The following is a 144,179-nucleotide window of genomic DNA, read 5'->3' on the forward strand; positions in this document are numbered from 1 at the left end:
TGCCCAAATCAATTTCAATTTTGTTCACATCAAAACCTGGGGTGTAGTGGTGGCAGTGGGCGGGGTAATTACGGGTTGCAGCTAGGGGTTGGGGTTGGGGTTGGGGGGGGGGGGGATGAATTGTTAGGTGCATTTTGTTCCATTTGGTGTTTGGATTTTGTTGTGCTCTGTGTGCTATCATATAATTGTATAACACTTTGAAACTGGATTGCTGTTAATTTGACTTCGGCTATGGGTTGCAATTTTGGCTTACAATGCATTTTTATTAGTTTGGTTGTACTATGTAGTTGTACGCATGCTAAACTGATATATAATTATTCATATGATTCTGGCAACAGAAGCAGGAAGCTGTAGCCGTATTGTGGCTTGTTTTTTGTGTGTGGGGGTGGGGTGTTTAGTGTACGATGCGCGGGTCTAAATCGCATATTTAATATTTTTGAATCTTTATTCTTGTAACAATTAGTACTGTTCATGGGGTTGTACTGCATATTAGTATAATAGGTAATAATTATTCGTTGATAGTAAGCATACTAAAGTACCGAACACTACATTTAATTCATTCGCTGAAATGCTCTATATATATTAAGAAAAATGCTTTGCGTACTATATATTGGACACTAATGCTTGGCGTTCATTTATTCTGTCCTTATTTAAAGGAAAAAATTGGTGGCTTAACTATTTTTTTCCCAGTCCAAATGTGGCAGTAATTAGTACTATTAATAGTCTTTACTACATTTTAGCTTCCTGAAGTGCACCGGTGGCTTATGATATACTGCCTGCCTGCTATACAAAAAATATTAAATACTATACTGTTATTGTACGATGGTATTGCTGTGGTATTATAATGGACCTAAGCATTCGTTGTTTATGTTATTTCCGGGAATGCATGTGTGGATAATAGTTTACATATAGTATGTTGTGGTTCTCATGGCCTCTCGTTTGCTGTGCACAGGTTCTGATGACCGTCGCGTAGTTCTGCTAAGTGACGGTGAAAGTGGGGAGGATGATGTTTTCAAGACTCCGCCGCTGGTGTTGGACGAGGATGTCGAGATGGAAGCACCCCGTGTGCAGCGTTCAACAAGAGGCTAGTTCAACACACGTGGGACGCCGAAGGACCTCGCAAACTTCATGGGAACCTTGATTGAGAGGCAGAGGGGGGATGTTCTGGCGATTGGCCTTGGTGCGCTGTTGGGGTTTAAGATTACTGAGGTACCGCTGCGTATGGGTCATTGGTTGGTCACCTGTTTTGACCCGGTTAAGAAGAGGATCAACCTGGGGGACGGTTGGTACATTCCTGTCACCAAGGAGGATGTTGCCGCCATCTTTGGCTTGTCGTGTGGACCAATACCGATTGCTGAACGGGATAGCCAGGGGGTTAGCCCGGAGTTGCGGGACTGGAGGGACGCGGTGAAACAACGTAGAGGGAGGATTACAGCTTGGGGGTTATGTGCGCTGTTGGAGGAGTTGAGTGATGGTGGCCGGTGGTTCAAAATCCATTTCAGTGTTGTAGTGATGACCACCCTGGTTGCGAGCACACCTAATGGCTATGCAAACCAGAAAACTGTCCACATGTTAAGTAGTGTGGACACGATAGAGGACCTTGACTGGTGTGAGTATTTGATTCGCTCGTTGGTTACTACCCATCGGAGTTGGACCGAGGGTTCGAATCGCAAATTCACTGGCCCACTTCTGTTCCTAACTGTAAGTGGTTTTGGTTTTGGTTCTGTAGGGGGTTTGTTATTTTATCTTGGCTAACAGTGGCGTGTTTGTGTGTGTTCAGCTTTTGTATTTGGATAGGGTCGTGGTGGGTGTGAGAGAGGTCCCTAGGACGATCCCGCTCATGGTGGGGTGGACCACGGATCTCATCAAAGCACGTGAGCTGATTGAGCTTGATTCTGGGGGATTCGGTAAGGGTGTGGTGGATGGTCCTCCTTGTGCGTCAAATCCTGGTGCACCGCAACTCGGGACAGGGGTGGGACCACGCCATGGACAGGCTTGTGCCGAGAACATGGTATGATTTTTGATGTAGCCGTTTTTTTTTTCCAATCATTATATAATTTGCATGTTAACATCCGTTGTGTGTGTGGTGGTGGGGGTGGGGGGTTGCAGGGATTTGGCCAAGAGTTTGCAGTAATCACCGCTGAGTTGCAATCGCTCACCACAGAGGTTGTTGACTTGGTTTCCAAGCACCCCAACGAAGTGCAAGAAGATTGTAATTTCCAAACAGTGGTGGATTCAATCAAACAGTGGGAGGTTATTGTAAAGACAGCAGCCAAGGCAATTGAGGCAGCTCCTAAACCGCCCGCCCTGTCGCCGGGTCGCGACGAAGGGCCTCTGTTGTATGATGCAGACTTTTTAAGGGAGCTTGACCGGGCTGAGATGGCTGCTACTGGGGTTTATGGCGTGTCTGATATGCCAAGTTTCATCTTAGGTTTGACGCAAGAGTTTGCAGCGCATAACCGGACAAAGAACATGGTTCAAGAGCCGGTCTCCGCTGCACCACCTCCTCAGGTATGCTAATGCATATTATTCTGCTAGTGTCATTTTCAGATGTTTATTTGGGACAACATTTGCAGGAACTAGGCAGCGCACGTGTTGCATCACATCCCGCTGCACCGTGCACAGCTCCGGTTGACGGGCCAAAGGGCAAAGAGAACGCTGCATCGTGCACAGCTCCAGTTGACGTGTCAAAGGGCAAAGAGAACGCTGCACCGTGCACAGCTCCAGTTGATGGGCCAAAGGGCAAAGAGAAGGAGCTAGTTCTTCAACATGCCCAGGCGCGGGGGATTTACTTCAGCTCCATGCTTGGTTACCCGACTACTCCACTGCCGCACGTGTATGTTCTGTGGATGTGGGTTTTTAGTTGCCCCCAGGGAGAACGGTAAGTGGCTTTTAATGCGACTGAGCTCGGGTGTTCGGGGTGCATTCTAATTATTATTGGAAAATGTGGTTGGGGTCTATTCTGAAAATGTTTGGTTTATCGTTGTTAACCTGTAGCGATGAGGTGTTATTCCAGTATGCTGAGCGGACGGTAAAGTGGGCACAAATCTAAACACTTAGGGAGGGGTCGAATGTGTCCAAGCCTGTTGTTGATGCCTGATGCTATGTCCTGAATGCCCGGGAGGAGCTGAGCACAGATGGTGGCGTGACGTGGTTGTTTCTTCCCACTAGCACAACGGTACGCTTTTGTGTGCACTCTAGCAGAATGCATACCATGTTTTCTGGTGCAAACCCCTTCTAATTATTAACTGGTATATGCAGATTGGGATGGTTGTTGGAACATCTGTCAGCGAGGACGCGAGGATCAGTTGGTTCGCGAATCGCATGGATGCCGAGTTGCAGAGAATAGGCCGTGGGGGTACTGCCGACATAGATATGATGATGTACCCTTAACTATTATGACATTGCACTAACAACTACCCTCCATAGACTAATACTCCTTTTTTTTGGATGCCAATGCAGTTTATTTTCCCAATTTTCACCAAGGGCACTTATTACATGATGGCTATCAGCTGCAAGCCACCCCGTTTTGACGTCATTGATAGTTCGTCTGCGAAGAAGACAAACAAAGAAATGTATGGTGGGGCTCCAGAGGAGCTGGTATGTGTCCTTAGCTCCATACTTTGTTTATTAATTATTTCTTCCTTAGTTCCGTGTGGGCTGTTTTTATACCACATTAGCGGGTGGTCTACAGTTTTTTTTTTTTTTTTGTTTTTTTTTTGGGCTGTTTCCCTATTGTGTGTGCATCACTTCAGCATACTTAAGAACAGGTAATACATGGCTCAATTGGATTTAGGGGCTTAACACTTCATTCATTAGCAAAATCCTATATGTTAGGAAGAAACAGACTGTGCATGACCTGCCAATATTAGTTATGTGTCTAATTATGGTGTCCTATACTCGTTTTTATTCTCATTGCATTATGAAATTTTCACCAGTGTTTTGATTCCTTTTTATGATGATCTGCAGTTTTTTGATTCCCTTTTAAGTGGATCTTTGCCGGCGTAGAATTAACTGCTACTGTAACATATCTTATGCATCATATGTTATAAATAGTCATGCGTTTTAGGCGTGTGCCCTTCTTATCCTAAGTTGGTCACAGCAGTGTTAATAATGATTTTCGTGCAGATAATGTGCCTGAGTGCTTACTTGGACTCCAAGCGGCAAGGGCTTCGTGCTGCACGCATACAAATGTTGAAAACGAAGAGGATGCAGATGGCGTGGAGGGATACCACCTCAACATTGGATTCTGGGGTGTTCACGATGCACCATATGGAAGCATACGTGGGACAGGGGTGTGCGAGTTGGGATACTGGTCTGCAACGGGGGGATGCCATGCAGATGCTCAACCTACGCAAGCGCTACATGCACAATATCCTGCTTAGCGTGGTAAACACTCATACAACCAGTATTGCTGTGCGTGTGTCAGCTTTTGAAAGTAAAAGATTGGCACAGATGCATCGGTGAGTAGGATGGGGTGCCAGCATGGAAGAAGATTTGATAATGATTACACCTCCAATCTGGGGTTTTGTTTTTTTTGTCTCAGCAGTTATGGTCTAGCTCAAGTGCTGTGGTTTAATTTTTGGTGTATATTATCTTAGGTGGTGATGGTCAGTTATTAGTTAGACTTTTTTAAATGCTTGGGCAGTGCAACACGGTTTTAAATTTGGTTAGTCGGTTTGATCTATTTTCGTTGTTAATAAATTATATTTGGGGGATCCCTGTATTCTATTTGCATACAGTTGCAGAGGCAGTTATGGTCTAGCTCAAGTGTTGTGGTTTAATTTTTGGTGTATATTACCTTAGGTGGTGATGTTCAGTTATTAATTAGACTTTTTTAAATGCTTGGGGCAGTGCAACACGGTTTTAAATTTGGTTAGTCGGTTTGATCTATTTTTGTTGTTAATAAATTATATTTGGGGGATCCCTGTATTCTATTTGCATACAGTTGCAGACATTGCAAACCATAAGGATATCTCAAATAAAAAAATTAAAAAGAGGTGGACAAAAATCGTAGCAACTACTTGAAATATTTGCAAAGTAAATCATATTCTTGTGTAATATAATATGTCATAATAAACCACATAAACCAAAATTGGTGAATCAGGGTAGGAGACATTATGCATGCCTGTGTATATACAAACGCACACTGTGCAGTGGGGGGTATGTTTTATATTAAAAAGTCCATTTTAATCAAAAGTGTTATCACATGTGTTATGCTAGGCTGTCTATTACAGGTCCATTTTGGTTATTAAAAAGTGGGTTTGATATGCATTGGAAAATTCCAAAAAAAATAATGCAAAAGGGAGAAAATTAGGTAGCAGTGTATGCGTGGGCACTCCAGCGTATGTGTATAAGCAGTGCAAAAATTGCTACTAACAGTAATAGGTGATTAAAAAACTGATGTTATTGGAATGCACTAAATGAATTACAAACTGACTATATAATCCTGGGTACAGGCCAACGAATCGTACTGAATAAAAAAGGGAGTAAAACAAACCAATTTAAATAGGCTACAGAATTCTTAGCAAGTTACTTTGACGGGCAACTACGGGCGTTATGGCGAGCATATTTACCACAGATCCCGCACTTTCGTCCGATTTTGGCATTTTTCTCGATGGCTATCTCCCTGTGGCTTTTTATACGCTTTCCAGTGCCTTTGTTCTTCGCTTGGGCGGGGGGCTTGATTGTTATTGATTCTGGCGGCTCAACACCGCATAATGCCTGTATCGCAACACGGTTACCCTTAACAGGGTTCGTAGATAGTCCGTCACTACTGAATTCTGCGTTAAGGTCCTTCAGTATCGAGACCATCCGCGTTTGCCGCTCTAGGCTGTTGCCTACCAGTCCAACGCACGTGTTTATCTCATCCCACAGTTGTGTTGCTATAGGGGTTGGCTTATCACCATTTGACGGTACTCCTTTGCATGCGCCGCAAGTAAGATGTTTGCACCATCGGCTCACAATAATGTATTCAGCCGGTAACTGTTCCATCTGTGCACCCCGAAAAACCACAAACATATGCCGACAGACCAAGCCCATTCTTCGGAACAAGTTGCAGTTGCATGATGCTCCAAGACTACCAACCTTGTAGTGCATGGTCGCAATAATGTTGCCCTCATTTGCAATGTCGTAATGGGTGCTATCCCTGTCTTGGCGTACACCAATCACAGAACAATAAAAACAAGCTGCTTCTATTTCTTTCTGTAGCTCATAAAAAATAGTGATCGTGAATTCTCGTGCAATATTACGCTCGAGTGCTAATGGCGTTTTAAACTCAGGCAGGTAACCCACGCACTCTGCGTTTAATTTATCTTGTCGATAGCGCTGCGCGCTCTCGAATTGCATGTAGAACTCTACCAAACTGGAATGGGGGCGTGTGAATTTACCGTATACACTGTTTTCTGATTCTGACCGCGATGTGGTTCTTAGCAGCCCACTCATGGGCAAATCAAAAAAGTAAGCCGGGATCCAATTCTCCCTTTCACCAAATATTTTTCAAAACCACCGATGGTTTGTTAGCTTGTACTCATCTATTAATAGGTGCCATTGCGCCTCAAACTCATCAATGCAGATTCTTTCGTTCCAGACGATAGCGTTTAGTTTTTTGCGAAACTCATTGTCCTTAGCTAACTCATTGCCTAGCTTTTCATTAACCTTTGTCATAATGTGCCACATACAGTAGCGATGGCGGCAATTTGGCAATACTTGTTGGATAGCAATTCGCATAGCTGGGTCTTGGTCCATCACAACACATAATGGGCTCTTGCCCATTGCAGCTATAAATTTCTCCAACAGCCAGCTGTATGAGTCAACGTCTTCCTTAGTGAGCAAACCGCCCCCAAAAGTGATGCATCGTTTGTGATTGTCCACACCCGTAAACGGCACAAACACAATACTGTACCTGTGAAATAAGAAGGCATGCATTAGTTCCAAAATTACTCGTGTACGTTTAATACAAAATAATTAGGCATCAAAGGGCTATTTTGTATGAAGTTAGTCGAGGGCCTACCAGAACATCAAAATCAAAATAGAAGCAATAAAATAATAGTTAAGGTGAAAAATAAATATTATTTAATTGGAAAAGAAATACCCCTATTCAAAAAATAATATATATGCAGATATATACATACCCACCTACCATCATGATATTTGTTTGTGCATGCATCATAGTCATTAACAGTATAAAAATTCTCCAAAAAAAAAAAACAACAAAATACACACACATGTTCGATACAGTAAATTATCAAAATTCAAAGCATAATTAATAGAATTATATCATTTGAATGAGATTTTGCAAGTAATTCAGCAATAATAATGTGATGCTCAAAGGGCATTTGGGTGGGCGTAACATGCACATACAACTACCAGTACACACATTGTGCAGGGGTTCAATCTAAACATCCACAGTAATCAAAGTGCAACCCATACCTGTTTGTTCCGTAGGTGGCATCGAAGGAAATATTATCGCTGTAGCAAGAAAATGTCCGCCTATTGAGGGGGTCAGCCCAAAATAGACGCGATAGCCGGTTTTCCTCATCCATATGGTATTCATAAAAAAATTCGCTACACATTTCTTGCTTGGCTTTGAAGGTGGAGATAATCATCTCCCCATCAGCTACATCAACGTACGTTTGGACATCTCGCTTAAAATTGTGGAATTCCACGTCCGTTGCGCCGACATTTGCATACGATTCGGTGGCTTCCTTGCAAAACCGCAGCCCCGTTGAAGAACCAATGTTGGCCTTAACACAATTACCTAAAAAAGCCTGGTGGACCACATTGAGACGTCGGTTAATTCGCATAAAAACTTTAGACGAATCTGAGCACAATTTGTGGGTGTGTTCCTCAACAAAAACGGTAACGATGAACTCCCCAGAGCCTTTTTTTTTAAGCCAATCCTCGCTCCGCAATTAACTCTGTTAGAAAGTCGGCGGCGGCGCTCCGTTTATCTCCAGCATTCACACCTCGATCATGGTCGCGGGGTATCCTACCACCGGCTCTGAACCCTTGCCGGCTGCACACCAAATATCGCAAGTACACTTCTCCGTCTCGGTCATGCTTCACGGAGCTACATCGAACGTCAAACCCGATGGTCCGAGCGTAGTTGGTGTAGCATTGGATACCCTCGTTTAGTGTTCTAAATACACGCCCCACTGCCGGCAGCTCTATAGCATCCATGGCGGGGTTTAAATTGTGGTCGTCGGGTGGCGGTAACTCCATTGCGCAGCCACCCTCGTCCGGTTCGCATGCCATCACCCTTTGTCGGTACCTCGCAGGTTCGTTACGGATCAAAGTCGACAAGCGTAAGCAAGCCAAGGAATACGTGTTGGAATCCTATTCAATTAAGATGGGAGGGAAGTTACGTGGTTAGAATTCTATTCAAATAAGATGCACACTTGAAGTAATATAATGCTGGCAGGGATCCCATGGTGCATAGTGCATGCATCTGTTGTGAGGAGCAAATATTTGGCCATCTGATCCAATACATCGACGCACCTGATTGATCCGCAAGTTCACACATTAATAATGATTCGCACCTGAAAAATAGCCTATATAGGATTATATTCAAATACAAACAACCCTTAAAATACAAACGTGTGGATTGATTATGATCGTTAGATTTTGTATTTGGATGGATAAGATGTATTTAATTATTTATATATATTATTTTTAACTACATGGATGTTTTTAGGTTAGAGGGGGTTATTTTTGGATTTTTACCATTGCAATTAATAAGGTCAAAGATAAGAATTCAATCAGCAATTAACATTTTGGTGGCCGACGATTCTCTCTCCCTCTTTACCGTACTGGTGCCTACGATTCTCCCAGCCGTTCGATTCGCAGCCTTCATCAACAGGCAACGATGGTCGAGAGTGTGGGCCGCAATGGAGCCAAGCACGGGGACCACCAACTCCGGGTGTAGGTCGAGGTATTATTTGCTCTCTTTTGTCGTTTCCAGTTTTTTTGGGTGTTTGTTTCAACTATTTTTTTTTTTTACGGTGTGTCATCTGTTGGGGGTGGGTGGTTGTGCTTGTTTTTTTCCGTCGCGATTTGTGGGCGGGGGGGAGGGGGGGGGGCACCGACGACTGTTCATTGTTCGGACATCGGTATTGGGGCAGCTACGGGTGTGCATTGCAGATTTAGTTTTTTTTTTTTAAAATACTTTTTTTGCTCAATTTTGGGTCTTGATTGGGTTCGTGTTTGTATTGTTAAAAATCATTTTACATTCAAGAAATGCTCTCACTTGATTTTGGGAGTTGTCTGTTTTGGGTGTGGTGGTGTATTGGTCGTGGGTGTGCCGCGGTGTGTATGTATGTATCATTGAGAATATATAACACCTAATTAAAGTCTAATTAATTAAGAGAAAAATAGCAAACTTCTAGTAGTAGTAGTAGGTTAAGCAATGGGAATGTTTTTGACTCCAAGATAGGTTAGCCTTTCATATTTCACTAGGTTAAGCAAAGAGTAGATGATTCAGTAAACATGAATGCTTTCTTGTTATCACTGGAAACTTTTTCAATTTTTGTAGTACAAAACTAAAAATAAACGTCTTTTTATCTTGGGATTACAAAAACAAAATTTTAATTTATCAAATTTAGTTCATAAAAGATGAACTCCAAATGACTGTGTCCACCTGTACTGATTTTTGATTGGTTGTGTTATGTTGTTTTTGGGGTTTGAATTCGTTGTGTGCATGGTGGGGTATGAATGTGTGTAATCTTGTTTTATAGTGTATTATGGTTTTTTTTTTTTTTTTTTTTTTTTTGGTTTTCATTTGATATGTTCACTACAGCTTGAAGAATGGTTTAGATGAGTGCATGGTTGGGTGTAAGTTTGGTGATTTTTTCAGGTAAGAAGCCTAAGGTTTTGTAGTGTGATCATGGTGCCTCACAGAGTTGTGTTTGCAACGACGACTTTGTCTCGCCACCTTTGGCCTTCCTTGCTAGGTTGGAAGAAAAACCCAGTGTGAAATGCCCTAATGATGAGCTCACGGTAAAAGAGGATGCAACGTTTCCTACATTATATAAATTGGTTGTTTTTTGGGCAATCTTATATATAATTAAATTGGTTTTATACTAAACTATTCTGTGTGCACTGTGGATCCATTATTGTACTTTTCCATCATGCAAACTAAATTGCAAACCAGCAGTTGTAGCCTTATATTTATTAAATAATGAATCAACTGAATAAGCAAACAATTTACAGTGTATTTAGTACGCATTCTAACTACATGTAAAACAATTTTCTTTATTGCTCATAGAAGTACGTCAATTTTCTTTATTCCAATTGCGGCTGTCTTGGTGGCTGTCAGTTTGTGTGTTTTTTCTATTTTGGTATTGATGTTTTGTCCTTCCTACTTGGCTTGTAACTTTCGCGTGAGCATACCATGCATTTAATCCCCACTTCACCCTCTCTACTTTTCCACATCGTGTTATTTTTGACATCAAAGCCGACCGCGGTAGCATATCCCCCGATAGAATTTAATTTCTTGTTCTACTGTTTCAAATCGTTGCCTAACATATGATGTATTTTCCTCACTGCTAGTAGGGAAGCAGTATATGGTTCCATTTAGCGATATGTCCATAATACAATCCGGTAGTCCACCTCCAGAATGTTTTTCGCCTGTTAACCACAACAATATTATTAAAACAACATTAACATTTTGGACGTCAGTGCATGCACCTAATCTAATACAAAGCACAAATGCACATACTTGCGTTTAACTGTGTATATTTTTATCTAAAGAATTTCCAACCATAGTCATTAGCTAAAAAAATTTCACAACAGTGGCTAGTTCTCTGTTAGTGAATTGGCGTACTAAATAATTAGGTTTGCGCATGGTAGGGTTAAACTGTGTGCATGAAAACTAAATAAATTGCAAGCACAGATAATTACTATATAAATTTCACATATGGGACTAGTTCGTTGTTACCTAATAGACTTAGTAAATAACTACATATGTGCAGATTTTGCCATAACTGTGTGCATGCGCTAATCTGTGTGTATGCACAACTAAATAAATTTAAACCACGACTAAGAAGTCAATTAATTGTACTCAAGTGACTAGTTCACCATTAGCTTGTGGACTTATTAAAGCAAAGCACATGCACATACCTGCGTTTAACTGTATGCATTTTTATCTAAAGAATATACAACCATGACCGTTAGCTAAAAAAAATTCGCAACAGTGGCTAGTTCTCTGTTACTGGATTAGCGTACTAAATAATTAGGTTTGCACATGGAAGGGTTAAACTGTGTGCATGGGAAACTAAATAAATTGCAAGCATGAATAATTATTATATAAATTTCACATATGAGACTAGTTAGTTGTTACTTAATAGACTTAGTAAATAACTATATGTGCACATTTTGCCCTAACTGTGTGCATGCGCTAATCTGTGTGTATGCATAACTAAATAAATTTAAACCACGACTAAGAAGTCAATTAATTATACTCAAGTGACTAGTTTACCATTAGCTTCTGTGCTTATTAAAGCAAAGCAAATGCACATACTTGGGTTTAACTGTGTGCATTTTTATCTAAAGAATATGCAACCATGACCATTAGCTAAAAAAAATTCACAACAGTGGCTAGTTCTCTGTTACTGAATTGGCGTACTAAATAATTAGGTGTGCGCACGGAAAGTTAAACTGTGTGCGTGGGAAACTAAATAAATTGCAAGCACGGATAATTACTATATAAATTTCACATATGGGACTAGTTCGCTGTTACTTAATAGACTTATTAAATAACTACATATGTGCACATTTTGCCCTAATTGTGTGCATGTGCATATCTGTGTGTATGCACACCTAAATAATTTTAAACCACGGCTAAGAAGTCAATTAATTGTACTCAAGTGACTAGTTCACCATTAGCTTGTGGGCTTATTAAAGCAAAGCACATGCATATACTTGCGTTTAAATGTGTGCATTTATATCTAAAGAAATTGCAACCATGGCCATTAGCTAAAAAAATTTCGCAACAGTGGCTAGTTCACTGTTAGTGAATTGGCGTACTAAATAATTAGGGTTGTGCACTGTAGGGTTAAACTGTGTGCATGGAAAATTAAATAATTTGAAAGCATGGATAATTACGATATAAATTTCACATATGGATCTAGTTCGTTGTTACCTAATAGACTTAGTAAATAACTATAACTGTGCACATTTTGCGCTAACTGTGTGCATGCGCTAACAATAATATATGTTTGCATGGTAATACGAGAAGCATAGTTCAAATGAATGTCATTTTTAAATCTATAAAATATTTTTTATATTAAAGTTATTTGTACATACAGTATTCAAATCCGTGAAGAATTACAATTACTTAATTTTAGCGTGTTAATCAAATACAATCTGTGAAGAAGTACAATCCGTTCATTCCTTAATTACGTTGTGAGTATGTACATTCACAGTATTGCCCTTGGCTTCATAAATTAACAATCCATGTGTCCATCTTAAGACTCTATCTAATTCATTCATCTTATCACATCCTATGGCTAGATTTTGTCCACACGTTTGTATTTTAAGGGGGTTTGCATGTGAATGCAACCCTATATATACATATATATATATACATATATATATATATATGTATATATATATATATATATGTATATATACACACTCTCTCTCTCTCTTGCTCTTATGTAAAAAGAAATGCTTTTTTTTTGTGGAGGTTTCTGTTTCGTCACACTGACTCGTGTTTCTCTTCTTTCTATTGAGTCTCATGACTCGCTTTTCTCTTCTTTCTCTTGAGTCTCTTGACTCGCTTTTCTCTTTTTTACTTTCTTGCTTTCTTTCTTTCTTTCTTTACTCGTGGGCAAGGTAGGAACTTCACGAATCGTGAACGAACCTATCCGGGCTCGGCATCTAGCCGACCTAATACTCATCTCGCCCACAGAACCACTCTCTTGGTTCTTATCTCAATCTCTGTGGAATCAGGTATCATACTTGTCAGTGTGCACACCCCCTAACCAGGATTCCAAGCTCGGCGGGTAGTATCCAACCTAATAACCCAGGAATATTGACAAAGTTACTTCATAAATCTCTGTCTGTCTTCTTTGACCGTTTCTTTCTTTTCTCAAACTTTCTTTCTTTCTCTTTTCTTCCAAAAGGACATAGTCCTAATTGTCCTCCAAAATACTATTTTCTTCACAATAGATAGCATATAGATATATCTCATGCAACTTCTTTATTATGCAATAACTCTAACTTATGCAAGCTTATGCACAATAATTCTCAACAACTTCTCTTTCTCACATTTTGGAAATCAAATATCATGCAATCTTCTCAATGCAAATAGATAATAATTTTCCAAAATAGATATAGGTTTTTGAAATAGATCTTAGGCTTACTTAGAGCCAATAATGCACTCTAGGCAAAGAAATCTACTAACATGCTCTTTACTGTGAAATAATATGCTTTAATTCTCATTCACTGTGAAACAAGGGAATATGTACTGCTTTATACTAAAATCTCAACACTTAGCAAATCTTCTCAATAAATACTTAACAAGTATTGATCATGCTTCTCAACTCAAAACATACTCAAAAGCTAGCAATTTCATTCACTGTGTAAACAAGGGAATTATGCACTGTTCATTGCCAAATTCTAAAATACTTAATAAAGCTTCTCAACAAATTCTAACAAGTATCTAGGCATACTTCTTAATCAAATATCAATGCTCAAAAGCTATACATTCACTTGTTGATATAGTTCACAGACAACAACAGAACATTCAATTCCCACATTTCTAACTGTAAATCATGCTTTCTAACTCCAAATCCAACGAAACTAACTTCTACTAGTGCATTGTAACGAGCCCGAGTGTCCAAGTCTCAAGGGCCCACGAGTCCTAATCCGAACAACGCGTAGCTGAGCCACAGAGGGCCCGTCAAAAACCTTCTTTGGCCTGGCGGAGCTTGGTGACGGGGCTTGGGAAGCCCCGCCACTTGGCTCCGCCAAGTAGCGGCCTTTGGCAACGAATCTAGCCATGATCCGTTGCCATGGTCCGAGGCCTCACGGGTCTAGCCAGCGGACCTTGCCATGGTGCGTTGGCTAGCCCCGCTGGGCTTACTGTATGCACCAGACCCTTTCTTCTTCTCTTGTAGACATCTCAGATGCAATCCAACACCCCCCAATCCTCAATATATCAATCATAGATCATCAACAACACACAAATAGCTCAACAACAAACATTATCTAGCATTTCTAAGCATCTAAACCTCATTTCTAGCATTTAACAGAGTAAAAAAATCTAGTTTAGGAGTCCATGATTTATACTTTAGCTTCTTCTTCTTCTTCTTGTGTGGATCCCTTCTTCCTCTCTACTCAACACTACCTCCTTCACCACCTATACACCTCAAACAAACAATGCATACAAGCTTAAGGATAGAAACCTCAAAGATTGGAGACAAAAGAAAAGATGAATGAATGGATGAGAATGAAGCTTGGAAACCTTACTGTGTTTTTTCTTCTTCCTTCTACAGAGCTCAAAGAGTGGAGAGGCCAAAAGAAAGGGATCAGGAAAAAACATGGAGTTACTATTCTATTCATATGGGTGCAAAACCCTAGGTTGATCATCAATGATTGGTTGAGGGCAAAAGAGTAATTTGCTTGCTTGTTCTAAAAGATCAGACAAAAGCTTGTAGACATTCTATGGTTCACCTTGTATCATGGAGGTCTTAAAAAAGATTTTGGATAACTTGGGGTCAAAAATAGATTTTATGAAAATAGTTTTTAGTTAAAACACTTGATTTAGGTTTCACTAGTTCCTTTCCGGTTTCACTGAGATTGACTTTTTGGGTCAAAACTTGGAACATAAATGTATCCGAAACTTGGGGATTTTCGAAATATGATATTTTTGGTGTTGAATTTATTTAAAAACTTGGTTAAAAATATTTAATTCATATACCATTTTTGAAATAAAATTTTTGGTAGAGTGAAAATAGCTATTTTGAAATTTATAAAATAGAATTTGGAAAAAATTACTTTTGGGTTGTCACAGGTGGTGTCTGATGAGTGGAGTAGAGTGGTGGAAGGTGCAAGGGTCTATAATATTCTTATGAGAACGTTGGATCATTCGGCTCTCTATCTTGATATTTATGCATCAAGGTCTAGGGAGTTGGGTGGTGGTAAGGGTTTTTGGTTTGAAATGGCTTGGCTGATGGATGAAGGGTGTAGGGAGGTGGTTGAGGAGGCATATGGGGAGGGTGTGGAGGATTTAATGGTGCGTCAGAGAAGATGTGGGAGGAGGCTTTATAGTTGGGGTGGTGATCGTTTCCATAAGTTTGGAGAGCGTATTGCTAATCTGAAAAGGCAGCAGTTGAGTTGGCGAAACCTCTCAGGGCCGCAATCTGTGAGTAAGTTTCAACCTCTCAAGGCCGCAATATGTGAGTGAGTTTCAACGTTTGGAGGCTGAGCTCGTTCGGTTGGAGAAGCAGGAAGATATTTTTTGGCGACAATGGGGGAAGCAACATTGGCTTCGGGGAGCTGATGTGAATACTCGTTTCTTCCACATGTATGCCTCTGCTCATAAATGGAAAAATACTATATTGCGTCTTAAGGATAGTATGGGAAGGTGGGTGGATGGGGATGCTTTAAAATCTGTTGTGGTGAGTTATTATAAGAATATTTTTACTGCTAGTACTACTATTGTGGATGGGGTGGATTTTTTTGCCATGGTTCCTACTCGTGTTTCACAAGCACATAATGAGTGGTTGAATCGCCCTTATGATCCGGGAGAGGTTAAGGCCGCTTTATTTGCAATGTTTCCTGATAAAGCTCCGGGGCATGATGGAATGAATCCAGACTTTTATCAGCAGTTTTGGGATGTTGTTGGGGTGGATGTTTCTGAGTTTGTTTTGGAATGTTTAAATACGGGTACTTTCCCCAAGGCTAAATGATTCTAATATTGTGTTAATACCCAAGAAGCAAGGTCCGGAGGTGGTGGCTGATTTGAGGCCAATAGCATTGAGTAATGTGGTATATAAGATTATTGCCAAAGTAATTGTTAATCGCATGAAGCCGTTATTGGGTGAGATTATATCTGAAACGCAAAGTGTTTTTATCCCAAATAGGCTCATTACTAATAATATTTTGGTTGCAACTGAGGTTGGACATTTTTTGAATAGAAAGCAGCTGGGGCAGGTTGGTTGGGGAGCTTAAAGTTAGATATGGCCAAAGCCCATGACAGTGTGGAGTGGTCTTTTTTAAGGAAAATGCTTTTGCCTCTGGGTTTTGAGGGGAGTTGGGTGAACTTGATTATGGAATGTGTTACTATTGTGTCCTATAGTATTCTGATTAATGGGGTTAGTGGTGACTAGGTAATTCCTTCACGGGGCCTAAGGCAAGGTGATCCTTTGTTTCCGTATCTATTTATTATTTGTGTAGAGAGGCTATCAATTATGTTACAACAGGCTCAGGAGAGGGGTGTGATCCATGGAATTAGGGCGGCGAGAGGGGCACCTGCGCTTTCACATCTTTTTTTTGCGTCTGATAGCCTTCTTTTCTTTAAGGCTAATGTTCAGGAGGCAAGTGAGGTGAAGCTTTGTCTCAAGACTTATGAGGAGTTTTCTGGGCAGACTATTAACTTTCATAAGTCTAGTATTTGTTTCAGTAGGAATACTACAGGTGTGGATAGGGATATAGTGGCTGGTGTTTTTGGGGTCCAACATGCAACGAATTTTGGAAAATATTTGGGACTGCCGGCTTTTGTTGGTAGGAATAAACGTGCTGTTTTTTCCTACATTGAGGATAAGGTGAGGCACCGTATTGGAACGTGGAATAAGAAGTTTCTATCGCGGGCAGGTAAGGAGATTTTGTTGAAAACTGTGGCTCAGGCTATGCCTATATTCTCTATGTGTGTATTTTTGTTACCTGACTCGTTGTGTAAGAATTTGGAACGAATTATGAATAGATTTTGGTGGGGGAATGGGCGGAGTAGTGGTGGTATACATTGGATAGCATGGGATAAGATGGAGGTTCCTAACTAACCCTCAGTCTCTAGTTGCTCGTGTGTACAAGGCCAGGTATTTTCCTAATACTGATTTTACGAATGCTACTTTGGGTAATTATCCTAGTTTTTGTTGGAGGAGTATTTTGGCTACCCAGGGTTTAATTTGTGGTAAAATCAGACGCAAAATAGGGAATGGTGCAACTACATTTGTGTGGGGCGACCCGTGGTTATTGGATTATGATAATCCGAGGGTGCAAACGAACATGAAGAATTATTTTGGTGATGTAACCGTGGTGGGAGATGAGTTTGGTGGATGGCTCGAAAAAATATTGCAAGAAGTGGATGAGGGTTTGTTCATGCGAATGGTGGCTGTCATGCATGCAATTTGGGCACAACGCAATTTGGCAGTTTGGGAGGGCAAGCTGGCGCTTCCTCAGCGTGTGGCCTTCGCGGCTTCTGCGTCTCTGGAGGCCTGGCGTATGGCTAATCCGTCAACTACAAACTTAGCTTATGCGCAGGTTCATCATGAGCAACAATCCGTGGAGTCGGTTTGTGCGTTTGATGTGGGGTTTGAGGCTAGCACCGGTAAAGCCACGTATGAAGTTATTGATGGATGATACTGGGAGCTTTATTGCGGCAACAAATGGAGGATTGTTGGATTGTACGGGGCCTTTTATGGCGGAGTCTTTGGCATGTAATGAGGCTCTATCTTGGCTGCATGAGCGGTGGGTTACGGTTGTTAGACTTCGATCGAATTGTCAACAGCTTTGCCAGGTTCTCTCTTCATCAACTACGGAGTTTCGTTCGTATGATGGAATAGCTTTTTCAGCATGTAGGGAGTTGATAGTTTCTTTTGATTCTTGTTCTATTTCGTTTGTTAGGCGTACTTCTAATGTCCTAGCTCATACTTTAGCTTCACCAGTTTTTTCACAAGCTAGTTCTTTGTACTGGGAGTCTATGCCTCCTGACTTTATTTCTACTTTGCTTGGTTAATATATGTCGCTTTTTACTTCAAAAAAATATATTAGAATTGTTTATAATTTAATATTTAATTTTATTATCTAAATATATAATAAAAATATTTTATTCGTGCATCGCACATTCGCACGGGTAATTTATTAGTTATTATAAGGTTAAAATAACATAATGCATTCATACCCTTAAAGGTTATTTTACATTATGTTATTTTACATGTAATCAACTATCAGCTAACAGATAATTTACCAAACACATTTCTACAACCAGCTAATGCTATCATTTGATCAAACTAACTAACTCACACCGCTAATAACTATCAGCTATTTGCCAAACACGCTCAATGTATCAACTATAAGTACAAATTAAAATTTGAAAGTTATTTTTAGACCATAGTCCACAATGCATGATAAACTCTGGTCCATGGTATAATTTGCCATTCTGGCAAGACGTACACTTTCAGATATTTAAAAGTAAAGCTTAGCCTATGTATAAGATACCATCCGCAAACTGATAGGCAAACAAAAAGGATTAATCAATGTTCTGTAACCTATCTCAGATGTTTAATTACATTCATCATGTGATATGTTCATAATATTTGTTCTATATATACATTCGTAAACCTAAATCTTAATATCTATAAACACTAAATTAATTGTATATTAGGAGATCATGAGATCGAGCCTCAGTGGAGGCGTTGTTGACTCTGTGTGCTTCATTAGGTTGAGAAAGTATGTTTGAACATAAACTACAATCTAATAGAGTCAGTAGCATTCAAAAATTAATTGTATATCATATGCATTTTCATTCATTTTATAATAACTTCATAATATTCTTTTTATATGCTCATAAAAACAAACTTAATGTACACAAGTATTTCACTAAAATTTTATGACTTTATATATCTATAGATTTCTTTATTTTTAAAGGTCTTGTGGACCTTGTAGTCGAGCGGTATAGTTATGGCATTTCACCTGAGAGGTTTCAGGTTTGAATCCCAGTGCGGGGGCATTGTAACAGAGTTAGTAACATCCAAAAAAATTCTCAATTAAAACTTTTTAATGATATATTCTTATTTTATTTTTACATATAGAAAAAAAAAATTAAGTTGGAAAAAGTATATATAGAAAAATCTTATTTTATTTGTACATACAGAAAAAAAAAAAATTTTAAGTTGGAAAAAGTATCTAATCTAAAAACATACTAAGTGTGAATGAAAGTTATACTCCTATTTATGTCTATTTTTTCGTTAAATTTTTTTGTACATTATGCTATAAAGGTTGTACATTAAAATATTTTAGGCAAACATACTCCTACCGTTATAACTTCCGTTATCTTTTCCACTATTATTACTATGCACATGCATTCACCATATATTTTCTTATCTTCTTCATTAATAATAATAATAATAATAATAATAATAATAATAATAATAATAATAATAATAATAATAATAATAATAATAATAATAATAGGAATAAGGGTCAAATAAACCATCGAACTGCACACAATAATGTAATTATGCCACTGAACCTAAAAAAACAACAATTGGATCCCTACACTAACCGATTTCATGCAATTAAGTCAATTTACAGGTTTTACAAGTTGGTAACAGGTCACCCAAATTTTAAAATATTTTTTTTAATTATTATTTCAAAATAATAATTTAAAATTTAAAATTTAAAAAAAAAAAAAAAAAAAAAAGTTTAACCGCCTCCGTCGGAGACGAGTTTCTTCGTCTCCGGCCATGGAGACGAAGACGTCTTCGGCCATGGAAACGAAGAAATTTCTTTGTCTAGCGAAGAAACGTTATTTTTTTTTAATTTATTATTTTTAAATAATAATTTTTAAAAAAATATTTTAAATTTTTGGGGTGACCTGTTACTAACCTATAAAACCTATAAATTAGACTAATTGAATAAAATTGGTTAGTTTAGTGGCCTAATTGTTATTTTTTAAGTCCAGTGACCTAATTGCATTATTGTGTGCAGTTTAATGGCCTATTTGACCCTTATTCCATAATAATATATAAACATTATATATTTGAGTTATATGTTAATTATTACATAAAATATAAATATCAAATTTATAAAAATGATTTACATTATTATTATTATTATTATTATTATTATTATTATTATTATTTAGAATAATTTAAATATCTAAAATTTAAATAAATTTAAAATTTTAATATAATGTATTAATATTGGGTACCTATTTTTTGCGCATCGCGCATAAAAAAAATACTAGTATATAGAAAAAAGGTTACACTTGTGTGAGATGGCAATTTATATCCTGCACCAGGGTGCGCATTGCATTGTGCGCCATGATGCAAAACGACGTTGTTTCAGATTTTTTTTTTTTTTAATTTCGCTACCCTGTGTTGGCAATTAATTTTCTTTAAAAAAAAATCTCAAGTTTAAAAATGTACATAATTTTATACTAGAATACACATAATTGTATAAATGAATGTACATAATTGTATAACAAAATACACATATTTTTTTTAAAGATAATACATATAATCTACCATAATACATAATATACATAAACTTTTAACATAATAAACACCTACTCTTAACATAATACACATAAATTTCTTGTTTCGGATGTACATAATTGTATAAAAAAGATGTACATGATTGTATAAAAAATATACATAATTGTATAAACAAATACACATAATTATATAAACAAATACACATAATATATAAGCAAATACACATAATCGCGTCAACTCCCTACATAACTTACCAAAACGACGTCGTTTTGGGAGGCGCGGGGCGCACAATGCTACGTGCGCCGTGGTGCAGGGTATAACGATTGGTGTGAGATAGTCTCCCAGATCATTATCTACGAAACGAGTCGAATCGGGTCGGATCAATATGGACATGCAATAATTATATGAACAAATATAATACTAACTAAGAATAAAATGTTTGTTACTCATAAGAGAAAATATAATACTTTTACAGGGCGTTTGGTTGGAGGGATTTTAAATTCCCTTCCACTTAATTCCCACCTAATTCCAAAGGCCATTAAATTCCGTAGTTTGGTTGGAGGGAATTGCAATTCCCCCATTTTCATGGAATTAACATCCCATGCACCCCCCCCCCCCCCCCCCACACCCCGGGATTTTAGTTCCTGAGAAAAAAAGATAGTGATGAGTCAAAATTACCCCTTCCTTTTTTAACCTAAAATTAATGTTTAACAACAATAATAGACATTTTTGACTTTGTACTACTTATTCCCTTTCAATTCCCATGTATACCAAACATTGGAATTGAAATTCCCAGTAATTCTATTCCTGTCAACCAAACACTGGAATTTAAATTCCCACTTTATTCTCAGTAATTCAACTCCCATAGAATTACAATTTCTTTCCCACATAATTCCCCACTTCCAACCAAACGTCCGGTTAAAGAGAATGTAAAAGAATTACATTTTTTAATAAAAAAAGTATTACACTTTCTCGTATAAGTAATTTTGACACATATTTATTACTTAAAAAATATAATACGTATAAGGAAAAATATAATATTTTTATATTAAAATATAGAAATATTACATTTTTTCTTTGGAAAGCATTATACTTTCTCATATAAGGATCTTGTGGCCCAATAATACTAGGTGCGAAGACTAAGGCCCTGTTTGGTAAAAAGTTGGCCTATAGGCCAATTTTGGCTTATTTGACCACTATTAATTATTTGATTTAGTTAAAATATCAATAGAAATATTTGGTTAATTAACTTTTTGCAACTCCAAAAGGCTAAAATTCAAAAAGTTACTCCAAGCAACTTTTTCAATTAGCTTTTTGAGAAAAGAAATTATACCAAACAGCTATCAGCTAACAACTAATTTACCAAACACTTTTCTACAATCATCTAATGTTATCAACTATTTATACCATTTAATTAACACAATCAGCTAACAGCAAACAGCTATCAACTATCAGCTATTTTACCAAACAGAGCCAAAGTCACGGTAGAAACGTAGTAGTTTGTATATTTAGGTATTCCTTTTCCTTAGTAACAAAATATATATATATAAATTCTTAATTATTATTAAATTTTTATCTAAATCCAACTTGCCTAACACGAGTTTTTGGCGTAAAAGATGTGGATGAGTGCACGTTGCCAAGTTGCCATACAGGTAATTGTCCAGTCAAATTGTTTATTTTCCTCTTTTCTCAGTCTCTTACTCCACTTCAGAAACTATTTCCTAATTTCATTTCTGGAACTTAGGGTTTTTATTACTCCGTAACAATTGTGTAAATACCTTTCGTGATCTTAATTGTTGTTTCAAAGTTATGATATTGCCGAAAGAAGTGTGTAGATGTTCTTAACCCCAATTTCATTAATCGCATTAACTTTCCGGTGAAATTTTAGTGATCATGGGAGCTTCAGGTTCGGAAGGCTTCGGGAGCATTTATCCTACCCCGATTGCAACAATGTTTCCGGCAGTGGGTATGTCTTCGTTTTGTTATTTTAAATACTAGCCCTCATTCTCGAATTTTTTATTTAGGTATTTGTTTATGTTTTGAAGAAATTTCACTGCAATGTTAATTGGGATTTTTTTTTTTTTTTTTTTTTTTTGAGTTCATTAATTCTGTTTGTTTGGGGCAGAACTTTTGAATCCGTAAAACAAATGAAAATCATTAGGAAGTAATCTTTGTTCAAATGTTAATGGCGATTGCTTATTATTGTTATTATTAAAAAGAAAAAAAAGAAAAAAAAGAAAAAAACTTGCCTCTTCTGGTATTTGTGTATCTGCAGTTCTTTAAACTTTCTGAAACAGTTGAGTCAATGATTGTATGTTTTTTAGTGTGATCCTCTCTGTCTTCTACTTAATTAGATGTCGTTTCTTTTTCTGATTTTGCTACTAATCACTATGTATTAACACATGGGGGATGAATGATGGTTTCACATTGAATCTGATAGTGGTTGCTTTAGTCTGCTACATTTGTTTGGTAAAAACTTGGATAGTGCAATACAGTTGAAGAGTGAATGCTTTCTCAAATAGAGTGTAAATTTTTATTTTACTCCCAAATCTCATTAGACATTTATTATTTCATTTTTGAAACAGATTCTTTTCCCAAGGGAAGGAAAAGGATGAGAACCAGTGAAGTTCCGGTTAACAAAATATCTTCTTTATGCTGGCGCGAGGAATTTGAAGAGAGACTCCTAAAACGCTCTTCAGGAATTTTGGACTATTCTGATCCCTATTCTATGTCCAATTTATGGGAAAGTTTGGAATGTGGAAAGTATGGGAGTGCGACAAAAGAAATTGAGGAGCTTATGGCTCAAAGCAGGCGTTACATACATTCATGCTATGCTAGGGATCCTACACTTCCCTATAAATTTTTAGAGTTGGAAAATAATCACACCGCAGAGAATAAGGGAGACCAAATTGCTACTAGTGTAATTGATTTGGAGGATGAGCGTGTTGTGAGAAGTGTTCCAGTTGCTCGCTTTGTTCCTCCTGCACAGCTTGTCCCTTCAGCCGGCCCTCTTGTTATCCTTGATTCAGATGATGAAGACAACAAAAAGCCCAATTGTACATTCCAGGGAATCCCCACCATTAATACTGTCGGAGGCTCCTATATGAAAGAGCATTTGGTAAGTATATTCAATATATGTTAATCTATGCAAGACTTCTTGTAGCGGATAACAGAACAAAGCTGTAACCCCTTTTAATCGTTTGTATTTTATTTTTGGCAAGAATATAAGCATATGAGAATAGTGGCTCATTAAGATATGTGATTGCATTCCCCAAACTAAACTTTCACTTTTAAAAGTAGCAGCTACCAATGTGGAGTGTGGATCTAAAGCTTAATCAGTAATGCTTCTCAAAATACAAGTAACCTCTAACTTGACATGATATTTGGTTCCATTCTTAAGGAGGAAATCAAGCTACTTTTTATAGTTAACTTGCATTATGTAATTTACTTATTTACATGGAAGCTCTAATTGATGCATCATGCATGTATTTCCACTTCACGTTTACGGTATACATGCTCCATCTTTGACTTAACATTGTTGTGTTGAGATATTTTCTTTTCCATGGGATATACTGTAATGCAAAAATATTTCTGCCATTCATTCTTAAAGACAAGTCAAAAGTTCAGATTTAGAGTGCAAAGGCTCTTGCATCAATTTTATTTATTTTGGATTATCCAATATAATGGATTTTTCCGTATGATGTGAATACATGTGTATGTTCTCTTCTTATGTGTTTGCTATAATTACCTGATGTAGGTGCAGGATTCACCTGGAACCAAATCACCTAGAGGAAGTGCAAATCTTGCTTTGGAAACTGAAAAAATTAAAGACAAAGGTGTGTATGTTGGTGTGGAGGATGATTCAGAAACAGAAGATGGAAATGATGCTAATTTTGATGGCTTGGATGATATATGGAATGAGATGTCATTTGCTATAGAATGCTCGAAGGTACATTTGTTTGATTCTTTACTCAACTACACCTGAAAGTCTTCTTTTTTTTTTTTTTTTCTTTTTCCCCTATAATCTGCATTTATTATCTTTTGAGTAGTTCTTGATTTGAGATTTTTAGGCACAGTACTTCAATATAATTGTATATCACATGCATTTCTCATGATGACCTTTTCATTTCTCTATCTTGTATTTTTGTGTCTTACTTTACATTCCCTTTTGTGTGTTTGTGTTGCATGCTAGAATAAACTTATACACTGGTTTATTCCTGTGCTGTTAGATTGAAGTTTCCTAATGTCAAATAGGATGTTACTGCGGATGCTTCTTCTAACAAGGACAAAGCTGAAGATGAAGATGAAGAGTGTGAGCATTCTTTCATCTTGAAAGAAGATATTGGCTCTGTATGTCGCATTTGTGGAGTTATAAACAAAAGCATTGAAAACATCATCGACTACCAGTATTCAAAGGTGTGGTCTTATCTAATCCATCTATCCTTTCATTTTGGGCCTTTTTCCATATATTTTGCTGCGATAATACCCAAAATGTTTCATCGATATGCCATAATTCTCAAATTGGCACTCGACTATCAATTCACCCAAAATGGTCCAACGACTATGTAAAATTTACTCAATTTAATCATTTGGTGTAAGTAATGGAGGATTAAATTTTATAGATTTGTTTCCCTTTTAGAACTTAGATTTCTTTAATTGAAGTGCTTTTTGTCTTCATTTAGAGTGCAAAGAATGCAAGAACATATCGATACGAAGGTCGAACAACCAAGGATTCAGGGCCAAGTGAAACTTCGTTTGAGCCCAACAAATCGTCGCATGAATTTGAAATAGCTGAAATTTCTGCTCATCCAAGGCACAAAAAGCAGATGAAACCCCACCAAGTTGAGGGATTCAATTTTTTGCTAAACAACTTGGTGACGGATAACCCAGGGGGTTGTATAATGGCCCATGCTCCTGGATCAGGGAAGACCTTTATGATCATAAGCTTCCTTCAAAGTTTCATGGCTAAGTATCCATTTGCTAGGCCTTTGGTTGTGCTACCAAGAGGAATCCTGGCCACATGGAAGAAAGAATTTCTTAGGTGGCAAGTGGAAGATATTCCTCTTTATGATTTTTACTCTGTAAAAGCAGATAATCGAGCCCAACAATTTGAAGTTCTAAAGCAATGGGCTGGGGAAAGGAGTATTCTGTTTCTAGGCTACAAACAGTTCTCAGTAATAGTGTGTGACAATGAAGCAAGTAGAGCTGCTGTTGCTTGCCAGGAGATTTTGTTGACGGTTCCATCAATTCTCATTTTGGATGAGGGTCATACCCCAAGGAACCAGGATACTGATGTTTTGACTTCATTGGAAAAGGTGCAGACACCTCGTAAGGTTGTGCTGTCTGGCACTCTTTACCAAAATCATGTTAAAGAGGTGTTTAATATTTTGAACCTTGTTCGTCCAAAGTTTCTGAAGTTGGAAGATTCTAAAGCAATCAAGAGACGGATATTGAGCAGAGCAGCAATTTCAAGCAAAAGGAACCTAATAAAGAAAGGTTCAGATAATGAATTCTTCGAGTTAGTGGAGCACACACTCCTGAAAGATGAGAATGTAACAAGGAAGGCTACAGTTATACAAGATCTGAGGGAGATGACAAGGAAAGTTCTTCACTATTACAAGGGAGACTTTCTGGAAGAACTTCCAGGACTCGTGGATTTCACAGTCATCCTAAAGCTTCATCCGAAACAGAAAGTTGAAGTTGCTGGGTTAAAGAACCTGCGAAGAAAATTCAAAATAAGTGCTGAAGGAAGTGCATTATATGTGCACCCCCAGTTGAAGAGTCTCTCAAAACACTCCGTTAAAGAAAGGATTGATGAAGAAAAAATTGATATGATTATAGATAATTTGGAGGTACGAGAGGGAGTGAAAGCTAAGTTCTTTCTAAATCTTCTGGCATTGTGCGAATCACACAAGGAAAAACTCCTTGTATTTAGTCAGTACCTATTGCCTTTGAAGTTCCTGGAGAGATTGACCATAAAGTTTAAGGGTTATTGTATTGGAAAGGAAATTTTCATGATTACCGGAGATTCGGATAATGAAGTGAGGGAAGCTTCAATGGAGCGGTTCAACACATCAGCAGATGCACGTGTTTTCTTCGGTTCCATCAAAGCCTGTGGTGAGGGAATATCACTTGTGGGGGCATCCCGTATTATCATATTGGATGTACACTTGAACCCTTCGGTAACTCGCCAAGCAATAGGACGTGCATTCCGGCCTGGTCAGGAGAAGAAAGTATACACCTACAGATTGGTGGCGTCTAGTACACCAGAAGAGGAAGACCATACAACCTGTTTCAGAAAGGAATCTATATCAAAGATGTGGTTCGAGTGGAATCAATATTTTGGTCTTGAGGATTATGAAATGGAGAAGATGGATCCGAAACAATGTGGTGATGAATTTCTGGAAACATCAAGGTTTTCTGATGACATCATTGCTCTTTACAAGAGGTAAGTGATAATGAATTCTGGTTGACTCACTACGATTTTTTGACATTCTATTGACTCGCTATTTGTTTCTATTACCAGGTAAAACCTAACAAACCAGTAATGTTGACTGTGGCTTTATCCTCCTAGGAAGAAACTCGACTCAGTAATGTTGGTTCAAGGCTTGGAGTTGAAAGTAGGGTTGGGGCGATGTGTATTATATGCACTCACTTTACTGATCTTAGGTTGGTTGTAGTTTGATTATCTTAACATTTGTGATCTATGTAGAAGACTGGATCCTAGGTTCATCAGTTCATGTATCTGGATTTTAGTGATCTTTTTTTTCTTGACCCCAAACTACCCTTGCTTCAATTCTACTTTTCTTTAATGCTGCTGTACTTTGAGATTACCCAAAGTGATTAGGTATGCTATATCTATGCATTTAAGTATGATTTTTTTCCAGGTAATTACAAGTTTTGATATGGCAAAAGTGCCAAATTGAACTCACTCTTGTTCATAATGTTATAGTTCTTTGACCTCAGGAGTTTCTGGAGCTTTTGTTATGCCAATCTGTAATCTGTATTCGAAGGGAATAGGGTGAAATTCTATTTCTTGTGTTAAAAATTCAACCAATTATTATTGTGTGGACCATGGTCCATACAAGTTGTGTGAACCATGTTTTATATATAATAAAATAACGTACATACAGTACAAAAATAATGTACATTTAATACATTAAAAATGTATATTGTATTCAGAGAATGTACATTATTTGAGTACTAAAAGTATATTATTTTGTATAATGTACATTCAGTACATGAAAATGTACATTTAGTATATTAAAAATGTACTTTTTGTTATGATCCACATAACACTGTGTGGACCATAATTTGCCATATTGTACCAAATAGGCTTATTCTACAGAATGACATCTCATTCTCAGTATATTTCCCGAACCAAACCAAACGTCACATTAATGTAACATAATTATTTCGTCGTTGGAATACAATTGTGAATTTGAGTACTTTTAAAAGAAAAAAAAAAAAAATTAATGCTGCAACTATATTACCCCTTGTCTAATAGTTCATCTATTGAATCAAAATCAGACTACAAGCAGATGACAACTTTAGCAAAAAGCTCTCTGGTTGACCAAACATATCTTTTTCCCTCACAATTGAAGCTATCAGCATACCGTAAAAGTATACACTAAGCTACTCAATACAATTCTTTTCATTTTTCCATGTCTTTGAAGAATATGCTGATAGTTATAACCAAAAAGGCAATTACAATATGGAAAAGATGAGTGAACTATCATAAAATACAATATCAAATGAGTTGTCTCAGTCCTCCTTGTTACGAGCTAGTCTTGCACGGTGTCTAAGCTCGGCCTTTTTCCACCTAACGATCAAGTAGCACATGGAAAATAGCGTATTCACCTGCGAAGAGAAGACACAGATTAATGGGTATGACGGAATGAGATGAAGAATAAAGCAGAAGAACGAACGAACGATCGGTCAAGAGAGAATGCAGTGACAGATAATAGTTACCAAGATTATGATTGAAATGACCAAAAGAGGTCCAGACCAGAGCACTGAAAGAAAGAGGCCATGTGCGTCAAAATAATTCTGCCGTGCAAAGCTTTTCCAATTGGCAGCCAATATTTTGTTAAGATTCTCTGCAAAGTAAACTCCTCCTACTGCATAACATCCCTGTTTTAGTGATTTTCCAGGAAAAAAAAATGTGCAGAGGAAGTGATGCATAACACTATATATAATTATATATACAAGTAAATGAAGTTCTTGGACCAACACCTTAGAGCATCCACAATAAGGGGAGAATTGGGGGATAATGTAAGATGCTTTCTCTTGGGTGGGGTTAATAATTAGTGTGGGGAAGAAAGAATGAAGGGAAGAATTGGCCTGCAAGGGGTGGGAAGAATGGGAAAAAAGAAAAAAGAAGGGACCACAAGCTGTGCGCGTCAGGCGCGCCGTGACATACTTTTTTTTTTTTGGTTTTGGTTTTTTTTTTTCCTGCCCCCTCCCACATTCTCTTTCCTAATCACTCTTGCATTCTCCCCACATTCTTCCCAACTGATAATGATGCTCTTAGGAGATACAGATAATAAAAAGACAAGTACCTTCAATACCTAGGTATGCACATTTTACCATTAACAATATGATGATTTGATTTTGGATTAGGACTAGTTTATTTGTCATGTACTTCTAATTCTTTTTCCACACAGAGATAAAGGCTACTGCAACTCGAAAAAAAAAAAAAAAAAAAACACACACACACACACACACACACAAATAACTCCAATCAACTACTTATTCAAATCCAACCACTTAATTCAAAATTGTAGCTAAATCAAGAAAAAAGTTTCAATTTTGTAGAGATAAGGCTGCACCAACTAGGCATGGAGAGTAATACCATTCAACTAAAACTAAGTAAATAATTGAACAATACAGCACATAACATACAATTATTACAAGTTTAAAGCCCTATAGACAAATTCAATAAAATTGTGTTCTCGGATCATTTTGGGCAAACGAGGTATAAATTTGTCCTTAAGTCTCTTACTGGCTTGTGAAATTTACTCTCTAACGTTGCTCTCACTGAGCACTCTCAATCCAAAAAAGAATACTGGCTCTACAATTGAAACCAATATAAATTGCACTATAACTATAAACTATCTAAGCATGCAGAAGAACTGATGCTGCATATTACCTACCATTCAATGCTAGTAAAACTGGTAAAAGGACATTAAGTACATGATAATATCCCTTCCCCATATGGCTGCTCTTGCCCTTCAGAATGATATCATGTACAGAACATTTCCTCCTTGTTACTTGATACAATTCAGTTACCCTGAATGTTTTACCAATCGAACCATTTCTATTTTAAATCAAATGCAGTTTAAAAAGAATTTACTAAGTGTTAAGGGGCCAAAAATCTCAGGTATCCGTCTATAAGAAACATTAACCATGGGCAATTTGGCACCATAAAGCCTAATCATATAAAAATTCAAATTTGTAACTTCAAACTAAAATTTTAGGAATTGAAGGTGAAATTCTTTAAAAGAGAGCCAACTTACATGCAAGAAGGAATAAGAACATCTGAGAATTGATGTTCTTTCTCAAGAAGACTGCTAGTAGCAGCAATACAACATGGAAGGAAATTAACCCTACCAACCAAGGTTCCTGTGCATGAAAGTGTAAAAAAAAAATCATAAGGATAAGAAAGAGAGAAAGAGAGAGAGAAAAGGTGAAAGATGCAAAGTTAACTTCTTAACATGTCAAAAATTTTAAACACAAACAAAAATAAGATAATTAAAAGAACAGCTCTAGGACAAGAAATGCTAGTGCAGGTTTGTAACATAAATCTTTCAGGTCATACAAAAATCAAAATGCAATTCAAAGGAAAAAATAAATCACCCACAAATCAGATAAAATAACATTGGCTCTTCTTTAATGTCAGGAACTTCTAGCATTTCTCAACTTTGTAAAACAACTCCAAGTCTATCTACTACTACTAGTTAGTTACAGAACAAAGATCCACTTCAACTTTTTCCTCCAAATAGGATACAAACCAGCAAACAAGAAATTCTGAAAAGGACAAACAGAGGTTGTTTATAAGAGCAATTGTCACACTTGACCACATGATCTTTAAGGGGAATATGAAAATTGGAGTAAACTGATCTCAAATGTTAGATTAAGACTAATTATTTATATTACCCAAACTGAAACTTCTAAATAGGTCTCCTAGCAACAAGAATTAACATAATAGCTAAAATGTGACAGAGTTCGAATGGAGAAGTGCTAGCAGTTAAGTATTCAAACTAAAGATCAGATGCCTGCGCAAATACATCAGAATACAACTGCATTTTGGTTAAGAAAATGGAATTAAAAAAAATACAAGTTGAAGTAGCAATACCGTCCAGTCAATGGCGTGGAAAAAGCCGATGAAATTGTCGTAGGCGGGTTTGAGTCCGGAGCGAAGCTCGGCAGACATTTTCTCAACGAGATCCGCCATTTGGTCCATGTGGGCATTGAGGGCAGAGGTTAGCTCATCCATGGCGTTTTCTTGATCTGATTCAAGTATGAGAGGTAAAGGGTTTTTGGTTTTTCCTTCTTTCTGCACTACTTCCAGAAGGAACTACTGCTCTTATATTTTTCGGTTATTTGCGTTTTGGACTTTTGGGCACTTTAAATAAATAAAAGGGACTAGCTCTTTTTTTAAAAAAAAAAAAATAAATAAAAGGGAAAAGGGGACTCTTGAACTTCAGCAATTATATTGTGGACGGGGTCCATAAAAGGCGTCGTTTCTTTAATTGAGTAAAGAAACGGCAGCCGTTACAGCTTAACGAAGAGTATATTTTTGGTCTGTTTATTATCAAATGAAACTACAGTGTATCTAAACTGACACTGCATCACGTATTATACTTATATTATCGAATAAAACTGCAATTGAATTAAAATGAAATTGTAGTTGTGTTGAAATGAAACTGCAGTGTATACAAAATAAAACTGAATGACAATTTCACATATTTGAGTGTATATTGCCCAGCGAAACTGTAGTTATATCAAAATGATACTGTAGTTGTTTTGAAATGAAATTGTAGTGTATATATAAAATGAAACTGAATAACATTTCACATATTTGAGTGCATATTGTGCAATGAAAGTGTAGTTATATCGAAATGATAATGTAGTTGTATTGTAATGAAACTATAGTGTATATAAAATAAAACTGAATAGCAGTTTCACATATTTGAGCGTATAATATCGAATGAAACTGTAGTTGTATTGAAATGAAACTGCAATGTATACAAAATGAAACTGAATATGTAATACAATCAAAGTTACTTTTTGCGGACGGCGCGGAACAAGTGCCGTTTCTTTTCATTAAAAGAAAAGACACCATTTTGATGCCTGGACAACAATACATTGTGGACCGTGGTTCACAGTATAATTTGCCCTTGAACTTTACTCAAAAGTGTAATTAGACTCTTGAACTTTAAAAAGGTGTAGTTAAATACTGAGACTTGTATCTTCCAAAAAAAAAAAAAAACACTCAAATTTGTCAAAATGAGTCAAATAAGTCTAATTTATTGATAACCACCATATTACCGATAAAATTATGGACGTTGACCGCCGCTAACCACTGTTCACCATCGTTAAAAAAATGCAATTTCCGGTGACCTTTTTACTAGAGAAGACGACCGAACTCGTCTTCTCCAATTGAGAAGACGACCTGATAAGATGACCAGTCGGTTGTCTTCTCTAGTTGAGATGGCCACCTGTTTTTTAAAATTTTTTAAAATTTGTTTTATTTTTATGGTCGTCGGAATTTTTATTCGCCGAAATGTCACTGGAATCTTAAATGACCGGTTATTCACTGTGAATAACCAGCTACTGGGTTTAGACGCACCAAAATGACAAATTCAAGTGTTTGATTGCACTTTTTTTTTTTTATAAAGTTTAAGGGCCTAATTGTACTTTTGAGTAAAGTTCAATAGTTATGAAGTTATGGATGTGTAATTATGTATGCAATTCTGAATGTATAGTTATGAAGTTATGGATGTGTTGTTATGCATGCGATTCTGAATGTATAGTATTGAAGTTATAGATGTGTAGTTATGCAATTCTGGATTTATAGTTATGAAGTTATGGATGTGTAATTATGCAATTCTGGATTTATAGTTATGAAGTTATGGATGTATAGTTATGCAATTCTGAATGTATAGTTATGAAGTTATGGATGCGTAGTTATGCAATTATGGATTTTTAGTTATGAAGTTATGGATGTGTAGTTATGCAATTCTGGATGTATAATTATGAAGTTATGGATGTGTAGTTATGCAATTCTGAGTTTCTTTTATTTTTTTTAAGTTGAACGTCAAAATGACGTTGTTTTTGCAACCGTGTGCACCATACACAATATAACGCTCCTAAGTTGAAAAAGTAGTTATGAACAAATACTACATTGTAATAGAGTCAGTTTTTCTTTAAAACTTTTTTTTTTTTGTTACCTTAGTAACAATATGTTCTTGTAATTGTAATCCTTGTTCATTCATTATATATCCTAAATACTCAGTCTCTTTATTAAATATTTTAGATTTTTTCTCACATAATAATATACCATGTTTTCTAACTGTTCCTATAAATATATATAAACTTTTAATATGTTGCTCCAAATTATCACTGAATATCAATATATCATCTACATAAACTATGCAAAATTCATTTAAATCTATGAAAACTTTATCCATTCTACGTTGATATTGTTGTAGTGAGTTCTTCAATCCAAAATCTATGAGCGGGGTCATGTTTATAAATATTACAAAATTCTATTTATTTTTAATCGTTAGATCAACTATATAATGATTTAAATCTATCCACAGGTTCTCATTTGGGAGTTGGGACATAGTTCTCACCTTATCTCTCTTTCTCTCTCATACATACATTAAATAACTATATAAAATAAAATTTTTGTTAATTCGGTTGGTTAACTGAATAAACTAAAATAAAATTGATTAATAATATTTTAATTTGGTTTAAGGTTTCACCAAAATTAAAATGGGTTAATTCAAAAGTGACTAATTTAACTTTTGACTAATCAAATTAATCAAATGAACACTCCTATTAAAAACATTTGGAATTAGAAAATGTTAAAGGTGTTCTAAAAATGTAAAATTCCTACTATATATCCTAATTTTATTAAAATAAAAATAAATAAAAAGTAAAAAACTATGATTTAGTTTTTTTAATCAATTAAAATATATTGCATCAACAATTTAACAAAAAAGTTTTATTTTTATAAATAGTACGTAGATGTGTGAGTAGTCAGAATTTAGATGATAAAATTGAAGGCGGGTCTATCCAAAGTCCAAACCCGCCCGACTATATCTCTGAGACACTGACAAGTTTGAGATAAAAAGGAAGAACTGAAGAAGAAGCATGGCTGCCAGAATACTTCTTCTCTCCTCTCCTCCCCTCCCTACATCTTCCAATCATTCTTTCCCCATCTTAAAGTACTCCCTCTCTCTCTATGGAGCGCATATATACATGCATATATACACTCCTCTACACATATAGTCTGATGTTTTATTGTTTTTCTTCCAGAAACCAGAGCTCACTGGCCACGCCAAAGAAAAGAAAATGGGAGAAAATCATGGCGTTTTCGACCAATGGCAGAGAACCCACTCAGCACAATGGGGTTTCAAGAAGGGATTTGGTGTTCACTGGCTTATCTTCACTTTCACTGGTTTTCCCATCTTTAAGTAAGCCAGCAAATTTAATAATTCTTCTGTCATCGTTTCCATTTTCTCACTGCTGTGCTTTTGCTGAGCGTAATTTTATTCCTTTATTTAAGTAGTATGTACACACTGATCTGTTTTGCATTTTCAATGTTCAAGAATGGACTCCTTTTTGTTTAAATTTTTAAAATGTTAAGCATTTTTAGTGCAGTTCTGTGCTTTCTGATTGGTTAACAAGGTCTGGATTGAAAGGTAGGAATGTTTAAGAAATAGTGAGAAAGGAATGGATGTTGAAGTTTGAAATTGATAGGCCAAAGAAGTTGAATTTTGATTAGACTAAGAAAAGATCCTAAATTGACAAAATGATATTTACAATGAGAGGTTTAGCATACAAGAGGGTTAGGGTTTGTTTGGTTCGAACATGGGAATCGGAATGGGAATCAAATACTTGGTAATTGGAATGGGTTTTGGTGAAAGTATTTTGAATTGTTTGGTAGTAGGGTGGAATTGGAATGATTACCAATATTGATGTTTGGTTATGCATGATCCTATAATCGGAATAAAAGTTTTAAAAATACAAAAACAACAAATCAAGACAATTGATTTTAAGAGTGGCGATGGAGTGAGTAGGCAATGCAGTGAGGAAGTCGATTAAGTGAGGAGAGATGAGTCATGAGTGAGGAGGCAACGAAATGAGGAGGCAATGAAATGAGGAGGGATAAGGTTGAATTAATGGAATGATACTTGATCTAAATTAGGTAACGGGTTTTGTAATTATAGGGGTAATCAAATCCTATATTTATGTTTTAAAAAGTTATCTAACAAACAATGTGTATGCCTTTTGTTCCCATTCCTTGTGTCTGACCTCATGAACCAAACACACCTTTTGATTATTCCCTTTTTTCCCGTACAAGACATAATAGTGCTTTTCAAGGCTAAATTTGGCTGCAAAATCCTTAGAGAGTTTGCCTAATGGTCTGGGTTATGTTTCCTTTTTCTTTCCTCACTTTGGAGTTGGATTTCATAGGTTTTACTACACTGTTATATCTCCTTTCTTTCCCCAAGTTTAGCAACTCTAGCTAAACGCACGTGAACAAGTCAAAATGAATCATTGAATAGAAAAGTTCCATTCTTTCAATGAATTGTGGGAAGTTTACACTAGTATAATTAGGCGCTTTTCTTCTGAGCTTCTTTAGCTATAGAAGTGACGTGTAGTTTTCTGAATGGTGTTTAACATAAAATACATGAAAGCGTATACAATTGAACAGGGATTCTCCAAATTCCAAAATTCAACTATTGATTAGCATGATAGGTCTGTTTTCTTTTTTATCATCATCTTCAGAATGCATTACAGTGCTATATTCGTATTGCACATAGGTAAGTCATAAGTGTAGGATATTATCATGAATATAATATTGAACTAGAACACCATATTCAGAGAGATCATCTTGAATTAGATATTGTTAGTTTTTCTTAGAGACAATGCTCTAAATACTTGCAGGCTCAAGTGCTGAAGAAGATGTGAAAATGGCCTCATTTGTTGATAATACTAATTCTTATTCCTATATATACCCCACAGAGCTTCCTTCCAAAGGATTTGTCTTCAAATGGTAAGCACTATTGAATTAAGCTGATATAATATTTTTTTTTGGTCAGACCACAGGCCCTAACTGTAGGAGGCACCTTTAAGCCCTTACCATACTCAGACTAGTCCCCATTCGCACCGGGCCGGCCCAATTAAGGGGCAAAGTGCTGGCCAGATTGGTTTTTTCCATACGAGAGGGGGTTCGAACTCCCGACCTCTCTTAAGGGACAAGAGTGCACGGCCACTCATGCCAACCAAACTGGTTTAAGCTAAAGAAAGTTCAGCTTTTTTACAATTCTGATTCTTGTCATCTTGTCAGCTAACCTATTACCTATATGAATATTACTTTCTGTCATCCTAAAAGTCGAAACAACCTTCATTAAGTCGAAGGAATTTTCATTAAAGCAACTTTCCTATTTGCATAATTTCATATGTGATTTAACCATTGGTATTATTATACTCATTCTTTTCATTTCACTTACTTTGATGCAAATACTATTTTGTTTTATTATCTTGTTGTGTGATGCAAAGGGTCTCGTTTCTTGTATCCTGGATCCTTAAGTTTTAGGAACCTCACTTGTTTCTTCTCTTTGAAGGGTTGAATCCAGAAAACCAGAGCGTTATTCATCGGCTGCACCACTGTCACGTAAGTTCCCCCATATCCTTCATTTTCTCTTGATCGAGAATTTCGACATTGTAACTCTGGGTGAATTTAATATGAGCTAGTCTTCTAGTAATACTTTCTTATATTAGTTGGTATATCATGCAGCTGATGCACGCCTCCGCATTGTGTCTGAAAGAGTTGACATCATTGATAATCTTATTATTTCTGTTACGGTAATTCAAAGTCGAAGAGTATCTTTTTGATCATGTTTTAATTTTTTTAGAAACTTAAACTGAATATTATTATCTGGTTCAGATAGGTCCACTCAATTCACAATTCCTAAAGTCAGAGAAAAGTAGCTGGAGTGCTAAGGATGTCGCTGACTCTGTTTTAGCTGATAAATCTGCTTTGGTAATTTGAACCTTTGTCTCTACTCTCTACATAGATTCATGGCCACTTTTCTGGCCAAAAAATTTATGCTATGTGGTGCGCATCATGCGCATATTTATCTCCTGAAGATCCAGCAATTTCCTATGTTATATTTCCATGTATTTTGGCTTAAAGCTAGATTGCATAAATTCAAGTGTCATAACAACTTCTTTATATTGCTAAAACTGAATAAATCAAGTGCTAACCGTTCTATTACAATGAGGGAGTCTTGAGAACTATCTTTTCTCTTCAAGTAATGTGGATGCTTCATATATATATATATAGACTATGATCAAATGAGTCCATCCTTGATCCTTCCCCATGAGCCTGTGTAGACAGATCTGGTCCATTAAAAAGCTAGAGATCAATGGTCTACAAAATTCAATTAACAACAACTGTGCAACTGTGCACTTCACTAAACAAAAAAAAAAAAAAAAAAAAAAAGAGAGTGAAGATCTAAGTCATTCATAATGCAAAGATCAATGGACATAATTTTACCACACGGACTCATGGGAAGGGGTGGACAAACTTGAACAGTGGCATATATATATATATATATATATATATATATATATATATATATATATATATATATATATATTGAATTTTTTAATACACCATAGCCATGTAAGTTTGTGAGTTAGTTATGCACACTATTTTGTATTTTTGTATTTTAATTGTATACACCGATAGACACTTGGTTTGTCCATAAATTTTTGTTTATGTTTATTGCATAATTTTGTCTTTCCCTGTAAAGAATTTACTTTTCAGAGTTTGGTCGATCTCTCTGACTATATTTTGAAATAATATTTTATGTAACCTTCTGCAGCGGGTAACCTCAACTCAACGGTTGGCTGAAAGTTCACTTCTTGATGCACATTCTTCCAAAGTGAGTTCTTTTTTTTTTGTTTTTTTTTCCTGTTCTTGGAAATGTGCATCAAATTGCTACTTTAGGAGTTTAGCTTAATATTTTAATTGATATCTGCTTATGGGATCCGTCTTCTACCAGATTGATGGTGATGCATATTGGTATTTTGAGTACCTTGTTCGCAAATCACCAACCAAAACGGTGAGTTTCCTTGATTTAAAACAAGATGAGACAAAATGATGAGTAATATCGAATTATTGGTGTACTTAATATTGAATGATTCCAGGCTCTAGAGTCGAATCTTTTCCGCCACTACGTTGCTTCAACAGCTGAACGAGATGGTAAGGCCATAGTTGATACATTTTTCCATAGCATCATTTCGCTTCAATCTGGATGTCTTGATTTAGTCAAGCGTACTTGTTCTCTTATTGGTATAGTATTTAAATAACAGTTGAGGATATGCTTTTTATGATGCATTTCAGGTTACTTGTATACTCTTAGTGCATCAGCACTTGGCAAGCAATGGGACCAAGTAAGTACTTTGTGTTCTCCAAGTCAAGTAGCTTAATAACCTCAACTTCCCAATGAAACTTCCTTTTCTTGTTTTTATATCTTGAATTCAGATTACAAATCCATTCTCAAGTAAATGCGCATTCTCTGTATATTAACAATTAATAGGAACTAGATTAACCAGCTTGGTTGGCGTGAGTGGCCATGCGCTCTCATTTCTTAAAAAAGAGGTCGGGAGTTCAAACCCTCTCTCGTACGGAAAAATCAATATGGCCAGCACTTTGCCCCTTAATTGGGCTGGCTTAGTGCGATCAAGGATTAGTTTGAGTATGGTACGGGCTTAAAAGTGCCTCCTACAGTTAGGGCCTCCTCAGGACACCTCGTGCTCTAACAAAACAAAAACAAAAAAAAACTAGTAGGAACTCGATAGTCAAATTTCTACACTGGACTTTGGCATCCTAAATTTATAAAGTTTCAAATACATCATTTAGGGTTGTGGATATCTCCTTTCCCTAAAACTTGCATTATGCAAGAGACTCGAGTACTAAGATATTCATGACTATTAGTACTTGTTCCTCATGGCTATTAAAAATATTGCAAGAGCTATCATTCTATAAACTGGGGAAATAGAAAATGGAAAGATTTGTTTGCCATCCTGCCCAAATTTGACATGACCGTTTGCTGCAGATGGGACCGTTCTTAGAAAAGAGCGTGGCTTCTTTCCGGCTTCTCCCTCCTACAGAAAACTATGTTCCTCCATACAAGGATCCTTGGAGATTTTGGTGAAGAAGAGATGATCTCTCTCAGTGTTGCTTGGAACAAAATTAAATGTTGATGGCGGAGATGGAGCCAGCAAAGGAAACTACACTTGCCAAATATAATGTAACTTTGGGTCGATCATGCGATTTATGATATATTCCTTTTTCCTTGGCTCCTGCTATTGTATATCCGAGTGATGCACCAGAACGAAAGCAGCAACTCTTGCAATGGTGGAACATCTTGGATGTGAAGACCATTCGGGGAGGTATTTTTTTTCGTCTATCTGGCTCAGATATTTAAATTGAATAGAGTAAGGGTAGTTTGAGGTTTTGATGAATACAGGAGCATCATCACTACGAACACCAACATGGTAGTTTGCAAGTTGCTGCTTTATCTTTTCCCTATCTATGTATTCTTCAATTAAACATTCATTTTGTAAGTCGTAAAAATTTATCATACATAGTTCTAAACTTTTTAAATCGATCAAATTGGATTGAAAATATTGTATGCTCTTCTTACATGAACTCATTTTCGCGGTTAAATTAATAGTTGATTTTTTTTTTTTTCAATAACACTAATATAATTATATAATATTTGACATAACAAGAAAAATTATTAAAACAAGTTTTGAAAATTCTATCAAACTGTGCCATTATTCATTATGAAAAGAGCATCAATTTTAACAACTTACTCCGCATTTATTAAGCACATCAACTGCTTCTTGGAAGAATTCTTATTTTGCTTCTCACAATCCGATGGCTTCAAATATATTAACAAAGATATATGAATGTCTATCCAATTAGAGTTCTACAAAATTAGATGACTGAGTGACTTTTTCAAATATGAAAAAGTGAGTCTCTAACCTGTAAAAAAGTTTATAATAGTAAGGAGAGACGCATGCAAACGGGACTTGTGTCTCTCCTTAACATAATGAGAGATGCAAGTGCCATTTGTCTCTCCTGATTGGAGTTGACAAAAGTGAATTTTGATTGGAGTTGACGAAAGTGAATTTGCAAGTGGCACTTGTGTTTCTCATAATATACAAGAAAAGCAAGTGCCACTTGCATGTCTGGTTTGTATTTCTACGGATGAAAGACGCAAGTTTTGACAAGTAACACTTGCATCTCTCATATACTACGAGAAACACAAGTGGCACTTGCATTTCACATTGACCATCTAAAAATAATATTTTCATAAATTTTAAGAAACTCGTTTAGGACTTGCGTGTCTAACAAGAAACTCAAGTTCTAAATGAGTTTTTCCTAATTCTGTACAAGTTTTAAAAGCTTCTTATTATTATTTCTCACTATTTTTGGAAACTTGACCATTTCAGTAAAAAACACCCAGATTACATTCATGGGTCAGGAATATAGACACACACACACAGACAGTTTTAAGGGAGAATTATAAACATGCTCTGCTCATTCATTTTAAGGAGCAAAAAAAATGATGCTAGCTAGCTATTTACACTTGTTTTACATCATCTACACTGTCTATGACTGCCCATTTCATTTAATCTTGAAATGAATGAAAAGAGAATTAACAATTTCATCTATTCTCTCTTTCTTTACAGTTTAACTTTCTACAGAACAACTTACCCTCCTAAAACGTAATTGTGACGACCACGTTGCAAAACTCTAGCTGGCTAGGCTAGTCTTGTGATGTAGTTGAATACTCGAAAAGCAGACGCTTGTAGGGAGCAGATTGTAGCAGTAGGCGCAGACGGCTTGTGAGTTGGTAGATCAAAGTCCACTGCATTGCCATTTCCGAATCCTTCATCTGTCTAACCACCGATGCCTGCAAGGTTTTCAATTCGTTAAATTAAAGGATCACCAAACTAAATCATTCATAACTATAAATGAAAAAAGAACGTGAAATGTTTTAGTTGATCATAGAATCCACTTTAAATGGCATTCGGCATGATCTACTCTGAAATTATTGTACCCAACAAAAATGTATAACGAGTGAGTGGGTCAATTTAATTTTGTACATAAGCTAGGTTTCACTATGGGAAATCTATTTTCTTTTTCTGTACGGTTTATATATCTTCTGTCTACAAGGATTTTGATACTTGTGGGCATGAAGAGGGTATATATGGGCGTTGTAGGAATATTCTCTGGTATACATACTTGAAGAAAAACGAAATATTTGAAGTGGAAAGATTAAGAAAATCATGAACCTGAAGGCGCTTCCCCAGTTGTACTTCGACTTCAGTGCCGAATGAAATATTGCTGGCTAGAGATTTAAGGGGATCAACAGTGGGATCAACGGACAGCAAGCTTGGAATCTGAGGTGCATAAACAAGCCTCCATCTAGCATGTCCAAATTCACCCTTCCCTTCAATTCTAGGCATCAGTGTCTCCAGTGTTGCAGTTGCAAGCTTCTTAAAAGCTAGCTGCCCATCACCTTCTAAGATGGATTCAGCTAACTCACTCTCGAAAACTCTTGCAGCCTGTTCAACCATGCATAATTACTTCTTTTAACCTAGTTTCTATATTGATATAAATTTGAACTGTTGAGACAAAAAATATGCGATTGAATGTGAGATTAATCAATAGTGCATAATTTACAGAAGGCTATTAAGGAATACTATTCCATACTTTGATGGGTTGAACTTCACAAAAGTAAGGAGCACAAGCAAAAAACTTTGCCACATACAAGAGAGAAATTTCATGTTATCTTGCAGAAAATATGCCATGACTATTTTGATAACATGACAAATCCTTTTGTGTGCATTATGAGAAAGCCATGAGAATCCTTCTTCCCGTCCACTAGGGAACCATGATCTTGGGACTTTCTCCCGGCCCCTTTTGCAACAGTCAACAGCAGTTAAAAACCAGCTTATAATTTTGTGTGTAATTTTCTTCAGTTGTTGAAGCTAATCAAATAGCAAGTTCTAAGTTGGGACCACCTTCGTGGAAGACTTAAAAGAAAAAGAACAAGCAAAAGCATCTTAAAAAAATACCTCGTAGGGTGACAGGACATCTTGCTCCACAGAGCGTGTTGATGTCACAACTATTTTGTCCTGCCATTTGCTGGCTCTACTTTGAATCCTGAATTGCCACTCTGAACCAACCAGGGCTAAGTCCATCATTGGATCCAGTCCATTCTCAGGCTCAAATTTCGCTATGTTTAGATGATCACGCTTAAGCCTTGCCTAAATTAAGAAAAATGAATAAACAGAGATCAAATGTCATACTCAGTATCATGCATTTTATAGTTTATACAAAAGCTTGAAGTTAAACAGCAATGGTTTCTACACTCAATATTTATTTTTCTTTTCTTTTGTACGCCTGCAGCCCATTTGGATCAAAATGACAAAAATAATGCCATTGGTTACACTATTAAATATAGTCTTGGTTTCAAAAATCCCCAAAACCGAAATGTAGTCATTTGATTACTAATTATAATTCCCTCCAATTAATCCTCACTTAAATTTCCTTTCAGCCTCAAATAGTACCAAATCGGATTTACCATTTGCTTTCCGTCTTTTCCCTTTACTTGAGACAAAAGGAGCTACTTGAGATAACAAGTGCAGAACAATCAGAATTAAAGCATATAACAGGGGTTAAAATTAGTTAAGATATTGAAATTGCCAAGAACATTATGCACTAATTCCAGTTATAAGTCCTATTTTCCGTATTATTCTGTTAAATCTATTTCAATTCATTCATTAGTGCTAATTACAAGAGAAACAACAGTAGTTTGTCCAAGACAGTTCATCACATATTTTCTCTAAAATTTAAAACCCAAGTGTATGGGAAAGAAGTGAAAACAAAGTGGAGTACATCTATAAAAATGGATCATAAAAATGAACACTCAAAAAGAAGGAAAAGCTTGCAGACTCTGAATTAGAGCATCCTCAATAGTGTAGAAATTTTGTTAGGTTTTCTTGCCAAATGGGAAAGAGGAAAAGGGTTAAAAAATGAAAGAGAGAGAGAGAGAAAGAGAGAGAGAGAGAGAGAGAGAGAACAAAACAAAACAAAAGGCCTGAAACACACCCACTGGGCGCTACTGGTTCGCCCAACTCGCACCAGCCAGGTTTTTTTCTTGTTTTTTTTTTTCCTCTCTGCAGGCCCCACATAAAACCCAATTCCTGCAAATTCTTTTTTTTTTTTTTGTCTTCCCTTCTCTACCCTCCACCTCATACTCTCTCCCCTCCACCAAAGGAGAAAACCCACCCCAAAAACTCTGTTGTGGTTACTCTCAAGTCATGGAAAGAAACTACTTTTCATTTTATTGTTATGGAAAGCAACATCACCAATAATAACACTTAAAAAAGATTAACCTGAGTGGCAACAAGGTTCACGTTGCCATTTTCAAAGGTCAGAATGCCTCTAGGTTTTATCCATTTTGGATGAGCAATGCCATTTAACTCGAGCTCTCCACTGACAGCAAAATTGAGGATTAAAGGATAAACTATCCTCAGCTCTGGTCCAAGAACAAGCTTCAACTCAGAGAGGCGGATATCAAATTTAGGATTGCTGTCTATTTGCACCATTTCCTTATCAGCTTCAGCATGTTTACCTGTAAGTAAAATAGTAAATATAAAACACAGTTTTAATCATTGAACACAAGTAACAACAATCAAGAACATGAGAATGTCTCCCTAAAGCAGCCAAAAGAACATTTGGTAAAGAGTTTGAAACACAATACATGTGATATCCCTTATATATAGCAAGCATCCCTTTGATTCGTAAAATTTCACAGATTAAGAAAAGATTTACCAAGAAAACAAATACAGAAAATGAGCAATATTTGCGAAAGTACATGAAATAAACTGGAAAACTTGTATCTGGATCAAATAAGGTCATGCCCAAATTGGTGCAAGTTACAATACTCTTGGTTATCATAAGTGTGGTAATATTAGCACTGACCTTCTTGCAAACGAAAATCAACTTCTAAGTTCTAATCACCAAGCAGAGGGTGAAATGCTTCCACAACCCTCATCACCCATCCCCAGGCATTCTCAATTCAAGCATTTATTATAAATGTGTAAAAATAAGGGTCAGATGCTTGATTACCTGAAGATTGATGAAACTGAATGTTGGAGGCAGCAGGCTTTAGATTGAGAAAGTGTGAAACATACTTTGAGACAACCAAATGATCGAAACCATCAGTAGGAGGTGTCCTGTGATCTGATGTGCCTCTATTAAAAGGAGTAGTTCCACTGCCCTTGTCATGGGGTAGGTATGCTTCACCATGACTCAATTTAATCTTTCCAGAAATGTTTGGTTGCAATACAGACCCCCTTATTTGCATTTGAGTATCAACCTGGCCACTATAACAATGGAAACATTTTCAAGAAAAGAAAACTATGAATGGCAGACAAATCATTTCAAAAGGTAATAAATAAGAGACCCAATATAATAAAAAGTAAAGTAAAAAGGAGTACACAAATACATGTATGTTTATGGATAATAAATAAGAGACAAATAGAATAAAGGGGAAAATGCAATTTTAGTCCCTCAATTGCTCCTTGCTAGTGGGTTTAGTCCTTAACTTTTTACCGTTGCAATATACACCCCTAACTCTTCAAAAAAGTTGCATTTCTAACCCCTGAAGCAACAAAACTATTAAATTCTATTAAAATTTTACTTAATACATTGGTTATTTTAAAATTTTATTATCTTTGTTCTTTATAACATTGTCAGTTTTCATATTTAATCTGTAAAATAGAAAATTAACAACCTTCTTTCCTAAATTTTTCCTTTTCATTTGTGGCACATCTTCCCTATTTCCCTACACAGCCCAGTTAAAGTCATGTTATTTATTTTACAAATGAAATATCGAGACTAAACAAGATTATAATTAAAGAAGAAATATTAAAAAGTACTCAAATACACATGTACTAAGTAAAATTTTAGTAGAGTTTAATAGTTTTGCTGCTCCAGGGGTTAAAAATGCAACTTTTTTGAAAAGTTAGGGGTGTATATTGCAACAGTAAAAAGTTAGGGACTAAAACAACTAGCAAGGAACAATTAAGGGACTAAAATTGCATTTTTCCCTAGAATAAAAAGTAAAGTGAAAAGGAGTATGAAAAGACATGTATGTTTATGAATACAAGATGAACTGGAAAAAGGTAAGAATGATCTCAAGAAATGTCCATATACATGCTTCATATCAATCACTGCCATTGAGACCAGAAAACTGGGTTGGAAGGGCGGATACCTGCCAAAGATCAGAACTGACACAGAATTTCCACAAGCACAAAATGAGATTACATGATAAAGGCTAAGTAAAATACCTAAAGATATTCTTTGCCCGTACTTCCAAGACTTCACATTTTAGGTCAATTTTATCGCCAGAAGATGCTTCACCTGTTCTGAGCGGCAAATTACCCTTCACAGACAGTTTCCCTTTTCTGTTTACCCTGCCCTCCATTGAACTGATGCGCAGTCTATTTGAGTTCACGAGAACAGAACCACCAAAGTTGGTAAGAGGTTTTCGAAGTACAGGTGAAGATATAGTTGCCCTGTGAAAAGATGCAGATCCATCGAGTACTGGTTGTTCAACTGTTCCACGTACCTATAAAATTTACAGACGGCACGTATATAGATACCAAAATAAGGGGGGGAAAAAATGATGCATGGCTTAGAAAAAGCAATCTCATGAATTGGGAACAATTCTTTGTGAATTCAAATCAAGCCATGCATGACCTTTATTATCAACTGTGATTCAACATCTGTGCATAATCTAAGACTTTAAGATATAATAATTTTGAATTACCTGAAGCATAACTTCAGCACTGCCTTGTAACCAGTTGGCATAAGGAGATAATGCAGTCAACAACATCATGCCAGCATCTTTGATATCAGCATCTATCCTTACTTCTCCTGTATCCAGTACATTCCAGTTCAAATCTTTGAGGTTCTCTGTCATCTGAATATCCCAACCTTCTTCATTTCTCTCTCTAGGCCCTCTTCTATCACTACCTTCATCTGTAGGCCCTTTACTCCTACCTGTGCCCCAACTACGCTTCCACACCACTTCATTTTTATCTGATTCTGTATTATCTTCTTCCAAAACATTATTCTGGACAAAGGTTACAGGAATACTTCCTTGAATGTGGACATGACCATTTTGAATGGTTGGTTCAAAATTAGCATTGAACAGGAAACGACATGTAGGAGTTAAGGAAGCAACAATTTCAGCTCGCCCAAGATCAATTCCACCAATGGTGCCATCAAGAAGCCTTACTTGCACATCACATTCTGGTTTAGCAAGACTGCCCCTAAGATCCCCTTCCATATGCAATATGCCCTTTATTGGTGCTAAAAACTGTCGCAGAGAATGAACAGCTTCAGTGGCTGTAGTTTCAATGACCTGAACCAATGTAGGAACCAAACTAACAGGAAAGTTCAGAACAGCAAAATGCAAATTGGTCTTTGGCCCCAGCAAAGTCCCATCTGCATGTATTGTGGCATTATCCCTCTGTATAAGGATTCTCTCTAGCCGCAAACCATCATCATTGCTGTATGCACCAGCTGCTAGAACTCGCTGGGTCTTATAGGTCCCCCACTCCCATTCTTCGCCATGAAAGTCAAAATCTGCCTGTAATGTCACCAAACAATTAAAGGATATGCTAAGAATTTATATTGCTTGAACATTAGCTATTAAAAAGTTTAGTTATTGGTGATATTTTACTTAATCGTATGGATTCTTTAATTTGCCAAGAAAAGCCTAAAAAAGAGTCATTAAAAAATTTCAGTACTGAGATTCAAGTGAAAAATACTGAATTTGGAACCTAACACCAATTTAGCATAAATCAATTTGATGGATTGAGCTTGCATTGGAAACTAAACTGATTTCATTTTCTAAGAAGTAAAAAGCACATGACTTTTGATAGATGCCAAAGGAATCAAAAGACCAACAACATGCTCTATGCAATTCTCACACAGGGAGAACATTCACAATCAACTTTTCGGCAATTACAGAATCAGTTTATTGGGAATAAGTAAACAAGCATTCAGAAGATTACTGGAAGAAATTTATTGAATAATGTTGTGAATATCAAGATAAAACAGCAGCAAACAATATAATCATTAGGAACGCAAATTATTTTGGACTACATAAACACCCAGATTGCTCAACAAGCAAACTTTCAATTACTAATATGAGGCTACAACAACAAACCATCATTGGATTCTCAAGAACTTTTGAACTGATCCTATAGATTGAAGGGTATAAAACAAAGGATACTTTGCTCTGTAATCAAATTTAAGGTACCATTGTGTCTCCATTGCCTCCTCCGCTTGCATCCAAAGACCCATGCCAACAACCCTTAAGTTCAGCCAAACCTGGAAGATTGAAGTCCTCAAGGACAACTTCATCCAAGGGGGTAAAAAGAACACGAATTTCCTGAGTTGCGAATCATCAAGCATGTCAGGTAGGAATGTAAATCATTTCCTTCACTACCAAATAGATTGCAGATTTTTCAACAGATTACTTAATAAGAGGTATAAACAACAATCATGTACACCGAAAAAGAAGACTTTACTTAATAAGTACCTCAAGCAGCTTTTGAAGGCTTTCTGCATATAGTCCCATTGATTGCAAACTTTGGATAAAAAGATCCTGCAAATTACAAATGAAATGCATGCATGATTTAGCTACAGAAAGTAAATACATTGCTCCCCAACATAAATATATAAAGGTAAAAGGTTTATGCACCCATAAATCTTGCTCCAACCTGTTGAAAACTAAAGAGTTAGGTTTATCTATAGGGTTGTGTCTGTTTATGAATAAGTGTCAGTTATGGGTAGTTACGAGTAGTTACTTATAGTTATGTATTTGTGTATATATATGTACTGTGCTTCTATATTAGAAACAGAGAGAATATACCAATATAATTTCAGTTTTATATTCATTTCCTAGTCTTGATTCTTTATATTGCTTCCGCCTAACTGGCGGGTGGTATTATTCTCCACCAGCCAGGCCATTCCATCTTCCAAATTCAACATGGTATCAGAGCCTACTTTCCTAGGGTATTTCAAACATCAAAATTGTATTTTTCCTTGTGATGTATTCTCCGGTGAAAATTCCAGATTGTTGTTTTGCCCTTGGACCTTTTGGTGAAGTTTGAAGGCTTTTTGGGTTGGTTGCCAAACCTCTTTCCGGGGTGTTTTTGGTATAACCGTATTTGTTTCTTTATATTCGGTATACCATACTTAGTCCCTAGGGTTTTCATCTTTGGCACCTTGTTTATTTCCGGAAGCTTCTTTTGTTATTCACTTATCCTATAAGAGGTATAAACAACAATCATGTGGTTTTCTCGGTATTCATACAACAATCTATGGGCTCTACTACATCCCCTTCGCTGCTCATGATTTGGTTGCTCTGCCGTTCTTGATGGAGATTGTTGATTGGCAAATCCTAGAATGCTTATGTTGCTGTGAGGGTGTTCGTGTTAATCTTCGCCCTTGGTGACTTCATTCCCAAGGTTGTTTGTGACAAGCTTCGCCCTGGTGCCTTCATTCCCAAGGGTTGTTTATAGCATTGTTCCTCCGAAGCCATCTAACACTGTTATTCTCTAGCTGCTTTTAATCTTCATTTGTAATGTAGAGTGTATGTTTTAATACAAGCTTGGAACTTCTAGATGTTCCAGTTTGAGGGGGAGTGTTGAAAACTAAAGAGTTAGGTTTATCTATAGGGTTGTGTCTGTTTATGAATAAGTGTCAGTTATGGGTAGTTATGGGTAGTTACGGGTAGTTACTTACAGTTATGTATTTGTGTATATATATGTACTGTGTTTCTGTATTAGAAACAGAGAGAATATACCAATATAATTTCAGTTTTATATTCATTTCCTAGTCTTGATTCTTTATATTGCTTCCGCCTAACTGGCGGGTGGTATTATTCTCCACCCGCCAGGCCATTCCATCTTCCAAATTCAACACAACCAACCCTTTTTCTTCACTTTAATTGTTAAAACGGAAGAAATACACAAGCCTCTTTTGGGGGGTAGAGGCACATTCATACAAGCATGCATGTGCTAGCAATTACAGCACATCATCTAGACCATGGTGGTAAATATGATTCCATGGGTATATAGGCACAAGCTGAGAGCAAGCACAAACAAGAAAACTGATCACCTTTGATCTAGATTGAACGGCAGGGTCCGGACTTCGAGAGAGAAGCCGTGCAAGTGGAAGCATCTCAGCAATCTCTGCTTTTGGAACCTCAAGTCTCATCCTCCATCTACCCATGGAAGATATCACACTGCCCAGATGTCCAGTCATTGCTCTATGAAACAAACTACCTCCTTCCTTTCCAGATGAGTTCCAATCTCGGGAGCCAGGCAAGACATATTCACCCTGAAGCTCATATTTGCTGTTGCTCTGCTCTAAAATAGTTTTCTCAATTGTAATCTGCACAAGTGGCAATAGGCAATCATATCATTGGATTTCATAAAAGAGAATATATAACTCGTAATGATATTTATTTATTTATTTATTTTTTTTTTTTTTAAAGAATGTCCATATTCCCCGGTATCATGACACAATATACCAAAGATGTGATCCATTCATGCAGTTGGCGAAATTGTCAATCCTCTCCACTAATAAAAAAGAACCAGATCAATATCAAGCATTAATTCATTTAAATGTTAAAGAAAGCTAAGAGAGTTGTTGATATTAACAAGAATGCATTATAAAACCTTTACCAATAATGATAAATGAAAAACCAAATTTGATGATTGTGAGAGTTCATTTTTATCACCTATTTTTTCTTTGATTAGTCTTTGAAGGATAATGAAATGTAAACATCATTTGAGTTTTGGGATTTCAAACAGAAGTATTAACTATTAAGCAAGCATTCTATTAGTGGGTTAACTGTAAGGAAATTACTGATATACATAATTGGATCATTCCTTTTAGGGCAAATTAATAAGTTATTAACATGTCAAATGAAAGAAAAGACACTACAGCTAGGCAATACAAAATTATTTGCAAACAGGCAAATGCTCATTCAAACCTTCCTCTTTTCCTCTTAGCTTGACTAAACAAAGATCTGGAAATATAATTCAAAAAGCATAAATATTTTTGAATTAAAAAGCTTGAATTAAGTGTCAAGGTTTATCAATATGAAGTGCCAATACTTTTTATTATGGAAAACAAAAATTGAGAAAGTATACACAAGTAAATTCAGAATTCTGTTAATTAAAGAAAAACTGAATTCTCTTTCAGAATGTTTTTTCCAGTTTTTTAACTTAAAAACAAAACAGAATGTTCTGCTGGGAACTCACTTTGTGAAAAATTATGATTCTTGTTTATTCAAGTAAAAAAGAAAAAAGAAGTTTTCAGAAGAATTGTTCATATACTTACTACATCCCCGCTCCATCTAGCGGCCACATCAAGAGCTTCACCCAACATGCCACTGAACTTTGGTCGCAGAACTGACAGCAAACCATGACCTCTTCGTTTTTGAAAGTTAAGTTGAACTTCTGCCTAAAAGAAGGATAAAGTTCAACTCTTAAGACAAAATACAGGAAATGAACATTATAAATCAGGAACTGCATTGAATGTATTGACAATTATCATATGGCTTGGAGAGGAGATAACAAGGAAGAGCAAAGTACACTGCAATCCTCATAGCTCTCCACATGAAAAGAGAAGTTAAAACAGCATAACTTAGCAAGAAAATGTCATCATATATTTTCTTAAAATGAATATCCAAGGATTCCAAGCAAATAAGGGGTCCATGACTCACACCATCCATTTTGATGGATAAAATTTCAGAAGAATATTTGTCCATGGCCAATGCCATTAATTTGGACAAAGATATTGTAGAAGAATAGCTGAACAGGTGCTGTTCATTAGAAGACGATCTATATTTTGCTCAGATAAGGAGTGAAACTAACAATGGAATCTATAATTAATTCCCAATGCCATTAATTTGGACAGATATATTGTAGAAGAATAGCTGGATAGGTGCTATTCACCAGAAGGCAGAAGATGATCTACATTTTGCCCAGATCAGGACTGAAACTAACAATGGAACTTGTAATTAATTCATAGAGGGTTTTGTAATCAAGTTCTCAGTCTTGTTCTCAATTTCTTGGTGGGCACTTCCCAGAAATACCTGAAAAATGCTTGTATTGATAAAAGGAACCATGCTCTGGCTACAGCTGCATTGAGTTGGTATCAAATATTATAGCCATGAAACTTAACATAATCTTTTTAAAGCATTTTTAAACCACATGCCACATACTAAAAGAGGTCAGCTTGTAGACTACATTTAATTCATTCAACACCCAGGAGGCTAGGAAATCACTATATCTCTAATCTCTAAATAAGTATATAACGCAGATCAGTTTATCAAGAATTCAAATCAATCAGTTAGGATTTTCTTGTTCTTATATAAAGATAAGATATTCCACTGTAAATAACTATTACCCTTTGAATTGTTCCTCTCAAAGAAGCAAGCTCTAGCTCATCCAAAGGCAGATTCCGTATCTGGTTGCATTAATGGAGCAGAAATGTCTATTATTCGTTTAGTGTCCGAAATAACTGTCCTAGATACTTAAAAATAGAGAGTACCTCCAGATTAGCTGAATGCAGTGGTTGGTAGCACACATTAGCTTTCAGGTGCCCCTTCTGGAGGGAAAAAGAGAACAATTTCCCAATAATATTTTCTTCAGAAAGTGGCTGAAAAGGCCCTATGATCTCCACTGCAAGACTTTCGTCTGGCCTACCTGTGGCATCCAACTGCAGCATAGACAGTCATCAGAAATTGAACTCCTGTGGGATTTAGCCTGTGGACCCAAACCTCAATTTTACAAAATGAATTTATTTTCTTTCAGAGTTATCACATGTTCAGTAGTCATTTGAAACCAGAAACCTATATCACTGTATGAAGGTAAAACTACTATAGATCTTTACAGTATCAGAATCTTTCTAGCTTTAACAAAGATACTCGTGCAACCATTTTATACATGGAAAAACAGGAAATTCCACCTAGATTAATAATGAACTAACTTTAAATGTAATCTAACTGTGTACATCAATCAATGAAGAAAATGTCTAAGAAATAAAATATAAAAGATATGGGAGCAAACCTTCAAACCCTCATGTGTCATGCTCAACACTCCAGCTAACTGAGGTGCCAGCATTAACTGATTGAGCTTGAGACCCGAAATTGAAACATCACCAGAAAGAATATGTGAACCATTGTTACCCTTAATTACAGCATATTCTGACTTCATATCGGAATGCAAGACTTGCTCATCAGTAGCAATCAACCTGTTGACAACTTTTCCTCGAAACTTAATCCTTCCGGTTGCTTTCAGATGCACAGGCCTAGGTGAGTCAAAAGCATAAGAAGAGACTGAACTGAAAAATTCGAAATTGCGCATTCGTAAATCTAATTCCAGTCCGTCAACAACAAAAGGCAGGGCAGTCTTCTCATAAGAATCTCTGGGAATCAACCAGTATTTGTCAGGATAAGATGTCAAAACTTTTGAATACAATTCAAAAGCTATTGATGAGGAATTGATAGTTATGTAATCATGTGTAAGTATGATATCTCCACGAGCATCAGTGAGTGATCCTTCAGCTTTAGGTGCATTCCATTTGATATCAAACCGTCTACAATCACGAGGGTCTATAAGTTTACATCTTAGCAAAATCTGACTGGATATTTGAACAGAAGATATCTAGCAAACATAAAATATGTAAAGAGATCGTACGGTTTCAATAAAGACCCAGAAAGCTTTGTTTCCCCATTCAAAACACCTAATTGAAGGGGCATCACTTGAAAGAAATCAGGGACATAGCGATCCATGATATTATCAAAACTTAAACTGCCCGAAAAGTTTAAATCCATCGCTGTATCATCGATCTCACCCTGCATTTGCAATGATTGAGTTCTCAGTGCCAGGACTGCGAACATTATTCAATTCATGGCCCAAACACTTTTATACAATTGCAAATTCCCTAAAACATCAGGCAAAAAGAAAAAGACAGTGCAACTACAAGATTCAATACCATAATAACTCAAAGCTTGAGTCACTATATGAGAAAATTACTGATCTTCAGCATGTCTAACAACTTAGGACAAGATAAATGAACTTTAGTTATTCAATCTACGAGCTCTAGATTTGATGCTTAGAAGAAAGTATGAGAAATGAATCAAATGATAACAGTACAATCATTGCATTTAATGTTGTTCAATGCTTTTAAGCCAATACATGTTTGTGTGTGTGTGTGTGTGTGTGTGTGAGCGTGTGTAATCACCTCTGGGCAAATCCATGCATTCCCTGCCCCACAGATTTCACCCCCATCAACAAGGCTAGCTCTGATTCCATACAAGTCAGCAACCTATAAAATACATGGATTGATCCTATTATTAATATTTCTCAAGTAAAAAAGCATAAAAATGAAACTGAGCACTAAATTGTAGTTATTATTGATCCCCTTACACAGTTGTCAGTGTTAAAAGTAAAATTGGCTGAGATGTAGGAGAATGGAACACAATCCATTGCAGCAACAGCACCAGCCTCTTTATTCTTAATCACTGTCTCATATGCAATTGATACAGGAAGTTCATTGGCCAAATGAGCTATTTTTCTAGAAACTGCGCTCCCCACAAAAATTGGTGTGTCTAAGGGACCTTGACAATTGAATGCGGCTGTTACTGAACCAGCTATCTGAAGGAAAGAGTGGTTAGCATCAAGCCAATTGAGAGTAAAGCAACCCCAAATGCTGCACCGGCATAGGCGTCCTAGGGCGTCGCCTCGACGACTAGGCGTCGCCCAAACTCGCCTCGCCAATTTTAGGCGAGGCGAGGGGACTAGGCGGGAGGTCGTTACCGCCTAGACGCCTAGGCGACGCCTTGATAAGCTTGGATGTAATTGCCTTAATTATTAATCACTCTTGAGGCAACTTTTCAAATCAGTATTTGCATTCCAATGAGTGAAACTCAAATTAAGTCAAACAATACTGTATGAGAGAAGTGCATTGATAAATGCTCCTGCTTTTCCAATTTTCCTGACCTAATTATTCCAAATTCAGGGTGCATTTAGTAACTGGAAAACAGAAAATGGAAAACATAAGATGTGTTTCTTAACATTGTTTTCCATTTTTCCAACTTAAGAAAAGAATTTGGAGAACACTTTTTTCTTATTTTCCAAATGCAAATAGTCAAATACATACATAACTTCATTTATAATTACCATTATTATTACTTACAAACTTCTACTTTACCTATCCATCTACCCCTAGAACCTATGTACCTACCCACCAAACCCACCTATCTATCTACCCAACCATCACCCATCTCTACTTACATATCTTCCCATCGCCAACATTATCGTCACTATGTATCTATCTACCACTACATCTCATTTATTACCATCTTTTCTTAATTTACCCACCATTATCTATCTACTCTATTTTCATCTACTTATCCCAATATAGCCTACTTGCACATACAATTAGACATTATTTATATTTTTTCCCAAATTGGGCATATTCATTCAGATATCAATGTTTAAAAATATCAGTAGAAACATTGAATATTCAAAATAAAATTCAGATATTATCACCTGCCTAACCCAACCCATATACATGCGCACGCCATGCTGCAACTCGATATTATTCACTTATCACTAACATTTGTATGTTAATATAAAGAAAACAATAGGATTTCAAATAACTTCGTATTTTCTAACTTGGAAAATGATATGGAAAATAAATGTTAATGAACATGTTTTTTGTTTTTTCTAATGGAAAATGAAAACTAAGGAAACTGTAGAAAATGAAAACAGAAAAATGGAAAACACACACAAAAAAAAATATAATAATAACAATAATAATAAAATAAAAATAAAAAATGAATATGTTTTCCAACATTTGAAGCCAATTCTTGTTATTTTGTTTTATGCTTCAAAATACCTAAAACTTCATAAAACAAAACAGATGTATACGTGTGCATCTAAATCCACTGAAAATTCACAGATCAAGCACACAGTTCTAACCTTTGGAACAGAAACTTTTACTATGTAAGAAGTTGAAACCCAGTGTACAAATGTTCCAGGGTTGTGCAAGGTTTTCTGCAACCATAACTGTGTATTTAAAATTGTTTCCAGAGCTTGAACTCATGACCACACAGCCAAAAGTTGAGCAATTTGACTAAAAATGTAATTTAGATTGTTTTCCTTTGAAGCTTATTCTATCAGCTTTAATAATTGAATGTATGGCTTATTTTTATTATCTCCCATTATTTGACAACTAAATTTGGTTACAACAGCCACTGGTTTTCACCCTTATAAGGAAGTAATATGCACTGCCAAAATTATCTTTACAAAATTTTATGGTCCAGAGTGAGATTAACTTGACAAATTTTATTAGGGGAAGTAATATGCAGTTATGCATCAACATAAATGCAGCAGAATATCAGAGTGACTAGTCCTTTTCGGTTGAAAGTCAGACCAATTTTATTTTGACTTTAGGTCTGAAGAGAGATGCAGCTAAAAACCACAGAAAGAAAAAAATATACCGGAAACAATAAAGGCCTCATTTTCAAAGTTTTCATCAATGCATTTACTTCAACAGAAGGGACCTGAAAGAAAGAACCAGAAACAGATGAGTACAATTAAAGAAGGGAACACCTGGATAACTATCATCTTTAATAAAAGAAAATGGAAGTATTGAAAAACTACTGACAGAAAAAGCCCAGAAAAAAAAAAATTATAAAGAGAGAGGACTAATGTTCCAGAACTAATTAGTACTTATGTTTTAGACTTTTATATGTTCATACTGCAAGAGATGCATTAGCCAAGAGCTTTTTATATTTTTAACAGCAAACGATGGTGTTAATATGGTTCAGAATCTTTCTTTCAGAAGACAGCCCAAAGACTATACCCGACACATAAGGTGGAACTCTCCTTCCTCTGGGTCAATGCCAAAGTCTCCAGAAGCTTCTAAAGGAACATCTCCAAACCAACCACTAGTGTTTTGTAAAAATATACGTTGAGCACGAAAGCATAAGTTTGCAGACATGTCCTGAAAAAAGAAAATGTAGACATATATTTGATCCACCAAGTAGGTAGCTTATTCTCATAAGCATAGCAACTATTAGGCATAGTTCGAAAGAGAGAAAGAGAGAAGAAAGAGAGCTAGAAGCAAGAAGTCCTGAAAGGATTTCAGTGCATCAAAATATTCACAAATATAACTATCCATTGCTCTCAATAGCATCCTAGAATGAGATAAAATAACAATGTAGGCAGACTAGTTATGTGTTTCCACTTTCCAATGTCAATCAATTACTTAGAGAGAGAAGTTTAGAGGCAACAATTTCGAGTAGGAACTAAAAGATAAAATCCATCAACAAAACAAATAAACTGACAATAATTTCCTTTGGAACAGGGAACAGCATTATAAAAGGAACAAGAAAAACCATGAAGTATTTGTGGCACTGATGCAGATATGGGCTTAAATAGGACACACCGAAAACCATGATGGAGAATCATATATCTGAAATGCCAACTTAGTTACATCAAGCTGCCCATGAAGATTAGGAAAATTCTCTCCTCTTGACATGCATATGTGAACCTGTCAAAAAGAAAAAATGATAAGACAGTACCATACACATACCTTCCTCTTCAAAATGGTCCACTTAACATTTCTTAACATGTTATCAAAGAATGTAGCATAATAGCAACAGAAATCCCTAACTGCATTAATGAAAAAATGCTTCCTCTAAGCAACTAAAGAGTCATTCTTTGCACAAACAGGTCATCTCCTGTATCAAATAATGCAGCCCTTATGATGAGAGCATTGCTCAAAAACAGCAAGATCTGAATCTGCTTTACAACTTTATAAGTTGAGAATTCAGCATCTTGGCATCGGAATGAAACAAGTCAAACAAACAATACTAAGCAAACTGCTGATTGCAAGACTTCTTTTGATTGCACTGATGTAGCATCAAATTCAACAGCCTAGAAAGTTAGGGAAGCACCTCACCGCTGGCTCTTCCCTCGGACCATGTGATTGGAATTTCCAGTATTCTCTCAAAAAGCTGCACATGGGAATTCAGTATTATGCTCCAAAATCACTTCAGCATTTCTTTAAAAAGAATAGTTCTTTGAGTTCTTTAAGATTTTTAATTTAATTATACATAATTAGGCAATAACAATGAAAAAAGTAATTTACCGGAATAAAGAAGTTCACAAGTTTCAAATTTGCATGCCATTTCTGCTCAGGTATATCAACATAAACATCAGATGACAACCAGCCACCATCTTCAGATGTCATCTCTGACCTCCACATCTTACACCCACCACCGACTTGTACATGCACACGATCATAGTGATTCTGGAACTTGACATGCCCAGTGGCATTTTCCATCTCTCTATGAAAGGCACAACGATATAACAACAATAATAATAACAAAACAACAATAACAATAATATCATATTGCACAAAAGAAGGGCCCATCATGGTGTAAAACTGTAAACCATATCATGGAGTCAATATAGCAATGTTGACATATAGGCATATGAAATTCATACTATCTAGAGCATGTTCAAAGTGGAACATGCAAGCAACCATTTGGGTGACCACACCCTTTGAAGTGCAGCTTCTCCAATATTTATATAGCTTCTATAACACTGTAAATTACTAAATATATTCTATAGAAAAAAAAATCCAAAATTCCAATTAACCAAATAATTTCGGTTAACAATTAATAGAATTAACCTAATTAATTAATTAATTATACATATAGAGAGAGAGGGGAGAGATCAAGTAGAAAAAAAAAGGTGTCTCTTGTGAAAACTAAGAATGAATCTCGGTTGTCAATTGACCCCCCCCCCTCCCACCCAAAAAAAAAAGGATGGAGATCTATGTCTAAAATCAAGAGGTGGTGGCATTTCAGTAAATAAGCATAAGACCATGTGTATTTCTCCCAAAATGATGTGTTTAGGCTTCATAATCTACCATACGTATTTAGGCCAAAACAATGTCGGTTTTGACTGAAACGAGGCATGTTTCTACCATGCGTATCTAATCTAAAGCAAAGCATGTAATAAATCATGTATATTTATCCCAAAAACGATGCTTGTTTAGACTTCGTAATCTATTGTATTTAAGCTGGCTTTCACCAAAATGATGCGAGACTACATGTTTACAAAAATTTCATACATCTTACATTTGAACTTTATTGTATTTTATAACAGGTTTTTCAAAAAACGATGTTGTTTTTCCCTAAAGCAATGTTGCTTTTTTCCAACATGATGTTTTCTTTTCTCCTAAATGATGCAATGAAAGTTTTGTTGGTTAATTGAAATATAATTTGATTCAGTTAATTTGGTAAATTATAATTCAGTTTGATGAAAGGGTTTCACCAAAATGAAAATTTGGTTAATCAGTTTCAGTTAATTCAGTTCAAAATTAACCAAATTAACTGAATGACAACCCCTAAGTACCACCCTCCATCAAGTATTGCTATAGGTCTATACAGTTGTATGTCATCTTTCAAGATTAGCTACATTAGATTATGTTAGTTCCAAAGAGCTTTCTCTTTCATCCTCTATTTGATGCAATTTTTAAAAGCAAAAACTAAAACAAATTGACTATTTATAATATTGTAATCTTCTTTCTGCTTTATAGTGCCACGTTTAAGAGGTTCTGTATACGTGAGAGTGAAATATTGAACTTTCTTATTTTCTTTTCTTTCTGACTTTTTTTCCCAGTTTGATAATGAATTACACTGCCTTTTTTTATCTCTTCCTCTTTATCCAATCCGATTATGAAGCAAGCTATTTCTCTCAAATTGAGAATTTCTATAATTTATTTTGTTGTTATTGGTTAGTAAAAATGTCTATATTATTTTTTAGTTGATGGAAAGATATTTTAAATGAAAATCAATATCAGATCTACCTAATTGTACATTTGTATTCAAGATTCAAGAATATAGTAAATACTCTAGTGATTTCTATGTCTTAGAAAATTATAATACATATAGTGCCTGGGTACACCATTGAATTTAAAGGTTGGATGATTATCATCTAACCAGAGAATAAGCCTAGGCTGTATCAATTTAGGAGTCTTTTCTCCTTCTATAAATACATAGGCATACACTCTTATGTATGCTAACAATAACATAATATTTACAAGATTACTATATTCTCTCCACTTGTTTTCATATATTAGATTTGGTCTCTCTGGCAGACAGTGCCTATTCACCACCCGCCAGGCATTCAAATCCTTATTTTTCAATAGAAACAATATTTCAAAAATTCACAATTACACCTCATAAATAAAACTTAAAAAATAAATAAAATAAAAATAAAAATAAAAACCAGGAACAAGGTATAGAGTATTGGGAGTGTACAGGAAAGGATTACCTGGGCTCTGTGTCACCGTATGCAAGCAGCATTAGGGTACCGCCCCTGAAATGAACAGAATCCAGAATTACAGGATTTGATTTTTCTATGCCTACCACATCTTCTTCAACATCTTCAGCAAGCTCAGAAATATCCTCCATTCTTGGAGTCATCTCCAAATTCAGCATATTCAGAGGATTAGTAATCAAAAGACACACAGCCTCTCTCATGTTGTTCAGTACTGATTTTAGGCTGAACAGCCCAACCTCTTGGTCTCCTTGACTACCCAAAGGTCCAGAATGAGACTCCTGCACCAAGTCAGTAGACCAGTTAGATTCCCAAACTGCACTAGAATCTCTATTTATGATATGAACTCCTAATTCTTCACAATTTATATCACGCATGCTTGCCTCTCTCAATTTGGTAACATCCATCACTGATAACTTTTCACTAAGATTTGTAGTCTTACACAGTCTACTCAATGTAAAAAGAAAAGGATCACGCAAGATCCTTATACTACCAATGCAACCACTGTCAAGTTTTTCTCCAAGCAAAAGATAACCACCAAGAACTTTCCCACAGATATCTTCACTTTTCAAGTTTTGCCTGAGTTCCTTACTCATCGAATCATGCATGAACAATTCAAATTTTGTGTTATCAGCAGCTTTGATCCCTTCAGCATAATCCGCTGAGGTTACACCTTCTTCAGACACAGCAGTTGTACCCCCATCACCTTTTACCAGAGAGCTCACATCACTTTTTGATTCAAAAATTCCAGAAGATTGAGTACAGTTTCCGCAGTTCCCATTAGATAGAGCTTGAAAATATATGCGAGCTGCTGATGCACTACGCTCTAAAATTCTTCTTTTAGCTGCAACACTAGCTGCAGATAACTCTTTTCCATTGGCCTTCTTGAACTTATGCTTTACGGCAGGTGGTATAATTCTAGACCAAAATGTAGCCCCTGAAGGAGGAATTTTGACACCAAATGCTTTCTCTAGATCTGCATGTTTCATATCATATTCCCCTCCGGTGTCCACAGAATGCCGAGCTCTCCAGTGCAGTCTCTCATCCATACAAAAGAATGACTCTGTGGTGGCCAATTTTTCCAGAGGATCAACACCATCCTTGGTGAAGTCACCCTCTAACAAATAAGAAATCCATTCCCGAACAACATAGCCCTCCTCTGCTGCTTCCCTAGCAGCATTGTCTCTCTCCCTAGCCCAGCGAGCAGCAGATTCCTCTCTGGCAATCCTCCTAGTTTTTGTACGGTAGTCAATTCCTTCTTCATCAGACAAATGCCTCTGCAGACTGCCTTCAGAAAAGGGTATCCCCAAGAAAGTAAAATCCTTTTTTTGTGCTACCAAAACACTTGGATTTGATAAGACTGCATCAATCACAATCTTTCTATTCCTCAAACTAGCAAATGGCAGAATGCGTATCTTGACGGATGGAACCTCCCCACAAGAAAACTCTTCGCTATGAGGCCCAATCGAGCATGACTCCAGAGTAATGCTTAAAGGTGAAATTCCCCGCACCTTACCCAAGTCTATATCACGCTGAATATAATCACTCAATGATGCGCAAACAGAAGGCAAAAGCTTGGTTTCAGCATAACTCTTGGCTTTCCTCAGACTATACCAGAACAATAAAAAAAATCCAGATACCACAAAATAAAAGGCAGGAGATCGAAGGAGAAGTAATCTCTCTTGCCATATCGGAACCATAGATTTCACCAAGCTCTTACTTAGAACCAAAGGCTCTTTAACAGAATACATCAATCCCCCACTTCTCAGGGCAAAATTCTTCCATAACAACTGAACGTTTCTCCCAAAATAATGTGTAAAGTTGACCCCCCGAGATATCCAGTCATCTTTCTTGGAACATTTAAATTTGTAAGTATCCCTTTTCGGTATCCTTACTACACTCCTATAGCCAAAACTCCCCCTTTTCTTCCCATTCAAATCACGCTTGAGTGGGAAGCCAATAAATGAACTCTCTAGTCTACAACTCATTTTCTCTGAATCGAAATAACTTCACTCAAATCTCCATATTTGCAGGGGACCAAGAGCCCGACTCTTAGCCCCCTTACAACTTCACTTTACAACAATTTTCGCAGCATTAATACCTAATTCGTAAAACAAAATTCAAAAATATTAATCCAAAACCGAAAGAGCATCATACTTGCTCCACAGGCCATAACAAATGAAAGAATAAAACACAAAACCAAAAAAAAAAAAAAAAAAAAAATTAAAATTAAAATTAAAATGCGTAGTGTATCCGCATACCCGAGATAAGCAGTGAGATGAGCTTGCAGATTGTTCATGAGCGTATTGGTGAGAAGAATAAAGAGGAGACAATTTTGAAGGAATAGGTTGCTTGAACAATGGCGTGGCCCGCTTAGAAAACTTGGTGGACGGAGATGGCGAATGAATTTGTGTGTATTGACCAAAATGCCACTGAATATGTGACAACTGACTAACATAATAATTTAACCAGAGAAATCTTTTATTGCTTCCCTTGTATTTTCTAGAAATTTCGAAATACAATGCTTTGTATGACCAAAATGCCATTCAATACGTGACAACTAACAAATACAATGGAGAATTTGTTTATTTTATTTTATAATAATAATAATAATAATAATAAAAGTTTTTTTTTGACAAGATAATCTATCTACTATATATATATATATATATATATATATATATATATCTACTATATATATATATATATACTAATAAGAGCCCAAGAGAGTTAGGCCTATAATGGGTAGAAAAAATGTCGGTCAAATTTTTTAATCAAATGAATGACTCAGATTGATTAGATTTTAATTTTTTCTTGAGATTTACTAATTTATCCTTAATGAATATGATTATCCGTTAACTTTTCCGTTAAATATTATCTTTTCCGTTAATTTCTGTTAGTTTACCGTTAACTATTTAACTTACTCATTGATTGATTTCAAAAAGAAAGGTCTTGGGTTCGAACCTCATCCCAAACAAAGTTGGCATAATTAGTACTCTATTTTCCTCTTATTAAATTAAATAATAATTTATTAGCTACAACAAAAAATAATACATATGCATTTCTTTAATTTATAATTATGTGTCTACAATGTCTTTATTCATAAAAAAATATGCATTATCAATAAATTAAATAACCATAAATAAATTCATTAGTTATATTGTCTTTATTTTTCTCCAATATAAAAATTCTTTACATTCAAATTCATCAATTTATTATATTCGCTACATTGTCCCTACAATGTCTTTATTAAAAAAAAATTATTCATTATCAATAAATTAATTAAGATAAGTAATTTTATTAGTTATATTGTCTTTATTTTTCTCCAATGTAAAAATTCTTTACATTCAAATTCATCAATTGATTATATTCACTACATTATCTATTATATTTTTTTTGTGCACTATTTTTTTAATTAATTATCAAAGTTATAATACAAAATAATGTTATATATTTATTTACCAAGTATTTTATTAATAGCATGAAAAAATAAAAAATATATATATATAATTAATAAAGCCAATCATAATGACTACTTGAGGGATTTGTTGACAAAGAGAGTATTCAAATCACACAACAAATTGAAGTGAAAACTATCTCGCAATGTCCTTGTTTGACAATCAGCAGTTAGCGGTTAGCGTTAGCATATTATATTAGTGGATTTGACAAGCGAATTATATTAACGGTTGGTAAAAAGTTATTTAAAAAAATTAGTTGTTTAGATTAACATGTAAAATGACCTAAGGGTATACATATATTTAATAATAATAATAATAATAATAATAATAATAATAATAATAATAATAATAATAATAATAATAATAATAATTGTTTTAAAAAATAAAAAAATATAATTAAATCAATCATATTAACTACTTGGGGGATTTATTGACAAAAAGAGTATTTAAATCACACAACAAATTGAAGTTTGAAACTAACTCGCAATGTTCTTGTTTGGTAATCAACACTTAACTGTTCGATATTAGTATATATTTAATTTATTATTTTATACCCTAATTTTTATTTGCTCTCCATTATGTCCCGTATTTGGTTTCAACCATACCTATACAATTATTTTATTGACAATTATAATCAATCTTGACTATATTATCTTACATTTGTAAACTTAGAATTACATATTTAAATATGCAAATTCAACATTCAATTATTTATTTATTTATGCATGAAAAATTCTAATTTAATATTGCCTTGATACACTTTAAAGTACTTATTTTAAAAAAATATTGGGCATTATTCCAATCGCGCAATGCGCGTAAAAAACTAGTATACTAATAAGAGCCCAAGAGAGTTAGGCCTATAATGGGTAGAAAAAGTGGCGGTCACAGATTTTAATCAAATGAATGGCTCAGATTGATTAAAAGATTAATCAGATTTAAATTTTACACTAAAATTTCTTAAAATACCTACACACCGTTACTAATTCCGTTAAAATTTTAAGAATTGCCGTTAGTTCACCGTTAACTTACTCATTGATTTCAATAAAAAAAAAAAATAAATAAAGGTCTTAGGTTTGAACTTCATCCCAATCAAAGTTGGCATAATTAGTACTCTATTTTACTCTTATCTATCTACTATACTAATAAGAGCCCAAGAGAGTTAGGGCTATAATGGGTAGAAAAAATGGCGATCACAGATTTTAATCAAATGAATGGCTCAGATTAATTAAAAGATTGATCAGATTTAAATTTTACACTAAAATTTTCTAAAATACCCACACACCGTTACTAATTCCGTTAAAATTTTAAGAATTGTCGTTAGTTTACCGTTAACTTACTCATTGATTTCAATAAAAAAAGGTCTTAGGTTCGAAACTCATCCCAATTAAAGTTGGCATAATTAGTACTCTATTTTACTCTTATTAAATTATATAAATAATAATTTAGTAGTTACAACAAAAAATAATACATATGCATTTCTTTAATTTAGAATTATGTGTCCACAATGCCTTTATTAAAAAAAAATTATTCATTATCAATCAATTAAATAAGAGAAATAATTTTATTAGTTATATTGTCTTTATTTTTCTTCAATATAAAAATTCTTTATATTCAAATTTATTAATTGATTATATTCGCTACATTATCCTTACAATGTCTTTATTCAGTGAAAAAAAATTTATTAATTATCAATAAATTAATTAAAAGAAATATTTTCATTAGTTATATTGTCTTTATTTTTCTCAAATGTAAAAATTTTTACATTCAAATTCATCAATTGATTATATTCACTACATTATCTATTATCTTTTTTGTGCACTATTTTTCTAATTAAATATCAAAGTTATAATGCTATATATTTATTTACCAAGTATTTTATTAATACCATGAAAAAATTTAAAAAATATAATTAATAAAGTCAACCATATTAACTACTTGAGAGATTTTGTGACAACGAGAGTATTCAAATCACACAACAAATTGAAGTGAGAACTACCTCGCAATGTCCTTGTTTGACAATCAGCAGTTAGCGGTTAACGTTAGCGGATTTGACCAGCGAATTTATTTAATTATTAACATTGGGTAGAAAAAATGACCGCCAAATTATTAAATCAAATGAATGACTCATATTGTTCAGGTTTTAATTTTTTCTTTTAAGATTTTCTAATTTATCCTTAATTATATGATTATCCATTTAACTTTTCCGTTAATTCACCGTTAGTCTAATTTTAATATTAAAGTCTAATATAGAATTATAACTACACCATTAATCTAATTCTAATATTAAAGTCTTAATAGAACTTAACCACAAATCCTAATGTCGGAATCTCCTCAAACAATATTAGTATATATTTAATATTTTATGTCCTAATTTTTATTTATTCTCCCTTATGTCCCGTATTTGGTTTCAACGATACCTATACAATTATTTTATTGACAATTATGATCAATCTTGACTATATTATCTTGCATTTGTAAACTTAGAATTACCTATTTAACCCGCACGGGCTTAGCTCAATGGTTTAGTGGGTAGTATTTGGGAGAAGAGACGAAGGTTTGAACCTCGGCGGCGGCAGTGCGGAAATTATGTCCAAAGTGGGCAGATTCCTTGTGCGTATCAGCATTTGGCCCTGTCTGCTGAACCATTGAGTCACCGTGATTTACAACTTCCCACAATGCTCTGTCGGGTCGGAGTGTGGGGGCCCTTGGGGTTGGGGACTCAACCTTTAGGAGAAGAATTACCTATTTAAATACGCAAATTCAACCTTCAATTATCTATGCATGAACAATTTCAATATAATCCTGTCTTAATATACTTTAAAGTACTTATTTAAAAAAAAAAACATTGGGCATTATCCCAATCGCGCAATGCGCGTAAAAAACTAGTTAAATTATATAAATAATAATTTAGTAGTTACAACAAACAATAATACATATGCATTTTTTTAATTTAGAATTATGTGTCCACAATATCTTTATTCAAAAAAAAAATTATTCATTATCAATAAATTAAATAAGATAAATAATTTTATTAGTTATATTGTCTTTATTTTTCTTCAATATAAAAATTCTTTATATTCAAATTTATTAATTGATTATATTCAAATCACACAACAAATTGAAGTGAGAACTACCTCGCAATGTCCTTGTTTGACAATTAGCCGTTAGCGGATTTGACCAGCGAATTTATTTAATTATTAACATTGGGTAGAAAAAATAACTGCCAAATTATTAAATCAAATGAATGGTTCATATTGTTCAGGTTTTAATTTTGTTCTTTTAAGATTTTCTAATTTATTCTTAATTATATGATTATCCATTTAACTTTTCCGTTAATTCACCGTTAGTCTAATTCTAATATTAAAGTCTAATATAGAATTATAACTACACCATTAATCTAATTCTAATATTAAAGTTTTAATAGAACTTAACCACAAATCCTAATGTCGGAATCTCCTCAAACAATATTAGTATATATTTAATATTTTATGCCCTAATTTTTATTTGTTCTCTCTTATGTCCCGTATTTGGTTTCAATCATAATTCATACCTATACAATTATTTTATTGACAATTATAATCAATATTGACTATATTATCTTGCATTTGTAAACTTAGAATTACATATTTAACCCGCACGGGCTTAGCTCAATGGTTTAGTGGTAAAAAGATATTTGAAAATATTAGATGTTTAGATTAAAATATAAAATGACCTAAGGGTATACTAATAATAATAATAATAATAATAATAATAATAATAATAATAATAATAATAATAATAATTGTTTAAAAAAATAAAAAATATAATTAAGTCAATCATATTAACTACTTGGGGATTTATTGACAAAAAGAGTATTCAAATCACACAACAAAATAAAGTAAGAAACTATCCCGCAATGTCCTTGTTTGGCAATCAGCAATTAGCTCTTCAATATTAGTATATATTTAATATTTTATACCCTAATTTTTATTTGCTCTCTCTAGCTTATGTCCCGTATTTGGTTTTAACCATACTTATGCAATTATTTTATTGACAATTATAATCAATCTTAACTATATTATCTTCCATTTGTAAACTTAGAATTGCATATTTAAATACATAAATTTAACATTTAATTATCTATGCATGAATAATTTCAATATAATCTTGCCTTAATATACTTTAAAGTACTTATTTTTTAAAAAAGAAGCTTTGGGCATTATCCCAATCGCGCAATGCGCGTAAAAAACTAGTAATACTAATGAAGTTGAAAAAAGAATTTTATATGTATAACTAGTTGTTCATCGGCAAATTATTATGTAGACCATAACAAAAAAAATCATTTTTAATATACTAAATATATATTTATTATTTGTGTATTAAATGTATATTATACAAAATAATGTATTTTCAGTATTCAAATAATGTATTTTCCTTAAATATAATGTACATTTTTAATATACTAAAAGTACATTATTTGTATATTAAATATATATTATTTGATAGTATGGTACATACAGCTGTGTGGACCATAGTCTACACAATAATGATTGTTATTCATCGGTGTGATGTGTAAGATATGGTATACTCTTAAGAAACACAGTAACTCGCCATCTTTTATGTATATATCACCAAAATTGCAATAAAAATGTATAACTACTTTTAGACTTATAACTAATATTAAACATATTGCAAAAGCATTTTAAATAAGATAATTGTATACAAATTATAGATGTTTTTAGAGTAAATACCAGCGGAGGTCCTCTGACTTTGGTCTCACTGTCACTTTTAGTCCTCAACTTTTAAATCAACCACTCTTAGTCCTCTTACTTTTTGTTTTTAGCCATCTATGGTCCTTCCGTTAAACTTGACTATCTAATGCCGCTTTCTCAAGGATAATTCAGTCCTTTCATAATTAATTTATTAATTATTATGTTTGTCGAGTCATACCGAGATATCCCGACGTTGTTTTGGCATAACCTTCGTACCAGCTTTTGTACGCCATTTTGATTCACGAGCTGATTTTGTACACATTCATAGCCGGGGAAACCATTGTTTGACTATTCTGATGAGGAAATTAAACATAATAATTAATAAATTAATTATGAAATGACTTAATTATCTTTTCGAAAACGGCATTAGATGGTCAAGTTTAACGAAAGGACCATAGATAGCTAGAAACAAAAAGTAAGAGGACTAAAAGTGGTTGATTTAAAAGTTAAGGACTAAAAGTGGCAGTGCCACCAAAGTCGGAGGACCTCCGCCAGTATTTACTCATGTTTTTATGTCTCACGATTTGTTGTGTTAGAATAAGAGATACCAACGAAATATTGCATTTAATATTATTTCATCTATGAGCTTTCATGCATATATTTGCCTATTTTCTTAAATTTTAAAATTTTATTTTATTTTGAAATCGATTATTCCATATTTCTAACTTATGACATTTTTAAATTTTACAAACGGTTGTATTCATTACAGGCATATATATGTGTATATATATATGTGTGTGTGTGTGTGTGTATATATATATATATATATATATATATATATATATATATATATATATATATATATATAGTGGCGGACCCAAAAATTTTTTTCAGCAGGGGCAAAATATTAAAGCAAAATTGATAATTAGAAAAAAAAAATGAAACACTTAAAAAGTATAGCCATAAATAATGTTGGATATAGAAAAGTTATAAAAGTATTAATAGTGAAAACAGATAAAGGGGATTTGAACCCTAGCAGCCAACTAGGCTAAGCCACATTCTATGAACATTCCTCTATTTTTTAATACTTATACTAAAACTTGTACTATATATACACATATACATACAAAGGTTATATAAGGGGTGGGGGTGGGGTGAGTGGGGGCAGTGGGGTCCGCCACTATATATATATATAAAACAGTCCAGATGTGAACTTCAGGTATCATGTGCACTTGTGCACTCATTCTGACCGTGCATTTAGGCTGAAAAAAAATGACAAGAATAATAATACAAGAATATATACAAAGTGCCATTGGTATATTTGGTCGCTATAGTGTTAGAATAATTGAAATGTTTAGGGTTTGATTCTTATAGTAAACATTAATTTTAAACACTAATTCAAACTTCAATTACACAAAATATATTTAAATAAAATTGAGGTGGGTGGGAAGTGGGCTATACGGGCTGGCTCATGGACCACGGGCCAACCCGTACAACCCACATCCCACCACGGGTTAGACGGCCCGGTCCCAAAACGAGCCGGATTGGAAAAATACATGCGCAACCCATCAAAAATTCAGGTTAAACGGGCCAAACTCGGTGGGTTCGGTCAGTTTTGACGGCTGACGACTCTACTTTAAATTCTGTGCTTCCAATTGACATATTTGACATATTTTTGTAGTTAACAATTTATGTGTCTGTAAATAAATTGAAAGCACATAATATATTAACTTCATACACATAAACGGTTAACTGCATGTACAAAATATGTTAATTGTTGACATATAATATGTTAACAATATATTTTTTTTTTGAAATGATGTTAACAATATATAATGTGTCTGTAGTTAACATATTCTGTATCTACACTTAACAATTTATGTGTATATAGTTACAATTTTATATGTATGTAGTTAACATTTTATGCGTCTTCAATTTATTTACAAGTACATAAATAGTTAATTGTAAGTACAAAATAAATCAACTATTGATACATAATTTTTGAACTAGGGTTTACAATGCAAGATGGATCATGTTCCATGATATAACAATTATATTGCTGCATGGAGTAAATCCATTTTTAGTCCTCGACTATTGTGGCGTTGCTACATTTAGTCATACTCTTTTAATTTTGCCATATTACATCCTCGACTTTAATTTGACTGCCAATATTGATCCTCCGTTAAAATTTCTGTTAATCTACCGTTAAGAATAAGGTCAATAATGTAATTTAATAACTTATCATAAATACATATTGTAAACACAAAAAAAGTAAACTTTGTATATATTCACAAAATTCCGTGTACAACGTGTGTATAATTCAATATGCAGGTACAAAATCTCTGTCTAGTCCTCTGATTCTTCACTGATGTTATCTATGGAAGTGCCTCCGGGATTCAAATAGCGTAGCCTCCGGGATTTAAGTGGCGCGTGTCTCCGGGATTTAAGTGGCGTAGCTTCCGGGATTTAATTGGCGCAACTTCCAACAACGAGCGTCAAGAATTTAGAAGTAATCAATCCTGCAAAGTTTCAAAGCACATGCAATGGATTCAAGCTGCTTTAAGATCCTCAAATGCCTTCAAAAGACTTCAAGATCTTCGAGACAATCAATTCTGCAAAGCTCCAAAGTACCTGCAATGGATTCAAATTGCCTGCAAAATCAACAAAAATGCCTTCAAATCCTCAAGCGTTCTTCAATGCCTTCAGACTCTTCAAATGCTCTCAACTCCTTAAGTCTTCAAGTTCTTCAAGCTTTCAAGTGTGTTTTGGAATGAAATAAAGGCTCTATTTATACTAGAAGCCTAACCAACATTCCCCAACAAATTCCCCCTTTAATTAATTAATTAATTAATTAATTAATTAATTATTTTAAAAAATGAACCTTGCCCAAAATCAAGTCCAGGTTCATTATCGTATAATCTAATTCAAATTCAAACTAAATTATAATTATCTAATTCAAATATAATAAAATTAATATTATATTTAAATTATAATTATAATTTAAATTCAAATATGAAATGGGCTTGGGCCAACTATTTAATTAATTCAATAGCCCAAATCAAATTCAATTGGACTAATAAAATTAAATTAATTTATATGATCCAATTAATTAAATTGGCCCAATAATCAATTCCGATGTCGGTCCAATAACCATTTATCAGTCCATTTGTTGGATTCAAATTTTCTGTGTCTACAAATTGCCCCCTCGAGACTTGCTAAGACATGTCACTTAATGTGCTTGGAGCGAGGAAGTCTTGAAACCTAACAAAACGGTTCTTTAAATTCATCGTGGTGCATCTATCTCCATGGGCCCAAATGTATGTCCGGATATTTCGCGAACACAAATCAAAAGATTAAATTACCACAAAACGAGTCCAATTATAAACTTGAATATTCTATGAGCCAAAATAGTGGATTACATGGGCCCAAACATATGGAGTTTTTTTTTTTCCTTGCCATATTGAATATTGAACTCAAGTTTAACCCATTTGACATCTCTGCATGTTATGGCATGGATACTGGATACTTCAAAGGCCAGAGGCCAATCATTAGGCCATGAATATGGAACTCAAGTCAGACCGAATCCAACTAACATTAAGCCAATTTGAAGCCCAACAACATTCAAACTATTCTCCCTGCAAGGATACAACCGACTTGGACTCAAACTCATCTCATACGCAATTTCAGCGGGATTCTCAAATCAACTATCTAACAACCTCGTTCAATTATGATAAGATTAGGAATGTAATCCTACTCTAACGCTTCCCTCAATACACTATAAATAATGCCTCAATCCATCAGCTTTTCAACCACGAACAAAGCAGAGCAAATCAGAGCAACGGACTTCCCTTCAACAAGGTAAATTTGTTTTCATCCTCCTATATGCATTTTTATTTGCAGGAGTAGCTTTAGGAAGAGCGGAAGCGATATGGCAACGTGGAAAAGAAGCCCCAACCAGCCATCTTTTGATTTTTTTTACTGTTCGTCGGAATTTTCATCTATTGAGGGTCGCCGGAATTACCCGCCGGAGATTTTGTTTGTTTTCTTTTTTTGAATGGCGCTGGAGGTTCGTCACTGCTCTCGCCGGAGGCCGCCGCTGGCAGATTACTGCTATGGAGTTCATAGTCGCCGGAAGTTCGTCGCAAAAAAAAAAAAAAAAAAAAACCGCCGGTCGCAAAGCTCTGTTTCCCTATTGTTGTTGGTGCAGGATATATTTGTTGGAGGTTGCCGCTGTTTTGGAAGACTACTGATCAAGAACGACGCTCCTCAGCCTCTCGCCGGAGAACAGCGCTACCGGAGGCTATCACCGGAGTCCAGAGGTCGTCGGAATGCTGCCCGCCGGAGTCCAGAAGTTTCCCTCTGCCCATTTATGCTTCTCTGCTGCTCGGAGGTCGACACTACCCAGCCCCCCCGCCGGAAGCTTTTTTGTTTTTTTTTTTTGTTTTCCCTGCAGAAGTCGCCGGAGTAGTTGAAGGTCGCCAGACTGCTGCCCTCCGTAGTCTTCTTCTTCTCTGTCGACGCCCCCGGAGATCGCTACCTCAACCAGGAACGCGCGTTGACATCTGCTACCGCCGGAGATGGATCGCCGCACCACCGTTGTTGCTGCGTGCTTGGAGAGATGAAGCGAAAGAAGCACTGCATAGAGCGAAACCACAGTCTCTGTGAGCTGGGAGTGGTTTTAATTACTTAGATGGTGATTTGAGGGTGACAACACATACTGACATGCACAGCCTACAACAGCCACCTAACCTCTTTACTTTTTCTTTTTTCTTTGCTCGTTTTACTCTTCTTTGCTTTTGTGTTTTTTTTTCATTGTATTTTTTTCTTTCAGCTTCTTCTATCTCATCCATTTTTTATGCGTTGTTTGTTTGTTTGTTTGTTTGTTTTTTTTTTTTTTTAGTTTTGCTTTCTGTTTCGTTTTTTTCCCTTTGGTTTCTTTTGCTTTGTTTCGTTTTTTTTTCTTCAATATTCTGATAACAATTGTAATAACATAATATAATAATAATACTAATACAATAATAATAATGATAAGAATAATAATAATTGTATAATAATATTGTATAATAATATTGTGTATATATGTATACAATGTATTAACATATGTAGTCCACATGTAGTATATTTATAAGATCGTTATTGCATAGACCATGGTCCATAAAATTGTGTGGCCCATAGTTCAAAAATTTGTCATATATATATATATATATATATATATATATATATATATATATATATATATATATATATATATAAAATTTATCAATTTAATTTTGTGTTATGTATATGCTATATATTTGTAATATATCATAGTTATTGTTCTTATTTTTTACAGCGACTTTTCGACTTTGACACATTCAAGATGGTGTACTTTCAAGATCTACGACGTAACGGGCAAGATGTCATGGTGATATCGAGCAGAAATAGTGATCATCAAGTCACACTGACGGTTAACCCACCCATAGTACTACGTGACCCGCCAAAGCTCACGGTGTCGTATCATGAGAGCAACTGGACCCCCGAGTACGAATGCCCGCCATCCAAGGTGTGGACCTTGCTACCCGGAATGCAGCACCAACCTTCCAAAGACGCCCTTCCTACACTGGGGCATCGTATACTTAATGCTGAGGTCTCGTGGGGCCAAGACATAGACTTTGAGGGCGAATTCACTTTTCTAAAAGGATATTGGGAGTGGGTTGAAGAAATGCTTCACTTCTCCCACGACACCTTAAAGGAGGGGAAGATATATGATGCTGTGTACGCGTCATTATTTACATATGACCGTAACATCAACATTGTCAAAGCCTTCTGCGAAGCATGGTACCCACGAACCAACACCCTGATCACCTCGTCTGGTGAGGTTAGCATATCGCCTCGGGATTTGCACGTTCTTGGGGGACTACCACTGTCCGGCGGCATTTATGACGAACACATCTCGAGTGCTCTGGACCTAAAAAGGGGCCCAAACAAGTGTTGTGCAAGCTTATTCGAGGCCTTTTATCTCTTAAACCAGCAAGAGGGTGTCACCCCCTTTGTTCAAGCATCGCGATGGATTGACTTCTGGTGCAGAAAACCGCGAACACATCCAGCTCCTCCACTTGCATCTCAAAAGGACAGGAAATCCCGGCCAAAGAATACCCACAACCCAAGCGGAGAACTTAACAAATCCATCAGGTGGTTAGATGTGAGCAGGACGCCCTTTCTTGAACTAGGCATCTCCCGGCGTTTCAAAAAGGAAGCTTACTTGGCCGCGTTTTTATCTTGTTGGCTTTGCGTGTTTGTCCTACCAGGTACACCAACAAGAACCATTCGCCCAGAGACTTTCAAGATAGCATGCATGATGGCTAGAGGAGATAAGATATGTCTTGCGGCTCCAGTACTTGCTAGTATTTATTCTGGTTTAAACTCAATCTCGGAATCCCACTCTCCTGGTCAAATAGGAGATCCTTTTTCCAATCCATTACATGTACGGCTGGCTAGCAACTTACTACCAAACCCACTTTAAGACCCCCAGCCTCACGTTAGCAAACCCAAAGATGGTCACTAATTCTGGAGAAGGTGGTGCAAGGTATTACACCGAGATGGATGCCTGCAAGAAGATATTCAAAGGGGACGTTTCTTGGCTCTGCAACTCCCGCAAGGATAATAGAGATTTTATCTTTTACGACGACCGTAGAGGGAGTAGGGAAGACTTTGAGTACTTCATATGTTTGCGCCCCAGCTTCCTCGTTTTGCGCAAAGGGTCTCGATGCAAAACTGAGCCTTATATGCCACATCGCTTCAGTCGTCAATTTGGATTCTATCAAGCATATGCCCCCGGCCTGTTGGCGAAGGATGTTCGTTATGCTTCACTCACCGAAGGATTCCGACTCCATCGCCAATATGATAATGTCAACTCCCAATCCAGGGCGACATTTCCCATGAGTCCGGCTGCTCCAAAGAAGCATTTTTCGAACGAGTACAAGGCCTAGTTGATCGATGTGAGTGCAAACCTTCTCGAGAATCATTTCACAGACATAGCCGTTAACGGAAACCCAAACGTACCTGTTGGCGAGGAAGGAAATCAAGAACAAAGAGACCAATTGACCACCTCCAGGAACAAAAAAACACCTGCACAAGAGGACATGTCATCTCGGGATAGAGCCTCAGGACATGCCGTTCGAATGAGCAGGGAGGAGCAAGCGAGGCAGCGAAGCTTAGACGAGGATACTGGTAGTGATGACGATCAAGATCGCTGTTGGAAAAGGCCTAGAGGGAGACCATTGAGCCAGGTTAAGATACTTCCCCCAAACTCTTTCGTTTCGTATATCGTTGAACCTTGGCCTTTGTTAACGTACATGCACTACTTTTTACAGGATCCTGCCGAGCCACATGTTAGCAACGATGTCCAGTTATCAAATCACCAATCTTCAATGGGACAAAGTGGCGGACGCTCTAATACCCCTGACCTCGAGGTAGAATCCCACCAGTCGACACCGCCCTTAAACACAACTCCCCAGGAGACGCAGCCAGAGCCATCCCAAGCCTCTATCTTCCCCGGCGAGGAGCCGTTTATATCACAGTACATGGCTTTCATTGCAGGAGTTTGGAGTAGTATCTGCAGGAAGCTTAATGAGATTCTAGCTGAAAGAATTTCTTCTTTCCAAGGAAGCGTTGAAAGACAACTCCAAGAAATGGGACGGGACGGGGTGGACCTATCAACATTGAAGCGACGAGTGGCCGAGTTCTTTAACAAAGCCAAAGATTACGATCGGGCGCGGTCGCAGCTCTCAGATGTATTGCCCGTTGAAACCCAAGCCGCGAAGCTAGTTCTAATGCAAGGTGTCCTTATAGAATCTCAACAGAAGTGTTCTCAAACCGAAACGCTTTTTCTTGACGAACAGAAAACCCTCAAAGACGCCGCCGATCGAAAAACCTCCTGGAGAAAACGATAAAGGATGCGCAGGAAGAGTTGAAGGAGATTGAAGCCAAGAACCCGGAACTCCAAGACCGTGTGACGAAGGCTCAAGAACAACATAATGCATCGCAAAAGGTCGTGACCACCGCTGAGGAGGAAGTTAAACGTATTCGAGACTGCCCCACATTGACAGATGAAGATGAAGAAAAGCTTACTTCAATCAAAAGAGAGCTGGAAGCGTATAAGGAAGATCTCATGAGCTTTAAAATACTTTAGATTTTATATATATATTTTTTGCTTAGATTTTTTTTTTTATAACGCATGAGTTTTATACTTGGAAACAAGACTTGAATTCTCTTCTCTTTTCAACAATACTTGCAAACAATTTTCTTGATTACAAGTGCAAAAAAAAAGTATACTCGGAGGAAAGTAATTGAACTTGAGCATGAACAGAAGCAACTAAGTCTAAACCCAAACGAGTCACTCTAATAGAAATCTGACAAAAGAATTCACCCGTAATTACAACATGAACAGAGATGACCCATCTCCAATACATCTACATTATTCGAACAAACGTGACATAAAGGGGACACAAAGGGGTTTATTTTAGTTATGACTGATCTTAGAAGATGAAGTGTTTATAAGCTGCCTACGTACTCCTGCAAAGGAGATCAAGTCAAACGTAGTTCAAAGGACCATTTGAATAGGTAAGGCCGTTCACAGTTTAAACTCATGCAGGCCAGGAGTTTACCGTACACAGTTTAAGCTCGTGCGTGTCAGGAGCGTCTATGACTTGGGCCTACCCATAGACAAGCGAGATGCATTAGCAGTTTAACCACGTGCTGCATTTTTTGTGGATATCATTCATTATGTAGTCTGTGTGCTTAGGGATGATAGATCTTTAAGAATTTCCCGTTAATAGGGCCAACTCGCACACCATCTTCATCAATTAGCTTGTAAGCACCTCTTGAGTATGCTTCTTGTACCACGTAAGGTCCATCCCATTTTGGAGTAAACTTGTGCCCAGTTTTCCTTGTAATAATGATAGGTCTATGAACCGCCAACACCTTGTCACCAACCTGAAATGAGCGAATCCTTACCCTCTTGTTGAAAGCTCTAGAAATTTGAGCTTGATAGCATTCTAAACTTTGTTGAGCCTGCAATCTCTTCTCATCGAGAGCTTCTAACTCTGCCAACCGCAACTTTACATTATCCTCGTCTGTAAGGCCTTCTTGGATAGCTAACCTTAGAGAAGGTATTTGGCGTTCAAGAGGCAAGACTGCTTCAACCCCATAAACCAGTGAGTATGGAGTGCTTTGTGTTGGTGTACGGTACGTAGTTCTGTATGCCCACAGTGCTTCTTCCATCCTCTCTTGCCAATCACATTTTGACTTCGACACCACCTTTTTTAGTAGATTGCATAGAGTTTTGTTAAAAGCCTCGGCAAGTCCATTTGCAGCTGCATAATAAGCTGATGAATTTCTTTGCTCGAACTCAAAAACTTTGCAGATTTTATCCATCAATTTATTATCGAATGGTTTCTCGTTGTCGGTTAGGATATACCGAGGGATGCCAAAACGATAGATAATGTGAACTCGGATGAAGTCTGCAACATTTTCCTTCTTCACTTCCTTTAAAGCCACTGCTTCAGCCCACTTTGAGAAATAATCGGTGGCTACTAGTATATACGAATGCCCTGCTGATGACTTGGGTGTAATAGGACCAACCACATCAAGCCCCCATGCATCAAATGGCCACGATGCTACCGTCGGATATAGCGGTTCAGGAGGTTGATGGATAAAGTTCGCATGGAATTGACATGCTTGACATCTACGTGCATAGTCTGTGCAATCCTTCACCATCGTAGGCCAGTAGTAACCCATCCTTTTGATGTGAAAATGTAACTTAGGACCAAATTGATGAGCACCGCACACTCCAGAGTGAGCCTCCTCCATCGCTTGTAAAGTTTCCTCTTCGCCTAAACATCGAAGGAACACACCATCAAACGAGCGCCGATATAGCGCATCTTTGAAATATATGAAGCGAGGAACTCGACGTCTTACATCTACCCTCCTACGAGGGTCTTGAGGTAACTTCCCATCAACAAGGTAGTCAATCAATGATTGCCGCCAATCCTCTTTATCTACCTCATAGACAGAAGCAGTCGGGAGTTCAACAATGTCGTCAAGAGAGCCATCGTCTTCGAAGATTGGAGGGACCACCCATTTTTGGCATACTCGTAACCGAGCCTCATCTATAGGATGTGATATAGTTGAAGCCAAAGAAGCTAAGGCATCGGCTTGCTTATTATGTTTCCTTGGAATGTGCTCCATCGTAGCATCTCCTAGCCAATGCAGGAGCGTCTTTGCATAACTGTTGTATGGGATCAACTCTGGCTTTTTTACTTCGTAAACCCCAAGTACTTGGTTGATAATCAGTTTGGAGTCCCCGTATATGTTAACCCTTAGTTGCTTCATATCAGCTGCAATTTCAAGTCCCAAAATGAGTGTTTGATACTCGGCAACATTGTTCGAGCAGCGTTCCGTCAAGGTAAATGAATAAGGAAGCACTTCCCCTTCAGGCGTAACAAAAACAACTCCAGCGCCTGCCCCCTCTTTGTGTGCCGCTCCATCAAAGTACATCTTCCATGGAGGTAAAACTTCAACTGCAAGCACATCCTCATCAGGTAGGTCATTGGACAGCTCCCATTCGGCCGGAATTGGATGATCAGCTAGGAAATCTGCTAAGGCTTGCCCCTTGATGGACTTCTGTGGTACATAAGTGATCTCAAACTGTTGAAATAATAAGTACCACCTAGCAAGTCGATCGAAAAGAACAACCTTTAACATGACATACTTCATCGGGTTTGCCCTGGAAACTAGTCGAATTGTATGCGCTTCAAAATAGTTCTTGAGCTTCCTGATGGCGAATACAAGGGCCAGACACAACTTTTCAATTGGCAGATATTTGAGCTCATTTGACGTCATCTTTCTACTTAAATAATAAAGGGCATTTTCTTTCCCCTTATCATTCTCTTGTGCAAGTAAAGCACCCACAGAGCTTTCTTGAGCGGAGATGTAAAGGATCAACGAGAGTCCTGGAATTGGAGCAGTCAACACAGGTGGCTTCATTAAATAGGACTTGATGCTTTGGAAAACATTCTTGCAGGCCTCATCCCATACAAATGGGACACCCTTCTTCATTAACCGGCAAAAGGGCTGACATCTTCTTGCTAGGTTTGATATGAATCTTCTTATATAAGCCAACTTCCCTTGCAAGCTTTTAAGCTCATGAAGGTTCCTTGGCTCAGGCATCTTCATTATAGCATCGATCTTTGCTTGTTCGATCTCAATGCCCCTATGTCGAACAGTAAACCCAAGGAATTTTCCAGCAGCAACCCCAAAAGCACACTTCAGGGGGTTCATTTTGAGTTGAAATTTCCGCAAGCGGTCAAAGACTTGTCTTAGATGCATCATGTGATCTGTGCGGAGTTTCAACTTCACAACCAAGTCATCTACGTAACATTCCACCATTTTATGTAGCATGTCATCAAATATAGTCTGCATAGCCCTTTGGTATGTAGCACCTGCATTTTTCAAACCAAAGGGCATCACTTTGTAGCAGTAGATGCCTTTTGGTATACGAAACGCTGTAAATTCTTCATCTTCTAGCGCCATGCAGATTTGATTGTAACCGGATGAGCCATCCATGAATGACATGATCTCGTGTCCAGTTACGGCATCTATCATTAACTCTGTAATAGGGAGCGGGAAGTCATCTTTCGGGCATGCAACGTTAAGATCTCAAAAGTCTACGCACACACGGATCTGGCCGTTCTTCTTGCGCACAGGAACAATGCTGGATATCCAAGTTGGGTATTTAACTTCGCGAATGAAACCAGCCTCTATAAGTTTGTTGACTTCTACTTTGATTGAGGGAATGAGCTCGGGGCGGAAGCGCCGTTGAGCTTGCTTAACCGGGCAACACCCCTTTTTCACTGCCAAGCGGTGCACGGCTACCTTTGGGTCCAACCCTGGCATGTCCTTGTATGTCCATGCAAATACATCAATATATTCTTTCAAAAGTGTGACATATATTTCTTCATCTTCATTGGAAAGGAGTGAACTAATGAAGATAGGTCGAGACCTTCAGGAGTTCCTAGATCCACCTCTTTTAGTTCGTCCACTGCGGCTTGTACCCCTTCTTCTAGCTCTTGAGGCGCATCCTCTGCATCTTCACCCTCGGTTGGAATCTCATCATATAATGTTATATGAAATGACTATGCCATCTCATCTTGACTTGGTGTTGCTTCACAAGTTGAATCAATGTTTTCTTGACTTCTTTCTTGCACTTGGGTGTGTATAATGGTTCTTGGTTGGACCTTCAAAACTTCACCACACGAGACATGGATATTAACTTCTCTTCTCATGCGAGATGGAACGACACTCCCGAGTCTTTTCGAAGGTTCCATTTCAGTAGGAGGGTTGGTATGCTCTTTTGAACTCTGAGTAGGCCCAATTCTGTCATGTACTGATTTTCTCTTAGCAGGTTTGGGATTCGGCCCAAGTCTACGGAAGACTGATTGTCGTGATTCTACATCTCCAATTCTATCAAAAACAGATTGCTTCTTGTCACTTTCCTCCTCATCTGTAGAAGTGATGCAATTACTTGTGGCTCTGTTTATGAATATTCGCACTGGCTTAGGGGGAACATAACCCAACCCTTTGCGTTCATGCGGCTCCTGCTGACTTGCCTTTACCACCAGCTTCTGGGATGAGTTTCTCAAGCTTCTGTGGCTCTTTGGGATCATATCCAGCTTTGAATAGGAGTTTATAGGCATTAGGGTCGAAGCCGCCAGTGCGTTTAGCGAGCAATAATGTTTGACTTGTCCCAACTTGAGCTTTATCTTCAAGCGGTTTAACTGGAGCTGCTTTTAATGTTTCAATTCTTGCAAGTGGGAAAACAAGTTCCTTGTCGCAATGAGCTTGGTCTACGACTTGTTTGCCTTTCCACTTTGGATCAGGAGGTGTGTCAACATCGCGTCGGTCAGCCTCTTCTACAACAACTTGTTTCTTCAAGTAAAACTTTGCATCTGCAAAGTATGATTCTGCCTCAATGAAGGGAGTTTCATCAGCGACTACCTTTTCTATCACCCCGCCTTATTCAAACATGAGGCATTGGTGCCAGGATGAGGGAACTACTCCATTCTCATGTATCCCAGGCCGGCCCAGCAGCAAGTTGTACGACGTCCTTACGTCTATCACATAACATAGTGTACTTGAGTTTAGTGTTCCGATCCTGAGGTCGAGTCTGATGGTACCCAGTGCTCTTTGTCCTCCTTGATTAAATCCTTGAATCATTAAGCGGCTTTGAGAGAGCTCATCAGTGGAAATGTCGAGTTCCTTCATCTCCCGGAGTGACAGAATGTTCACAACCGACCCTTGATCAATCAAAATCCTTTTAATCTTTTGCTCGCGGGCATAACCTTCAACAAACAACGGACGATTATGTGGTGTACCACCAAGCAATAGATCCTCATCTTTGAAAGTTATCTCGGCAGTATAAGACGCGGCTTTGTGGACTTGAACCTCGTTACCTCCCTCAATCACGGGGAATGAATATTCCTCCTCTTCAACATGTCTCTCTTTAATATTCAGGCGAGTTCCAGGAATATTTGTCCCATGCGGAGGAAGAGCCTTCGGCATGTATTGAGCCAGGGCAACTGGTGTTCAAGACGTGCTGGGACGTCCTCTCATCTTTGTGTCATAGGCGAGGTCCCTTGCTGGCTTTCTCTCAACCCATTGCTTCGTTATTCTCTTCAAAGATCTAACATGTCCAACATTGTTCCTTTGTTTTTTGTGGGTAATAATTATCCAATCCTTCTCGCATACCGAATTGACCTGTGGTAACTCCGGTTGTTGCCTAGTAGCATGTTTCACAATAAATGGAAGCGGGCGTTTGTATTGCTTTCCCCCATCCTCTTCATCACTCTCCACAACTAGCGGAGCGAACCTTCCACATGAAATTTGGTTGGTGCTGGCAGTTGCATCAGCCAGCTCAATCTTTCCATCACGAGCAAGTCTCATCACCTTATCTTTAAAGACGAAGCATTTTTCAATCGGGTGTCCGAGGAGACGATGATACTTGCAATAGTTGGGGTCGTCCACCTTAGAAGCTTATTCGGGACGCTTCATCTCTGGTAATTCAATCAACTTGAGCTTTAACAATTCATCAAACATGGGTGACATATCAGAATCCAAGAACAGATACTGTTTTTGCTGCATCTCTTCAATGATTCTAGTACCCCGAGATGGGCGGGAAAATGACCTTAGCCTGGGATTTTCAGTCACTTTGGCCAAAACCCGCATTGATGCTGTTTTTACGTTCATGGCCTCTTTCTTTTATGGTTTCGGGAAGGGCTTGCCCCCTTTCTTGAATTCTTGTTTTACAGGTGCCTTGGATGAGCTAGGGATACTTGACATGTTGAGCCCTCCATTGGCTTCAATACTCAATTCCATGTCGTGAGCACGACTGGATAGTTCTTCAAATGTTCTAGGCTTGATTCCCTGCAAGATATAAGAGAGCTCGAAGTGCATCCCTTGGATGCACATTTCAATTGCGGAGCTTTGTGATATCCTCTCTTTACAGTTAAGGCACAACTCCCTCCATCTCTCGATGTAAGCGCCCACACGCTCACCCTTCCATTGGTGGGTGGTGGTGAGTTCCAAGAAGCTGACAAACCTCCTGGTGCTGTAGAAGCGGGTCAAAAACTCGCGCTCCATATCATTCCAACTATTAATGCAACCATGCTCCAGGTCTGTGTACTGTTGGACAATTTTAAATATATAATGTCCTCGCAAGTGCACGAGTCAGTGTAGTGGTAGTGCGCAAAGGCAAGGGTCGAACCCAAGAGGAAGTTGATATGATGCAATTTAATAAATTGAAATTGATTAAATTAACAATTTAAAGTACTAGAAACAAATAATATCAATAATTAAGATTAGAATAAACTTAAATCCAAAGTAACTGAATCAAAATGTAACTTGATAATTTAAGGTGTCTAAAGCTAATTAGAATTCAAAATGTCAAAGAATAAAGATCAATAAAACTCAGGAAGCTAAGGAATAAAATTAAACAAAGAAACCAGAATATCAAATTAACAGTTAAAGTTGGAAAAAGCTAAACACAACAATCTTAACACATTATAAGATAAACATAATTGACCGATAAAAATAAAAACTTGATTCAATGCAAAATTCTCATGATAATGAAGTCATTTTCTTAGGCAAATTAAACCAGCAGAACATTACAACCTCAATTTACTAATCACTTTTTATCAAATAAACAAAAGAACTTTAATGGTAATTAAAATTGCTATGCTAATTAGAGAAAAAGAATAAACAAAGGCAAGAATATGAATGAGAAGACAAGAAGAATTTGTGTGCCTATTACGAAGCTATGGCCGAAAGCTTTTGAATTAAACTAAGCAAATACTCTACAGAATTGCAATAGCAAATTAATGAAAGGGAAAAAAAAAGGAAAAATACGTGTGCCAATTAACAGTTGCTGTCCAGAAATTTGATTTGCTTTGCCAAAGGTGTTGTGCCGTCCAAGGAACTACCGCCAGGAAGAATTCAAGCCACTGTTGGACCGAAATCGTCGCCGCCAAGCACTGCCCACCGGAAATCTCCGGCTTTTGGTGAAGAACAAAGCCGCCTCCGGAATTGTTCCGGAGTTAAAAACGGATGGTGGGTGGTAATTCGTGGTGAAATTCCGTTGTCAGTGATGAAGGTGATAAATGGCGGTGAGGAGGTTCGCTGAAGATCTTAGACCGAACTTTATTTATAGCCTTCGACTGCTTCTCCTTACACTATTCAATTCTTGGCATAGATGTCGCAGGAGAATGAGGATCGGCTCTTCTTTCGGGTCTTTAGCTGACTGGACCGAATCTTCGTTAGGATGGGATGAAGTTGCGCCTCTCTCATATTTTATTAATTAAAGTCCTGATCCTGACAAAATGGACAGATCTAATCTAATATAATATGATAATCTAATAATAATAATAATAATAATAATAATAATAATAATAATAATAATAATAATAATAATAATAATCTTATTAAATTGGGGTTAAGGAATTATTGTTCTAATATAATTCAAATAATAGACAGATTTAATAAAAATAATCTTAAAATAGATTAATATTAACAAAACTACTTATGTCAATAATAAATAAAATTAGATAAAAATTAATCAATTATTTGCAGCTTAACTATAAAAAATTATTTAAAATAACATCAAAAATAATGTTTATCAAATCTCCCCACACTTATTTATTTGCTTGTCCTCAAGCAAAAACATTATTAACAAGAAAAGAGATTAAAATAAAAGCAAGTATTAGATCGAGTTGTACCCAAATAGTCTTTCAAATTTATTTGCCTCATCAATGCAAAATTAAAGTCAACTCAAAGAGTGCATAAAATAATTGACTAGAAATTAAAATCTTTAGCAACTAAAATAAATATAAAACTTGTGCTCGTATGCTAATACCCCTTATATGAGCTATACAAAAACTCAATAAAGTAAATACGAAAATTTCACAAAATATAACCTAAACCAAATTCGAAAACATTCTATCACAGTGCAGGTACAAAACATGAAGGAAACAAGGCTCGAGTAAAATTTCACCGAAGCCGCGTTTGTTGTCATAGCGGGCATGATTGTGTATATGTGATTCCATTCCGGTGAGGTTCTCCGCAGAAGTGACGACTGTGATGAACTTCCACTGCTTGGAGTTTTATTCGAGGGAATAGGGCTCGCAGGACTCTTGTTGCTTGGAGCTCCCTCATTTGCAGGATTCTGGTCAACAACAGTTTCCTTTGTAGGAGGATGATCCTTTGTCATGTGCAGCTCTCCGTGACATAAGTTTCTGTCAATCCTTCGGACGATGTGGCAGGCAATGTCCTGGGCCTCGTGGAGCTGCACCCCTAGGTTCCTCACTCGGCTTCGAGTCATTGCTCATCCCACGCCTTGGCTATCCACCAGAACCGGCCGCAGATGATGCCCTGGAGCGGGTAGCCTGAGCATATGTCATCTTGGAGGAGGGATTTCTTGATGCCATTTAGATTCCTTCCTTATAGAGCTCGCGAATCAACAGTGAAGAGATGAGAGGTAGAGTTGTCCCAATGGGCGTGCCAAAATCTGTAAACACAAAAAAGTAAACTTTGTATATATTCACAAAATTCCGTGTACAGCGTGTGTATAATTCAATATGCAGGTACAAAATCTCTGTCTAGTCCTCTGATTCTTCACTGACGTTATCTATGGAAGTGCCTCCGGGATTCAAATAGCGTAGCCTCCGGGATTTAAGTGGCGTAGCTTCCGAGATTTAATTGGCGCAACTTCCAACAACAAGCGTCAAGAATTTAGATGTAATCAACCATGCAAAGTTTCAAAACACATGCAATGGATTCAAGCTGCTTTAAGATCCTCAAATGCCTTCAAAAGACTTCAAGATCTTCGAGACAATCAATTCTGCAAAGCTCCAAAGTACCTGCAATGGATTCAAATTGCCTGCAAAGTCAACAAAAATGCTTTCAAATCCTCAAGCGTTCTTCAATGCCTTCAGACTCTTCAAATGCTCTCAACTCCTTAAGTCTTCAAGTTCTTCAAGCTTTCAAGTGTGTTTTGGAATGAAATGAAGGCTCTATTTATACTAGAAGTCTAACTAACATTCCTCAACAAACTCCCTCTTTAATTAATTAATTAATTAATTTAAAAAATAAACCTTGCCCAAAATCAAGTCCAAGTTCATTATCGTATAATCTAATTCAAATTCAAACTAAATTATAATTATAATTTAAATTCAAATATGAAATGGGCTTGGACCAACTAATTAATTAATTCTAGCCCAAATCAAATTCAATTGGACTAATCAAATTAAATTAATTTATATGATCCAATAAATTAAATTGGCCCAATAATCAATTCCGATGTCGGTCCAATAACCATTTATCAGTCCATTTGTTGGGTTCAAATTTTCTGTGTTTACACATATTAATGTAATCTTTGTATTAAACTGCCAATATTAATGGAGATTTATTTATATGTATTTGATACAAGTTAATTAAATTCTCAATGCAAGATGTAATTAAATCCTGCATTACGCATTTCTGTGTAATTACATACGGATGTAATTAAATACGAATTTTATAGATGAAATCCGTATTAAAAAATCTCGTACTGAGATAAGTGCTATGTAATTACATAGCCGTTGTAATCAAATCTTGCATTTTTAAACTTTAAGATGTAATTACATAGCAGTTTAATAAAAAAGATTACTTTAATATGTATTTGAGACAAGTTATTAAATTACATTAACGGTAGATTAACAGAAATTTTAACAAAGGATTAATATTGAAAATCAAATTAAAGTCGAGGATGTAATATGACAAAATTAAAAGAGTAGGACTAAATGTGACAACACCATAATAATTGAGGACTAAAAATGGAATTTACTCTTGCTGCATGTGTTGGCTGGCCTAATGAATGATCGATATATATATATATATATATATATATATATATATATATATATATATATATATATATATATATATATATATATATATATATATATATATATACTAGTTTTATACGCGCATTGCGCGATTGGAATAATGCCCAATGTTTATATTTTTATATAAGTACTTTAAAGTATATCAATACAAGATTATATTATAGTTGATCAGGTATAGATAATCGAATGTTGAATTTGCTTATTTAAATAGATATTTGTAAGTTTACGAATGTAAGTTAATGCAATTATGTTTGATTATAATTGTCACTAAAATAATCGATGGTAATTTTCTAAATACTTACTCTAAAAATAATAGTTTAAATAATGCTAGTATAAAAATAATAGTGTAAATAAAATCTACATTTGGTTTAAATTTCTCTAAGCCTTCTTAATTCTCTTGAGGGGAGCATTGTCATTCTCTTCATCTTCAGTACATATCCTCTTCTTTTGTATTGGTAGTGCGCCATGTTCAATTGTGTTAGTTGTGATATCATAGTGGAAAGCATCATGCAGCGAGATTATAGTGTAGGAAGAAGTGGATCTGCCTTGTTGTGTATATGCCTAGATCTTAGTTGTACAATGAACTCTTGATCTTGCATGCGCTTGTTGATATTTGGTAGTGGTACTTTTTCCCCTACATGTTTCATTCGTTGTGAGATGTTTGCCATATATTCTCATGTGACAGAATTAAACAAAATATTAATATATTTGTAGAAGGCTCATGAATAGTACCTATTGCTCTAGTTCCATAACTTGTTTACTTGAATGTAACAACAATAACTCTACAGGTAGTTTGAATACTGATGCCGCAATGTGTCCAGTTTCATCAACAATTTCCACATCCATTTTACACCTGTGCATTTTGTAGTTTATATTTTTGGAATTATTATGAATGAGTGTAGTACTTAATCTTTTGTGTGTGTGTAAGAAATATAAATTGAATGAAATGAGACATCTGTTTTTGTCAATGTAAGAAATATATATGACTGTAAACAGCACCAACACACCCCATACATAGAGAAAAATAAAAGACCCAAAGGCACTTCAATGACCCTAAAAATAAAAAATAACAATAACAATAAATAAAATATTAGATTCTACTTTCTCACTAACATCCAGATCATTCTCCCTCAATCTTCTCATTCTTCGCCTACAAAGTACAATTGTTAATCTAAAGGCTCAATATAAATTGGGAAGCAGAGAAAGTCATTGCAGAAACATAGCTCCTGCTATGATGTGAAAGGCATTATTCCATCCAAAACAATTAATCGATTCAAGAATGAACCAGAGAAAGATATATAAAACAAGTTATCATATTTCTTACCCTCTTTATATACAAACAGAACAGCTGCATACATGGATCCTATGATTGCCATGAGATCTCCACTGTTGTTTCTGAAATATAATGCACGAACAGAACTGTGAGTTCGTTCCTGAAGCTAGCGAATATATGGAGCTAGTGATCGTTGTTGTGTCGAGATTAAAGACAAACCTTTTGCTTCCAACGTCCTAGAAGATTGTGCTAATCATGAGTGATGCAGCTAAAGTAAAGAAGTATCTTACAAGATTGTAATCTAGACTCCTCCAATATATCTACCATTGCTTCCATAAGCAGGACTTGAATTGACCCCAACTCGACTGAGAATGTTGAGTATCAAAATACAGGTCGTTTGCCCCGGGAGGGGGCGTGCTCAGTTCCTTTACCAGCGCCTTATTTCGTCTGCAAATGCAAATCGTTACATTTCCCACATCAGATTCTACGATACCATACATGTGCCTATTTCTAGTTTTATATATACTATGTTGGAAAAATTAGCTTAAAATGGCATATTAAGTGGCTATTTTGTGGTACAATTATCAGTGGGGTCCACTTTCGATTTGGGTCGGGTCAAAGTGTATTCGGATTCTTCGTAGTAAGACGAAGAGATTGATATATTGTACACTCAAAACGGATAATGGGTGAATGAGATATTGATTCTCAAAGTAGACCCATTTGAGTTGGGAAATAAAGGAAAATAGGGGACTTTGTCCCACATTGGTTTGGAAACAAGATTTGCCCCCCTTATATATATGAGCTCTTTTCAAGCTTGTAGAATTGTATAGCATAGAGGCTCTCTCTTGCGCGCGCGCGCGGGGGTGCAAATCAAAATCCAACTAGAGGAGATCGAAAAGGCTTGAAATCAAGCCCGAGCTCGCGTGCGTCGGCACCTGCGGGCACGAATGTCGTCAAGTTACAGACGAGCAAGAGAGGCTGTGGTGCACCGAGAGCACAACTCTCGTGCATCTAAGACCTACTCTCGTGTTACAGAGGAGCAAGAAAGGCTGTGGTGCACCGAGAGCACAACTCTCGTGCATCTAAGACCTACTCTCGTGTTACAGAGGAGCAAGAAAGGCTGTGGTGCACCGAGAGCACAATCTCGTGCATCTGTGACCACGAGAGTGGTGCACTCTTTGGTTGCACCACAGTGCGCACGAGAGATGTACTCTCGTGTTGCCTGGTCCGTGTGCTCTCGTGTGAACCTGCACCCCAACGGTCTGAAACCCGAAAGTTCAGCCAGTTGTACAGATTAAACTCATCTGTTACAGAATTAATTCTGTTTTAATTCCAATTTTAAATTCTGAGTTTAATCCTACTTAGTGGGTGACCGTTACAGGTGTTATACAATTGGTTTAATACCAATTAAAGGCCATGTTGAATGCTATCCCTTCCAACATCCCTATATAAAGAGAGGTAGAGCAGTAGCTCTTTTACACAGTGTAGAAACAAAGGAATTCTAGTAGCTTTATTCTCTCAAAACTCTGCTTCTACTCTCTTCTTTACAAACTAGTGTTCTCTACTTTGCTTTGTATGCCGGGTTCCTTGTTTAGGTGCTTAAACAAGGAATCGTAGCACGTTTTATCCTGGGAAACCTAGGCTACAACGCTCCTAGCACTTGTGGGAGGTAGCAAATAAGGTTTTAAGGAAAAGAACTTTGTGTTCGAACTCGTGCTAAACCTATATCCAAACACTCAACCTTTTCCTTCCCAGTTTTTCTTTATCCCATATAATTTTAATCTTTCCGTAGGATTATTATTATTTTGGGATTTTTCAACCATATTACCCAACATACTACTCACTGGTATGAAGCTGTTGTTTTGTAGTGCTCCGCGAAATCCATTCCAAGTCTGATCTCCATGGCAATTGAGCTCACTTCTAACATCCAAGTTGCTGGATTGTATTTCTCTTTAATTTTTGTATTATGGTAAGAAACCAAACCATAATACTCTGAGCAGACTGGAGATAGATGTGGGCAAGCTAAGAACTCAAGAATGTTACTTGTGTTGTTTCCATCATGTGCAGACAGTGATCGCGGGAGTGCATCTTGCTTAGACCTTGTTGTTTTAAGCCTTGGAGATTGAGAAGATTCTTCCTATTCAGCTTCTATATCCTTAGCCCGATCTTTGGATATTATAGCTTGCTTCTGTCCAGGAGCTGTATGTTGTCAGAAACACAGAAGAAGTTCAGTTCAAATGTTCAATCTTCACATGTTATGTTCAACCTAGCTAGCTCAGACTTAGTACTCACGGCTGAGATACACGAGGACCAAGGTGAAGAGAATGTTAAAGAGAAAAATGAACCCCAAAAGCGCCGCTGCGCCTATCCAGAACCATCTCTTTTCAACAAAGACATCAAAATTCTGCATCACTTTGATTCCCAGTTTTGTTTGTCTGTCTGAAGCCTGTTAACAGGTAGCATTATATTGGTCAAGAATTTTTCTGGTTTCATTATCTGTATGTCATGTTAAAGAGTAAAGAGAAAGCATACCGTTTCGTTCAGGTGAGGACGTGAGGACTAATATGATCCTTTCATTTAATTAAGCCAACGGCTGTGATTTAATTATATGCAATGAATTTAATTTTTCGTACTCATTTTGTTGTGCATTCGTACTCAGTTTGTTGTGTATTCATTCTCAGTTTATTGTGCATTCTGTGTTTGTTTGTTGTGCATTCTGTCCCAGTTCGTTGTGCATTCATAGTATGATTGTTGTGCATCCATCCCACTTTTTTGGGCAGCGCGTTTTTGTTTTGTCGTAGTCTTTAGATCACTCAAAATGGATGATCTGGATTAGTCCTCACGTCCTCACCTGATCCGGAACCCCTCTCTCTCTCTCTCTCTCTCTCTCTCTCTATATATATATATATATATATATATATATATATATATATATATATTAGTTCCAACAATAAGAAAAAGAACTAAGAGAATTATATTAAGAAATGACAAAAAAATAATGTTTTGAATTAATATTATTGGAATAGATTTGAAATAAGTTATTCTCTCGATGTGGATTAAATCTGTAATAACTACAAGTAAATGGATAAATAATCTGATATCATAGTCTAAAACATCATCTTCAATTTTAGAACATCACACCATATAGTGTAGGCTGTGTAGTTAAACACTTAAACGTACCATTTCTTTCTAAATTCTGTAGGGGATATAAGTTGATCAATGTAGTAATAATTAATTAACGATATGTTTAAAAAAAAAAATAACGATATAATGGTCCTAAAAGTTGAACAAATTTAGTTAATGACATTAAAAAAAAAATACTCCTATTAGTTTGGTCTTTATTTTAATTTTTTCATATTGATCGAATTTGTTGGTTTATTCGAATTATGATACCCTAATTTGGCAATTGTTATCCCATGGACCCGGATCCACCTTGCAATCGACCCAGGTCCAAAACATGCGTCTGGAATAACGATGCCGTTAGCAGTACCATTTCCTCAGCCAATTATTATTATTATTATTATTATTATTATTATTATTATTATTATTATTATTTTGTGTGAATATAGAGTTCGAAAATTATGAATATAAATGTCAAAAATTGTGAATACAGGGTTCAAAAATTGTGAATATAGATTCAAAAATTGTGTTATATATACTATTGAATATAGAGGTCTTTAATTGTGAATATAGAGTTAGGAAATTGTCAATATAGAGTTCTGTAATTGTGAATATAGAGTTCAAAAATTGTGAATATAGAGTTCTGCAATTGTGAATATTGAGTTCTATAATTTTGTATACTGAGATCTAAAATTGTGAATATTCAGTTCTAAATTTGTGAATATAAAGTTCTAAAATTGTAAATATAGAGTTCAAAAATTGTGAATATAAAAAAACGAATTCTGAAGATAAACGGAATGTTAGCGGCAAGGAAGGAAGCAATTTTTTTTTTTTTTAGTCATCCCCGTTTTGCACAGCATAATTTGCCCTAATTTGGTTAAATTAACAGTTAATGAACTTTGATAGTAGATATGATTGGGTTGTAAAGGATTTTGATACCACAAGAAACATTGTTCATTATTTGAGTCAGCATATATATAAATTAATTTAATTATTTAATTTTTCTCTATAAAATGATTAAAGCTTTATATATATTTTTTTGAATGCTACTGACTCTATTACATTGTACTATCTTTTTTTTTTTTTTTTGAATGTATTACATTGTACTATCTGTTCAAACATACTTTCTCAACCTATTGAAACAACAACACCTCTACTGAGGCTCAATCTCATGACCTCCCACATAAAAGAGGTCATTATATGTCATCTGAGCACAAGGTACTTAGCTGATTAGAGATTATATTAATTTTAATTTTACTTTTGTATGCTATGGAAATACATATTTGACTAAATATATGGAAGTTTAATTATATAAATATATTGTATATTTTATTTTTTTAAAATTTTTTATTTAAATTAATACTACATAATTTTATTAGTACGTTTCACCGGTAAAACACTAGTAATCAATTAATCATGTTAGCTTGTTTTGAAATGAAAGATATAAATGGGTAGACGACAACGAATATTTCTTTCCAATATATTTAATTGAAGAAACTTTCTTTCCATTCATTAAATGGCTATTTTCTTTTTTACCTAATTCCAAATCTCCTATCCATATCTACCTACCTTTACATTTACTCCATTACCAATCAATTCAAAAAAGAAACTCAACCATTTCGTGATTCACATCACATCACTACTATTTCTAATGGTAACAAATTATAATCACTATTAGAATATGCCTATTCTAATTTATCTATACCTACAGCTAGCAAGCAGTGATATATATATATATATATATATATATATATATATATATATAAGAGAAAATATTATTTTACTTTTAAACTATACTCTCAATTTTACTTTTTTAATATTGACACTTTTTTTAGGGACCAATGAAATAAAGATAACTTATCATTTTTTCTCACATTGATAAATACAAGCTAAGTGAGAGAGGCAAAATGTGGAGTACATGATTGTTCTAGCTACCACCTAAAGGCAATAGTTATGTTGTGCAACCGTGTGCACCATGCATGGTGCACACGATTGCAAAACGACGTCGTTTTGACTAAAAATGCGGGTCCCATTTTAAAAAAAAATTCAGTTTCGATTCCCCTCAATAACATTATTGTGGATATATAGTTATGAATTATTGTGGATATATAGTTATGAATTTGTGGATATATAGTTATGAATTTGTGAATATATAATTATGAATTTATGGATATTTAGTTCATTCATTGTGGATATTTTGTTCATTCATTGTGGATATTTTGTTCATTCATTGTGGATATTTAGTTCATTCATTGTGGATATTTTGTTCATTCATTGTGGATATTTAGTTCATTCATTCTGGATTTTGTGTTATTCATTCACTGTGGATATATAGTTATGAATTTATGGATATATATAGTATGAACTTGTGGATATATAGTTATGAATTTGTGAATATATAATTCATATTATGCACAAAAAATGTTATTGCCAAGAATCGAACCTGATTTTTTTTTTTTTAAGTGGGACGCGCATTTTTAATCAAAACGACGTCATTTTTGCAACCAATGGTGCACACGGTTGCACAACATAATTTGCGCCTAAAGGTGTCAAACATGCATGCGAGCTTGGACTGGCCTGATTTCACCTACTATTGGTCCGTTTATTTTTTTTTGGACCAATTCGATCTGATTAGATTTTGGTCGTATTAAAAAAAAATAAAAAAATAAATAAATAAATAAATAAATATATATATATATATATATATATATATATATATATATATATATATTTTAGCTTGGTCTATAGTTTGAAAAATAAAAAATAAACAGTATTAAAATTTGTATATCAACTAATTGATTAAGTTATGTTTTCTTTCTAGATGAGATTTACAAGTTTACATATTTATTCTCAACTATTTAACTTAAAGAATTATTACAAGAAAAATAAGGAATCAATAGTCAATAATGTAATAGCAATAATAAGGATAAGTTTACATATTGCAACTAGTAACTATTACGGAGTATGTAGTAAGAGTACGTAATTTTTCAATTTCAAACAAATAAAATTTACAATATTAAAATATTTTAATTTTCACTTGAATCATTATCGTCTACTTTACTACTACTAGTCTATCCGTAATACATAGTATAAAATATATGGGCTGTCATTAGTTAAAAAAAATCTAATTTAATATTATTTGTTTAAATGGATTTATGTATGGGGTGTTTAGTAATTATGGTTGTATTTATATTCTAAATATAATTATGGGAAAATGGCACTTCCTCTCCCTGAGTTATATACTTATAGCGCTTTTCCCCCTGAATTATTCAAGTGGTTGTTTTTCCCCTTGAAATGTTAAATGGACATATTTATCCTTAAAATAAATATTTCATTTATTTTCCTTCTCCAACAAATTATGACCATAATTTGGTTCAAACCAAACAAACACTATAGCAACCAAACCGAAATATTCCAATTACAATTTAGAATTGAAACTCGATATTTAGTGTTTATTAAAATCGCGAACCGGAATGGACGGTTCATGTTTCGAACGAAAAAAATAAAATACATTTATTGTTGAATTTAGACTATTTTAAAATAAAAAATAAAATTTTAAAATAAAGACGGTTCAAAGTCGCGAACCGGATCTGGAATCGCCGGTTCACGGTTCAGGATCCAATTTTTTTTATTCATAATTTTAATAAATTGAAATCCAAATATTAGGTTCTAGATCTGTATCATAACCGGAAACTTTTAATTCAATTGCTATAGTGTCCGGTTCAGTTCGAACCAAACCGTGGTCATCCCTACGTATACGCAATAATTTGTTGGAGAAGTAAAATAAATAAAATGTTCACTTTAAGGGTAGAAATGTCAATTTAATATATCAGGGGGAAAAACCACCACTTTTAGAGTAATTGAGGAGGCTAATATGCTTACCTAAATAATTGAGGGGGAAAAAGTGCTATAAGTATATAACTCAGGGGAAAAAGTATCATTTTCCCTATAATTATTTTTTGATTTTATGTATGATTTTAGGGGTGTAATTTTGGTAGGATTTTACATTTTTTAGCTACCGTGTATGGATCATCATTACTGTGTATGGATCAGAATATTTTCAATAGTCATTACTAAACGATCTAAATAAAATAAAATAATATCCAAATAAATTATAAAAACAGATGTGCAAAATCCATTACATTTCAAAAGTACAACGAAACAGGATAGGAATATCTAATGAAACACAGAATCTAAAACATTAGTAGAACCAAACAATAAAATACAATTTCTATTATATTCCTTGTCTATTCCATTTCTTATGGAATAGCATTTCTATTACCTCAAAATTCATTCCGTAAAACCAAACGTGTTGTAAAGGAAAATTAAATTTTGAAGCAACACAAACTTTAAAATCTCTATGATTTTTTTTCTCCATTTTTTTGCTTCGTTTTTGAGCATTGGTGTTCTCTGTATTTGTGCATTGTTGTAATGCCGTTTTTCTCACAACACATGGTTTTTTTTTTTTTTTTTTGTTTTGTTATTATTATTATTATTATTATTATTATTATTTTTACATCCGTTTGTTGTTCATGTGTTTTTTTCCATGTTAGCACCGCTTGGTGTTGGTGGTTTTGCTATGGGTGGTGCTAGAATTTTGTGTGTTCAATTTTTTTTTTTTTATCTAGTTTGTTTGTATTGTTTTGAAATTTTTTATGCGGAATTGTGCATTGCACAAGACACAAATTTTTTCTATAGAAATCCCGTAGCAGTGTCATTAGATGAGGTATTATCAACAGTCACACTAATATCATTCCTAAGCCCCCACTCTACAATCATTATTGTATGGACCATGGTCCATACAAGTTGTGTGGACCATATTTTGTCTACTGTAAAATAATGTACATTCAGTACAAAAATAATGTACATTCAATACAAAAATAATGTATATTGTATTCAGGGGATGTACATTATTTTTGTTATGAGGTACATTATATTGTATAATGTATATTCAGTATAAAAATAATGTACATTTAGTATATTAAAAATGTACTTTTTGTTATAGTCCACATAACATTGTGTGGATCATGGTCCACACAATAATTTGCCCCCACTCTAGCAAACAAGTTTTTAGGGCTTTAGCTAGATACTCACCTTTATGAGAGGTAACAGGGACAAATGCTATGATTTTTTATGGAGCTTCCCCTCAGAATCAATGAAATGGACAGTAACTATCATGTAGTTAATACTTTGGATGGATGTCCATAAGTCAGTTGTGATACTAAGTTACTAACCCTATGACTGCTTCCCCTTAAACATGCCTTCAATTTCTGTCTCTCATCTTCATAGACCACTAGGATGTCCCTACTTATAATCCATCTAGATGGAACTATAAACCTACAATAGCAATGAACCTCCTAAAACCTATTCCCTCTACAAATCTAAAGGGTAGTTCATCTATGATTATCATTTCAACCAAGGTCGTCCTTATTGACTCTTGATTAAATATCAAGGTCCCTATTTCCCCCACAGTAGGTTGAGATGAATCAGAAGATGTAACAGCTTGAAATGTTAAAATGGACTACCTAGTGTCCTTGGAGTGAGGATTTTTCAAACAACTCAACATGTGGTTTCTTAAGGAAGATGTACCATGCTTTTTGACTCACACTGATATACTTTTGCACAATAAATACACTTTCCTTTTATAGTAACACCATTACTGTCATTTATTCTCTCAAAATGATCACATACTCTAGATATGGGATCAACCTGTTTTCTCTGCTTATTAGGAGCTGCAGGAGGTTGCACATTCTATTGATTATTTTGCTTAATAGTTTGGGCTTCCACCCCTAAAGATCCCTCAGTTGAAGAGTTGGGAAGTTGACTACCAAACATACTGATATTTTCCATCTAAAAAATGGTTTACTATCAGTACGCATAGTAGGATACAAATTCAAGAATAATACACAGTCAAGCAGGTGAGGCAGCACATGAAAGCATTAAAGCATTCCAGAATCAGACACATTTTGTGTCATCATTTTATAGGAATTCATAATTAATTAATTAGGGTATCGTTCAATACAATTATACAATTAAGGACATACATCCATAAATAGACAATACAAAGAAATTCAGATTTAGGGATATATTTTTTTCAATATGTATGTATGTGTGTATGTCTGTGTGTCTGTGTATATATATATATATATATATATATATATATATATATATATATATATGAATTGTGATTAAATTATTATTTGTATTTATAAAATTTGAGTTATTTACAAAATTCTGCCACATTTAAAAAAAAAAAAAAATTACATCTTATCCGTAAAGTAATTATTTGTCCAATTAGCCATACCATGGTTAAATGTCCCTTTTCATGTTTAGCCAATCATTATTGTGTGGACCATGTCCCATACAAATTGTGTGGACCATATTTTGTATACTATAAAATAATGTACATTCAATACAAAAATAATGTACATTCAACACAAAAATAATGTATATTGTATTCAGGGGATGTACATTATTTTTGTACTGAGTGTACATTATATTATATAATGTACATTTAGTATATTAAAAATGTACTTTATGTTATGGTCCACATAACATTATGTGGACCATGGTCCACACAATAATTTGTCATGTTTAGCCATACCCAAATTCTGAGATATGATGGTTTAACCATGCAAATGTGCTCAACTCCCAGCTGGCAAATTATTGCATGGACTATGGTCCACACAATTGTATGGACCTTGAATATTAGGTATATTTTTGATATATTAAAACTACATTATTTTTGTACTGATGGTACATTATTTTTGTACTGAAGGTAAATTATATAAAATAATGTACTCTTAGTATATTAAAAATGTATTTTAAAAAATGTACCTTACATACATAAATAATGTGTGCAATCGTTATACCCTGCACCACGGCGCATAGTGCACTGTGCGCCCCGCGCCTCCCAAAACGACGTTGTTTTGGGAGACACGGTAGGAAATTGACATGATTATGTATATTTGTTTATACAATTATGTATATTTTTTATTATGTACATTTTTTATACAATTATGTACATTTTTTTTATACAATTATGTACATCCGAATCAGGAAATTTTTGTGTATTATGTTAAAAGTTGATGTGTATTATGTTAAAAAGTTTATGTGTTTATTATGGATTATGTTAGATTATCTTTTAAAAAAGAGTATGTGTATTTTGTTATATAATTATGTACATTCATGTATACAATTATGTGTATTCTAGTATAACATTATGTACATTTTTGAACATGAGATTTTTTTTAAAGGAAAATTAACTGCCAAACACTGGGTAGCTAAATTTCAAAAAAAAAAAAGAAAAAAAATTGAAACGACATCGTTTTGCATCTGAACGCACAATACAACGCGTGCCGTGGTTCAGGATATAAATTACCCTTAATATATTCAAAATGTACTTTTTATTTATGATTCACACAATTGTGTGAACCATGGTCCATGCAATAATGATTGCTCCCAGCTCCCATCCCGTATATTAATTAGGCCTATAAAAAGTTTGGGAAGAATTAGGCCTAGAAAAAGTTTGGGAAGAATAAGGCATGGGCTACGGTGTAGTCTATTCAAATTTCAATTTTTCCCTATTTTTACTGGCCAATGATATTATGAATTATATTTAGAGAAAAAGAGCATCTTTAATTTTGTCACCGAGTTATTTTTAAGTTTTGACTCAATTTGACATTGCGCGATTGTGATAATGCTCAATTTTTTTTTTTTTTTTTTTAAATAAGTACTTTAAAGTATATCAATGCAAGATTATATTGGAATTGTTCATGCATAAATAATTGAATGTTGAATTTGCGTATTTAAATAGGTAATTCTAAGTTTACAAATGCAAGATAATATAGTCAAGATTGATTATAATTGTAATAAAATAATTGTATAGGTATGGTTGAAACCAAATACGGGACATAAGGGAGAGCAAATAAAAATTAGGGCATAAAATATTAAATATATACTAATATTGAAGAGTTAACTGCTAATTGCCAAACAAGAACATTATGAGGTAGTTTCCCACTTTAATTTGTTGTGTGATTTGAATACTCTTTTTGTCAATAAATCCCCTAAGTAGTTAATATGATTAGCTTACTTATATTTTTTAATTTTTTAAACACAATTATTATTATTAAATTGTTATTAAATATATGTATACCCTTAGGTCATTTTACATTTTAATCTAAACAACTAATTTTTTTAAATATCTTTTTACCAACTGTTGATATAATTCGCTGGTTAAATCCGCTAACGCTAACCGCTAACTGCTGATTGTCAAACAAGGACATTGCGAGATAGTTCTCACATCAATTTGTTGTGTGATTTGAATACTCTCTTTGTCAACAAATCCCTCGAGTAGTTAATATGATTGGCTTTATTAATTATATATATATTTTTTAATTTTTTCATGGTATTAATAAAATACTTGGTAAATAAATATATAGCATTACTTTGTATTATAACTTTGATATTTAATTAAAAAAAATAGTGCAAAAAAAAAAATAATAGACAATGTAGTGAGTATAATCAATTGATGAATTTGAATATAAAGAATTTTTACATTGGAGAAAAATAAAGACAATATAACTAATAAAATTATTTATCTTAATTAATTTATTGACCACAGTTCAGTTTGAACTGAACCGACACTAAAGCAATCGAATTAAAAGTTTCCGGTTATGATTCATATCTAAAACCCAATATTTAGATGTCAATTTATTAAAATTATGTATCAAAAAAATTGAATCTTGAACCGTGAACCGGCGGTTTCGGATCCGGTTCGCGATTTTGAACCGTCTTTATTTTAAAATTTTATTTTTATTTTAAAATAGTCTAAATTCAACAATAAATGTATTTTATTTTTTCAGTTCGGAACATGAACCGTCTGTTCCGGTTCACGATTTTAATAAACTCTAAATATTTGGTTTCGATTCTAAATTGTAATTGGAATATTTCAGTTTGGTTGCTATAGTGTTTGTTTGGTTTGAACCAAATTATGGTCATAATTTGTTGGAGAAAAAAAATAAATGAAATATTTATATTTATTTTAAGGGTAAATATGTCCATTTAACATTTTAGGGGGGCAAAACAGCCACTTCAATAATTCAGGGGGGAAAAATGCTATAAGTATATAACTCAGGGGGAAAAAGTGTCATTTTCCATATTAATAATGAACAATTTTTTTTTTAATAAAGACATTATAGGGACAATGAAACGAATATAATCAATTGGTGAATTTGAATGTAAATAATTTTTATATTAGAGAAAAATAAAGACAATATAACTAATGAAATTATTACTCTTATTTAATTTGTTGATAATGAATAATTTTTTTAAATAAATATATTGTAGACACATAATTCAAAATTAAAGAAATACATATGTATTATTTGTTGTTGTGACTAATAAATTATTATTTTAATTAATAAGAGTAAAATAGAGTACTAATTATGCCAACTTTGATTGGGATGAGGTTTGAATCTAAAACCTTTCTTATTGAAATCAATGAGTAAGTTAACGGTGAACTAACAGAAATTAACGGAAATGATAATATTTAACGGAAAAGTTAACAGATAATCATATTCATTAAGAATAAATTAGGAAATCTTAAGAAAAAATTAAAATCAAATCAATCAATCTGAGCCATTATTTGATTAAAAAATTTGACCGTCATTTTTTTCTACCCATTATAGGCCTAACTCTCTTGGACTCTTATTAGTATAGTAGATGTAGGGACAATGAAACGAATATAATCAATTGGTGAATTTGAATGTAAATAATTTTTATATTGGAGAAAAATAAAGACAATATAACTAATGAAATTATTACTCTTATTTAATTTGTTGATAATGAATAATTTTTTTAAATAAATATATTGTAGACACATAATTCTTAATTAAAGAAATACATATGTATTATTTGTTGTTGTGACTACTAAATTATTATTGAGTGAATTTCATTTTTGGTCCTACTGTTATAGGGGCGTTTCTAATTTTAGTCCACCTTAATTATTTTTGTCACTTTATAACCACTATTATTGAATGTGTTCCACATTTAGTCCCACCGTTAGTATTTCCATCAAGAGGCCGTGTACTCTAGGGGTATTTTGACATTTCTTCTCATCCAAGACTATGTTTGACTAAAGAAATGAGAACATTAAACCTAAAACCTAAGAAACCTCGCCGGCCCATGTTGGAACGAACGAAACAATGTAGCTTTGGCTTCCCATTCTCGTTGTTCGAAGAGCCATCTTCGAATATCGGAGGAGGATGACGAAGCGCTTGGATTAAAAGAGAAGAGACAAACATAAAAAGACCAAAATACCCTTTGATTATACGGCCTCTTGACGGAAATATTAACGGTGGACTAAAAGTGGAACACATTCAATAACAGTGGTTGTAAAGTGGCAAAAAAAATTAAAGTGGACTGAAATTGGAAACGCCCCTATAACTGTAGGACCAAAAATGGAATTCACTCATTATTATTTTAATTAATAAGAGTAAAATAGAGTACTAATTATGCCAACTTTGATTGGGATGAGGTTCGAACCTAAAACCTTATTTTTTTTTTTATTGAAATCAATGAGTAAGTTAACGATGAACTAACAGAAATTAATAGAAAAGATAATATTTAACGGAAAAGTTAACGGATAATCATATTCATTAAGGATAAATTAGGAAATCTTAAGGAAAAATTAAAATCGGATCAATCTGAGCCATTCATTTGATTAAAAAATTTGACCGCCATTTTTTCTACTCATTATAGGCCTAACTCTCTTGGGCTCTTATTAGTATAGTAGATTTATTTTTAACTCCTCTGTTATAAGCGAAATGTCACGTTTGATCTTCGATGTTAGACATCCGTTTCAACTTAATAAAAAATTCAAAATCCTTTTAAAATTAAAGAGGTAAAGTAATAAATTCACATTTTATTCTCTTTATATTGAAGTCACTTTCACAACATTAATTCTACTCCCTAGTCTCATATTTCAAGGTTATTTAACACCAAAAGCATTTCAATAACCCTTGTATGATTTGTTAGAAACCTAATTAACATTTACATATTATTATCAACATAAAAGCATATCAGGCCAGTCCTACTCGGGATTCATTTGGTTCAACCATTATTGTTGAATGAGTTATTGTGGATATAGAAATCCCTAGTTTAAGGAATAAGATTAGATAAAGTAGTACAAATTTGAACATTTTAAATATGATATAGTCCAAAGATATTACGAGGTAGTTTCCCGCTTCAATTTGTTGTTGGGCTATTTAAATACTCCCTTTGGAAGATTATGAGTTCAAGCCTCAGTGGAGGCGTTATTGGTTCTTTGTGTTTCAGTAGGTTGAGAAAGTATATGAACAGATACTACAATGTAATAGAGCCAGTAACTTAAAAAAAAAAAAACTCCCTTTGTCAACAAATTCCCCAAGTAGGGCATATTATATCGTGTACCGCGGTGCATAATTGATATGCACCGCGCATCAAAACGACGTCGTTTTATTTAATAAAAAGAAACGGAATCCGTTTCGTGTTGTTTTGACCGTTTTGCAAAAAATAACTCTGTTCTTTAGTTTCATTTTGTATATGTTGCAGTTTCATTTCGATATAACTACAGTTTCATTCAATATTTATACACTCAAATATGTGAAAATGTTATTTAATTTTATTTTATATACACTATAGTTTCATTAAAACACAACTACATGATCATTTCAATATAATTACAGCTTCATTGTACAATATACACTCAAATATGTGAAATGTTATTCAGTTTCATTTTATATATATTGCAGTTTCATTTCACCACAACTACAATATCATTTTGATATAACTACAGTTTCATTTGATAATATAAAATAATACGTGAGACAGTGTCGGTTTAGATACACTGTAGTGCCACTCTGTTAACACTAACAACGCGCCGTTTCTTTACTTAAAGAAACGACGCCGTTTTGATGCGCGGTGCATAATCGATTAACAACTGTCCAAGTAGTTAATATGATTGGCTTCAAACTATTTTTTTTTTTTAAAATTTGTTTCCATGGTATTAATAAAATACTTGGTAAATAAATATCTAACATTATTTTGTACTATAACTTTGCTATTTAATTACAAGATAGTGTAAAAAGAAAATAATGGATAACGTAATGAATATCAATTGATAAATTTGAATGTAAAGAATCTTTGCATTGGAGAAAATAAAAACAATGGACATTTTTGGTAAATGATGGATATGTCGAAATTTTGATGGAGCCGCCACTTTTGTGTTTTGACCTTGGTCAAAACACTAAAAGAAAATGTTTCATTATTTAGCGGTGTGGAGCAGCAGTATGCTCCAAACCACTGAAAATGCAAATGCTGCAATTTGCACTTAGCGTTTTGGTTTTCATTTCCCCAAAACATCCGTGTATTATTATAAATTATTATTAAAAAAAAACATTACTGTGGAGGAGCCGTTTCAACTCCTTCATACAAGAACCAGTCTGGCTGGCTCACTGCTTGCCCATCAATGAATGGGCAAACTTGATGTCACAGTTGGAGCCTTGAGGCTCCTACAAGACTTTCATGTCACTTTTTCCACCGATGTGGGAAAAGTGACAAAACTAAAATTTCGTCTCCCCTTATGTTTTTTATTAAATTATTATTATTATTATTATTATTATTATTATTATTATTATTATTATTATTATTATTATTATTATTATTATTATTATTATTAAATATATGTATACCTTTAGCCTTTAGGTCATTTTACATATTAACCTCTAACTTAAACAACCAATTTTATCAAACATCTTTTTACCAACCGCTGATGTAATCCGCTGGTCAAACCCGTTAATATAATCCGTTATTTGCTAATCGCTAAAACAATCCGCTAACTCTAACGCTAACCACGGATTACCAAACAAGGGCAATATAAGTAATGAAATTATTTCTCTTATTTAATTTATTGATAATGAATAATTTTTTTAAAATAAAGGCATTTAGACACATAATTCTAAATTAAAGAAATGCATAAGTATCATTTTTTTTTTTGTTATAGCTACTAATTTATTTAACTTAATAAGAGTAAAATAGATTGTGAAACTTAATTATGCCAACATTGATTGGGATGGGGTCGAACCTAAGACATTTCTTACTGAAATCAATGAGTAAGTTAATAATTAAGGATAAATTTGAAAATCTCATAAAAAATTAAAATCTGAATAATCTGAACTATTCATTTCATTAATAATTTGTTCTACCCATTATAGGCCTAATTTTATTGGCTCTTATGATATATATATATATATATATATATATATATATATATATATATATATATATATATATATATATATATATATATATATATATATATATATATATAGGCGGGTTCAGGTGCGGCAGTGTCTTACGGTGCGGTTATTTCTTACGGTGCGGCAACACCAATAGTTCACCAAATATGCACCATCAACGTTAGGAAATACACCACACAAAACAGAGCAAACAGAGCCCTGCATCACCAAACACACACCATTAGGTGTGAGTAAAAACACCATACACTGTTCGGAAATACACCATTGGGGGTGGTGAGTTATATGGTGTGTTTTTTTGAGTCTGTGGTGTATTTTGTGATGTTTTATTACATTTCATTGGGGTGTGTTTTTATTACACTGTTGGTGCATATTGTTAACACTGTTGGTGTATTCTGGAATTTGACCGCACCGCCGCACCGTAAGACCCTGCCGCATATGAGCGCTCTTCTATATATATATATATATATATATATATATATATATATATATATATATATATATATATATATATATATATATATATATATCAACGTTAGGAAATACACCACACAAAACAGAGCAAACAGAGCCTTGCATCACCAAACACACACCATTAGGTGTGAGTAAAAACACCATACACTGTTCGGAAATACACCATTGGGGGTGGTGAGTTATATAGTGTGTTTTTTTGAGTCTGTGGTGTATTTTGTGATGTTTTATTACATTTCATTGGGGTGTGTTTTTATTACACTGTTGGTGCATATTGTTAACACTGTTGGTGTATTCTGGAATTTGACCGCACCGCCGCACCGTAAGACCCCGCCGCATATGAGCGCTCTTATTTATATATATATATATATATATATATATATATATATATATATATATATATATATATGGTAGATTAGTTATCACCATCTCACGATGTCATGCGACGCGATACATCAAAATTCATATGCAATAAGGCTGATCAATTAAAAATTGTATTTCGTGATTCATTAATTTGATAATTTTAATTATCATATTTGAAATGTAAATACATTTCATAAAATTTAATATTATTTACAAAATAAAAAAGAAAAAAGAATAAAAGAAAAAGATATTTACAATATATATCCCCTCGCTGAATTGTGAGCATCTCTAACGATGTGACAACAGTCTTGGAGTTTTAAAGCTGCTCCATGCCTCTATACTCAAAACTAATGATCGATCATTTGACGTTTTGATAAAGGATGTATGGGTTCCTTCCACTCAACCATTATGTATGCATAAATGCACCATACAATGTTCGAAAATACAAGTACTCTATAGAATAAAAGTGTTCAATAAAATCCTTCAAAACAAAAAGTGTTCAATAAAACAATTACACACAAAAAAATAGTAATATAACTATGCTATCCAATTTTACTAGTAAAATTACAATCATTATTTTTCTTCAATTTTACCTTCCTTATCACTTTATTCGCATGATGAACCCGTTGGGCCCGAGGCCAAGCAGCTTGTTTAATTTATGCGTTGGATAAATCTGTTTCTATAAATGCACAAAAGTTTAAATGCTTCTAGATGTTTAGTCAATGGAACTTTTTAGGGGATGGGGACAATAAAGTTGATAGAGTGGTCCATTCTAGAGGGTAAATGATGAGATCCATTTTTATGAATATTTGATCTATTCTGGAGGGTAAATGATGAGTTCCTTTTTTTATGAATATTTGATCTACCCAAATCTATGGAGAGGTTTTTGAGTTTTGATAAAAGTTGATAGAGTGTTCCATTGAGTTGGCAATTAATGTTCTTTATCGTCTACCAAATTCTCTTTTATTGCAAAACTAGGGCAAACACTCAATATGATTCCCTATAATTTATTATTAAACAGAATAACAATTTTTTTCTTGAAACTCAACCACGCAAAGAATTTCTACACCTTTATATAGGTCATTGACTCATTCTTAGATTTTGTGAGATAATTTTACTTGTCTGAGTTGCCTCTCTACCACTATCTTTACCTTCATTATTATATTGCATGCTCTATTGGTATAGAAGGGTCAATTTATAATTTTAATTACACATGAATACGTTGAGTGCAACTAAAAAATACTTTATTCTAACAATAATTGGAAATACATAATTCTTAGTAGCAATCATATTTAATAATTGCTATTAATCCATTTGTCAAACATTCGTTAAAAATGTCTACAAGTTAAATATTTAATAACAAATTATTCATAAATTTAAATATGTTCAATCAATAGTATCAGCACGAAATAACATACATTTCTGCCGGGGTTTCATTGCTTTAGCTAATACAACATTAGAATTGAACCTAACTCTTGTGTTTTGTGATAATTATATACTCAAAACTCTTTTAAAATCTTTCCAAACTCCATTAAAAAAAACGTCATAAATATATTTTGAAAATCAATTTTCTCATTTACACATTGTCCCTTTTAGAATATAAATATATAAAATCATAAGGAATAGCAAAAATTGAAATGCACTTTAAGTTGACTTAAATCAAGAGTAAACTCACTCGAAACAATGCATATGCCTTTTTATGCCTATTTTCTAATAAGATCAAACTAAAATCAAATATCGATTAGTGTTTGATATAAAATTAGATCTTCACTTACTTCTGATTATATATATATATATATATATATATATATATATATATATATATACCTTAGTTTAGGTGCAGCCGAGCCTTAATGTGCGATCAGCAATACTTACGCAAATATGCACTAATACTGTTAAGAAACGCACAAAAAAATGCACAAATACACCAAAAAACGCACCATTAGGTATTCATAAACGCACCACAAAGTGTTCGGAAATGCACAATTAGGTGTGGGGTGGTATGCTATATTTTTTGGGTGTGTTGTACGTTTTGTGATGTATTTGTGCATTTCATTGTTGCATTTTCTAACACTATTAGTGTCTTTGTTAACACTATTGGTGCCTTTTTTAAGCGGCATTGGTGCCTATTTTTTAAGCGGCGGCACCGACGGTTCCTCAAGGCTCGGTCACATTTGAGAAGAAGTATATATATATATATATATATATATATATATATATATATATATATATATATACTTTTTTTTCCTACAGCTTTTAAAGTAAACAATTGAGAAAAGTGCTAATTAATATATTACTCTTTCAAGTTTGGCACAACATGTGCTGCCTTATGATATATATATATATATATATATATATATACATATATATATATATATATATATATATATATATATATATGTATTAGTCTAATGAATGGTCCTATGATTCTTCACTTGAATGCCTTGAACACTTCACTATTGAAGGGCCTCCGAAATTCAAGTGGCTTAATCTTTGAAGAAGAACTTATATGTTTTTTCTTCATTGAAGGGCCTCCACGTTCAAATGACTTGATCTTGAAGGGCTTTTACTTTAAGGATCACATTTTTATTGTGATCTCTGAATAATATTTTCAGGATGTTTAAATGATTTTTCCTATAATGAATACATAGAAATGAGAGGTCATATTTATAGCGGTAGAATATAAGAGTTTTGATAAGTTCAAACTCTTTTGATATTATCTAATTTAACAAATTAGATAATATCAATATTATCCAAAATATATTTAAATATAGTAATATTAAAAACTAATCAAATTTATCAAAATTTAAGTGTCAATAGGTTCTAATGTCCTATGGGTAGACTCATGGTAACATGTAGCCAAGATAATTATGGGTTCGTAGTAAATGAACCTCATCATTATAAATAGGAAAATACGTACTCTCACATTTTACTCTAAACTTTTCCTCTCTCTCACAAATCTTTGATGTAGCTAGATAGACACTTTTCTCGATTCTTATTTGTCAAATCATGAAGTAAAAGTGAGGAAGTATAATTTAGAAGTACATGTAGTAGAACTCGTATAAATATGTATATGGACTACAGATAATGACTTAATCAATTTTATATCTAAGAGAAAGTATAATTTGGAAATACATGTAGTAGAAGTCTTATAAATATGTATATGGACTACAGATAATGACTTAATCAATTTTATATATAACATTCCACATTTATTTATGTCAAGTAACTTATAATTTAATGATACTTTTGTGACTTTTTCGAATTAGATGTTACATATTCGAACCTAATTGAGGGGCTACATTGTAATAGTCATTTAATTTTAGTTAGATGAAAAATTAAGTATTGTAAAAAATAATGGAAAAATTATGGGGTTAGTTTGATAATTTTAGTATGTGCAGTACATATTAAAGGTAAAAGTGACACTTTTTCTCATGAATTAGATGTTTATAGCCTTTTTTTTGCTGAATTATCCATGCATTCACATTAGCTTCTCGATTATTTTAAAAGTGACAATTTTTTCTTCTTTCCTGTTTAATAGACATTTTTACTACTCTTAAAATAAGGTCAAGATATGTATTTCATTTATTCTTCTTCACCAACCAATTATTGCTTATACGTGGATATCAGAATAAATGTGAAAAAAGCAAAAACTATTTGTAAATATTTTAAATATAATTTTAAGTTGATACTAGTAACATTAATTAATATTAATATTAATATTATAATTAATTAGCATTTAATAAAGTAATTGTGTTTATGTCTTAATTCTATTATTAGGATTATCTTAAATTATAATTATAATATTTACAAATGGTGTTTGTTCTTTATCGTATTTATTATGATTATGATATATAAGCAATATTTGTTGAAGAACAAAAATGAATAAAGCTTAACATTGCTTACATAAGTCCAATCCATAATTATATAAGAGAAAATTGTAATTTATGTTAATCTCTTATAAGACAATTATAAATGTCACATCTCAAATTTAAGTGGTATATGAATATTGCATGTCCCTAAATTGTATGAATGTGTGTATATAGTGTCGATCCCCATTCAGACAATTCAAAATTCAGGGGATGAGGTAAGGAATATATAGTAGCTTCATTTATTAGAGCATTAATGCTTTTCAATTGTAAACACCAAATTATGGGCACATCTACAAAACTATGTAGTGCACCTCTCTCTTCTCTCAATCTTTTTCCTACAATTAATTAAGATGTTTTTTTTTTGGGAATTAATTAAGACTTGTATATCATATTATAGATGTAGAAGGTTAAATATAAGATTGAGTGAATTTCATTTTTGGTCCTATTATTATAGGGGTCATTCCAATTTTAGTCCACCATAATTATTTTTGACACATTGCGTCCACTTTTATTAAAAGTGTTCAAATTTTAGTCCACGAAAAATCTAAAAATGGACTAAAATTGGAACACTTTTAACAATAGTGGATGCAATGTGACAAAAATAATTATGGTGGACTAAAATTGGAAAAGTCCCTATAATAGTAGCACCAAAAATGGAATTCACGCTATAAGAATTTATTATATGTCAATTTTCTTTTTTTATCCTTTCAAATCTTTAATAAATTGGGTAGATATTCATAATGATATAATGAGGTTCATTTACCTTTAGGCTACATGTCAATATAAGCTTTAAGTTACCTGTACAAGTCAATGTCAGTCTTTTACCACTATGAATATATAAGTTTTACACGAGTTTTTGAACTTTTGGTCCCACGACTATAGTGACACTATCAGGATTGATCCACGACTTTTAAACCTTGAGAAAATCAAACAAAAGAAGCCAATTGCTAGATATGAACTCAAATCTGCTCTCATCTGATCAACCCATCTGCAAACCCTATTAATTTTTCACACTGAAGAATCAAACCACGAAAGCCAATCCTTTAAGAATGATTCTTCTTTTCGCTTTGAGTATAGTGAATGATTGAGAAAATGCTATCTACAAAAGTAAATTCATTCTTTTGATTTTTTAAAAAAGTTTTGGTTGGAAAAGTTGTAGTCAAAAGGGAGAGAAAAATAAAAACTCAAGGTGGTTTCTAACTAACGCACTCTTTGGATGGCCACTCAATTCACTCCGACGTGTAACTTTTTAATTTGTTTTTTTCAATTCTTACAAAAACACAAAATAGTATACAATCCTAACTTTTTTTCTCTTCTCTCATTTTTCATCCACCTAAGTCAAAACTTGACAAAAACACTTGAAAAACCTATCAATGAAAGTGGTTTAATTTATTAAGAGGAGGCCGGCTGATACGCCCTTAATTGTAATTATGGAGATTAATTAGAAAGAATTATTTATATTTCTAGAATTAGTATGATAATTAGGATGGTACAACTTAATTAGTGAGATTATTAGTATAGGGAAATTATGTAAATCACAATATATCATTACCTTGTATAGTTATTATAATTTTAGTAGGTTAATTATTATAGGTATTAGTAAATTAGTATAAATAGACCATTGTATATGAAGGTGGAAGAATGAGAGGAATATATTGTTATTCTAGTCTTTTATATTGAAGAGTTTTTCATTTTCTTTCATTATATTGTTTTCTTTTGGAGTTACCGTAACTCGAATACGGATTGGGGCTAGAAGCTTGCTCGAAAGGTTTCTTCCGTTATGTACTACACTTGAGTACATAACATTGGTGCTTTCATTGATCCCGTTGGTGAGAGTATCTCCTATCTTTTATTTATTTATTTGTTTGTTTGTTTTGTTGCATCCCTTGGAATTTTTTTTTTAAAAGGAGAAAACAATTTGAAAACAAAAAGAAAAAAAAAAACGAAAGAAAGGAAAAAAGTAAAAAAAAAAAAACGACAGAAAGGAAAGGAAAAAGAGTTTTTTTTTTTTTTTTTTTAAAATGGAAAATATTACTCACCGGTGCTTATTGGTTTCTGTACACCAAATTTGGTATTCGATCGATGATTTTGTATTGTATGAGATCTTTTCTACAAAAGAATCCGTGCAATATATTCATATTTTAAAAGATGATGGCCACACTTTCCAAGCTTGGTATGGTTTGATTCCATTGTGGATTCAATCATAGCCAAACAAACATTCCATGGCCAAACTATTTATGAAGGGTATTTCATTATGGATATAGAATTTCCTGATGTAGAATTAATAATAGCTACATGTGGGAAAATAGATCATCAAACTCCTATTCTTCAAGTGGGAAATGATGCGGAAGTGATAATTGAAAAAGAGATTGGTGATAATGTGGTTGACATGAGTTCTGGGGCAATTGTTGGTGAGGACTATACCAATCAAGCCAATCAAGACGAAATTAGAAATTTTACTGAGGAGATAGATGTTGCACCAAATGCTACAGGAGAACACATCACAGTCTGCATGGATTCAGCCCAAATTGAAGCACCAATTAAAGATAAAGTAGCAACTTCAATTGTGCATATTAAGTTTCCCCAATTGTTTGAAGAATCAATTTTCACATCAATAGTGTCTTTGGAGGAAAATCTCATCCACTTTGCAATTGAAATGATTCCCAAATTGGTCAAAATCATGACACCAACATGAACTTCTGTTACAGGGCAATCCAGTGAACATGTTGTCTATGATGTCTACGTGTGCCAAATCAATCAAGTAGTATCATCAAGACATGAATATGCTCATTTTCATACTTACACCTTGAGGACAAGGTGTTTTTTGAAGGGGTGGAGAGTGATACGCCCTTAATTGTAATTATGGAGCTTAATTAGGAAGAATTATTTATATTTCTAGAATTAGTATGATAATTAGGATGGTACAACTTAATTAGTGGGATTATTAATATAGGGAAATTATGTAAATCACAATATATCATTACCTTGTATAATTAGTATAATTTAGTAGGTTAATTATTATAGGTATTAATAAATTAGTATAAATAGACCATTGTATATGAAGATGGAAGAAGGAGAGAAATATATTGTTATTCTAGTCTTTTATATTGAAGAGTTCTTCATTTTCTTTCATTATATTGTTTTCTTTTGGAGTTATCGTAACTCGAATACGGATTGGAGCTAGAAGCCTGCTCGAAAGGTTTCTTCTGTTATGTACTACACTTGAGTACGTAACACCGGCCTACAAAGTTTGTGTTTAAATTCCAAACAAAAATAATTAAATTAATTCTCACACATATACATTTTCCCTCCCAAAAGGGGGTGAGAGAGAAGTAGTGAGTGGATAAGGGTATGCAACATTGACTCATTTTAGACTCTCATACTCCACAATTTGCACCACATATCACATCACACCAAAAATATACATCCCTAGCTTATTAGGCGTGCCTGCCTTCTCCAAAGAAAGCACCAAACGCCATTTTGGTGGGAATTTTGGTGCAAACTTTGCTCCATCCAATGAAGGCGTCGTTTTCTGATTTTTTTTTTTTTTTTTTGTCAAATTATTCATCGCGATATTTAATAGAAATAATACCAAAAAATTAAAACATTATCCACTTTTGTTTTAAAGAAAACATCATTAAAATCTAAGACATAAGTAAATTGTAAAACCATTGTAAGATTTAAGTACTCGGTGTTCAACGTAATTAGATTATATTAGGTTTTTTTTTTTTTTTTTTTTGAAAGCCAACCAATGAATGATTGTATTAATGAATCAAAGCTGCAATGCAGTCTGGAGGGATATAATCCCAATACATAGCTTGATCCTGATCAAATGCTAACGAAGCTAACGTATGCGCATGCGCATTAAGCTGTCTAGAAATATGATTAAAGACGACATTATTAAACGACGAAATTAAATTCCTACATTGGTCTATCAGTACTCCAACATAGGACATTATGATAATTGATCTCTGCCGTATAGCATTCCTCAGCTGTAAACAATCTGTTTGAAGGGATACCGTTGTTATATCTTTTTCCAATAGCCAGGACAGAGCTTCCTTACATGCCAAAGCCTCTGCCATAAACGGTGACAAGCAATTGGGTAATCTTCCATTTTTTGCCGCAAGGAAAGATCCCTCCGAAGACAATAGCACAATACCGTATGTAGCTTCTCCCGTGTTTTCCCGGTATCCCGCATCCACATAACATCGTTGGGTAGTGTCTGTGTCTCCACTCGCCGTAACTGCCAAGAGGGGTGTCGAGCCGCGGCGGGCCACCTGCCGGTAAGATTGCAGTGCCGCCGTGGCCTGCGTCCAAGTCGCCATAGGGCGCGGCAATGTGGCGTCCCACACTGCTGAATTTCTGCATCTCCATATGCGATAAAGCACTGCCACAACCGCTGCACTTTGGTCCTCTGTGAACATTGTAAATACAATTGTTAGCCACTCAAGGAATGAGTTGACAACAATATTTGTTAACGGCAATCCTGAAATATTCCAAACATGTCTAGAATAATCACAAAGGATGAATGTATGCATAATATTCTCATGTGCTAGCCCACACATCTTGCATGTTGGATCCACTTCCACCCTCTTTATAATTAAGTTGTTAGTTGTGAGAAGAATATCACAAATTGCTCTCCATAAAAAAGTCTTCCACTTTGGGGGAATTTTCATTCCCCACATTTTGGTCTATTTGTCAAAATCCCCTGGTGAGTGATCATAAGTACCCATAATGTTCCTGTAGGCATTTTTAACTGTGTAGATCCCATTGGGGTCATCAGGCCAATACCATGAGTCCTCATATCCTGGACTGACAGGTATCCTCAATATTCTACTCACATCCTCCTCCTCAAATAAGTCTGATAAAATATGTGGGTCCCAGGTAGCAGTTTGTTCATCTATCAAACCCTCCACTTTAGCATGCCTGAGCTCCATAGGCATATTAGTCTGCACCAAAGGGCTAGGATTATCAGGCAGCCATGGGTGTCCCCAGATTAGTGTCGTTTTACCATCCCTATCCTTCTGCGCACCCGTCCTATTACCATGTCATGGGCTGCCATAATACTTCTCCATGAATGGCTTGGGCATCTTCCTATTTTGGCATCCACAAAAGTGGTATTCGGATAGTATCTTGCCTTATAAACTTTTGCAACAAGTGTGTCTGGGCTTGTGAGTAGGCGCCATGCCTGTTTTCCCAGCATTGCTAAATTAAAATTCTTGAGATCTTTAAACCCCATTCCTCCATACTTCTTTGGGATACTCAACTTATCCCAAGCCTTCCAGTGAATGCCCCTTTCCGTACCAGTGCCCCACCAATATTTGTTCATTGTTCTCTGGATTGATAAACATACCGTGTCCGGGATAAAAAAAAAGCTCATTGAAAAGGTAGGCATAGATTGTGCCACACTTTTCAATAGAATCTCCTTCCCTGCCTGAGTCAGAAACTTTTTGTTCCATGAATTAACCCTTTGTTTTATCTTATCCTCAATATACGAGAACACTGCCTTCTTATTTCTCCCCACAAAAGATGGTAACCCCAGATATTTCCCAAAGTTGGGTGCCTGGTCTACCTGTAAACAATTAGCCACCACTTCCCTGTCCTCCGCACTGGTATTTCTGCTAAAACAGACACTAGATTTGTGATAGTTTACCTTCTGTCCTGAGAGCTCCTCGTATCGTCCCAGACACTGTTTAATTACTCCTGCCCCTCTACCATCTGCCTTAAAAAACAGTAAGCTATCATCTGCAAAAAATAGATGTGATATCTGTGGGGCTCCCCTAGCAACTCTGCAGCCATGTATGAAGCCAGACATTTGCGCTCTTTGTAATAGCATAGATAATCCTTCAGCACATATGAGAAATAAATATGTAGACAAAGGATCCCCTGGCGTAATCCCCTGGTTGGTGTTACACCCCCACTATTAACACCATTAATCATGATGTTATATTGGACAGTAGTAACACACTGCATCAATAAGCTAATCCACCAATCATCAAAACCCATTACCTCCAACATCCTTCTCAGGAACCGCCATTCCATCCTATCATATGCCTTGGCCATATCCAACTTCAAAGCCGCCCACCCTTTCCTACCACACTGCTTCCTATTCAAAAAATGCCCCACCTCCGCAGCTATTAAAATATTATCAGTAATAAGTCTCCCAGGAATAAAAGCACTCTAAGCCTCCGAGATGAGGTTCCCCATAAGTGGTTTCATCCTATTAGCTATTACCTTCGCCATAATTCTGTACAGAACATTACTCAGTGCTATTGGCCTCATATCAGCTACTGTCTCAGGCACATCTTTCTTCGGAATTAAAATCACATTAGTATCATTCAAACCCTCAGGCAGCGAGCCCGTGTTTAAACAATTCACTATAAATTCAGACACATCTCCCCCTACAATATCCCAATATTCCTGGTAGAACCCCGGGTTCATACCATCCGGTCCTGGTGCTTTGTAAGGAAACATTGCAAATAAAGCACTCTTGACCTCCTCTATCTCAAACTGGCGCAGGAGCATAGCATTCTGCTCACTAGTCACACGGGGGGAAAAATTATCAAGCATAGGATCCTCACACTCAGTGTTTGACGATGCAAAAATAGTAGTATAATACTCCAGGACAACTTTTCGCATACTATCCCCCTCCACCCATGCACCCACATTGTTTTTTAATCTAAGAATATAATTTTTCCTCTTTCGGGCAGAAGCGTACCTGTGATAGAATTTGGTATTGCAGTCCGCACCACGCAACCAATGTTACTTCGCCCGCTGCCTCCAAAATACATCTTCCTGCATCTCCAGTTGCCCCAGTCTTTCCTCAATATCACGAAACTCGGCCAATGCATCCGAGTCTCGCCTGTGGCGCAGCTCATCTTGCTCCTTCCTCAACTGCTTTATGCGGTCACCAAATTTATGCCAATGCTCTCCACCCCACCGCATTAGCCTTCCTCCACAATGTTGTTGACAATTCAACAACCCCTTATCCCTATTATCATACCAAGCAGTCTCCACCACCCCCCTACAACCATCATCATGAATCCATGCCATCTCAAAGCGAAATGGTTTTGGACCCCCATGTCTGCGGCCCCGTGCAGTATCAGTGCTCAGGAAGAGAGCAGAGTGATCAGATTCTCGAGTAAGAATATTCTCAACCCACGCTTCTGTATGCATAGATGTCCATTGTGTAGACCCCAACACCTTATCCAGCCTTTCCTCCATCCACCTATCAGTCCCCTTCCCCTTCTCCCATGTAAACTGGTGACCACGCATTGGCAACTGAGTCAATCCACAATTTTGAACCGTGTCTCCAAAGCCTCTCAACAGACTATCCGGGTGGGGATTCCCCCCTCTCTTCTCGCGCTGATATAACAAATCATTAAAGTCCCCTAGGGCCACCCAGGGCAGTGCAGACTTATCCTTTAAACCACTCAATAATTGCCACGCCTCCCTGCGTCTATGCCTCTGTGGAAACCCATAGAAACATGTCATTCGCCATACTTTCCCCCTTATAGCTACCTCTATATCCACGTAATTCTTGTTATAACTCAATAGCCTAGCTGTATTATTCTTTTTCCATAATAACGCTAAGCCACCTCCCCTTCCATCCGGATCCACATAAAACAGACCCTCAAAACCAATCTTAACTCGTCGTCTTTCTGCATGACTTCGATATACCTTTGTTTCCATTAAGTAGACAAAATCGGGCTTCTTACGGGACATCATGTCCACCACTTCACGAACTGTCTGTGGATTGCCCAAGCCACGACAGTTCTAACTTATCGTACTCATTGAGATGGGTGGGCCTGACCACCAGGACCCGCCGTAAATCCGTTTTTTGAAAACTCAGCCATTACCACATCTCCTGCATCCACCCTTATTCCACCACTATCTACCCCATCCCCCCTCCTCCTCTTAGAGGCTGCCACCACCACACCCTCACCCGCCCTTTCTTCCCAACCCCGTACACCCCCTCCTCCCTCACTGCCACCCAAAGCCGTACCCCCTAACTTCCCCTCCCTCTTATCCACACTTTTCCCCTTCTCATCAAGTGATAGCAACCATGGATCCCCTACTTGTCTTAGCCCATGGCTTCTTCCCCCCACCTTCAGGTCTGCCGTATATGGAAATTTATCCGCAGTGAGCCCTGATTTCCTTGCTAGCTTACAAAACTTATAGGCATGCCCTAGCAATCCACAATAAAAGCAAAAGTTATGTAAGCGTTCATACCGGAAATTTACCCAGCAGCTTGTCTTATCTCGCTTAATGAGCTTCATTCTCCGTTTTAACGGCTTATCCACCTGTATCGCCACACGGACCCGGTAGAACGTGTTCCACGGCGCACCCGGATAGCGATCATCAACTTTCACACATGTACCAATAAAATTGGCTGCTTGCTCAAGCACCGCTTCCGATGTATATCCCAACGGCAAGTCATATAGTTGTACCCACATATCCACCGAGTTCAACTCAACCGTTGCCGGCCTTATACCCGGTTCGACTTGCTTACAGACCAGAGTGCTATTATCAAAAGACCACGGCCCCTCATCAAGGACCCTTTGCATATCCGTTTCATCATAAAATATGAACATGAACAACCCCGGTTGAATCTCCGTAACCTGCATCCCCCACACCGGTTGCCAAACTGAAGCCATCACCTGCCGCACGTATTCCAGTTTGACCACCTTCGTTGTCAAGAATCGGCCAACACATACCCACCTTCGTTCCTCCTCCTCCGCCACCACACCAACGCCCTCCCCCACCGGCTCAAACCCAACCTCCTCCTCCTCCTCCAGCGCTATATCGCCCCACCGTTGTGTCAACCGTTCGATCACCTCATCTGCCATTTCGAGCACCGGTGGTTCATCGGCGGTTTCATGCATCGCTCGATCCATCTGTCCGTTCGTCTCCGACTTCTGCAACGCTGCCCCGCTGCTCGTCTCCAACCTCCGCAACACTGCCACAACACTGCCCCAACACCCGTCTCCGAGCTCCGCAACGCTGCGTCGATGATAGCCTGCTTATTGCGGTGCCGTTCGTCCGTAATGGATTCAAGAAAGCCAAGAAAATTCCAAAAACTCTAGGAAACCCTAGCAAGAAGACAAAACCCTAGGGAGAGTTCCTAGAGACAAAACCCTGATATTAGGTTTTCTTTTAATTACATCTAAGTCATAACTTAATGGGAAGTTTGTATAGTTCAAAATGGGCGGTCGAGTAATTAATAAGTGCAACATAATTTTTATAGTTGAATGTTGATTCTTGTTAAGGCCATCATAGCGGAGCCTGTCGCTCAAAATTTTCCTTGTGCGATTTATTTCACAAGAGCGAAATTTATCCAATATATAATCTCTGAGATTTTTTTTTTGTTTTTTTTTTGTTTTTTTTTTTGTTTTTGTTTTTTGTTTTTTGGTATTGTTTCCGTAAAATAATAGAAAAAGTAATATTACAAAAATAATAGTCATATCATATGATTATAATTTTCGATAAAAATTGTGGTTCAGTTGAGTTACCATGATTTACATCCTGTCAAATGTTCTATCGGGTTGGGGTGTGGGAGCCTTTGGGATTGGAATTCAACCTTTTGGGAAGAATAATTTTCAGTGAAAAATAATAGAGGAAAGTCAGAATTAGATTGGCGCGTTTAAAGCAGTGAATTTGCGTGGAAACATAAGAGGACTAGGTGATTGCAAAATTTTAAGCTTTGCACCCAATGACCCCAAAATTAAAAAAAAAAAAAATGATGTCGGTATATGAGGTGAGTGGTGTTGCGTGCCACCATTTTTTCTTTCCTCACTTCATACAAATCCGAATTTAATAATTGTGTTTTAAAAAGTTTTCTAATTTTTTTTTACATATTTTTTCCTTTATAAAATTTTGACTACCGTTTCTCAAGTCTAATTCTATAATAACTCCAAAACAACAAGGTGTTTATAAGTTAAGATTGTCCTAATAGACATTGTTATAAATATACGTTTAGATCTTCTTTGTTTCTTCATAATCTGAACCTGAGAGACGATGATCGGGCATGTCTAATTGGAGACCAGAAGATTTGAAAGCAATTCTACCAAGAATTAAACAAAATTAAAGAAAAGAAAAAAATTCAAAAAGAAAAAAGCAATAAGAGAAAGTAGGAATCAAGCTGGCCTGCCTGCCTTTGGATCTTTACCCTTTCTGGAATAAGCATCCTTTACTGTGCAACATGCTGTTGCTGAAATCATGCATCTTATTATCTAGATGATGAAACTAGGGCCTGGCTAGCTAGATGATGAAATCTACATAGGTAGATAGATATGGATCATATCAAAATATCAGACAACAAAATACATTTAAAAATTAATATGAAATATGGAAAAAAAAAAAGTTAATATCATATGGAGTTTGGTTTTGACATGTTTAGTCCTAAATTTTCTGATTGATTACATGTTGTCTTTTGACTTCAAATTGTTTTGGGGTCCAAGTTAACAACTATAAAATTTTAACCATCCATTATTATTATATTGTATATATTTTTGGTTTCACTTAGAGATATTTAATTTGATACTTTCAAAAATGTAAAATTAGAATAAATGTGACAGTAGTCTGGTGAGTCATTTACTTCAATTTACTGAAAATAAAAGATAGTAACTTCATGTTGACAATCTTTTTATGAGTATGTGATAATCTATCAAATTGATAGCAATATACAAAGAATGTAATAACTTCATTATAGCAATATACAAAGAATGTAATAACTTCATTATACTAAAGACTTGGAGGAGGTATGAATTCCATTGAATACCAATGAAATATACAAATTACGTTCCACCAATTTTTCTTTCCTCGATTCATGCAAATTCAAATTCAATAATTGTATTTTAAAAAGTTGTCAACTAAAATATAACTATATATGATTGTGATTCTCGTTTCTAATGTGTAAATTTATGGACTGAACACATCTTAAATCTTAACTCATTACAAACCAAGTGCATGCTTGGAAAGATGTAGATAATTTGTAGATGGTCATCGATCAAGCATGGTTACAGTAAAGTTGAAACTTTATCTCTTAAAAGACATAGTAGGCCTCCAACTTATTGACATAGAGCATCCGGTAGAGGTTTTTGGAAAGTTTTTTACACATTGAAAAAAAGAGAAGATAAGCATGAAAAAGAATTACAATAATTAATTTTTCTGTAAGCTCTACAATCAGAAAGAAAAAAAAAAATTGTCACTTGGTGCACCCCGATGGCGCGTGAATAATCTTTATATATGTAATACTAGAGGATTTTGAGAATCACTCTCGCATGACCTACTTAACCTATATTATCTTAGTAGTTCAGCACATTTATTGCCAAAAAGAATTCTCTATTTTTTTTTTATTTTTTTATTTTTTTACATATTTTTTCCTTTACAAAATTTTGACTATCTGTCCTTAAGTCTAATTCTATATTAACTCCAAAACCGATGACTTTTGAGTTTTTCTTTAATCAATTAATTAGTTTAGGTAGTACTCAAAAAAATAGTTAGTTTAAGTTAGATTATCATAATTTTTATTAAGGGGTTAATAAGCTAAGATTGTCCTAATAAACATTATTATAAATATATGTTTAAATCTTCTTTGTTTCTCCATAATCTTCTCCCAAATGTTTCTCTATAATTTGAACCTGAGAAAGGATGATCGGGCAGATCCCAGTAGCTAGGGACGATATTCATCCAATCGGAGACCAGAAGATTTGAAAGCAATTCTACCCTGAATTAAACAAAATTAAAGAAATGGAAAAAAAATTCCAAAAAAAAAAGAAAAAAGAAAAAAGCAATAAGAAAAAGTAGCATTAGAATCATTGATTAATGAGGTCAAAGATCTGACTCATTAATAACTGATCCGACTCGTCTCACAGATTGAGACCCGTGAGACGGTCTCACACAAGTGTTATCCAAAAATAAATTAAAATACTAAAAAAGTGAGGAAGTCATTTTATTCCTCAAATTCAAGAATTTTATTTCTTTATTTGAACAAATTTTCTATAAACTAAACAATATAAATATTTATTTTTTTGTTTCAATTTATTTTTTTTTTAATAAAACCTCATTGAATTTTTGTTTTGAACCAAATAAGTCAATTAATTGAGACTATATTTTTTTAGTATATTCAGGGTTTCCACTGCACCTGGACATATAGTGACTAATTACAGCTGGCTGGAGATTTAAGACTACTCCATATCCAAAGCCAGATCGAATCCTTGACCTTTGGTTAAGGATTAATTGAAACCACATTGAATATGAATAAAAATTACTCCATACAAGAGGAGATTAGAACTCCCGACCTCTTTTAAAGGACAAGAGTGCATGTCTGCATGACCACTTATACCAACCAACCTGATTTACATTTTCAAGGTATCTTTGGTCATCCATCAATTGCTTTTTTATGGACAAGCCTAGAACATATATAGCTCATTACAAATAAAGCAACTTTGCTTTCAAAAAAAAAAAAAAAAAATTAAAACAACTTTTACACCCAAAAGTTCACGTAGATGAATATAAAAAATTGAATTTAAATTTCATTGGTAAGAAATAAAGACAAGTTCATACTCATTTGTTTGGTCAATTTTAAGTTTGTTTATTAAACTAATTAGTGCATAGATTATCCAAACAGTAAAATCCCTGAATAATAGTATAACAAAAGTAATAATAAAATATACATTTTAATAAATTGCAATAAATTTAAACCTGATTAGTATTACATTTTTACATTATGACCCTACTTATAATATAATTACATTGTTGCTAGCAAAATGCATGTGGTTTAGAAGTTAGAAGCATTTAATGTACCAACTTGATGATGATGGTGATGGTGATGGTGATGGTGATGGTGGTGATGACAACGATGACGACGGTGGTGGTGGTGGTGCCTTGTGAAATTAATTAAAGAGTGAATTCCTTAGTAATGGTGGACAATTCAATAGCTTACAACTGTCCTTGTAGAACATGAAAATGTAAACATAGGTACATATGTGGATAGGAAATTAGGAATTAGTAAAAAAATAAAATAGACATCTTCATTAACGGAAAAGAATTATTGAGGTTTGTTCAATTAAAATAAATTGGCAATAAATGTTCATTGTCTTTTACCAAATTCTATTTTCTATTGCAAAGTAAGGCCAACACGCAATGTTATATAATCTACAATTAAAGAAAATAATCAACAACACAAAGAATTCTACACTTTCAAATAGGTCATTGACTAATTGTTAGGCCTTGTGAGAATTTTACTTGAATTGCATTTTCACCCCTTTCTTTACCGTCAATTCATTATTACATTGGTCTATTGGTGTAGAATGGTTGATTTGTAATTCTAATCACACATGAATACATTAAAAGATATTTTAATCTAATAATAATTTGATGTATATAGTCATCGGGGAGAGTCTATTGGTGTAGGAAGGGTTTGTTTGTAATTCTAATCACATATGAATGTGTTGAGTGCAATTGAAAGATCTATTCTAACAATAATTGAATGTATGTAGTCCTCGAGGAGAATCTATTGGTGTATGTAGATGGGTTGGTTTGTAATTCAAATCACATATGAATCTGTTGAGTGTAATTGAAAGATACTTTATTCTAACAATAATTGAATGTATATAATCCGGAGAGCAATCATATTGAATAATTCCTGGTAATCCATTCATTAAATTAAACATTCGCTAAAAATGCCTACATATTAAATATTTAATAACAAATTGTTCATAAATTTAAATATGTTCAATCAATAGTATCAACACAAAATTAATACCATACACTTTTTGCCAGGCTTCATTGCTTTAGCTAATAGACCCAACATTGAGGTTTTTTTAATTGGTGCACTTCTATGTGTTAAGTTAATTACCTATATGTATAAGGACACCTTCTTATTATTTAATTAATTAAATCAAATTAGGCCGAGAAAGTGTGGGAAAATAGGTGAAGCATAATTTTCGCCAACACCCTTTTGGTTGAACTTGTGTTATATTAGAGGAAGATATTAACACCACCAAACCAGTGAGCTGTAGAGGAAGATGGGTGAAGGGCATTAGAGTCATTTCATAATTGTAATCCGTTGTAACCGTTTTTCTCTCTGCTTTTATAGTCTTTGCATTCTTCTTCCTCTATTGTAATTTTACAGACACAGAACTATCCCACCAGCTCAGTGAACATCATTCCAAAGTTTTCCCTGCTGTGCGTATAGGCCTTCCGTCATTGCCTTCAGTTCTTCAACTTATTTTATCTTCTTATCTCATTCAATCATTCCATCACAACACCACTTGTACTAGCAGATACAGTATGGCAACATCACTCCCTCAATGGCTATCTTTACTTGTATGTGCGTTGGATTTACTACAAACTAGAGCCGCCGTTGTAACCATTCCTTTAACGTTTTCTGAAAATGCCAAGGCTATGGGAGCTTTGTGCCTTGATGGAAGTCCCCCCTGCATACCAGTTCAGAAAAGGTAACCAGGAAGGCCAAGACAATTGGTTGATTTACATGGAGGGCGGCAGATGGTGTCACGATATTGATGAATGCAAATCTTGCTGGATCATAAGGGTTCATTATCCAAACATATGAGGGAGAATGCTGCCTTCTTGTTTGGTGGCATATTAAGCGACATTCAAGGTATTAATCCTACCGAATTTCGCAATTGGAACACTGTCATCATGAGGTATTGTGATGGGTCCTCCTTTACCGGGGTGTTGAAGAACCGGTCGCAAACCTCTACTTTAGAGGTAAAAGGATTTTCGACGCAATAACCAATGAGCTGCTTGGCAAGGGATTGAAGATTGCCAAGCAGGTGTTTCTAATGGGGGGTTCTGCTGGTGGGGTATCTGTAGCCTTGAATTGTGATCATTTCCCTAAACTCCTATCAAACACTACTACCAAATTCAAATGTTTGAGTGATGGGAGTTATTTTATCCACGTCAAAAATGACCCCAAACAAGCCCAAGGATTTGTATCAATGTTCAAGGATGTGGTTGTTGGTACCGTTGGTAGAAAACACAAATAATAATAAAAAATAAGATTATTATTTTTTCTGGAAAGAAGGGAAGAAAAGATGAAGAAATTTGGCTAGTGTTTGGTGTTGGGTTTTTGCAAGAGTCGAGTGAGCACTCTTTCCTTAAAACCTTATTTGCCACCTCCCAAAGATGCTAGGAGCGTTGTGGCCTAGGCTTTCCAGGATAAAACTTGCTAATGATTCAATGTTTGAGCACTCAAACAAGGAATCCGGCGAGCAAGACAATGGCTATGAACACAGTAGGCCAAGAAAGAGTAGAAGCAGAGAGGTTTTGAAGCTGAAAAAACGAACTTTCGTGTTCTATGTTTCTGTGTATAAAACTCTACTGCCTCTACCCTCTCTTATATAGGGTTGAAGGAGCCAATAGCCTTTATTATGGCAATTAAAAATGACATTAAAGCTGCCTTCCAACAGCTATAACAGCAGGCCACTACCTGGGAATTGAATTCAGAATTCAAAATTGGAATTAATAGACAATTAATTCCATAACAGATGAATTCAATCCCCTCAACAGTCAGAACTTTCGGGTTCCTGACCGTTAGCGTACAGGGTTCGGTCTCAACTTTCGACCTCATCCAGTTTCGGCCCTTGCACCTTTCGTGGACTCTGTTGCACGAGAGTTGTGCTCTCGGTGCACCACAACCTCTCGTGTAGCACGAGAGTAGGTGTGCTCTCGGTTCGGTTTTGGCCGAACCCGAACCAAGTGGAAAATGATACCGAAGTTTAGCATAACTTAGCCCACAAGGCCAGCCAATTTTCGGACGACATCCGTGCCCCCAGGTGCCGGCGCACACGAGCTCGGGCTTGAATCAAGCCTTTTTCAATCTTTGCTAGTTGGAATTTGATTTGCACCCCCCCCCCCCCCCCCGCGCGAGAGAGCCTCTATGCTATACAATTCTACAAGCTTCAAAAGAGCTCTTGTATATAAGGGGGGAAAATCTTCATTCCAAAGCAATGTGGGACAAAAGCTCACTTTTTCCCTTCATTTTCCAACTCAAATGGGTCTACTTTGAGAATCAATATCTCATTCACCCATTATCCGTTTTGAGCGTACAATATATCGATCTCTTCGCCTCACTACGAAGAATCCGAATCCACTTTAACCCGACCCAAATCGGAAGTGGATCCCACTGATAATTGTACCACAAAATAGCCACTTAACATGCCATTTTATGTCATTTTAAGCTATTTTTTCCAACAATCCCCCACATGAATGAAAAATTGATTTTCGGGGTATTTTTAAATCGGAAACAACTGTGTTCAAACGGTCGATCCCTGCATAGGATAGGTAGGGAGTCACTATACCCTTTGAACCTTCCCTCGTGAAGATATGTTTACTCTACTGGCTGTACGGTAGAACGCGATGTCTTTGAACCGACTGCCGTTTGTGTAGACGATGACATATCTCACACAGAAATCTCCCAACCATGCTCTTGCTCTCATGAGTGTGCCCGTTTTGGTCGTGGGTCACCGTTCCTGGTTCTGCGAGAGTTTCTAAAGAATTGTGCCCAACAATTCACCTTTGAAGCGACCCTCACTTCTCTCTAACATAGGTGATTCTTTCTCGAGTATCCCGCATACTCAAGAATCATTAAAGCATTAATATGCTAGCCTCTTGCGGGAGTCACTGTTTTAACGAGGAGTAGTAGGGAGTCCGAGACCCCCACAGTGGTGCTCCGTTCCATAATTTAGTTGTCCCATTGAACCTAGGTGCCAGCTAGGTTGGGTATCCACTATAGAACTTTTTAGTCCAAGGGCAGTAGACCCATTCCTCGTGTCAACTTCTCCACAACTTCTCTTCCTAACCCTTTGGTCAGCGGATCCGCTATATTGTCTTTTGACTTTACGTAGTCAATCGAGACAACACCAGTTGTGAGCAGTTGTCTAATGGTATTATGTCTACGACGCACATGTCTAGACTTACCATTATACATATGACTCTGTACTCTCCCGATTGTGGCTTGACTATCGCAATGCACACATATTGGAGGTACCGGTCTTTCCCAATTAGGAATATCCTCTATAAAATGGCGTAGCCATTCAGCCTCTTCACAACCTTTGTCCAAGGCTATCAGCTCAGATTCCATCGTGGATCTAGCTATCACGGTCTGTTTAGAGGATTTCCATGCAACGGTTGCACCGGCTAGTGTAAACACATAGCCACTCGTAGACTTGGAGTCCTTAATATCGGATATCCAGCTAGCGTCGCTATACCCTTCAAGTACAGCAGGATATCTCCCATAGTGCAGTCCAAGATCACGAGTATACCTTAGGTATTTCAGAACCTTCACTATTGCCGTCTAGTGCATGGCACCGGGGTTACTCGTATATCTACTGAGTTTACTAACCGCAAAGGCAATATCCGGCCTAGTACAGCTTATTAGATACATCAAACTACCAATAACCCGAGCATATTCTACTTGAGAAATACACTCCCCGTGGTTCTTGGTTAGATGAACGCTTCGATCTATCATCCTTGGTGTCCTAGCCACTTGACTATCATCCTTGTTGAATTTTTCAAGGATTTTATCAATATAATGTGATTGGCTTAACACCAGACCATCAGGACTTCTAATGATTCTAATCCTGAGGATTAAATCAGCCAAACCCATATCCTTCATGTCAAATCTCGCATTTAACATGTTTTTGGTAGACTTGATCATTCGATCGTTACTACCAACGATGAACATGTCATCTACGTATAAACAAAGAATGACATAACCGTCTATCGTTTCTTTAACATAGACACATTTGTCACTTTCGTTTATTTTAAACCCGTTAGTCAACATCGCATGGTCGAACTTCTCGTGCCACTGCTTAGGCGCTTGTTTTAAACCATATAGCGATTTAACCAACTTACACACTTTCCTTTCTTGGCCCGGAACCACGAACCCTTCGGGTTGTTCCATATAGATTTCCTCATCTAGTTCGCCATTTAGGAAAGCGGTTTTCACATCCATTTGATGAACTTCCAAGTTCCGCAGTGCGGCTATGGCAAGTATCATCCTTATGGAGTTTATTCTCGTCACGGGAGAATACGTGTCGAAGTAATCAAGGCCCTCGCGTTGCTTGTAACCCTTGATTACAAGCCTAGCCTTATACTTCTCGATGGAACCGTCCGGTTTCATCTTCCTTTTAAAGACCCACTTGAATCCTAAGGGTTTACTACCCGGAGGAAGATCAACCAGTTCCCAAGTGTGATTCTGTAGAATAGAATCCACTTCACTTTTTATAGCCTCTTTCCACATTGGTCCTTCCGTAGAAGTCACGGCTTCTACATACGTTCGAGGCTCATTCTCTATCAAACAAGATAGAAAATCGGGTTCATTTTCTAATAAACAAGTTAGAGTACCCGAATCGTACTCTAACAAGTAAGTTAGAAAATCAGGACCGAATGATTTTCCAACTCTCGCCCGCTTACTGCGTCTCGGCTCGAGCTCGGGTTCTCTCTCAGATTCCCCACTATCATTATCCATAGTTTTGTCAAACGTTCGTTTTAACGTACTTGGTCCCTCGTTGGACCTACAAGGAAATATATTTTCGAAAAAATATGCATTCCTTGATTCTATTATCGTGTTCTCGTGTACATCCGGATTATTGGACTCGTGTACTAAGAACCGATAAGCACTACTATTATGTGCATAGCCAATAAAGATACAGTCCACCGTCTTAGGACCTATCTTTACTTTCTTAGGTGTTGGCACCAAAACTTTGGCAAGACACCCCCACACTTTCAGGTACTGGTAGGAAGGTTTCCTACCGTTCCACAGCTCATAAGGAGTCTTATCGAGCTTCTTTCGGGGTACCTTATTCAAAAGGTAGTTACTTGTCAAAATCGCCTCACCCCAAGCATCTTGAGGTAGGCCCGAACTTATAAGCATCACATTCATCATATCTTTCAATGTACGATTCTTTCGTTCGGCAACACCGTTCGATTGAGGTGAGTAAGGTGCAGTACGCTCGTGTATTATCCCTACACTCGCACAGAAGTCACCAATAGGTGCTTCGTACTCACCGCCTCGATCGCTTCTAACCTTCTTAATTCTCCGATTAAGTTGGTTTTCCACTTCATTCTTATAAAGAACGAATTTATCAACGGCTTCATCTTTGCTCTTAAGCAAATACACATGGCAGTATCGTGTGCTATCGTCGATAAATGTGATAAAATACTTATTACCACCTCTCGTTTGTATCGATCTAAAATCGCACAAATCACTATGGATTAATTCTAGTGGTTCAGTTTCCCTTTCAACCGACTTGAAAGGTACTTTCGTTAGTTTTGCCTCAACACAAATTTCACACTTGTTATTTGTGTCAATTTGAAAGTTAGCAATATGGTCCATGCTAATTAATCTACGCATAGAATTAAAATTAACATGACCTAGTCTACCATGCCACAAACTGGAAGACTCAAGCAAGTAAACAGAATTAACTTTGCTTTTATTGATAACAGGAATTACATTGAGCTTAAACAGCCCATCAGTTACATATCCTTTACCAACAAACATCCCTAACTTGGACAAAACTACTTTGTCTGACTCGAACACCATACGAAAGCCATGCTTGTTCAACAGAGAGCCAGACACAAGATTCTTCCTCAGCTCAGGAACATACAGCACGTTGTTCAACGTTAGTTCCTTCCCGGAAGTCATCTTCAGAACCACCTTGCCCATGCCTTCCACAGCAGACTGAGCAGAGTTTCCCATCCACACCTTTTCACCCTCAACGGTCTCAAAGGTGTTGAACATCTCTCGGTTGCAACACAAGTGCCTGGTTGCACCGGTATCAATGAACCACTCACGAGGGTTTGAGCCCACGAGGTTCACCTCGGTCACCATAGCCGAAAGGCTAATCTCGACCTCTTTCTGATTGCTATCTCCAACAACATTGGCTTCAGAACTCCTGTTCTTCTTCCTTGGAGCCTTGCATTCAGATGCTCTGTGGTCATGCTTGCCACAATTGTAGCATTCACCAGGAAACTTGTTCTTGGTAACGCCACCTTTCGGACCTAGCTTTCGCTTGTCCTTCTTGTTCCTCTTGGAGCTCTTACCGTGCTCTACAACGTTGGCCTTAGCGCCAACAACGATAGGAGCCTTCCTATCATTCGTCCTGTTCCCTTCCTCAATCCTGAGTCGCTGGATCAGGTCCTCCAGATTCATCTCCTTTCGCTTATGCTTAAGGTAGTTCTTGAAGTCCTTCCAACCTGGAGGCAACAAATGGATCACAGATCCCACTTGGAAGGCTTCACTTAGCACCATGCCCTCGTCACGGATCTCATCAAAGATTAATTGCAAATCTTCTACCTGACTTAGCACGGTCTTTGAATCAACCATTTTGAAGTCGAGGAATCGGCCAACTACAAATTTCTTTGAGCCGGCATCCTCACTTCGGTATTTATGATCCAAAGCTTCCCACAACGCTTTTGATGTGCTTATCTTTCGATATACATCATATAGCGTGTCACACAATCCATTTAGGATGTAGTTTCGGCAAAGGAAGTCCGAATCCTTCCAATAGCCAACCGCCATCACGGATTGTGCATCTTGTTCCTTCAACTCGGGAACACTCTCGGACAAGAACCTTGCCAGGCCGAGAGTTGCTAGGTAGAACAACATCTTCTGTTGCCACCTCTTGAAGTTCGAACCAACACCGGTGAACTTCTCCGGCTTTTCAGCCGAACCACTCGGTACCGAAGGTAACCGAGACATGGGAATATATCCCTCAGTGCTCCCACCATCTTGTGAACCAACGTTCACTGGTGTAGCTTGGGAATTAGCAACATTGTTGCCATTCCCTCCACTGTTATCCGCAACAACGTTATTGTTGCCGTTTCTTTCATTGTTGTCCGCAACAACATTATCCTCCCCATCAATTGGCAGTACGGGATGCTCCATTTTCTTCAAGGAAATTTGGAGAAGACCACCAACGGGAAAACAAATATATAAGGTTTTAAGACTGTTGGTACCGTTGGTAGAAAACACAAATAATAATAAAAAATAAGATTATTATTTTTTCTGGAAAGAAGGGAAGAAAAGATGAAGAAATTTGGCTAGTGTTTGGTGTTGGGTTTTTGCAAGAGTCGAGTGAGCACTCTTTCCTTAAAACCTTATTTGCCACCTCCCAAAGATGCTAGGAGCGTTGTGGCCTAGGCTTTCCAGGATAAAACTTGCTAATGATTCAATGTTTGAGCACTCAAACAAGGAATCCGGCGAGCAAGACAATGGCTATGAACACAGTAGGCCAAGAAAGAGTAGAAGCAGAGAGGTTTTGAAGCTGAAAAAACGAACTTTCGTGTTCTATGTTTCTGTGTATAAAACTCTACTGCCTCTACCCTCTCTTATATAGGGTTGAAGGAGCCAATAGCCTTTATTATGGCAATTAAAAATGACATTAAAGCTGCCTTCCAACAGCTATAACAGCAGGCCACTACCTGGGAATTGAATTCAGAATTCAAAATTGGAATTAATAGACAATTAATTCCATAACAGATGAATTCAATCCCCTCAACAGTCAGAACTTTCGGGTTCCTGACCGTTAGCGTACAGGGTTCGGTCTCAACTTTCGACCTCATCCAGTTTCGGCCCTTGCACCTTTCGTGGACTCTGTTGCACGAGAGTTGTGCTCTCGGTGCACCACAACCTCTCGTGCTCTCTTGTAGCACGAGAGTAGGTGGCTGTTGCACGAGAGTTGTGCTCTCGGTGCACCACAACCTCTCGTGTAGCATGAGAGTAGGTGTGCTCTCGGTTCGGTTCTGGCCGAACCCGAACCAAGTGGCTATACCAGTTGGAAAATGATACCGAAGTTTGGCATAACTTAGCTCACAAGGCCAGCCAATTTCCGGACGACATCCGTGCCCCCAGGTGCCGGCGCACAATTTTCGGACGACATCCGTGCCCCCAGGTGCCGGCGCACACGAGCTCGGGCTTGAATCAAGCCTTTTTCAATCTTTGCTAGTTGGAATTTGATTTGCACCCCCCCCCCCCCCCCCCCCCCCCCCCCCGCGCGAGAGAGCCTCTATGCTATACAATTCTACAAGCTTCAAAAGAGCTCTTGTATATAAGGGGGGAAAATCTTCATTCCAAAGCAATGTGGGACAAAAGCTCACTTTTTCCCTTCATTTTCCAACTCAAATGGGTCTACTTTGAGAATCAATATCTCATTCACCCATTATCCGTTTTGAGCGTACAATATATCGATCTCTTCGCCTCACTATGAAGAATCCGAATCCACTTTAACCCGACCCAAATCGGAAGTGGATCCCACTGATAATTGTACCACAAAATAGCCACTTAACATGCCATTTTATGTCATTTTAAGCTATTTTTTCCAACAGTGGTTTCCCTACACAATTCTACTGGGATGCTACCTCACACATGCACTGAGAAGATGAAAGACAAGTCATATCTTTGCATGTTCCCACAGTACGTGGTGGAAGATATGGTGACCCCAATTTTCATTTTAATGTCACCATATGATGCATACCAGATGAATGTTACACTGGGCCATGAGGTATACTTTGCCGTCCGCAAATCCTTTAAACGTCATGTGAAGTTGCCTACACCTATATACAAGTCCTGAAAGGTAATGAGTATTGAAACTAACGTTTCAGGACTTGATATATAGGTATAGGCAACTTCACATGGCCTTTAAAGGATTTGCAGACAACAAAGTAGACCTCATGACCCAGTGTAACATTCATCTGCTATGCATCATATGTTGATATTAAAATGAAAATTGGCGTCACCATATCTTCCACCACGTACTGTAAGAATATGCAAAGATATGGCTTATCTTTCGCCTTCTAAGTGCATGTGTGAGGTAGCATCCCGGTAGAATTGTGTAGGGAAACCACATCCTTGAACACTAATACAAATCGTTGAGCATGTTTGGGTTCATTTTTGACGTGGATAAAATAACCCCCATCACTCAAACGTTTGAATTTGGTAGTAGTGTTTGATAGGAAGTTATAGAAACGATCACAATTCAAGGCTACAGATACCCCACCAGCAAAACCCCCCATTAGAAACACCTGCTTGGCAACCCTCAATCCCTTGCCAAGCAACTCATTGGTTATTGTGTCGAAAATCCTTTTATCTCTAAAGTAGAAGTTAGGGACCGCTTCTTCAACATCCCCAGTAAAGGAGGACCCATCACAATACCTCATGATTACTGTGTTCCAATTGTGAAATTTGGTAGGATTAATACCTTGAATGTCGCTTAATATGCCACCAAACAACAAGGCAGCATTCTCCATCATATGTTTGGATGAACCCTTATGATTCAGCATTCGAGATTTTGCATTTCTCTATATCGTGACACCATTCGCCACCCTCCATGTAAATCAACCAATTGTCTTGGCCTTCCTGACTACCTTTTATGAAATGGAATGCATGGGGACTTCCATCAAGGCACAAAGCCCCCATAGCCTTGGCATTTTCAGGAAACGTTAAAAGAATGGTTGCAATGGCGACTCTAGTTTGCAGTAAAACCAACACACATATCAATAGAGATAGCCATTGAGGATGACAATTTTATGTAATTGCCATACTGTATGTATGTATACTCGATCTGCTAGTATAGTGTGATGTTGTGATGCACTGATGGAAGGGTTCAATGAGATAAGAAGACTGAGAATAAGTTGAAGAACTGAAGGCAAGAACCTAGATGGAGCGTACATGTTATCATGTGTGCAAAACTCTTATATAGTGGTGTAGGCAGATCAGAGGGAGGGAGGGGCCATGGCCATGGGTTTGGTCAAATTAATCAAATTAATCAGTTAAAATATCCCAATAGGTTTAACACAAGCTCGATCAAAAAGGTGTTGGCGAAAGTCATGAATTCCATGTATGAAAATTATGCTTCACCTATTTCCCGGGCTTAGTTTGGTTTAATCAATGTTGCAAAAATCGCGCCTAGCGCCGATTAATTCGGCGCCTAGGAGCTAGGCGGAGGCCGGCTACGGCGAAGAATGTCGGAATCGAGCTCCTCCGCCGCCTACATCGCCTAGGCGGCCGTACTGTCGCAACCCTTTTTTTTTTTTTTTTTTTTTTTTTTTGGGTTATTCGATCCTTTGCGACTTCATCATTGATCAAATCTGACTTTTGAGAAGTGAGAATAGTATCAACTATACATACATATGGATGTTGAGTTGACAAATTAAATAGAGGAGAATGTGTTAACTAATAATATGACTAACACAATCTAAAGTAACAAGGAACCTGTCCTCGTATAGCAGAAGTTTCAGGATCATCCGAATATCCCTTGCCATAGTCGTTTGCCATGAGATGGTAAACCTGTAGGATAAACGTTAGTGTTTTGTCTACCACTTCTCTCCCGAATACCTAATGGTGCGTGTATATTGAACACGAGAGCTGTGGGAGGACTGTTTTGCTTAGAAGCCTACATGCCATCAACGTAGGCAGATATTCAGTTAATGCTTAACTGAATATTCTCAATTACCTAACATATTAAGTCAACTTAATCTCCTACTTGCACCACAACCACCCAATAATACAATATATTATAATATATTATATTTAGAGAAAATACTTATATTCTCCCACTTGGTGCAAGTACTGGCACAACCTTCATTAAAGATCAAAACACATGAACCATATTAATACGTCCTCTACTAATCAAGTAAGTAATATCTTCTATGATCACATGCATTTAAATTCCCTAACTTAGTTTCTTTATGAACAAACCCTACGTTTATTCTTAATCCCTTAATGGATGTTTCTCAAAAAATATTATGTGCACAAGTGAAGGAAGAAACCATCAAAAATTCACTGAATGATCTCTAAAACCTTAGAAGCATGCCTTAAGTAGAGATCTCTTAATGTTAGCATAATGCTAACTTTATTCTATGACTTCTTTATACTGGACTTGTTGTATACGGACATCTGGGGCCCGACCCCGGTCCTTTCTAGTTGTGGCTTTCGATATTTTCTTCTTTTCGTTGATGATTTTACTCGTTTCTGGTGGTTTTATCCCTTACGGGTAAAATCAGATATTTATAAAGCTTTTGAATTGTTTCGGGTCGCGGTAGAACGCCAATTTGAGCGTTCTATCAAATCAATCCAATCCGACCTAGGAGGTGAATATCAAAAGCTGCATAAAATATTCCAAAATCTGGGCATTAACCATAGGCAATCCTGCGCCTACACCCATGAACAAAACGACAGGGTTGAGCGCCGGAACAGACACATAGTTGAAACCGGGCTCGCTCTCCTTGCCGAAGGCTCAGTACCCCTTGAATATTGGGATTATGCCTTCAAAACAGCCACAACTCTCATAAATTACTTACCCTCGTCAGCATTACAGTTTGAAAGTCCATATTACCGTCTATATAAAACCCCACCGCCTTACAATTTCCTCCGTGTCTTCAGGTGTAAGTGTTACCCATATCTGCGCCCTTACAATAGGCACAAGATTGAGTATCGCTTTGCCCCGTGTGTCTTCCTAGGTTACCCTCCGTCTTATAGGGGTTATAGATGTCTGAACCTAACAAGTGGAAAAAATTATATCTGTCGCCATGTCCAGTTTGACGAGTCTATTTTCCCTTTTTCAGACTCAGTAATGCAGGGCACACCACAACTGACTGATCAGTCTATACCTTGGGCATCCGGATCAGTTGTGACGCATCCGGCCCTGCCTCTTGAACCTGTTCCGCCCCTGCCAAAGCCCACTCCGCAAATTCAAGAGTCTGCACCGCTGGCCATTGAGGGTCCCACACAGACCGTAAGGGCCAGAAAACGTGGTCCTCGCAAGACTGTTCCTCAAGACCGTGGTCATGTCATGCGCCTACGTCACATGACTCAGGGTACAAATGAGCAGTTCCAGGCCTTAACTATTAATACTGACCCGACATGTTACTCACAAGCTGTGGGCCACTCACAGTGGCGCGACGCCATGGACCAAGAGTTCAATGCGTTGCTGCATAACAGTACATAGAGGCTTGTACCACTACAGCCAGACATGAATGTGATCGGGTGCAAATGGGTATATCGCACCAAGCGCACTGCTGACAGGTCAGTTGAGCGCTACAAATCACGACTTGTGGCGAAAGGCTTCAATCAAGTCGCTGGAGAATATTTCTTTGACACCTTCAGCCCGGTAGTCAAAACAACCTCGGTCCGACTACTCTTTTCCCTTGCTGTGTCCAGGGACTGGACGCTACGACAATTAGACGTACACAACGCCTTTTTAAACGGCCATCTTGCCGAAACAGTGTACATGAAGCAGCCACTGGGTTATGAAGACCCCACACATCCAGACTATGTGTGCCATCTTCAGCGCTCTCTGTATGGTCTCAAACAAGCCCCCCGGGCTTGGTTCAAGAGACTACATGATTTCTTGGTTTCTGCAGGTTTTCAACCATCCAAAACCGATGTCTCTCTATTTCACTACACATCAGGAACATCTCGGGTCTTCTTCCTCGTCTACGTCGATGATATTATTATGATGGACAATGACTCGATGCTTCTCGACACCATGCTCAAACGTCTTTCTATGTCATTCAAGATCCGGGATCTCGGAACACCGAGTTTTTTCCTTGGTATAGAAACACTGCGAATAGACGGCGGTCTCCTTCTATCACAACGACGATACATGGGTGATATTCTCAACCGAGCTGGGATGACAGATTGTAAGCCTCTTACAACCCCAGCTGCTGTGTCACAAGCTGTTAGTCCATCATCGGAACCGCATGAAAACCCGACTCAGTATCGCCGCATCGTTGGGGCTCTACAGTATCTCACCATCACACGCCCTGACCTGTCTTACGTCGTCAATCGCCTCTGTCAGTTCATGCACTCTCCTACAGATGAACATTGGGTGCTTGTTAAGCGAGTTCTGCGGTATGTCAAAGGGACTTTGGATTATGGGCTGTGTATCTCCTCTTCTGCATCCACGACTATACATGCCTTCTCAGACTCCGACTGGGCCGGCTGCCCGGTAGACAGAAAGAGCACTAGTGGATATGCTGTTTTCCTGGGCGATAATCTCATCTCTTGGCTCTCACGGAAGCAACGCACCGTAGCTCGTTCGTCCACTGAAGCTGAATACAAAGCCTTAGCTGATGTTGCTGCTGAGGTCACTTGGGTGGTCTCTCTTCTCCGTGAGCTTGGGTTACACTCTGGTCAACCATCCACTCTTTGGTGTGACAATTTGGGAGCCACATATCTCTCGCAAACCCCGTCTTCCACGCCAGGACGAAGCATGTTGAAATCGACTACCATTTTGTACGTGACAAAGTCGCCTCTGGGGAATTTATTGTTAATTTTGTATCCACTAAAGATCAACTGGCGGACATCCTCACCAAACCATTACCAGGACCAAGCTTCACAGCTCTCCAAGGCAAGCTCAATGTTGTCTCGCACCCACCTTGAGCTTGATGGGGTGTGTTAGTAATATTAAATATTCTTATATTATTTCTCACTACAAGAAAAATCATGAATCACGACGGAAACATCGCGACGAAAAGCAATCCATTGTCAATTCGTGACGGTTTTTGCGATGGAACGTGTTCCGTCGCAATCTTCCGTCGGAAATGGTGACAGAATGCAATTCCATAGCGATTTTTGGCACAAAGTTAGAAAAAACCCGGGAAATTTTGGCGCTCATATTTTGGTGACGGATTTTGCGACAAAATTAAGTTCTGTCACTACAATAGCTACGGAAAAGGCAACGGGCGATGGTTTCGTCGCGGTTTTGCTACAGAATTCGCGACGAGAATAAATTCCATTGCGATAATTGGCACTAAGTGGAAAATATTCCCGCACCAAGGGATTGGCTACGGAGGCTGATGACGGAATTTGCGACGGGAACTTTTTCCGTCGCGAAAATATATAAATTTTGAAGTAAAGTTTATCTTTGCTACAGAATGAGACGACGGAATCAATTCCGTTACTAATAGGTTGACACGTTGGCGACGGAAAACGTGACGCCCTATAGTCTGTCGCGCTATGATGATGTAATCGACAATGAAAATTAATTCTGTTGCGATATTTAGTGCAATAGTAGATTTGGCATTTGAGATTAGCGACGGAACTTATGACGATCGTTCTTTACATCACTAATATATATTATTAATCACACGTAAAGCCATTATGATCTTTAATGGTGGATTTATTAATTGTGAATTTATTAATAATATGATTAAATATTTTACTAAACATACTCGTCATTTATAGTTATCAATTGATTTTAATTATAATCATTGATTTATTAATAATATAATTAAATATTTACTAAATAGAATTACCAATCGATTTTAATAATGATCGTTCATTTATTCATAATATAATTAAATATTTCACTCCACTACTTTCAATATATATATATATATATATATATATATATATATATATATATATATATATATATATTTCACTAAATAAAGTTGTCACGTAACATTTATCAATTAATTTTAATTGTGATTGTTTTTTTTAAAAAAAAAAATTATGATTGTTGATTTATTAATAATATAATTAAAGATTTTACTAAACAGAGTCGTCATTTATTATTTATCAGTTGATTTTAATTATGATTATGTATTTTTTTAAGGGAATGATTATGTAGTTATTATAATAATATAATTAAATGTTTTACTAAACATAGTTTATTCTAATATTTGATTATAATATATTTAAATATATCGAATTTATATGTAGTAAAATATTTTATTATATTATGAATTAATACATAATAATACTGTATCTAATTGGGAACAATTAATAATGTATCTAATAATTAAAAATGTGTAGGAAATTATATAAATAATAATTAGAGTTAATACCTTCAATGGTCTTCCGAGTATTAGGAATTTACCAGCTGTGGTCATCCGAGTTTTAAATGACCTCCAATGGTCGTCCATGTTTTAAAAATAACCACATGTGGTCCTAATTCTTAAAATAATTCGAGTTTAAAATGACCACGAGACATTCTAAAAGGATCACGGGTGGTTATTTTTTAAAACATGGAGAACCATTGGAGGTCATTTAAAACTCGGAGAATCACAGCTGGTAAACCCCTAATACTCGGAGGACCATTGGATGTATTAAGTCTAATAATTAAGTAATAAATATGTTTAGGAAAGTAGATATATTTTGTTAATTAGAAATAAAAGAGTTTTCTAATAAAATACAAGTCTTAGACATTTTGCAAAAACATACCCAGTTAGTATTGACTTTGTTTTTTAATAATGTGGGATATTCTCCTTCACGCCGGTGTATAGCATCTATACTTCGACAGTGCATCATATATTAATCCATATATATATATATATATATATATATATATATATATATATATATATTTGAATTACTTGAAAGAGGGTCCAAATTAAGATTTCGCACAGGACCCCTACATTGATTGGAACGACCCTGTTTCTAGGTAATTAATGAGGTAAGTACAATTGTACTTTGTATAAATGACACATACTTTTGAGGGACATAATAAATTTTACTTTTAACAAAAATTAAGTTAAGTTTTATTGTTTAATCAATATTGAATTATAAATTTATATATATATATATATATATATATATATATATATATATATATATATATATATATATTTATTTATTTATTTATTTATTTATTTATTTATATAAACATGCATACACTAATAACTATACACTTAATCAATATTTTAATTTAGTTAACCAAACTAACGATAGCTAAACTTTTTAAAATTCTTTATCCATTGACTGAACTATAATATTTATATTAAAATTTATTAATTGAATTTTGGTTCGATTATTTAACATATTTTCACCGAATTGTACACACTCTTAAAAATATAATTAAAATTTATGTGAATATTTAAATATAAGAAGATTTTTTATCAAACACAAATTTAAAAAATAATATAATAATTAATTTTCTTAATTGTTTTGGAAGTATATTTATTATATTCATTAAATCCTATTTTAATTTACACCTAAAATCCTAAAATACTTAAAATTCTAAAATAACTAAATTCCTAAAATTTCTAATAACTGAATTCCTAAAATCTCTAATTCCTTTTTCTGAAACCAGAAATCTCTAATTCCTAAAATCTGTAACCTTCCTCACGTTGGCTTCAGAGATTTTGTGAATTCGAGATTGCGACGTGCTGCGGCGAGACGGAAACGGGCTGTGGCGAGGGCGGCGATCGAGATCGAGGTTAGATTCTTTCTATTTTTTTTTTTGTGTATTATTATAGATTTATTATTTGTTGTTTGTGTACAATGTATATATATAAAACACTACTGCTTTGTGTGTATATATATAGTGTTTTCACTCAATTAGCACAAATGATTAAACTCCCTTGAACATGGCTGATCCTATAATACAATCCTAGTTAATAAGATCCAGAATAGCTGCAACCAAATGACTACCAAAATCATGTCAAACTAAATTCTATTCTTTCAATTCGCATCTAATTTGTTTTAGATCAAATCTTTCTTTATTTTTATAATTTTATTTATAATAAGTATTACTATCATTAATTAATTTACTCTTATTACAAACTATAATAAAATCAAATTAAGTTTTAAACATGATTTAGTGTAAAAGCAGGTAAAGCCACAATGCTGCATGTTTGTAATGATCAATTAACTATTGCAACTCTTGTAAAAGAAAATAATTATTTATTAATATAAAGGAGATAATACCCAATTTAGTCATCTATTATATGCAATATTCCTGAATTATATATATAAGAATGGTGAGTATTGTTGTAGTGTTGCTATAAGTGTTGATAATGTCTGTTAATAATATAAGTATTATAGATAGAAGTTGGAGGTATCAAAGGTGAACTCAACCCCTGCATCAACATCAACCCCGTGCGTCACCATCAACCCCTACATCAGCCTCAACCCCTGCATCAACATCTGCCCCTGCATTAGCATCAACTCTTGCTGCATTAGAATCAGAATCAATCCCAATATCAACATCGACACCATTATCTTCTTCCATACCAACCACGCCACCCATAGATACTAATGGTCAAAGAGTAGAGGAGGATCTTGCTGAGCAACAAAATCATTGGGTTGATAATATAACACATAATGAATGCTTAGTGATTGATATTCAAGGCAAATGCATGTAAGTTAATTAAATTAAAATGAGATTTCAAATTTGAATATATATTACTTCTTTTAAACTTTGAATTTCCTTTATTATAGGTTGACTCACTATGATGTTTGTGCTAGAAAGATTACTAAGCTATTCCAGAAACGAATAGATCTCAATGGCTATGCATGAGCGCAACTTAGTGATGATACAATTATGTTTTATCGGGAAGAGTTCAAAGTAATATTTTAATATCTAAAAATTCTTTTGTTTACATGTCTAACTTTTGATGCTTAATATTATTTATACTGTGTATTGCAGAAACATTTTGATTGGAGTGTTGCTAAAACAAATTTAGTGTATAGTGCTTGGAAAGTGAATGCAAAAAGAAGATATGCGAAGCAGAATGAAGAACAAGTCAAGACCTCCCTATATCAACGAAAAAGTATGGGCTAAGTGGAATGATGTTTGGAATTCTAAAGATTGTAAGAAAAAATCAGAATTAGCTAAGAGAAATAGACATGGGGGTGTTTTAGATGGAGTTGCCCAATCTACGCATGCCAAAGGATCGACACCTCATTCCAAAATTGCCATGGAACTTGTAAGTTCATTCGAATTGTTTAAGTTATAAGTTATTATGTTTGGATTGTTTGAATTATGTGTTATTGTGTTGGTAGAAACTTTTATTGATATTATTGTGATGAACTTATTGTGATTTTATTTTATTGTACCTATTGAGTTCATGTTTGAGTTTATATTATATAATAAGCAGGGAGATAGTCCAAACTATGTTGAATTTTTTTATTGGAATTTCGCTTGTTTTATATAACAATTATGTGTTATTGTGTTGGTAGAAATTTTTATTGACACTATTATGATAAAATAATTGTGATTTAATTTTATTGCGTCTATTGAGTTAATGCTTGAGATGTTTGTGTTATATATTAAGTAGGGAGATAGTTCTATTTATGAAGGAAACTCTGTTGAATTATTTTTCTAAATTTTGTTCGTTTTAAAATAATAATTATGTATTGTTATGTTGGTAGAAACTTTTATTGACACTATTGTGATAAAAACGGTGCGATTATATTATATTTTGCTTATTGAGTTGATATTTGAAATATTTTTATTATATATTATAGTCATATTTGTTTTAATTTTTAATTTATTTTGTTTCTATTTAAACTAATTTTTAAGAAAAGCAATTCGGTCGTCGTCCATCATATTTTGAATTGTTCAAGCATACACATATCAAAAAATATGATGGCCAAACATTTATAGTTGAAAAAGACAAACAAATCCATGTAAGTTTATTTTTCTTGATTTTCCTTGAATATATATGAATTTTTATAAAAATTGTACTAATTTTTTTAATTTTTGCAGGAACGAATTGCATTGCAACGGGAGGTATTAACACAAAATGGAGAAGAAGTAGATGAGAGTCAATTATATTATGATGCAGTTGGCGGGCATGATAAGAAAAGATGAGTTTATTCGTAGTACAATAAATGCTAACACATCGGACAATATAACATCAACCTCGCAGCCATCAGAGAATGATAATTCTTCAAAGATCCATGATGAGATTGAGAAATTGAAGGCTTCTATGGTTCTTATCTGGCAAAGATTAAATTCTCTTGAGAGTGAGAGAGCTGGTACTTCATCATCACCCTCATCACGACCAAAGTCACCTTGATTTGATTTTTCTACTATATTGTTGTTTAGACATGAGTTTGGTATTAAATACAACATTTAATTTTTTTGAACTATAAAGTAGTATAACTTTTATATTAGTAATTATATTGTATTTTATTTTGCATATTAACATTTTAAATACAAATATTAGAATTATAACAAAATATTAATAATTACAAAAATATTTAAAAATAATAATTTAGCAGAATTGCGATGAAATATAATTTTAGCGATGGAAGTACTATGGAAATTTGTTCCGTCGTTTTCTTACGATGAATTTGTGCGACGGAAGATGAAATTTGCAACGGAAAAGTTTGCGGCATAATTGTGACGACAATTTGTTTCGTCGTTCTTTTACGACGAAATTTTATGACGGAATACAAAATTTGCAACGGAAAGGTTAGCGACGGATTCGCGACAATAATTATTTCCGTCGTTATATTTCACGACAAAAATATGTAACGGAATATGAGTTTTGCGACAGAATATTTTTTCACGCAATGGCGATAGAAAGAAACATTTCCGTTGCCAAAATCGCGACAGACTCGCGACGGAATGACTTCCGTCGCCTACTTCGTGACGGACAATTCTGTCACCATTTTTCGTCGCAATCGCTCGCGACAGATTATTTCCATCACGAAATGAAATACGACAAGACTTGAGACTACGGAATGGATTCTGTCGCGAAAATGAAAAATTCCGTCACAGAAACGCGATTTGCAACGGAATTTTGTGTTTTCACGACGGAATTTGTCCGTCGCGAATCACAATTTTTCTTGTAGTGTCTATTGTAATAGGTTTGTTATTTTATGTGGTGCTAGTCTATTTGACTTAGACTAGGCTATTAGATAGGAGCAGATTACGTTGTCTATTTCTTTTAGTATTGTAATCTCTATCTTCAGTAATACAATTTTGAAATTTCCTTCTCATCCATATGTGATTTGAATTTTAGACAATTTTTAGTAAATTAAAGATGCTGTGGCTACTCTTTAATTAATCTAGAAATTGTAATCACTTGGCAAAAGGGAAATTTAAAGCCTAACAAACGAATTAAACCAACACATGATAAGACAATTATTAGGTATACTCCCAGGAAAGTTGGTCGAGACGAAGCTCGGTTAAATACAACTCCTTAGACAGAGTAGCGTCGCAAGGGGACTAGTAGCAACAAAGCTTTTAAGCCAGGGCCATAGAACTAGTATTCCTCCCCAAGAAACTTCCCTAAGTCATGTGTTCTCATGTTTGAAGTAACATTGTTTGGGAGATCTATAAAATTTTAGATTCACCTATGGATAAGGCTTTAAATCAATGAACTAAATTAACGGACTAAACGTGCTCAAATTCAAGCACTACCGCAATTAATTTTATGCATATATTTCAACTTAATGGAACTAAATTCATTCTCAAACAATGCTTTCTAAAGGCATAATAAATGACATAATCTAAAAATAAAATATTATGCCTAGAACAGATATGCATAAAATTAAATAATAAACACATATGTTCCAAATAAATTGCATAACTAAAAACAATTTTAATATGAGCAATAGCCTCAAATATACAATTAATATTCAAAATTAGTATGACTTATAACCAAAAGAAATCCAAAATTTGAATAATAATATAATAGATATATACTTTGAAAGATTAAAAACTATAAGCCCACATGAAAATGTTTTAATTGCATAAAATCAAATTTGTGAGAAACAGGCTAAAGTCACAAATATCAAGCAATAGTATATGTTTTATTCGTAAATAAAAATCTCACAAATCCTAGTTGCATAATTAAACTTAATATTATGCACTTAAATGTGATTGAATGCATAAAACAAATTAAAGAGTATGAAAAACACCAAATGTGTATTCAATTATTCATACTTCACTAAATGTGGGTAATAACATCTAAAATCATAATTCAAATACTAAATAAATTATGTGATAGATTGCCTAGAAAACATGTTTTTCCAAAATTTGAATTGATTCAAAAGCACTCTATAAAACTCAATTAATAGAATTATTAATGGTATAAAATTACAAATAAACCAAAAAGCAATAAATAGCCATAATAATATTATTATGTTAATTTGGAGACTAAATATGAAAAAATAATAGTTAAAACTTTTAACCTTTAAAATATTTTTGGATATAACTTTAAAATTTAATAAAAGAAGTTCGAAAATAAATGTCACATAAATCAATTTGGAAATAATGCATGACTTAATACCATAAAAATAATGTTGTCATTAATTAAAATATTAATAGTAATAAGGATCATTATAATCACTATCAACATTTAATAATATAATGACAAAAATGGTCATACATATCTTAATGTTTCCATTTTCTTAAAGATAAAATGTGGCTAGTTCAAAACAGTTAACATTTATGACAACTATAACAGTAGTTACCAATAATAATAAACTGTAAACTGAAATTAATGATTTGTGTACCTTAGTGATGCAAACCGCATCTATCCATAACACTAACATCGATAGCAAAGAAGCTTTCAAAATATCTCATCTTTGCGGAGAGTTTAGTTGATTCGTCGATGCTAGTAACCTTAATGAATCACCCAATGGTATGTAACAGTTTATTGGTAACACTTAATTACCATTATTAATAGTAATGAAAAAAATGAAGTAACATGGGTAATCTTACCAATGTACCAAATATAGTAGATTACCATGAATTAATAATTATTTTGAAAGGTAATAAATGAGATTAGTCCCTAAACTTAATAACAATAATTAATAATGCAAATTAGAAATAATTACAATAAATGCAAACTGTAATTAAGGGATGCCAAATACTAATCTCAATTTACCACATAATAATTAATCATGACTATAATGTGTCATAAGGAGACTGAAATTAAGGTATAACCAGATTACCAATGTAAAGGCAATATATCAACTAGTATACATTGCTTGCCATAAAAAAAAACTTAATATTATTGTTAAGGCCCTGAAAATTATTAATTAATACATTAAAAACATAATGAACTTAAATAATAGTTATAGTTCTTAATGGCCAAAAACAATAATTATAATTCTTAATGGCTTCAAATGGTAATTGTAATTCTTAAACACTTAATGACTCAAAATCAGGCAAAGATAATAATTATAGCACTAAATTGCTTAAGTCAGGTCCATGAA

At 35.4% G+C, this 144,179-nt stretch overlaps 5 protein-coding genes and 1 long non-coding RNA gene across 9 annotated transcripts; 3 read left to right on the forward strand and 3 right to left on the reverse strand.

Annotated features, from left to right (window-relative positions):
- Positions 1-5,532: 5,532 nt before the first annotated feature.
- Positions 5,533-6,444, reverse strand: LOC109174432 (protein FAR1-RELATED SEQUENCE 5-like). The gene has a single exon (XM_019323668.1). It carries the CDS (start codon positions 6,442-6,444, stop codon positions 5,533-5,535), a length of 912 nt encoding a protein of 303 aa, XP_019179213.1.
- Positions 6,445-22,043: 15,599 nt separating this feature from the next.
- Positions 22,044-27,317, forward strand: LOC109174592 (protein CHROMATIN REMODELING 35-like). 2 transcript variants are annotated; one of them, XM_019323829.1, is made up of 8 exons: positions 22,044-22,093; positions 22,330-22,407; positions 23,027-23,559; positions 24,199-24,390; positions 24,696-24,857; positions 25,124-26,889; positions 26,968-26,977; positions 27,050-27,317. In XM_019323829.1, the coding sequence occupies exons 2-7, from the start codon at positions 22,335-22,337 to the stop codon at positions 26,969-26,971; spliced, it is 2,730 nt and encodes a 909-aa protein (XP_019179374.1). In that variant the 5' UTR covers positions 22,044-22,093; positions 22,330-22,334; the 3' UTR covers positions 26,972-26,977; positions 27,050-27,317. The 2 variants fall into 2 exon arrangements, with proteins under 2 accessions (XP_019179374.1, XP_019179375.1); XM_019323830.1 differs by lacking the exon at positions 22,044-22,093 and adding an exon at positions 22,128-22,211.
- LOC109174594 (transmembrane protein 18) lies at positions 26,299-31,043 on the reverse strand. Of its 2 annotated transcripts, XR_002053119.1 has the most exons (5): positions 30,799-31,043; positions 29,960-30,065; positions 28,413-28,561; positions 28,153-28,301; positions 26,299-26,312 (listed from the first exon to the last, which is right to left on the reverse strand). XR_002053119.1 is itself a non-coding variant. In XM_019323831.1 (4 exons), exons 1-4 carry the CDS (start codon positions 30,937-30,939, stop codon positions 28,206-28,208), a joined length of 492 nt encoding a protein of 163 aa, XP_019179376.1. In that variant the 5' UTR covers positions 30,940-31,043; the 3' UTR covers positions 27,931-28,205. The 2 variants fall into 2 exon arrangements, 1 of the variants encoding a protein (XP_019179376.1); XM_019323831.1 differs by lacking the exon at positions 26,299-26,312 and having other exon boundaries at positions 27,931-28,301.
- Positions 31,044-33,748: 2,705 nt separating this feature from the next.
- LOC109174355 (psbP domain-containing protein 5, chloroplastic) lies at positions 33,749-39,339 on the forward strand. The gene is made up of 11 exons (XM_019323597.1): positions 33,749-33,898; positions 33,990-34,147; positions 35,625-35,733; positions 36,305-36,354; positions 36,478-36,545; positions 36,628-36,723; positions 37,571-37,630; positions 37,751-37,810; positions 37,896-37,950; positions 38,092-38,141; positions 38,807-39,339. The coding sequence occupies exons 1-11, from the start codon at positions 33,825-33,827 to the stop codon at positions 38,903-38,905; spliced, it is 879 nt and encodes a 292-aa protein (XP_019179142.1). The 5' UTR covers positions 33,749-33,824; the 3' UTR covers positions 38,906-39,339.
- A 930-nt stretch (positions 39,340-40,269) lies between these two features.
- On the reverse strand, positions 40,270-61,638 carry LOC109174580. Of its 2 annotated transcripts, XM_019323802.1 has the most exons (25): positions 61,493-61,638; positions 59,615-61,332; positions 59,226-59,512; positions 57,031-57,229; positions 56,837-56,896; positions 56,326-56,430; positions 55,741-55,881; positions 55,376-55,438; positions 53,298-53,525; positions 53,113-53,196; positions 52,566-52,723; positions 51,936-52,464; positions 51,418-51,585; positions 51,274-51,333; positions 50,203-50,325; positions 48,973-49,248; positions 47,390-47,455; positions 47,108-47,239; positions 45,608-46,432; positions 45,126-45,406; positions 43,903-44,159; positions 43,167-43,405; positions 41,844-42,035; positions 41,058-41,330; positions 40,270-40,675 (listed from the first exon to the last, which is right to left on the reverse strand). In XM_019323802.1, exons 2-25 carry the CDS (start codon positions 61,217-61,219, stop codon positions 40,529-40,531), a joined length of 6,498 nt encoding a protein of 2,165 aa, XP_019179347.1. In that variant the 5' UTR covers positions 61,220-61,332; positions 61,493-61,638; the 3' UTR covers positions 40,270-40,528. The 2 variants fall into 2 exon arrangements, with proteins under 2 accessions (XP_019179347.1, XP_019179346.1); XM_019323801.1 differs by having other exon boundaries at positions 59,226-61,332.
- A 15,338-nt stretch (positions 61,639-76,976) lies between these two features.
- On the forward strand, positions 76,977-80,015 carry LOC109174560. Its single transcript, XR_002053109.1, has 3 exons — positions 76,977-76,987; positions 77,053-77,054; positions 79,931-80,015. It is a non-coding gene; the product is annotated as an uncharacterized LOC109174560 (long non-coding RNA).
- The last annotated feature ends 64,164 nt before the right edge of the window (positions 80,016-144,179 follow it).

The sequence above is a fragment of the Ipomoea nil genome, unplaced genomic scaffold, assembly GCF_001879475.1.
Source record: "Ipomoea nil cultivar Tokyo-kokei standard unplaced genomic scaffold, Asagao_1.1 scaffold0642, whole genome shotgun sequence".
NCBI lineage: Eukaryota > Viridiplantae > Streptophyta > Magnoliopsida > Solanales > Convolvulaceae > Ipomoea > Ipomoea nil.

Bases quoted from the DNA above. Each gene is read 5' to 3' on its own strand.
- LOC109174594 (XM_019323831.1), bottom strand. From the start codon at position 30,939: ATGGATGAGCTAACCTCTGCCCTCAATGCCCACATGGACCAAATGGCG. The intron at 28,562-29,959 runs GTAAGTTGGCTC...GATGTTATGCAG, and splicing joins GTTCTTATTCCTTCTTGCAT to TAGGAGGAGTTTACTTTGCA. The intron at 28,302-28,412 runs GTAACTATTATC...TTCTCTTCGCAG, and splicing joins TCATTTCAATCATAATCTTG to GTGAATACGCTATTTTCCAT.
- LOC109174355 (XM_019323597.1), top strand. From the start codon at position 33,825: ATGGCTGCCAGAATACTTCTTCTCTCCTCTCCTCCCCTCCCTACATCT. The intron at 33,899-33,989 runs GTACTCCCTCTC...TTTTTCTTCCAG, and splicing joins CATTCTTTCCCCATCTTAAA to AAACCAGAGCTCACTGGCCA. The intron at 38,142-38,806 runs GTAAGTACTTTG...CGTTTGCTGCAG, and splicing joins TTGGCAAGCAATGGGACCAA to ATGGGACCGTTCTTAGAAAA.
- LOC109174592 (XM_019323829.1), top strand. From the start codon at position 22,335: ATGGGAGCTTCAGGTTCGGAAGGCTTCGGGAGCATTTATCCTACCCCG. The intron at 24,391-24,695 runs GTACATTTGTTT...AATGTCAAATAG, and splicing joins TTGCTATAGAATGCTCGAAG to GATGTTACTGCGGATGCTTC. The intron at 24,858-25,123 runs GTGTGGTCTTAT...GTCTTCATTTAG, and splicing joins TCGACTACCAGTATTCAAAG to AGTGCAAAGAATGCAAGAAC.
- LOC109174432 (XM_019323668.1), bottom strand. From the start codon at position 6,444: ATGAGTGGGCTGCTAAGAACCACATCGCGGTCAGAATCAGAAAACAGT.
- LOC109174580 (XM_019323801.1), bottom strand. From the start codon at position 61,219: ATGAGTTGTAGACTAGAGAGTTCATTTATTGGCTTCCCACTCAAGCGT. The intron at 45,407-45,607 runs GTAATTCAAAAT...TAAATTTTATAG, and splicing joins GTGCTGAAGTTATGCTTCAG to GTACGTGGAACAGTTGAACA. The intron at 43,406-43,902 runs GTAATCAAGCAT...TTTTACTTACAG, and splicing joins TCAGTTTCATCAATCTTCAG to GTAAACATGCTGAAGCTGAT.